The sequence below is a fragment of the Phyllopteryx taeniolatus genome, chromosome 5, assembly GCF_024500385.1.
Source record: "Phyllopteryx taeniolatus isolate TA_2022b chromosome 5, UOR_Ptae_1.2, whole genome shotgun sequence".
Classification (NCBI taxonomy): domain Eukaryota; kingdom Metazoa; phylum Chordata; class Actinopteri; order Syngnathiformes; family Syngnathidae; genus Phyllopteryx; species Phyllopteryx taeniolatus.
In genome coordinates, this window is record NC_084506.1 from 267,194 (window position 1) to 403,402 (window position 136,209).

The window sequence follows — 136,209 nt, forward strand, 5'->3', positions numbered from 1 at the left end:
GAAAAGTGTTCTGTGTCCACATTTCAAATTGTTTTTGGAAATTGTGGACGTCGTGTCCTCCGGGCCAAAAAGGAAAAGAACCATCCGGACTGTTATGAACGCAAAGTTCAAAAGGCAGCATCTGTGATGGTATGGGGCTGTGTTAGTGCCAAAGGCATGGGTAACTTACACATCTGTGAAGGAACCTTTAATGCTGAAAGGTACTTACAGGTTTTGGAGAAACATATGCTGCCATCCAAGCAACGTCTTTTTCATGGATGCCCCTGCTTATTTCAGCAAGACAATGCCAAATCACATTCTGCAGGTATTACAACAGCGTGGCTTCGTAATAAAAGAGTGCGGGTAATAGACTGGCATGCCTGCAGTCCAGACCTGTCACCCTTTGAAAATGTGTGGCGCATTATGAAGCATAAAATACGACAACGGAGAACCCGGACTGTTGAACAGCTGAAGCTGTACATCAAGCAAGAATGGGAAAGAATTCCACCTATAAAGCTTCAACAATTAGTGTCCTCAGTTCCCAAACGTTTATTGAATGTTGTTAAAAGAAAAGGTGATGTAACCCTGTCCCAGCTTTTTTGGAACGTGTTGCAGCCATAAAATTTTAAGTTAATGATTATTTGCTAAAAACAATAAAGTTTATCAGTTTGAACATTAAATATCTTGTCTTTGTAGTGTATTCAATTAAATATAGGTCGAACATGATTTGCAAATAATTGTATTCTGTTTTTATTTATGTTTAACACAATGTCCCAACTCCATTGGAATTGGGGTTGTACAAAAAAAAAACTTTTCACTGTGCAAGCCAATATTTTAAAAGCATTCATAAAACACGTCAATGTTGTCCAAGTTATTTTCTTCGCAAGAAATTGACTAAAAGTTTGATTCAATAGATATACTACCGTACTTTTAATTTTCATGGACTAAGAAAATATACACAAATCAATTAAATTCGGTTATAATTCAAATGTGAATTGAAAAAAAAAAATAAAGAATTTTGGCTTTGAAATATACCTCTGATACGTGGGTAAGCAGATTTGCTAAGTTATTCTGTAAAATTTTAAACAGATATTTAATAGATGGTCCATCATTTTTTAACCAGTATGTTTTCCTTCCAGACACATCCTGTAAAGGGGACATATAGAAATCATACTTTTTATTGTTTGTGTACAAATAGTTGCCTTTGAGTGTCTGTCAAGTGTGAAATTAAACAACAAGGTCTTTTGTTTACTGCCCATTTCTGACTTGACTGGTGATTCCACTATTTTCCACAATTTCAGTAACCCATCAGGAAATCAGTTTTGTTTTTCATCATATGCCATTATACCACACTCCTGTCTTCCAAAAGAAACCTATGGTATCATGGGATCTCAGCACCTCTTACCTTGCTGCTGATCATGTCACTAATACGGGCCTGAGGACTCTGGCCAGCTTTTGACCTGACCATCACATAGACAGCATTAACTCCTGGGCATGACCTTAGCAGCTTCTCCAACATTACCTGTAGTAGTCATAGAGGAAAGGGGTATAAATATTTCTCTTATTGCTACATAAATCAAAATACAGACAATAAAATGGAGCATTATGTTCTTGCAACCCCAACATCGTTCGGTTTTAATCCCAGCCATACACTGATTGTGATGCAGAATGTTCCTATATTACTTTGAAATTACAAACCTGAACAGAAAGCTATGATTTGCAAATCCTGTTCAACCTATATTCAATAGAATACACTACAAAGACAAGATATTTAATTTTCAAACTAATACACTTAGATTATTTTTTTTTGCAAATATTCACTCATTTTGAAATTTGATGTTTGCAAAACAAAAAAAACAAACAAAAAAGGAACTAGGGTATGTTTACCACTGTGCTATATCCCCTTTCCTTTAGCAACACTCAATAAGCATTTGGGAACCGAGGACACTAATTGTTGAAGCTTTGTAGGTGGAATTCTTTCCCACTCTTGCTTGATGTACAACTACAGTTGCTCAACAGTCCGGGGTCTCCATTGTATTTTGTGCTTCATAATGCGCCACACATTTTCAATGTGAGACAGGGCTGAAATGCTGGCAGGTCAGTCTAGTGCTCCCTTGTCTTATACTACGAAGCCATGCTGATGTAACACGTGCATAATGTCGCTTGCCATTTTTTTTGCTGAAATAAGCAGGGACGTCCCTGAAAAAGACATTGCTTAGATGGCACATGCTCCAAAGGTTATATGTACCTTTCAGCATTAATGGTGCCTTCACAGATGTGCAAGTTATCCATGCCATAGGTACTAACATACTCCCATACCATCACAGATGCTGGCTTTTGAACTTTGCGCTGGTAACAATCTGGATGTTCCTTTTCTCTTTGGTCCAGAAGACACAACGTCTATGACTTCCAAAAACAATTTGAAATGTGGGCTCATCAGACCACAACACACTTTTCCAGTTAGCGTAATTCCATCTCAGATGAGTTCAGGCCCAGAGAAGCCAGCTGCGTTTCTGAGTGTTGTTAATATAGGACTTGCGCTTTACATGGTAGTGTTTTAACTTGCATTTGTAGATGCAGCGATGAAACGGGGTGAACAATGGTTTTATGAAGTGCTCCTGAGCCCACGTGGCAATATCCTTTAAACAATAGTGCAACTTTAGGGATCGAAGGTCACGGGCATTCAATGTTGGTTTTCAGCCTTGCCGCTTATGTGCAGAGATTTATCTGGATTCTCAGAATCTTCTGATGATATTATGGACCGTAGAGGATGAAATCCCTAAATTCCTTGAAATTGTACGTTGAGAAACGTTCAACTATTTGCTCACAGTCGTTCACAAAGTTGTGAACCTCGCCCCATGCTTCCTTGTGACAAATTGAGCCTTTTGGGGATGCGCTTCCCAAAAATGACACTGTTTTCCAATTAACATGTTCACCTGTGGACTGTTCCAAACAGGTGTTTGAGCATTCCTCAACTTTCCCAGTCTTCTGTAACGTGTTGCAGGCATCAAATTCAAAATGAGAGAATATGCAAAAAAAAATAATAATCAGTTTAAACAAATGTCTTTGTCAATTGAATATAGAACGTAGTGATTTAAAACCTATTTTATTTGTTGTTTATTTATTTGTTGTCGATTATAGCATGAGCAATGTTGGCCCATTTCAACGGCTGTGTCAAGTTGCTGGATATTGGCAGGAACTTATAAATGCTGTCATACAGTATATCCCAAACATGCTCAATGGGGGACATGTCGGGTGGATTATTTCGGCAAAAACGAGGCGCTCACTAATACAGATTTGTCTTTTTTTTGAGAAAAATAGGCATTGTGTGTAAAAAGTCTTAAATCTTTGAGTTCTTCACATGGAAAATGGGAGCAAAAAGAAAAGTGCTATTTTTGTTCAGTGTATATGCCATATCCTTGTCAGTTTAACATTGGATTTATATTTATCACAACAGCATGAGGCGAAAGTGAGGTATAAGTGCATAAAATTAAGTCGCCTATTGAAGAAGAAAAAGCTATTCCTTGTTGCTACTTTAACATTATATTGGACAATAAACTGTATATGGTAACTTAAGTGTTGTTTATACAAGCCCTACTCACTGAGAGGTAGTAGAACCAAGAATGATTGTCATGATTTTTTTCCTTTTATAAAAAAAAAAGCCACCTACATTATACAGTATATGCACACATATTGCCACATGGTAGAACAAATATTTTCATCTAAAGTTTTTAATCAAATAACCTATATGCAATTTAGTTCTAAATTATGCTATGTGATTATTCATTAATAAATAAAAAAAATAAAAAAGGTATTTGAAAAGGAAGAAATGCATTTCACTAAGTATACAATACCACGCTGACACCAAAATCTGCTTATGCTTGTTCCACACATTGGTTCAGTCAGACCTATTGACTCCCTGCCAAGTCAATTACTATTGTACCTTTCCCATGAAGCCAGTTGCTCCAGTGATCAGCACATTTTTCCCTGCATAGTATTCTGGTATGTTCGTCATGTCTGCAAACGTATTTGCTGAACTCCTCATCACTACTCCTTCTGTTGAAAAAGGAAAAACAAAATCACAAAAAATTATTTGAGTTAATAGAACATCTCTAGACTTTTACTTGCCTCGAGAGTTTTTTTGCCCCAAAGTTACTGTACAGATGGCCTTTTCATTTCGGACTACTAGACTCATCAGCAGTTTGAAATATACATTTGTCTTGTTCCTAGTGAAAACTTGGCTCATGCAGTATACCCAGAGGGTAGCCTGAATGCCAGCAGTTGGGCTTTTTCAAGTTCATGTACACAAGACAAGGCCTAATTAGCATAAGTCTGGTTATGAAGGATTGCTTTCAAAGTGATGTGTTTATTCTTTGTAGGATAGGGTCTTATCAGTAAAATGATGCTGGATTTTCAAGAAGACTGATACTGTGCAGCTGATAACAGGCCATTTACAGATACCATAAATCAATATTGACACAGTGTAATCTCTTTTCTTGACATATCTCTTCATATTTACGATTGAAAGGCTGAAGTGGACCATAAGTATTATCAAATACTAATCATTTAAAAATATATACATACCGGTAGTCTTTCTTGCTTATGATAAACAATATTATTGTAGACCTTTATAGGGCAGGGAACCATATATCTTTATATATTTATATCTTTATCCGAGATATTTATGTTGAGTCAAAATGGACGACATGCAGTGAAAAAAGATAATGATCCAGAAGTATACATAATTTCTTATAATTAAATAATGAATTACACAATATACAATAATTCTGAGGTCACAATATAAATTCAGTATGCACTGTATAAGTACAGTGGAACCTCAGGTTACGAAATTAATTAGTTCCGTAACCCTGCTTGTAACCTGAAAAATTCAGTTTCCCATTGAAATGAATGGAAATGCAATTAATCCGTTCCAACCCCAAAGTGATACTTGCTGTTTTTTTTTTCGTTTTTGTTTTTTTAAATCAGTGTGTGGTTAAAAATAAACACTGCAATATAGAATAGAATATATAATACAGAAATAAAACACAAAATAAACAAAGGTTGATTGCTCCTTGGCTTTAACTAAGGAGGGTAAGGGGAGGGGAAGACGAGTCTTCTTCCATAATAATGTGGGGAAATTCTGATTCAGGTGTTTATTTTCTATTGTCAGTTTCTTTTCTGAATTATTTGTTGGTTTTGGCACAACAAACCGATCCAGAGAAACCCATCCTTTCCTGTTTAATGAAAAAATAAATAAATATATAAAGTGAACGTGGGACGTCATATTGTCATTTGAAAGATTTATTGCTCTGTTTACCAATTTTCTGCAAATTTCTTTTAATCATTTTGATAATTTTTTTGATTGTCATTATTCATGTGAATTGATAGCATACGCTTTGGAGTTGACAAAACAGTAACCCTCATGATAATATGTTGAGAAATGAGCAAGTTACAACTTAATTTTAATTTCCATATATTGTTGACCTCCTTGACCACTTCTGTCATACTATTGGTATATACAGTAGCTGCTTGTTAATGGCAGGAAATACTTGTCAAGCTGAGACATCTCAGAGTGCTTAACAAGCACCCTGAATACGTTACATCACGTTATCGTCGCGCACACTGTATTGTATATTATGGCCAGTGTACTACCATCATGTCTGCAAGTGGCTACTTTTTGAGTCAAGTACTGTAGGTGAGAAGAAGAAGAAGAAAAAAAGATTGTGAAAAAAATTAAGGTAATATTTGTGTTTCCTAACAAGGTCTCTTCATTTTCATCTTCAGTTTAGTTAGTCTGGTCGAAGCTAATAAACGCACAGCCACAAACCTACTGTATTGTTATGTCACATCCTAAAATGCTAGCTGCTCAAGTGAAGTTGCACAACAGGCTCCTTATGCAAGAAATCCTATAAATGTTAAGACGAAAAATTTTCTTTAAACTGAAATTTGTTTTCTTGCCTCACTGAAAATATTAATAGATAAGAAAATTGCTTGATGCTCACTGTGAATTTAAGAAATAATAGTTACATAAGAAAGAAAAACAATTGGCTGTTCATTTTTAAGTGAAAGGGCTTTTTTTGTGTGTGTGTATTAATAATTGGTCTTCACCCAAGCAAAAATATAATGCATTCGAATACTCGATTATTTGATAAAAAGATTTTGCAGGATACTCGAATACTAAAATATTCGATAGCTGCACCCCTAAATTCTATAACATACATACTGTAAATAGTATTTTGGACAAAATAAAATGATTTCTGGATTTATTTTACCATAGTCACAAATGATATTAGATTTGTGATTGGATGATCAAGGACATGGAAGCGGAACTTCTGCCTAGAACAGATTACGTCGCAGAGGGGACAACTACTTTTCATCTTACATCAAAGGGTTATGCACAGAGTCAATGATTGTCATGTAGTACGAGTAGTAGCACAACATAGATCCTTCTGTTCATCCATGCCAGGACCATTCGCAAACCAAAAATAATACGCAACTAGAAGTAAGTATTCTATGAAAATTTTGTACATAACCCAAATTGCTGGTAAACTGGGTCGTGAGTAACCAGAGGTTCCACTGTATTTGAAGTGGGTACACGGTGGTTTAAAATATAAGGGTGTGCCAAACTAACATTTTAAAATAAATAGGGAATATAAATTCTTTATTTTTTTTATTAAATAATAATATGCCTTGCAGGACCTCCCACATCCCAAAAACATGCAGGGTAGGTTAATTGAATACTCTAAATTGCCCGTGGGTGTGAATCTGAGTGTGAATGGTTGTTTGTTTGTATGTGCCCTCCGATTAGCTGGCGACCAGTTCAGGGTGTACCCCGCCTCTTGCCCGAAGACAGCTGGGATGGGTTCCAGCACGCCCGGTACCATCGTGAGGATAAGCGGAACGGAAGATGAATGAATGCCTTGCAGGATCTCCCAGTAATATATATATTATGCTGTGTGCAATTCTGCAATTTTTAAAATTCTGAAACCATACTGTTAAGCCATTTTAAAGGATGATCCAGCATGACAGTTCATGATATAATCATACAAGTTACTTCATATATAGTACCAAATAGACAACTATTCAAAATGGATTTGTAGAAATACAGTAGGTTGTTATTGCAAAAGTCAATCTATGCGGCAATGAAAAAGGGGAAGACACATTTTAAGTTCCGTTTACACACAAACCTGTTAGTAAGAGTTTAGCCAAGACAGTGGTGCATGTAATGTCTGGATCAGACTGCCAATGTATCGGGTGTGTGTGTGTGTGTGTGTGTGGGGGGGGGGACAAAATGTGGAAAAAACATGGTGGTCGTCACTGGTGCTCGGGAGAGGACGTTCATTCAAGGATTGCTTGATGTATGTTTATTTACTTTTTTTTTATGTCTCGCAGGCAACAAAATGTTATGTAGCCTAGCAAGCTAGTGCTAGCACTAACATCCATCCATTTTCTGTACCACTTATCCCCACAAGGGTCACTGGGATGCTGGAGCCTACCCTAGCTATCTTCGGGAGAGAAGCAGGGTACACCCTGAACTGGTCGCCAGCCAATCGCAGGGCACATAGTTGTCCGTAATCATGCCGGTGTTCTGTTGACTCATGCTCTAAAGCTTCGGTAAACACTGGTTTGTGTGTGTGAATAAATGTTGACAACCTAGTGTAAGTATGTTGACAACGGTAAACACGGAAGGCAATGCGCTGGTCACAATACGCAATCCTATTGGTCGACACCGACCTGCGCTGTCGGAGATTTGTCGTTGATATGTCACACTACACGGAAGATATGCAAAAAAAAATATATATAACATGCGAGACATTTCATTTTGGCGTCGTAGGGCTATCGTAGGACCAAATCGTTGGTTGTGAATTATGTCACACTACAAGAAGTTCTGTCGTTCCCGACAACATATGTCGGGCCCGATCTGGGAAATTGTCTGCCATAGCTAATCGGGCCATTATCGGGGCTAAAATCCTGTAGTCTGATCTAGGCATTAATAATGAACACAATCAACAAAACACAATGTTACAATCACTGACATCATTGCTTTAATTGCAGCATAAATAAAACATGACTTTCCATTCATTTGAGTAACTATAGCAGCTCATCTTTGACTGTGCAAGGCAGGCTCTCTGTCCCCTGTGGGTGTCATTAACATTTTTGTGACAACTAACAACGGGATGACATGAGGCAGATGGTGAATGTGGCCTTTGCGGATACAAGCAAGGCTGGAGTCGAGGCAATATTTAAATAGGATCTCCAAGTAAAGAGAATGGCATTGTCACCATCTTACTTACAAATGCCTACACATTACACAATGGGTTAGGGAAAATAGGTCATCAGAATTATACCACAATAATCTGGGTGAATTAAAAAAAAAAAAAAAAAAAGATATGAATAATTCTTTACATGCTGCATGATTTGTGCAATCTGGAAAGAAAAGGCTATTGGGTCATTAGCAGCTAATATGTGCCTCATATGCTTCTGTATAGCCTGTTTCATATGATCTCCGTGCTGCTGTAAATATGAGTTTAACATAGAGTAAACAGGTGGTTGTGCACTTCTTTATTGTGCACATAAAAAGACCCCTTCACAGAGAAACGGTCATTTGTGATCAAAAAGTTTGCCATCAAAGACTAAGTAATGTCTAGCTAGTATACGTGCTAAAAACAAACCAGATGTGTCATAGAAAGCAGGCTAATCTTAGGTCTAAACTACTGTGACCTTTCGAGTGTCTATTCGAGAGCTACTGTAGTTTACTGTTTGACAGACAGGCAGGAAGCTGATCCTTGATGTCGCGTTCTCAATAATTAATCAATTAGATTAACCCAGGCGCAACGGCATAGATCACACAAAGAGGAAAGTTTTGGCCTCAGAGGAACATTGTTGGCGCTTGGGTGAGAACAAATAGGCTCAGGTTTCTCATGAGGTTTCTATGCATTTACAAATCAGCTCACTCGATGTCAGGCAAGACAAAAACTCAGGAGAGAACAGTCAAGAGTTGGCTCAAGAGTCAACAAAAGCACATTCTCTTGAAGTTAAAAGTTAATATCACACATACACGGCACAAGTCCACAACAACTTGCCTATTATTGCGATATTATCACAAGGTTTTATATTTGCATGTGACTTACAGACTAGTATTATATGTCAAATCAGCTTCTTGAGATGAACAAAACCAACAACTAGAAACAAAAGGTGACTTTTCAATCCTAAGAGAGACCACTTTTTGTAAATACCCTGTGCTTTGTTATATTTATGTACAAACATGTTTCATGGAACATTTTGAGGTTATGAGAACGATCATATAAAATACACAAGAAATCCTCAACATATTAACACAGGCAGCATTGCATTTAATAGACCTCATGCATGCATTAGCTGTGGCAACCAAAGTGAAATCCAGACCGCAGCAGGCAAAAATGAAGCCACTGGCTCCGTTGATTCCAATTACTCACTGATGCCTCGCAACATTACCACGCCATTAAGCTTGTGGAGTTCCAGTTCCAAAGCAGGCGTATCACACGGGCGACCATTTGACAGTATTGACACCGAGACCCGAAGATTAAAAGTGGCTCTCACTCACGCTTCGTGTGTTTTCTGCCTTTGCTTCAGTTGCTGCTCACAGACAAAGTTCAACAGCTGGCTGACCACCAAGAAAGAAAAAAAAAAGAAAAAAAATTACATTACTGTTTAGCACAGGAGCCCCGCGGCGGCTGGTAAAGTGGGTTTGTGATTGCTAGGGATTGCTGTGGTAGCCAAGGGACACGAACACGTGAGGGGGGTGTGGGGGGTTGGGAATGGTTTGTCAAACAACACCATTGTAGTGTTCAGCCATCCTGTTGCGTTTTGAGCATCTCGAGCCGCCTTGCGCACAAGTTGTGGCTACTAAAAACAACCATTGTAATCGCACATTTCAGTTACTACAGCAAATAGCGAGTCGCGGGTGTTATATAGCTGTTTTACGTACCCATGTTTCGATGCTTCTTAATTTGTAAGCCTGTTTCACGGTGTTCTAATAAGAGGGAAGCAAATCGGAGGAAGCAAATTCAACAAGAGTGGCCACTCACGTCACGAGGAAGCTGGTCGTTGGTCGGATATTTGTGACGTAATGACGTCAAAAGAACGGCGGGCTCCACAGCACAGATAGGACGAAAACGAGAAGTCTTCCTCTTCTTGCCCATGATGAACAACTCTTCCGAGTGACACGTTGGGTCATTTTAATGACTACAACTATGCGAGTGCTCGCATGTACAAAAACAGAATTTGAGATTTATCCATAGTTGGTTCTTTTTAACATCCTATATCAGGTCATTGCACTGTACTATAGCTGGCAAAAAATGGCATCATATGGACAAATGACATATTGTTTACATGAATTGCATTTGTACACTACATTTTGTCATATTTTCTTGGTTTTTTTTACGATGCAGGTAGAGGTAGCCTTTTTTCAGTCCTCACCAAGAGCACACCAATCAATGTAAAAAAAAAAAGAGTCGGATCACCAAAACATTACTAATCAGACTAACATCATTCCAGGATAAAAGTATGAAAAATGAACAAATCACACAATAAATCTAGCAGAAGTATAGTATGTATCGCGTACCACACTGCCTTGCATACAAATAAGAGTGGGCCCCCTAGTGTTCAGTTGTTTCCTGTCAATTTCAGGGGGAAAAATGAGAAAGTTTATCTTGGGTCTTGGTATCTTTTATTACAAATAATACATATATAAAGAAACAGTGCAACTCCTTGCAATACTAGGATTTTTGAAAAACAGAAAGCCGCAGCAGATGGGCTGTTCTTTGGTCAATCATCAATCACGACTTCACCACAGCTTCAGGCGAGGTTATTTATTTTAGTTACTGGATTCCTACTTCTGGTGCTACTGTCCACAAACAGATCCACGTCTGTAATAGAAAGGGAAAAAAGGTGTTAAGTAGAAAAAAGGGAGTTAAGAAATAACTACGTCATTTACTTGCTCTGGTTCCAGTGTGTCCCAACCTTTATTGAGCCAAGGCACACATTTTACATGAGAAAAATAGTACGCCACACCACCCAAAAGAAAATATATCAAAAGGTATGAATGCTGAAATAATTGTGCTAATAATGTCTCAATTTGTTCACAAATTGACTTAGTTTGAAATATGGGCCTATTTTACTTGATATAAGTGCAGGAAGCCACAAATTCTTCTGTTGTATAAATGGCAAGATGTTTATTGTACTTTACCTTCTGCCATCTAACGGAAGAGCATTTAATTAATCTGCCTGTCACTATATATCACTGGCATAGATAGATGAACAAAGATATATTTGTAATTAATAAATAATATATTTCAGAAAAGGCAGCTATCTTTGGGCGAGAGGCGGGGTACACCCTGAACTGGTCGCCAGTCAATCGTAGGGCACATATAAACAAACAACCATTCACACTCACATTCACACCTACGGGCAATTTAGAGTCTTCACTCAACCTACCATGCATGTTTTTGGGATGTGGGAGTAAACAGGAGTACCCAGAGAAAACCCACGCAGGCATGGGGAGAACATGCAAACTCCACACAGGCAAGGCCTGGATTTGAACCCCAGTCGTCAGAACTGTGAGGCAGATGTGCTAACCAGTCATCAACGTGCCGGCGGGGTTGGGAATCCATCCATCCATCCATCCATTTCCTGAGCCGCTTCTCCTCACTAGGGTCGCGGGCGTGCTGGAGCCTATCCCAGCTATCATCGGGCAGGAGGCGGGGTACACCCTGAACTGGTTGCCAGCCAATCGCAGGGCACATATAAACAAACAACCATTCACACTCACATTCACACCTACGGGTAATTTAGAGTTGTCAATTAACCTACCATGCATGTTTTTGGGATGTGGGAGGAAACCGCAGTGCCCGGAGAAAATCCACGCAGGCACGGGGAGAACATGCAAACTCCACACAGGCAAGGCCTGGATTTGAACCCCAGTCGTCAGAACTATGAGGCAGATGTGCTAACCAGTCGTCCAACGTGCCGGCGGGGTTGGGAATCCCTTTCCTAAATTGTGTTACAGTACTAATGTTTGCTCTTACCCATGAGATTGGCACTGCAGGTCATTGGTACAGGGGCAGTAGTCGCGAGGACCCTCCTGGTCCCAGGCAAGCATGTCCATTAATAGGTTAGGTTGGTTCAGGCAGGCCTCCCCCTTTCCCGGTTTGGGGTTGCACACAGGAAATAAAAGCTCTGGAAAGAATAGGGAAGGGGGCAGTCTAAAGAGGGGCAGGCTACACAAGCACATGGATTTAAAAACATTTAACTAGTGCTGCCACTGTTGAATATTTTTGGAATGGAAACATTTATTTTGCATTTATTTTTTTGCTTAATCATTGTGTTGCTTATTTGTTGTTGTTTAATGATTAAACAACACCAAAATAAACAACAATTAAGCAATATCACACCAGAGGGATTGATGTACTTACCAACCTTTTGAAACTGAGAGCTACTTCTTGGGTATTATTGTGGAGGGCTGCTAGTTTGATATACACTTCTGAGACTGCTTCAGGTTCAACTCCATGTCAGTTACAGATTCATACTACGGCTGCAAATAACGATTATTTACGTTAAACTATTTTTTTCCCCCATAAATTAATGATGATTCAGTTACGGGTTTGATCTGTAACATGTCAGAAAATAGGGGAAAATGTTGATCATTGTTTTCCAAAGTAAAGGCAGATGTTTAAAAATTTCTTATTTTACAACCCCGATTCCAATGAAGTTGGGACGTTGTGTTAAACATAAATAAAAACAGAATACAATGATTTGCAAATCATGTTCAACCTATATTTAATTGAATACACTAAAAAGACAAGATATTTCATGTTCAAACTGATCAACTTTATTGTTTTTAGGAAATAATCATGAACTTAGAATTTTATGGCTGCAACACATTCCAAAAAAGCTGCGACAGGTGGCAAAAAAGACTGAGAAAGTTGAGGAATGCTCATCAAACACCTGTTTGGAACATCCCACAGATGAACAGGCTAATTGGGAACAGGTGGGTGCCATGATTGGGTATAAAAGGAGCTTCCCTGAATTGCTCAGTCATTCACAAGCAAAAATGGGGCGAAGTTCACCTCTTTGTGAACAAGTGCGTGAGAAAATAGTCGAACAGTTTAAGGACAATGTTCCTCAACGTACAATTGCAAGGAATTTAGGGATTTCATCATCTACGGTCCATAATATCATCAACAGGTTCAGAGAATCTGGAGAAATCACTGCATGTAAGCGGCAAGGCCGAAAACCAACATTGAGTGCCCGTGACCTTCGATCCCTCAGGCAGCACTGCATCAAAAACCAACATCAATGTGTAAAGGATATCACTACATGGGCTCAGGAAATTGCAGTAAATACAGTTTGGCGCTACATCCGTAAGTGCAACTTGAAACTCTACTATGCAAAGCAAAAGCCATTTATCAACAACACCCAGAAATGCCGCCGGCTTCTCTGGGCCCGAGCACATCTAAGATGGACTGACGCAAAGTGGAAAAGTGTTCCGTGGTCCCACGAGTCCACATTTCAAATTGTTTTTGGAAATTGTAGACGTCGTGTCCTCCGGGCCAAAGACGAAAAGAAACATCCGGACTGTTATGGACACAAAGTTCAAAAGCCAGCATCTGTGATGGTATGGGGCTGTGTTAGTGCCAAAGGCATGGGTAACTTATACATCTGTGAAGGCAACATTAATGCTGAAAAGTACATACAGGTTTTGGAGAAACATATGCTGCCATCCAACCAACGTCTTTTTCATGGACACCCCTGCTTATTTCAGCAAGACAATGCCAAATCACATTCTGCAGGTATTACAACAGTGTGGCTTCGTGGTAAAAGAGTGCGGGTACTAGACTGTCTCCCATTGAAAATGTGTGGCGCATTATGAAGCGTAAAATACGACAACGGAGACTGTTGAACAGCTGAAGCTGTACATCAAGCAAGAATGGGAAAGAATTCCACCTACAAAGCTTGAACAATTAGTGTCCTCAGTTCCCAAACGTTTATTGAATGTTAAAAGAAAAGGTGATGTAACACAGTGGTAAAAATGACCCTGTCCCAGCTTTCATAAAATTCTAAGTTAATGATTATTTGGACGGCACGGTGGACGACTGGTTAGAGCGTCAGCCTCACAGTTCTGAGGTGCGGGGTTCAATCCCCGTCCCCGCCTGTGTGGAGTTTGCATGTTCTCCCCGTGCCTGCGTTGGTTTTCTCCGGGCACTCCGGTTTCCTCCCACATCCCAAAAACATGCATTAATTGGAGACTCTAAATTGCCCGTAGGCATGACTGTGAGTGCGAATGGTTGTTTGTTTCTATGTGCCCTGCGATTGGCTGGCAACCAGTTCAGGGTGTACCCCGCCTCCTGCCCGATGACAACTGGGATAGGCTCCAGCACGCCCGCGCCCTAGTGAGGAGAAGCGGCTCAGAAAATGGATGGATGGATGATTATTTGCTAAAAAGAATAAAGTTTATCTGTTTGAACATTAAAAATATTGTCTTTGTAGTGCATTCAATTAAATATAGGTTGAACATGATTTGCAAATCATTGTATTCTGTTTTTATTTATGTTTAACACAATGTCCCAACTTCATTGGGGTTGTAATTAAACACAAAAGATAATCGTCCCATGGGTTCACCACCTGTGGGAGGGGCCATAGGGGTCGGGTGCAGTGTGAGCTGGGCGGTAGCCGAAGGCAGGGACCTTGACGATCCGATCCCCGGCTACACAAGCTGGCTCTAGGGACGTGGAATGTCACTTCTCTGGTAGAGAAGGAGCCCGAGCTGGTGTGTGAAGTTGAGAAGTTCCGACTAGATAAAGTCGGGCTCAAATCCACACACAGCTTGGAATCTGGTACCAGTCCTCTTGAGAGGGGTTGAACTTTCTTCCACTCTGGAGTTGCCCACAGTGAAAGGCGCCAAGCAGGTGTGGGTATACTTATTGCCCCCCGGCTCGGCGCCTGTACGTTGGGGTTCCCCCCGGTGGACGAGAGGCTAGCCTCCTTCCATCTTCGGGTGGGGGGATGGGTCCTGACTGTTGTTTGTGCCTATGCACCAAACAGCAGTTCAGAGTACACACCCTTTTTGGAGTGCTTGGAGGGGGTGCTGTGGTCGTGTCATCGGACTTGCGGGTGCATGTCTTGGACTCTCGGGTGAAGAGAGGGGCGGAGCTATTCAAATGATCGCCACCTGGTTGTGAGTTGGTTCTGATGGTGGGGGAAGATGCCGGTCAGACGTAGCAGGCCCAAACATATTGTGAGGGTCTGCTGGGAACGTCTGGCAGAATCCCCTTTCAGAAGGCATTTCAACTCACACCTCCGATAGAACTTTGCTCATGTTCCGGGGGAGGCGGGGGACACTGAGTCCGAGTGGAGCATGTTCCGTGCCTCCATTGTTGGGGCGGCCGACCGAAGCTGTGGCCGTAAGTTGCTTGTTGCCTGTCGTGGCGGCAATCCTCAAACCCTTTGGTGGACACCAACGGTGAGGGATGCCGTCATGCTGAAGAAGGAGTCCTATCAGGCCTTTTTGGCCTGTGGGACTCCTTTTCTTTTTTTTGTCCTGTTCAGCTGTACCAGCTGGAAAATCTGTATCCCTTTTATGCCAGAACAGTTTTACTGTGTCACAGTGGAAATTTTAAGCTTCCGCTGTGGTTTCTTATTAATACAATTGAGGTTTATTGAGAATCAGACTTGATCAGTCAAACAGAACAAAGTTTCTAGAAGGTCAAAAGACCTTGTTTCACTAATTGTAAACAGGATGAGAGAAGTAAATGATTACTATCTATCTACAACAATTAAACATTAAATATGAGTGTTGCATGGAGCTGTAGTGCTACACCCCGTGAGGGAAGGACAGAACAAGATAGAACAGGACAAGGACAGGAGAAGAAGCATGCAGGACAAGGGTCGTGAACCTGTACAACAGAAGTGTGGTGGGATTAATCATGTAAATTATAAAAGTCTACAGGACGAGAGTATAAATGAGGGGATACACAACTGATTTGCATATTCATGAGTTATTTGTCACAGTAAGTGCGTGACCCCACACCCAGTGAAAGGGTGTGTGCCCGCAGACACATGCAAGTGAATTGACACCGTTTTACATGCACAAAGACTGACAGAAGTGTTCTGTAATTGCTGTGGCCGCACCGCGGAGGGTGAGGACCCCACCCAATCAATCGAGGGGCGGGATCAGGCCTGTGGGACTCCTGAGGCAGCTGATGGGTACCGGCTGGCCAAGCAGAATGCAGCTTTGGTGGTCACTGAAGCAAAAACTCAAGCATGGGAGGAGTTTGCTGAGGCCATGGAGAAAGACTTCTGGACGGCTTCGAGGAAATTCTGCTCCACCATCCGGAGTCTCAGGAGGGGGAAGCGGAACAGCATCAACACTTTGTATTGGAGGGATGGGGCGCTGCTGACCTCCACTCAGGACGTTGTGAATCGGTGGGGAGAATACTCCGAAGACCTCCTCAATTCAACCGACACGCCTTCCCATGAGGAAGCAGAGTCTGGGGTCTCTGAGGTGGCCTCTGATATCTCTGGGGTTGAGGTCACCGAGGTGGTTAAAAAGCTCCTCGGTGGCAAGGCCCCGTGGGTGATGAGATTCGCCCAGAGTTTCTAAAGGCTCTGGATGTTGTGGGGCTGTCCTGGTTGACACACCTCTGCAACATAACGTGGACATCGGGGACAGTGCCTCTGGATTGGCAAACTAGGGTGGTGGTCCCCTTTTTAAGAAGGGGGACTGGAGGGTGTGTTCCAACTACAGGGGGATACACACTCCTCAGGTCTTTTCAGTGGTGCTGGAGAGGAGGGTCTGTCGGGAAGTCGAATCTCAGATTCAGGAGGAGCAGTGTAGTTTTCGTCCTGGCTGTGGAACAGTGGACCAGCTCTACACCCTCGGCAGGGTCCTCGAGGGTGCATGGGAGTTTGCCCAACCAGTCTACATGTGTTTTGTGGAGTTGGAGAAGGCGTTCGACCGTGTCCCTCGGGGAGTCTTGTGGGGGGTACTTCGGAGTATGGGGTACCGAACCCCCTGATACGGGCTGTTCGGTCCCCATACCACCAGTGTCGGAGTTTGGTCCGCATTGCTGGCAGTAAGTCAGTCTCGTTTCCGGCGAGAGTTGGACTCCGCGAAGGCTGCCCTTTGTCACCGATTCTGTTCATTGCTTTTCTGGACAGAATTTCTAGGTGCAGCCGAGGCATAGAGGGGGTCCGGTTTGGTGGCCTCAGTATTGCATCTCTGCTTTTTGCAGATGATGTGGTTCTGTTGGCTTCATCAAGCCGTGATTGCCAACTCTCTCTGGAGTGGTTCGCAGCCGAGTGTGAAGCGGCTGGGATGAAAATCAGTACCTCCTAATCTGAGACCATGAAAAGGGTGGCGTGCCCTCTCTAGGTCAGGAATGAGATCATGCCCCGAGTGGAGGAGTTCAAGTATTTTGGGGACTTGTTTACGAGTGAGGGAAGAATGGAATGGGAGATCGACAGGTGGATCGGTGCAGCGTCTGCAGTGATGCAAACTTTGTATCGGTCCATTGTGGTAAAGAAGGAGCTAAGCCGAAAGGCGAAGCTCTCAATTTACCGGTCGATCTACGTTCCTACCCTTACCTATGGTCACGAGCTGTGGGTCGTGACCGAAAGAACAAGATCCCGGATACAAGCGGCCAAAATGAGTTTCCGCCGCAGGGTGTCCGGGCTCTCCCTTGGAGATGGGGTGAGAAGCGCGGTCATCCGGGAGGGGCTTAGAGTTGAGCCGCTGCTCCGCCACATTGAGAGGAGCCAGATGAGGTGGCTGGGGCATCTGATTCGCCTCCCGGGTGAGGTGTTCCAGTCACATCCCACCAGGAGGAGACCCCGGGGACGACCCAGGAGACGCTGGAGAGACTATGCCTCCCAGCTGGCCTCGGAACGCCTCAGGATCCCCCCGGAGGAGCTGGATGACGTGGCTGGGGTTAGGGAAGTCTGGGCGTCCCTGCTAAAGCTACTGCCGCCGTGACCCGACCTCGGATAAGCGGAAGAAAATGGATGGATGGACAAAAGATAATCAGTCTGCTTTCATAAAGGACTACAGAAGTCAGAGAATATTTACTTTTGAGAGGCTTAAATCAGAGGATTTGGACAACTTTAAGTTGAACAATGGCTCTTACCAAAATAGTTAAATTTATATGATGATCGATTAGTTGTTGATTAATCGATTAAGTGTGACACCTCTACGTTTAACGTAATAAGTGCTGTGAAAAAGTATTGGCCACCTTCACAAATTCTCAGATTTTTGCATAGTTTCTCCACTTTAATATTTAGGATTGTCAAACAAATTTAAATATCAGACAAATATTCTCCAAGTGAACTTAAAATGCTGTTTTTAAATGGTGATTTCATTTATTGAGGAAAAAATACTATTCAAAGTCGGAAATGCAGGGTGTTCCAAACCGTTAATAACTCTAAATTAATATGGGACTCAACACGAAAACCAAAAGGCATTCTTTGTGCACACTTAAATATACGAAGCATTTTAACGAAAAGTGATCAGGTCAATCACCTTCTCACTGACTCAAATATTGACTTCCTCTGCCTATCTGAAACATGGCTCCATGAATCTTCGCCCTCAGCAATACTATCTGTACCTGGTTATAAAATGTTTAGAAACGACAGACAGGGTTCTAAGGGAGGAGGTGTTATGATTTATGCCAAGGACACTTTTAATTGTAATGAAATACATGTTACAGATGAGAATGGATTAGAATTTCTTGGACTAACTGTTTCTTTGTCACAGCAAATGTATTTTATTCTTGTAGTTATTTATAGACTTCCCTCATCAAATGCAGCTTTTTATGAAAAGTTGGAAATTTTACTGAAACAACTCAATCTTGCAAAAGAGGTGATAATAATGGGTGACCTAAATGTTAATAGGGAAGTTAACAAAGTTAGGAAAACATTTAAAAGGGTTATGGATGATATGGATATGACTCAGGTAATTAATGGCCCTACGAGAATTACAAACTACACCCGAACTCAGATTGATCTAGCTTTTACTAATAGGCCAGAAAGGATCTTGAAGCCATACAATATGCTCACAGGATTGTCTGATCACAATCTTATAATGGTCACAAGAAAATTAAATAAAAAGCGCTTCAAACCCTTGGCCACCACTGAATCCAATAGGATACCAAAACATGAACAACAAAATTTCCAAGATTCTATCCAAGAAGTAAACTGGGATGTATTATTCGCTGGTAAAAAATTTAGATGAGGATTGTTCTAAATTTGCCAACAAAATACAATAAATTATTATACAATTTACACGGATAATTAAACTAAAAGCTAGAAAGAATGGCCTTCCTTGGTTAAACACATTTATTCTGAAACTGATGAAAGAACGCGATCATTCCTTGAAGTTGTCGGTCAAATCAGGATACAATAGACACCACTTTATTTCACTGAGAAATAGGGTAGTGAAAGAAATAAGAAAATCTAAAGCTGACTTTTTCATTACTGCTTTGAATAGTGCGAAGGGAAATTCAAAAATAACCTGGAATTATATTAAAAAACTATTGGGTGATACACAAAATAACAAAACAAAAGTAATGCAAATTAAATTAAATGGAAACATCCTGACGGAACCTCAAGTGATGGCTGATGCTTTTAACAACTACTTCATTGAATCTGTGTCAGAAATCTCTTCTAAGTTTGCAGTAAAACAAAGGAAGGAATACCCTGCATTGTCTGCAACGCAGTCCTTTACTATTACAAATATTACTGAGACCAAAGTTATCGATTTAATTCATTCACTCAAACCATCTAAGGCAAAGGATGTTTTTGGAATGGACACGAACATGCTCAAAGATCAAGGTTCAACTCTTGCTACTCCTATTGCCTCAATCATTAATCTTTCAATTTCATCTGGTCACTTTCCAAAGGCCTGGAAATCTGCTATTGTTACCCCTGTCTTTAAATCCGGTAACTCAACTTCTCTGAATAACTACCGACCTGTAAGCATTCTTCCAGCCATTTCCAAAGTTGCAGAAAAATGGGTGTCAGAGCAGATTGTCCATTATTTAAACAGCAGCTCCCCCTCTCACCACGCCATGCAGTTTGGTTTCAGATCCAAGCATTCCACTGAAATGGCTACATGCCTCTTTATTGAGAAAATAAAATCTTCTCTCGACATGGGTGGAGTTGTAGGGGCGGTGTTCTTGGACCTCAGGAAAGCTTTCGATACAGTAAATCACTCTGTTCTTCTTACCAAGCTCTCAAAATGTAACTTCTCTCACAAAGCTGTGAGCTGGATTGAATCATATCTGCATGACCGAACACAATCTGTATCAGTTAACAACTGCAGATCAGAGTCTCTTAGGCTAACCTCTGGAGTCCCTCAGGGATCAATATTAGGCCCCCTTTTATTTAGTCTTTATATCAACGATTTGCCCACTGTTTGTTCTGAAGCAGAGTGCGTAATGTATGCAGACAACACGGTTTTCTTTGCTCATGGTCGCTCCAAAGATGCTGTTGCTGCTAAACTCACTAATACAATGTCCTGTGTCACAACTTGGTTGCAGGAGTGCTGTCTCCAGCTAAACGTTTCTAAAACTGTAGGCATGTATTTCACTAAAACAAATAAGAGTATCACCTGACCCCGACATACTTGTTAATGGAGAAAAAAATCCAAATTGTCAGCCAATACAAATATATTGGGTTAATAATAGATTCACAACTTTCCTTTAAAGCCCATATTGACAAATTGTGTAAAAATATCAAATTAAACCTCGCAAATTTTCGTGCAATTCGAAATGAAATGTCAACTGAAGCCGCAAAAATTTACTTACATTCAATGATTCTTAATCACTTTAACTATTGCATAACCAGTTGGTCCCAGGCTGGTCAGAATGCAAAAAAAAACATTGGAAGTTTTGTACAAACAAGTAATTAAAGTGATAGATAAAAAACCAAGGCACTATCATCACTGTGCAATTTTAAAAAAATACAGTCTTTTAAACTGGGACAGTCTTCACATATTTGCAGATTTAAATTTGATTTATAAAGTACTGCATGATTTGGCTCCAGCTCCTCTGGTTGAGTTAATCAGCCAAAGAAACAGCTCTGAGCGTGTCACTCGAGGCTCTGTCAGAGGTGACTGTCTCATTCCTCTGCGCAGGAGCACTTTCAGTAAGTCAGCCTGGTCAGTGAGGAGCGCTGGTGAGTGGAACTCAGTACCTGAGGAGATTAAACTGCTTACAACATACAAGGCCTTCACAAAAAAACTGAAAATGTGGCTAGTTAACACCTATAGCTGCCAACACTAAAAGAAAAAAAAATTGTTATGATGTTTTTTTTTTGTTATGATCAAATGATTTGTGGTTTTATTCTCTCTTAATAGTATAGTAAGTCTTTGATTATGTATCCTGTATTATATTGTCTTGTAGATGTATTTTACTGCTTTTTTACATCATGGCCAGCGGACTACAGATGAAAACTAGCCTTTTGGCTAATTCTGGCTTTTTAACCATGTGTATTTCATGTGTTTTATGAAATTGCATTGTCCCCTTTCAAATAAACTGATTAATAATAATAATAAAATCCCCCTGGCCCTGTGTGAAAAAGTAATTACCTCCCTTATTAAATCATGAATTAAATGTGGCTAATCACAATTTTTGGTTAATTTTCACTGATCACACCCAAGTAGGATTACCTCCAGACTCGTTCAATCAAGAAATCACTTGAACAGAATCTGTCCCAACAAAATCAAGTCGGGCAAAAGATGTAAAAAAGCTGCAACAAAATGACACGGTCCAAAGAAACTGCTTGCTGCCCTCAACCTTCATCTAAATGAAATGTCAGAGCATCCAGGACACTATGATGAGACAGGTGGCCTTACAGTTTGAAGTTCTAATGAATATGGTTCAAAAGAAGGAACCAGCTGGCACAGCACCCGATGCCGCCACTGTACCACCATTTCCGTGTGAATCAGTCACCATGCCGCCACCTGCCCCTGCTGTCTGCCCACAGCTCTCTCGACCGGAGAGGTTCTCTGGAGATTCCAGCAATAACCCGTTCATCACTCAGTGCGAACTCCACTTTGAGCTGCAGGCAGCTGCCTTCCCCACCAAGCGGGCAAAGATCGCGTTTGTCATTTCCCACCTGACTGGTCGTGCGGAGTCGTGGGCGACTGCTGAATGGAGCCGCAATTCTGCCGCGTGGCATTCTTGGCCATCTTTTGTAAAGACTATGCAGAAAGTTTTTCAGTATTCCACACCAGATCGTGAGGCAGCTCGCTCCCTTGTCACTTTACACCAAGGCAAGCGCAGGGTGTCAGATTACGCGATTGAGTTTCGCATTCTCGCAGCTGAGAGTCAGTGGAATAACAGGTCACTACTTGGCAGAAGGATGCGTCACCGCGCACTTGGAGGACGAGCATCGGTGACCAGCCAAACCAAGGCAGATCCCCTGTTGCCAGTCTCAATCCACTGTCTCGCGTAACCACGGATGAACCCATGCAACTGGGCAGGTTCTGTCACTCCCCAGAGGAACGTCTACTGCGGGCAGTTGGGTCATTCCGTGAGCAACTGTCATGTCAAAGTTGCCGGTGCCGGTAACAAGGGCACGGGAGCAGTGAGTCTAAATCTCATTAAGGAAGACTCTACCCATGTTCTTCCTAAACTGACACTATGCTCTCCAGATCAAGAGATTCATACATCTGTATTTATTGACTCTGGTTCTGACGCAAATTTACTCAACTCCCTCCTTGTTAGACGAATGCATCTTAGAACCTCTCAAGTAAGACGCCACTGCAACGCTTTTATGCTGCAGACGGCAGTTTTATGGGCAAGATCATTCACCGCACCCAAACATTCATGTTAATATTTCCTGATTCACACTCGGAACGCATTAATTTTCATGTTTTTGATGCTATGAATTATGACCTTATTTTAGGGAACCCTTGGTTGAATGTTATGTCATGGAGCAGCAATTGCGCCCAGAACTGTTTCAAGCCTCCATGTAATGTTCAGGGATATGTTTCAAATGAAATTCCACAGACCCCATCTGGGGATCCTGACTTGTCGACTCATATTAAGCCTTGACCCTGTTCTGATTATTCACCTTACCTTTTTGTCTCACGTTTTTTGGATACTGTTGCCTTTACGCATTGCCTGCCTGTCTACCGACCTCTGCCCATTTATTAAACCTCTTTTTGAAACTGTCCATTGAATTGGAGTCGTGCATTTTGGGTCCTGTCCTTTCTTCCGTTCCTGACATTTCTAAAGCTTTAGGATTCCGACGAACCATAGGAAGAGCCACTATCCTCACATGGAGAAAACATGGAACAGTGGTGAACCTTCCCAGGAGTGGCCGCCCTACAAAGAATACCTTGAGAGACTTACGACTTATGACTTATCCAGGAGGCCACAAAGGAACTCAGGACAACTTTTAAAGAACTGCAGGCCTCCCTTTCCTCAGTTAAGGGCAGTGTTCATGACACAACAATAAGGAAGAGACTGGGAAAAAATGGCCAAGTTCCAAGGTGAAAACCACTGCTGATCAAAAAGAACATTAAAGGCTCGTCTTACTTTTGCACAAAAAAAAAACGTCTGAATGATTTCCAAGTCTTTTGGGAGAATATTATATGGAGTGACGAGATGAAATGTATCTTTTTGGAAGGTGTGTGTCTCATTACATCTGGTGTAAATGTAGCACAGAATTCCAGGAAAAGAACATCAAACCAACAGTCAAACATGGTGGTGGTAGTGTGATGGTCTTGGGCTGCTTGCTCCTTCAGGATGTGGACAACTTGCTGTGATTGATGGAACCATGAATTCTACTCTTGAACAGAAAATCGTGAAGGAGAATGTTTAGCCATCAGTTTGTGACCTCAAGCTGAAGCACCCTTGGGTTCAGCAGCAGGATAACGATCCAAAACACACCAGTAAGTCAACTTCTTAATGGCTTAAAAAACAAAATAAAGGTTTTGGAGTCGCCAACTCAATGTCCAGACTTGAATCTGACTGAAATGCAGTGGCATCACCTTAAAAAAGGCCGTTAATGCTTGAAAACACTCAATTTCTGCTGAATTCAAACAACTCTGCAAGGAAGAGTGGGTCAAGATATGTCCACAGAGATGTGCAAGACTCATTGCATGTTATAGAAAATGCTTGATTTCAATTGTTGCTGCTGAGGATGGCCCAAACAGTTATTAGGTTTAGGGGGCCATTACTTTTTCACACAGGGCCAGGTAACGTTGCACAGTTGTTTTTCCTTAATAAATGAAATCACCATTTAAAACAGCATTTTAAGTTCACTTGGTTTATATTTGTCAGATATTTACATTTGTTTGAGGATCTTAAACATTTGAGTGGGAAAAATATGTGAAATTATAAGAATTTGAGAAGGGGGTCAATACCTTTTCACGGCACTGGAAATTAAAACATCTAGAAAGCACGTCTGCCTTACAGTCAAGGGTTCTGGTTTAAAAAATTTGAATCTCCAGTATGTGGAGTTTGCATGTTGTCCTTATCCGTGTGTAGGTTTTCGCCGATCATTACGAAAACATGCGTGCGAGACTTGTTAAGGACTCTAAATTGCCCATAGGTGTAAATGTGAGTGTGAATAGTTAAATCTGTCTAAACCTGTGGTTAAATCTGTCAATGTTAGTTAGTCTTGTGGGACGTCTTAAAGCAAAGAGGTTACCTCGTTGGAAGGCACAGCAGAGGTCCAGTTTGCAGTCATTCTGACCCTGACAGATCGTTCCCTCTGTTCCCTCAGTGGCATTGACTGTACACTGGCCCCAAACACACATCTGGCTTGGGCAACACTCCTCATTCTTTGTGCAGGGCTAAGAAGGGAAAGACATTCAAATATGCAAACTGTAATGAAAATATTTCACAAAACCAAACTCAATTCACATAATGGCCACAGTGAGATTTCACTGACAATGCAAATAATTGAGGAGCAGGGAATTAAGTTTCGCAAATAGTATAGATTAACAAAATTACATTTATACAGGGCCATTGGGAGGAACTACACTTCCATGATGGCTGGGATATAAGAGAATTCATTTCAAGAATTTTCATTACTGTACAAGTCAATCCATCTGAAACTAGGCTTTTGATTATTGATTTGATCATGTGTAAATGTGTGCACTGTGAAAGGTGCTTCATATGATCAGTTTTTATCATATAACCAGCATTCATTTGTTTCATTGCTCACATATAAATAAACTTTCTTAGCAAAGACTGACTTCCCACCATGTCAGTTGGTATGCAGGGCAGGCATTTGGAGCTGTCAATCCCATAAAAACAATACTTCAGTTCACCGCAGTCCTCATCCACCATGCATTCCTGTGGTGTTAGATACAGGGATTATCATTGATTGGGCAACGAAATTAAGCATGAACCTTGCACTACCAGAATGACTACATACATACATACATACATACAGTTTTTTAGGCACATAAATCTCAAATCTGCTGCTCTGCCTCCTCTCATTCTGCTGTTACATCAATTTCATTGTTCTGTGCGTTATACCTCAGTCTCCATATACTAACTTACTGATTAACAGTGTTGGGAAGATTACTTTGGAAATGTAGTTGGATAAAATTTACCCTGTTGAAAATGTATTTGTTGTGTAACTATTTCAATTAATTTCTCAAAGTAATATAACTAATTACATTTGATTACATTTGGATTACTTTTCTTAATTTTTAATGAATGCATCAACCATAGATAATTATTTGGGAATTAACTACATAGTATTTGTTCTTTACACAAATAATTAACTGATAACAAACCATGATGAAATGTAAATACATGATTTTTAAAAACATTTGTTTGTTGCATTATAAGTGTACAGCATGTGGAAAACCACCATACTTTACCATGTGGACCTAATGACAAATGTGCACAATTAAGACATTATCGCTTCATATGACAACCCAGAAGTGAATGTTCCATAAAGAAAGTCAAAATTATTAAGATGAAACTGTTCAAAAATCAATGTTCTTGTACAGTATATGTTCTAAAGTGTAACTATGAGTCTGACCTTTAAAGGAATCTCAGAAAAACTAATAGATTACACCACAAGGTGGCGCTTCAAGATCACATTTGGAAAAATGTCATGTTTGGGACTGGATCAGAATGGCACATGATCAAAGAGAGCCAATCACGGGCGAATCTAGGTTGACTTCTTTGGATGGGCTGAGCCCATAACCCAATTTTGGAAAGTACCCTTCTGAAATTTGATCGAACTTTTTGTACCTTGAAAAAGACCATTTGGTGGATGACCCAAAATAGGGCTAGCCTTGGCACAAATAGATAATAATAATAATAATTATTATTATTATTATTAAATCTACTTATCTATTTATTCAATACATTATAAAAGTCTGGTTTATTGTCAGAAAAGCACAGATCTTTTGTAACAGTATGAATACAATATGGGTATTTCATCTCAGAGGAAAGAAATATTACAAACATTTTGACTAGCCTGTAGCTCAATTAAAGAAGAATACATTGTTTATAAGTTCACCTTTTGATTTGAGTAATAGACAACACTGTTGAAAGTGTAGTACATACCCATGATTTTTATTTTGGCCGGTCCAGGAGTCTGTGACCTTTTGTTACTATGCTGTTGCATGTCTGAGTGAGCTAAATAATGTAGTTCGGAACCACTAAAGTGATGAAAGGCAACAAGACTGTTTGGAAGAAGGAATGATTAAATGGGAGTGAACTGTGATGACTATTTTGTATTTTATCCGATTTTGTATTTACACGCTTACTTTAACACATTGATTTTCAATGTAAACTATACATTGAGATGCGATAGTTTTGACTAGAAATAAAAGATTCTTGGTAATATTTTGAGTTTTTGTAGGGCATGTCAAATTTTTTCTGCCCCATACTCTAAAAGAAAAGAAAAGGAAAAACAGCATATATGAACACGCCCTATCTTGGTATACGATACTTCACGGAGACATTTGATATCGTATCATATACTGGTCCAAAAGTCTTCGCTATTAAATTAGCTAGTGATAGCTCCAAGTGCAGCGGCATGGAAGACGACTGGTTGGCACATCTGCCTCACAGTTCTGAGGATCGGGGTTCAAATCCCAGCCTCGCCCGTGTGGAGTTTGCATGTTCTCCCCGTTCCTGCGTGGGTTTTCTCCTGGTAATCCGGTTTCCTCCCACAGCCCAAAAGCATGCATGGTAGGGTGATTGAAAACCCTAAATTGCCCATAGGTGTGAATGTGAGTGCGAATGGTTGTTTCTATGTGCCCTGTGATTGGCTGGCGACCAGTTCAGGGTGCCCGAAGATAGCTGGGATAGGATCCAGCACACCCGCGACCCTAGTGAGGATAAACGGTACAGAAAATGGATGGATGAATATTGTTAGTTACTCCCCAACATTACTAATTAATATATCCTCATCATTATGAAGATGTTAAATACTTTTCTTCATAATTTCATTACCCTAAACTAAGCCATTTCTTGACCAGAGAACATACTACTGGTACCGTATTGATGTAGGGTATTTCCTGGCTGCTCAAAACCAAATGAGAGATCAGATGTGGGGCATCTTTCTTTATTAGTGATACCTTCTGTCAACATAGCAGCGTACTGTAATTCACAATATCATCACGGGCATCTGATTTTGTAGTAACCACAAAAAACACTTGTAGCACTTGTAGCAGATAGCACACCTCAATATATATCCATCCATCCATCCATCCATTTTCTGAGCTGCTTCTCCTCACTAGGGTCGCGGGCGTACTGGAGCCTATCCCAGCTATCATCGGGCAGGAGGCGGGGTACAACCAGAAATGGTGGCCAGCCAATCGCAGGGCACATATAAACAAACAACAATTTACACTCACATTCAGACTTACGGGCAATTTAGAGTCGTCAATTAACCTACCATGCATGTTTTTGGGATGTGGGAGGAAACCGGAGTGCCCGGAGAAAACCCACACAGGAAAGGGGAGAACATGCAAACTCCACATATATATATATATATATATATATATATATATATATATATATATATATATATATACACCGATTGATTCATGTAGATATATCATGCTTAAAGTAAACAATTCTGCAAATTAAAAAGTAGCACGGAATCCTTCTCAGGCTTTTGGAGAAAACGTTATTAACATCTTGATAAAGCAAATCATAATGATTAACTTATAATCATATACTGTGTAGTACACAACTGCCGATTTACAGTCAATAAAGGGCACTTGAATTTACAACCATATTTCCCCCCAAACAGAACCAGTTCATGAAACTGGGTTTTATATTAGTATCATTTGATTAGGTAGTGTTTAGCCAGAACTGTTAGACAACAGTATATACCAGATAATTTTAAAATAATCACCATCTTGTGTGCTGTTATAGGTTTCATGTTATAACGTGGTAAGTTTCACATCATAATATAAAAAGTTTCACGTTAAAATGTAATAAATTTGACTTCCGCATTTGGCAAACCAAAACAAAAAAATTTCTTCCAGTTCAGGTCACTGGCGGAGTCCTTTCTGTGTCTTATGTATCAAAGTTACTAGCTATTCATAACTAACTCCACCTTGGAAGAATGTGAGTGACCAAAGGGTCGCAACAAGAGTTGACAAGTCCTCCGCAAGACGAACCTTTTCACATTGTAACGTGAAACTTATCATGTTATAACGTGATACTGAACTTTTTTTTCATTTTTTTTTCTGGTGTGGTAGCAATACATCAGTAACATGCCTACTGATTTTTTTCCCTGTTTTTTTTCTACAGCATTTGCCATGAGGTCTTCTTGAAGTAATACAAACAAACTGGAAACTATAAGTAGGGGCTAGACAACCCTGTAATTACCTTAATATGGTCCAGACAAATACAGCTGCCGTTAGTCACACGCATAGTAGCACTTTACCAATCTAGTCAAGTAAATACGTATATCCTAAAAAGGACTTACTGATAACTCATTAGAGAGTAGGACAAACTATTAAAGCATAATCATCACCTGTGGCTTTGATTCAATGTGTAAAGTAAACATTGTTATACAATTAGTCATTGTAGAAGACTAAACATTACGCTGTTTCACCAGTTGGCTATGTACCTTGCTTGACTTTTTTTTCCCTTGCATCAATCTCTAATAATGAAACCTCTTCTATTACCGCTACCAGGAAAGCAAAACACAAATGTTTTTAGTTAAAATGGTTAACCTCCCCCAGCGCAAGAGGTGCAGCACTGCGCTCCACTTTCACTCTGACATCTCTACTTGCATTCCTGCATGTGTGTGATCTGGTTCTCTGTGGGGAGTGCTACATCAAATATTCGATAGAGTGTGAGTTCAATGACCCCTTGAGAGATGTGTGGTGCCTGTTGATAAATGATGAAACACAGTAAACGTAGACATAGATATAGAGGACAATTGGATGCTAAAGACTTACATGATACATACTGTTCCACTCGCCTGAGCTCGCCACACGTATATGTGATGTCTCTCCTGCTGTGTTATTCGTTTTCTTTAAAAGACAATATATATATATATATATTAGAAGACATAAAATCATATTAAAATTAGCTCTTTAATATTATTTCTGATAGCTACACATCGAAGAAGTACCTTGTCGGTGTGAATGGTGATCGCTCTATCTTTCACAATCTTGTCACTGTGGTGATGATGATTTTCCAGCAACTTGGCACTCTCCGCTGTGATCTGTGGGTTAGAATACACTTGAAAATTAAACAAGCAGACAGAATAGGTATCTGCACATTATTTGCATATAATAAATAAGCCAGACGAAGTGGAAAGGGCTGCCACAAATATAATTTTGTTGCAAAAGAAGGGGCCCAGTGAAGGGGACACCACTTAATTTATTGTCTCATTATTATTGGGGTTTATTTGCAATGGTGAAGAAATTGCATGACATCAGACTCTTTTTTGCCCCTCTCATGTGGCTTAATAGTATAATTTATCTTTGGAAAGAACTTTCAGGTTGATATTTCACACCATGCACTAAAATAACAACAACAAAAACTTGTTAACTGTTTCCTGAAAGTGCCAGCTGTCCTGAACTGCAAGATTATCAACGATGGCTTTTTGTCGCTTCACAAAATCACATCAGTCCTGGGCTAAAGTGAAGAATAACGGCCATCCTAATGATCTTGGACCTGGTCGACTGCATCCTCCAATATGTGCTGGGTATCTTCCATCAACTCCTCCACTTCACGAAACATGTCGTTCAAGTTGACAAAGCCCCGTTCCTGGCCGTCCGCAATGACCATTGCCCGGCTGGGCACGACTCCGACAGCCGCCCACAACAAACACAGATTGAAAGAAACAGATAATAACAAAACACAGTTGGCCATTTCTGCGTCTCTTCCTTCTTGTTTGAGACGGATGACGCGGAGAGCACCACTGCACACAGCTGGATGGCTTTTATTTGGAAAGTCTGAGGAGGAGCACAAACTCGGTTTCATGACGTGGAAACGGCTGGATGCAAAGGTTGTTTTCCATGAGCAAGCTGCACACGGATCGACGAACACAAGCCTACTTGGACAGTACTTGTACTGTACGATCATTTAAACGGTAAAGCTTACAAAGCAGGACAATGAATGTTGTTGCCCTGTTGACCCGTCAATAAGTATTAAAAACATTATTTTCATTTGATGGCTATATCCCGTACAGCTTTTTGTTTTCCCATACAGTACTGTTCTGAATGTAACACGTTCAGGGACTGCATTATAGAGACCCAGCCCTCCGATATCCAGCAGGGGGCGCTGCCTTCCCCTTTCTTCTGTCGTACACCTTGGAATGATCAGTATACACAGTAGACCCCGCATATTCGCGGTTCGGGGATTCACCTATTCGCGGTTTTATTTTCACCCGAAAATCTTCCTTCTTTTCCTTTTTCTTTCTTTGTCTTTTTAAAAAAATATATTTTTGTGGGGTGGGTGTGGGGGCAGCAACCCAGGAAATGCATATTGGCTGTATATCCCAAACAGGTCCCTCACCTCGGACCTGTTTGCCATGGGTGACCCTGCCACAGACATAAAACCCCAGACAACTTAGCTCCCAGGATCATTGGGACACACAAACTTTTCCACCACGATAAGGTGAAGGCTGAAGGAAGGGGCTGACTATTGATTTATTTTATTTTTTTTTATTATTTTTTTTTATTTTTTTTTTTACTGATTTAAAGAAGGCGGCACGGTGGACGACTGGTTAGAGCGTCAGCCTCACAGTTCTGAGGACCCGGGGTTCAGTCCCCGGCCCCGCCTGTGTGGAGTTTGCATGTTCTCCCCGTGTCTGTGTGGGTTTTCTCCGGGCACTCCGGTTTCCTCCCACATCCCAAAAACATGCATGAATTGGAGACTCTAAATTGCCCGTAGGCATGACTGTGAGTGCGAATGGTTGTTTGTTCCTATGTGCCCTGCGATTGGCTGGCAACCAGTTCAGGGTGTACCCCGCCTCCTGCCCGATGACAGCTGGGATAGGCTCCAGCACGCCCGCGACCCTAGTGAGGAGAAGCGGCTCAGAAAATGCATGGATGGATGATTTAAAGAAAAAACACAATTATTAGCATCCACATTCTTCTTCTCCTTTTGGCTTGTCCCTTTAGGGGTCGCCACAACGTGTCATCCTTTTCCATGTAAGGCTATCACCTGCATCCTCCTCTCGAACACCAACTTCCCTCATGTCTTCCCTCACGACATACATCAACCTTCTCTTTGGTCTTCCTCTAGCTCTCTTGCCTGGCAGCTCCATCCTCATCACCCTTCTACCAATATACTCACTCTCTCTCCTCTGGACTTGTCTGAACCATCAAAGTCTGCTCTCTCTAACTTTGTCTCCAAAACATCGAACCTTGGCTGTCCCTCTGATGAGCTCATTTCTAATTTTATCCAACCTGGTCACTCCAAGGGCAAACCTCAACATCTTCATTTCCGCCACCTCCAGCTCTGCTTCCTGTTATCTCTTCAGTGCCACTGTCTCTAATCCGTACATCATGGCTGGCCTCACCACTGTTTTATAAACTTTGCCCTTCATCCTAGCAGAGACTCTTCTGTCACATAACACACCTGACACCTTCCTCCACCCGTTCCAAACTGCTATCATTGTGTGGCTCATCAACTTTATTCCTCTATAGTTCCCACAGCTTTGCACATCACCCTTGTTCTTTAAAATGGGCACCAGCACACTTTTCCTCCATCCCTCAGGCGGCATCTTCTCACGTGCTAGAATTCTATTGAACAAGCTGGTCAAAAACTCCACAGCCACCTCTCCTCTCCTCTTCCATACCTCCACAGGAATGTCATCAGGACCAACTGCCTTTCCATTTTTCATCCTCTTTAATGCCTTTCTAACTTCCCCCTTACTAATCATTGCCACTTCCTGGTGCACCACACTTGCCTCTTCTACTCTGCTTTCCTCATTCATCAACTCTTTCCATCTGTCCAGCACACTACTGGCACCAGTCAACATATTTCCATCTCTATCCTTAATCCCCCTAACCTGCTGCACATCCTTCCCATCTCTATCCCTGTCTGGCCAACCTGTGTAGATCCTTTTCTCCTTCTTTAGTGTCCAACCTGGCATACATGTCATCATATACCTCTTGTTTGGCCTTTGCCACCTCTACCTTTGCCCTATGTCGCATCTCAATGTATTCCGTTCGCCTCTTCTCTGTCCTCTCAGTGTCGCACTTCTTCTTAGCTAATCTTTTTCGTTGTATGATTTCCTGTACTGTGAGGTTCCACCACCAAGTCTCCTTCTCTCCTTTCCTGCCAGAAGATACACCAAGTACTCTCCTGCCTGTTTCTCTGATCACCTTGGCTGTAGTGGTCCAGCCTTCTGGAAGTTCCTCCTGTCCACCGGGAGCCTGTCTGACCTCTTCCCGAACACTCCCGAGCACAACACTCTTCGTGTCTCAGCTTCCACCTCATGGTTCTCTGCTCTGCTTTGTCTTCCTAATCTTCCTCCCCACCACCAGTCATCTTACACACCACCATCCTATGCTGTCTAGCCACACTCTCCCCTACCACTACCTTACAGTCAGTAACCTCCTTCATTTTACATCGTCTGCACAAGATGTAATCCACCTGCGTGCTTCTACCTCCGCTCTTGTAGATCACCCTATGTTCGTGCCTCTTCTGGAAAAAAAAAGTGTTCACCAAACCCATTTCCATCCTATTTGCAAAGTCTACCACCATCTGTCCCTCCAAGTTCCGTTCCTGCATGCCGTACTTACCCATCACTTCTTCATCACCCCTATTTCCTTCACCAACATGTCCATTACAATCTGCACCAATCAATGACTCTCGCGCTGTCTGGGATGCTCAGAACTACTTCGTCTAGCTCCTTCCAGAATTTCTCTTTCATCCCTAGGTCTCACATCGTGCCTGTGGGGCAAGTTTCAGCCTCGTCACTCTATCTGATACTCTTTTCACCTCCAAGACATTCTTAGCCAACTCTTCTTTTAAAATAACCCCAACTACATTTCTCTCATTCTGAATGAATGCTCATATTTGTTTGGCAAAGTTTTAAGCTGGATGCCCTTCCTGACGGGCTTGGGACCGGCCTACAGTTTGCACTGGCTTGTGCCCCCCCCATAGGGCTGCATTATTAGCATACACATTGATTTCTTTTAATTGACATTATGACAGTAAGTTAAACATGACTTGGAAAATTCTGCTATTAGGCTGACGATATGTTGCTCATCAGTAGCATAATTACAGGGAGCAACCTATCAAAGAGATTTGTTTTAACTTTTTTTTGGGACGTGCCCCCTGAGCACTTAAATTTGATTTTAACCCATGTCTCAGTAGAGATGACTTGAATTGGACCACCCTGACACCATTTTATGGACAGTTTTCAACGACGGTATGATATTCATTTAGCTGGGTAGCAGCCTCACCAACTCAATGCTTATATGAAATGTTGGCATCTCAGTTCGGCGCACAGGCATGAAGACAAAGCCCAATATGTCTCCTTGGTTCCAATAACTGATGGGTAGAAAGATAAGGATCGGAATTAATATTCTCCTTCAAAATGCCAAAGACCTACAGTATTGCGCTGGATGTAATGGCAGCAATGATCTGGCTTGACATCCAACATGCAAAGGTGCGTCAGCAGCATTCTTCACACCTATGGTATTTCTTTTACCTTCTTAATCCACAAACCATTATGTTCAAGGTCCTCCTTTAAGGTAAATCTTTGCATCCATATATTTTTAGGCAGTTTTAGCTACAGTATGAGCCTTCCCAACATATAGAAGTGATAGATTCCAAGATGTTGCGATCCAACCAAGTCTGCATATTTCAGAGAGTAAAATGGTCTTAAATTTCCTTGATGTTGAATTCATCTCCAATTTAATTCCTTGATGCTCCAACTGTTTTCCAGTTTCTCAACCACGCTATTCTGATATTCAGCCACACCCACTTGTCTAAAGCTTTGTTGATAACTCACTCATTGTCAGATTGTTTGACACTCATCCATGGAACACGCTACAACACCAACCCGTGAATCCCCTCTCCTTCCAACTATAACGACTTTTGTCATATCATGTTTGCCTGTCTTCACCATATTCACTGTGAAGTTAACTGCTAGTTGATATTAAAGTCATTTCCAACTATTCCAGCTGTTTGATGTGGTGCACTTGCATCCTCCAAGTGTCACATTAGTCTTCAATGCTAAAAAATGCTGATATGTTGCTGTGTTTTCATTCACTGGCCATCTTGAGAAACACCAGACTAGATTAGAGATTAACAAATGCTCCAAGGCTTCAGTGTTGCTGTCCTTCTCTTGTAGTTTAATGTATGAATTATGTGGGACTTGTATTGGCCAAAATGCAGGTGTGGCTTCCTCAACACGATGTGTCATTTAATAGCAGCTTAACAGACTTTGGCGGTTACAGTAAGTGGGTGACTCCAATTTTTGGAAAATCACAAGACGCATGGAAAACTCCCAAATTGTCACATCCTTCTTGGTCTGGTTTCCATAGAGATTGCAACCTGAATGCAGCACCCTGGACCACATAACCATCCTGACACATATTACTGACACTTTCAGCCGTGACATAAGGTTCTGGTGTTCATTGTCTGTGACACATTTTTAATAATGCTTCTTGACAAGCCATTCTCGTCTCCTCTGTGTCAAGGTGCAATATAACCCTGTTAATTCTAGTTGGATATCTGACCATGCACTCTTCTGGACAGAATAATGTACATGAATAGAACATATAAAGAACAGCAGCAATATAATGTTACGTGTGTGTCCTGTCCAGTGGAGAGCGGTCTTTCACTGAAATGTGATCATGAGAAAATTCATTTTTGTAAGCAATAGAAAACACCTACAACTGAAACATATTCACAGACAGTTTATTTTTGTTTAAAATTATTTCACATCATGTTGAAGATCTTTTGTGTTTTATTACAGCCACAGAAGAGTAGCAGCAATAATAATAATGGTAATAATAATATTAATAATAACAATAACCCAGCAGTAGAAGCAGATCAATGCTGAGAAAGACTAAAAATTAAAAACAAGACGGGCACCCTTTCCAGCTGGCCCCAAAAATTCAAGGGAGGAATAATGCAAAATCAAATTCTCAAGTTTTCAATCTGACATTACTCCTTACATTGTATGACCCAAACAAAACTGCAGAGAATTTTAAAATAGTAGAAACTTGCTGATTGTTAGGAGTTTAAAGGAAAAAAAAGTGATCTCTCAGGAACAAACTTGCAGGTGAACATTTAGCAAGACGAAGGTACTGTAGCCCCACATTTAGAAACGCAACAAAATGTAGTAGCCTCTATTCAGCCGCGACATGAAAACAATACAGTGTAAGCCAAAAAAATAAAAAAATAAAAAACAATAATTTGTCTTTTTGGAAGACTGCCGTTTGCTGTCATGCTGAAAATAGAAGAGGTTGGTGCCAATGTTTAATGCAAGGCTGCAGTCACCTGGATTTGCTTTGCATCAATAGAGAGGAGAAGAATATAAATAGCTTGGCTTAATCCAAAGAACCATCCATCCATCCATTTTCTGAGCCGCTTCTCCTCACTAAGGTTGCGGGCGTGCTGGAGCCTATCCCAGCTGTCATCGGGCAGGAGGCGGGGTATACCCTGAACTGGTTGCCAGCCAATCGCAGGGCACATAGAAACAAACAACCATTCGCACTCACAGTCATGCCTACGGGTAATTTAGAGTCTCCAATTAATGCATGTTTTTGGGATGTGGGAGGAAACTGGAGTGCCCGGAGAAAACCCACACAGGCACGGGGAGAACATGCAAACTCCAAACAGGCGGGGCAGGGGATTGAACCCGGGTCCTCAGAACTGTGAGGCTGACGCTCTAACCAGTCGGCCACCGTGCCGCCCAAAGAACCAGCAACTGTAAAATCAATGATTATCTTTTTTTTTTTTTTTTAAATGCACCCCTCCAAAAATGAATAAAACTGACACACAGTAGCAGGGACTACTGTGATTTTGGCTGTAGTTTATTCATTCATCACAACCAGTAGATTCCGCCACAGCAGTATGTTTTCAAATATGAGAGTGGTTAACAATCAGGTATACTTCTTAGCAATTAAACAAGCAAACTGGAGTTGAGAAAATAACCAGATTATAAACAAAATACAGCAAAGTTCAATTGAATTAGTTTGTGGGTCTCAGAACCCAACGACCTTAGTTGAACTACAATATTGGCCATTGAATGTGCTACTCCTGAAATTGTCAGGCAACAAGGTTACAGTACTTTTCTTGGAGGACTTTTTTATTTATTTGTACTTTAGTGGTCTTTGTGTTTTGCAAATTCATAGCTTAGGACATGTCTACACCAATAATGGTACATTATCCATCCATCCATCCATCCATTTTCTGAGCCGCTTCTCCTCACTAGGGTCGCGGGCATGCTGGAGCCTATCCCAGCTGTCATCGGGCAGGAGGCGGGGTACACCCTGAACTGGTTGCCAGCCAATTGCAGGGCACATAGGAACAAACAACCATTCGCACTCACAGTCATACCTACGGGCAATTTAGAGTCTCCAATTCATGCATGTTTTTGGGATGTGGGAGGAAACCGGAGTGCCCGGAGAAAACCCACGCAGACACGGGGAGAACATGCAAACTCCACACAGGCGGGGCCGGGGATTGAACCCGGGTCCTCAGAACCGTGAGGCTGACGCTCTAACCAGTCGGCCACCGTGCCGCCATGGTACATTATTATTATTATTATTTTTAATAATAACAATACACTAATAATTACAGAACATGACAAGATCTGTCACGGCCTATAAAAGGATGACGGAAAAAAAACAAACCCGAGTTTCAGTTTCAGTACTTATCCTCAGATAGTGATCAGACCCTTTATCACGATTTCAAACATAAAAAAAACAAACAATAGTGAAAATATCAAGATGATGTAGAGACACGTACATGCAAAACAACCCTGAAAACAACACCAACAAAACATCTGATTTATGTCATTAAATGTGTAAAGCTGGAAACTTAAACATATTATGAAATGAAAAAAATGATTTCGATTACAGTGCACTTTGTGTGAAACAACAAAACAACCACACAGATTGCTAAATGAAGGCAACACCAGCCCACCGATAAAGGAAGGCAAAGATTAATACAGAAAAGAAGAAAAGGGTTTAAAAATGATTTCAATACATGAAAAGAAAGACTATATACAATGGTATGTACATTATACAGGATATGAAAGGTAGCGAGGATGAGGATGACCATAAAATCTACTGACCAAGCAGAAAACTGCATTTCACCCAATAAATAGTAAATAACTTGGAGTGGACGGCATCCTGTTCTCTGTTGTAACTTTTGCTTTGTATTAACAACTTGGGTGTATTCAGAGGGTGGCACATACAACGGAAATAGATGCATATGGAACAGAACTGACTGAAAAAGGTGGACTTGTCTTGTTTTGTCTCAATGTGGAGCCACATACACAAGACAAAAGTGGCTGACTTACAGTGAGGCAGGGCAATAACCACATACTGTAAAATGCAACGTTGCCAAAGTACACGGACAACGCTTTGAGGGAATGTAGAGGGACAATTATGGCTAAAAGTTGTCTTTTCCCCCCCAAATCAGTGTCTTTTATAGCCCAACTCGATATATGTACATGAATTGTCCCAATATTCCATTTATAAACAACCTTAAAAATACCACCAATTTAAATGCAGCAGGAAAAAAAACGTCTGCAGTGTGACGTTGGCAAGGGAGGTCAGACTGCGTCTTAGCACAGCTCATCACAAGATCTGCTTCACCAGCCTGGTGTAAGTAAGAAGCGCATGTTTGCTTGATGCAACGACAAAAAACAAATTTGATGTTTTGGCAAAGTGTCCTTGCTCCATGTCCAACTGTTTCCAATCGGGAACAAAATACAGAGCATATGAAAATATACAAACTCTTAGCTGGTGATGGGTCTCGTATACAGGTGTACATTAACAGATCTATGTGACCACCATGGCATAGTACAGAGAAATCCATGTATGGGTACGCTCTAGGTTGGCTTCATGTATTTTGTGTCAAAAAAGAAGCAATTAAACAACTAAAAAGAACAGAGTCTGTGTACATCGATACTGCCAGGATTAAAATCCCAGATCTTAAAAGAGCCTTATAAATAACAGGCAGTCCCAGACCACCCAGCTACTGCTACACCAAAGTCCTATTTAATAGTAATGGGAGCTGATCAGTATGTACACTGACGAATTAAAAAGGGACATATTTTGCTATCGCTGTTAAATTCTCCTACAGAGATCCCAAACTGTTTGTTAAAATGCCATTCCTGACATTCATCTTCATATAAACACACAATATAAGAAAGCCAGATGCGTGGAAAAATATGTTCATTTAACCTGGTAGAAACTTTTTTGTGTTGCCTTTGAATGTGTTTGTAAATGAGGAGCAGGCACAGTCTGAACAACTCACAAAGGCAGCACCGTTCCCAACTGAAGTCTTGGAAAAGCTGGAAGAGGGACCCGGAAAATACAACTGGAGAATGACACTGGGACTGAGGTGATTAAGAGTAAAACAAGTCTGTTTGAATATAGCTACATCTTGGATTAGTGCAGAGAAGAGCTGGAATGTAAGCGCTTCATCACATGAGCTAAATGAGAGATTTAAAAGAAAAAAGAGAGCGTGGAAGTCTCAGAGCAGGCATTACTCTTTTCCACAAAACATCAGAGCTGGATTTGGACCGGTTAAGAAACAGACAAAATATCTGACAACATATTACAGGAAGGCTATTGGGAGAAAAAAATATCAGTTTTGTTACAGTATAGCAGGTCCTTGAATGTCCTCTGATCACATTAGCAAAAAAAGGGTCCACTATACACTGACAGCAGTAGCAAGGTGAGCAACAAGGTCCATAAAGCTTTCTTTGTTGGAGAAAATTGGAACCTTCCTTCCTAGCGATGCCATCTACTGTATGTATCCTCTCCTCACACACACGCACGCACACGTCAAAGTAAGGTCATTCTGATGAGTGACGTCTGAGATATCAGACGACACAACAAAACCCTTTTTTGTTAACTGTTTTCAGAGTGGCTATGCTTCTTGTGTGAGTCTGGCGACCCATACAGGGCGCGCGAGCGGTCGATCACCACGCCTCAGTGTACCGAACATCCACGTCTTTCAGGTTGGGCAATTTGGCCTGTAGGGAAAATAACAAACGAGTGATAGTGAATAAACACATTACATACAAGCTGTACAGTGCACCATCAACTTCAAATGCTCATGGAGTTTCAATTAACAAGTCCAAAAATATTTTAACGAACAATATAAAAGTTGCAAAACCGCTGTGTGACAACTCAGACAAACACCTGAACAAGCATGCATAATTGACATGAAAAACTCAAAAACTACATTAAGAGCTTTTATTTACAGATATACAACAAAAAAACGCACCGTGACCGACTCACTGCACGACTCGAGTTGAACCTCAGTGCCTTTTTTACGTGGCGCTCCTCATTCCCTCCATAAACTGCATCATCTTTTCTCATGATTCCGACATCAACTACCTACCGCCACACATACTCAATTTATACCAGAGGTGTCCACACTTTTTCTTCGAGGGCCACATACAGAAAAATAGGAAAGAAGTGCCACTTTGAAGTCCTACAACTGTAAATTATTAAACATGCTAAAACCACACGTTATTCACCTTACCACTATACACCCCTACCGATGACGTAGAACACTTGTCCGAGTTTTCATCACGACTTTGAAATTTCTCTACAGAGCAAGTACACACGTTTCCAATTCTCAGTGAACATTTCCCAAATGTATATAGTTGACAACCCCCCCTTAAAAACGTAGAGGTACGTAAGATAATTTTTAAAAGCCATATGGAAATCTGTATTTATATTTTCTATGCTCCTGCTAAATGTGATGTAAATTGATCGATCCGCAGACAAATTTTTTGGACCTGCCGCTGGCCAGGTCCCTTGTGATGGCCATACTTTCTGTCGCTTCCACCGCTAATTTCATGAATTTTATCACTTTTTTTCTCTTGACCACTATTTTGTAAACTTGGGCAATTGGCTTTCTATAATAACTTAAAGTTCAACAGTTAATTACTATAATATGTTGTCGGTTTCTGTTAAGCAAGCTTTCCAATTATATCAGCCTTTTAAAAATAGGATAAAGATTAGGGAAGCCGTGAAAGTGTTCCGGGTTTTGTCTTCCCCCCTGTTTCACACACACACCTGCTCCTGTGAGCATCTTCACCACCTGTGCCTCGTTCACCCTAATTACCTATTGTCTTTAACCTCGTGTCTCATTCCCTCTCGTTGCCAGTTCGTTGTACCTTGTCGTCGCGTTCCAGCATTCCTTGTTTCCACGTCACAGACTCACAGTAAGACTTGACCCTGTTCCGATTATCGACCTTGCCTCTTTGCCTCATGTTTTTGGATACTGTTGCCTTTCTTGGATTGCCTGCCTGTGTACCGACCTATGCCCGTCCATTAAACCTCTCTTTTTGGAAACTGTCCATTTGTTTTGGAGTCGTGCATTTTTGGGTCCTATCCTCTGTTCCGTTCATGACAGAACGAACTGGCCATAACATGGACCCAGCAGACTCAGACCCGGTGCGCAAAGCCCTTCAAGCCCAGGGTCAACGCCTCTCGAAGCAGGATGAGCAGATTGCTGCCCTCCACCTTCATCTAGAGGGACTGTCAAGGCATCAGGACAATATGATGAGACAGGTGGCCTCGCAGTTTGAACTTCTTATGAAAATTATTCAAGAGAAGAAACCAGTTGGCACCACACCCAATACCGCCACGGTATTTCCATGTGAAGCCGTCACCATGCAGCCACCTCCGCTGCTGTCTGCCCACAGCTCTCTCGACCGGAGAGGTTCTCTGGAAATTCTGGGAACATTAAGCCGTTCATCACGCAGTGCGAACTCTACTTTGAGCTGCAGGCAGCTGCCTTCCCCACCGAGCGGGCAAAAATCGCTTTCGTCATTTCCCACCTGACTGGTCGTGCGGAGGCGTGGGCTACTGCTGAATGGAGCCGCAATTCCGCCACGTGTCATTCATGGGCTTTTTTCGTAAAAACTATGGAGCAAATTTTTCAATTTTCCACTCCAGATCGTGAGGCAGCTCGCTCCCTTACATAACCCCCACATTGACTGGTCCTCTGGGCAGGTTATATCATGGGGCAGCAATTGCGCCCGGAACTGTTTCAAGCCGCCATGTGATGTTCAGGGCTATGTTTCTAAGGACAATCCACAGACCCCATCTGGGGATCCTGATTTATCTCAAGTGCCCACCTGTTACCAGGATATTAAAGATGTTTTTTCCAAGTCCAAGGCCAAATCCCTTCCACCCCACAGACCTTATGACTGTGCTGTTGACTTGCTGCCTGGAACCACACCCCCACGAGGGAGGTTGTTCTCTCTTTCAGGGCCGGAACACAAGGCCATGAAGGAGTACGTGGAAGAATAACTGGCAGCCGGGATCATTCGCCCATCTTCATCCCCTGCGGGAGCAGGATTTTTCTTTGTGGACAAGAAAGACAAGACCCTGCGACCCTGTATCGATTACCGGGGTCTCAACGAGATCACGGTAAAAAAACGGTACCCTCTTCCTCTCATCTCCACTGCCTTTGAGTTCCTGGAGGGAGCCAAGATTTTCACCAAACTGGACTTAAGAAATGCATATCATCTAGTCAGGATAAGGGAGGGGGATGAATGGAAAACAGCATTCAACACACCAACGGGACATTATGAATATTTGTTAATGCCTTTTGGGCTTACTAACGCTCCAGCTGTTTTCCAAAACCTCGTCAATGATGTCCTGCGTGACATGTTGAATGTTTATGTTTTTGTTTATTTGGATGACATTTTGATATTCTCCCCAGATGAGGAGACTCACATTATTCATGTCCGCTCTGTTTTGCAGCAGTTACTGCAGAATCAACTATATATCAAGGCTGAGAAATGTGAGTTCCACAAGGCGTCCGTTTCTTTTCTGGGTTTCGTCCTGGCTCAAGGTGAAGTCAAAATGGACCCTTGCAAAGTCGATGCAGTTATTAATTGGCCTACTCCCAGGTCACGCAAAGATGTACAAAGGTTCTTAGGGTTCGCAAACTTCTACAGAAAATTCATCAGAAATTTCAGTTCTATAGCCTCTCCTTTGCATGATCTTACCTCGCCACACAAACCTTTCGTATGGAACCCGCTTTGTCAGGCAGCTTTTCAAAAACTTAAGTCGAGCTTTACCTCCGCTCCCCTCCTTACTTTGCCAGATCTCAAACAGCAGTTTGTGGTAGAAGTCGATGCGTCTGATGCCGGAATAGGAGCAGTGCTCTCCCAGAAATCTCTCAAGGATGATAAATTACATCCTTGTGCTTTTCTGTCCAAAAAACTGACCCCAGCTGAGAAAAATTATGACATTGGTGACCGTGAACTGCTGGCAGTCAAGGTGGCTTTGATGGAGTGGAGGCACAGACTCCGTTTTCAGTATGGACAGATCACAAGAACCTTGAGTATATTAAAACTGCTAAAAGATTAAATGCGAGGCAGGCTAGATGGGCTGTGTTCTTCACTAGATTTAATTTCACGTTATCCTACCGACCTGGTTCTAAAAATGGTAAGCCAGATGCTTTTTCACGGATTTTCTCAGAGAATTCTTTGTCCGACCCTAAGACTATTTTGCCCAAGTCATGTTTCATTTCCGCTTTTGTTTGGGACATTGAAACTGCGGTTAAAGGGGCTCTGAAAAACACTCCTAGCCCTGAAGATTGCCCTGAAAACAGGCTTTATGTGGTTCCTACCTTAAGGGGAAGAGTCATCCACTGGGCTCACACGAACCGAACTGTATGTCACCCAGGCATTGCCAAGACGCAATAAGTGGTCGAACAGCGCTTTTGGTGGCCTAATGTTAGGAGGGATGTTATCGATTATGTCAATACTTGCCAGGTATGTGCTGCTTACAAGCCCTCTCATTAACGTCCTTCTGGGGAGTTGCGACCCCTGCCAATACCACAACGTCCTTGGTCAGACATTTCCGTAGACTTTGTGACAGGATTACCGGCCTCTAAAGGCAATACCACCATTCTTACAGTTGTTGGCAGGTTCTCTAAGATGGCACACTTCATTGCACTTCCAAAACTCCCCTCAGCTAAAGACACTGCCGAGCTGATGATTAATCAGGTTTTCAAGTTCCATTGTTTCCCCAAGAATGTGGTGTCTGATAGTGGTTCCCAATTCATTTCGCAATTTTGGAAGGAGTTTTGCAGTCTCATAGGTGCTACCGTCAGTCTGTCATCTGGGTTTCATCCTAAAACCAACGGCCAAACCGAGAGGCTGAACCAGGACCTGGAGACTGGGCTCCGATGTCTCTCTTCACAGGAGCCGCGATCCTGGTCTCAGAAACTGGTTTGGGTCGATTTCTCCCACAATTCCCTCCCCTCTGCATCCACTGGTCTATCGCCTTTTCACGTTGTGCATGGTTACCAACCATCTCTGTTTCCTGCCATAGCCCCAGAGTCCAAAGTTCCAGCGGCATTAACCTTGGTGAGACGCTGCAGGAGGACCTGGGAGCGAGCCCGCCAGATGCTGCTGCGCCAGGGACGGTCCTACAAAGCCGCTGCTGACCGTCGGAGGACACCGGCCCCGAACTACAAAGTGGGTCAGGGAGTTTGGCTCTCGACTAAACATATTCCACTCCGGGTGGAGTCCAAGAAGCTCGCTCCCAGGTTTGTTGGGCCCTTCCCCATCACAAAGATCATCAACCCTGTCACCGTGAAGCTGAGGCTCCCAAGGTCGATGCGGGTCCACCCTGCTTTTCACGTCAGCCTACTCAAGCCAGCCCGGGAGTCCCCTCTGGTCCCGCCTTCCAGGCCCCCTCCTCCCCCCCGGTTTGTGGATGGGGGCCCTGTCTTCTCTGTGAAGTGGCTGTTGCCGTCTCGTCGGAGGGGGAGGGGGTTTCAATATCTGGTGGACTGGGAGGTCTATGGGCCTGAGGAACGTTCATGGGTACCGTCTGCGTTTATCATGGATGATTCGCTCATTCGGGACTTCCACGTTGCGCATCCAGAGGCCCCACGGCCGTCTGGGGCCGGCCGTTAAGGGGGGGGTACTGTCATGTGTGTGTGTTCCGGGTTTTGTCTTCCCCCCTGTTTCACACACACACACCTGCTTCTGTGAGCATCTTCACCACCTGTGCCTCGTTCACCCTAATTACCTATTGTATTTAACCTCGTCTCATTCCCTCTCGTTGCCAGTTCGTTGTACCTTGTCGTCGCATTCCTTGTTTCCACGTCACAGACTCACAGTAAGACTTGACCCTGTTCCGATTATCGACCTTGCCTCTTTGCCTCATGTTTTTGGATACTGTTGCCTTTCTTGGATTGCCTGCCTGTGTACCGACCTATGCCCGTCCATTAAACCTCTCTTTTTGGAAACTGTCCATTCGTTTTGGAGTCGTGCATTTTTGGGTCCTATCCTCTGTTCCGTTCATGACAGAAAGTTTGGAACTCGGATTCAACAAAAGGTCATACTTAACCTCTCAACCCATATTGTCTTTGTATGAAGACATTGGCCAGAAATGGGTGCATTTTCACTAGTTTTAAAGATTCATAACAATTTATAACATATCGACTATATATCTCTATATAGTATATCGACTTATCGTTTGATAAATGAAATGGACACGATCGTTTTTTACGGACTTGATACATTGTCATTTACATGCGCGTTTGCTCACCCAGCAAGCCGATGGCGAGTTGGACGGCTCCACTCGAAAGTGTCCTGCTACTAGGCTAGTATGTATTAGCCGCTAGGTGGCTCCGTCCAATATTCCACAGCCTTGCTCCATGCCCTGCCGAATAAATTGTCTGGCCAGGTAATCAGTCTGACCCTAAGTTTAATATAACGAGTCCTGATTTAGCCTGTTATTTACATTGTCTAAGCACAAGTGCAGGCTCACTGGAATGTTATTAGTAGTATCAAAATATTTATTACATCCATCCATCCATCCATTTTCTGAACCACTTATCCTCTCGAGGGTCGCCAGTGTGCTGGAGCCTATCCCAGCTGACTCTGGGTGAGAGGCGCGTTACACCCTATCGCAGGGCACATATAAACAAACAACCATTCAAACTCACATTCACACCTACGGGCAATTTAGAGTTTTCAATTAACCTTCCATGCATGTTTTTGGAATATGGGAGGAAACCAGAGTACCCGGAGAAAAACCCACACGGGCACGGGGAGAACATGCGAACTCCACACAGGCGAGGCCGGATTTGAACCCGGAACCTCAGAATTTTGAGGAAGATGTGCTATGCAGTCGTCCACCGTGCCGCCCATATTTATTGCAATTCTTTATTTTTAAAATGACTTGGTAAAAGGATTTTTGTTATTAAATATATCTGTCAATATAAACTGACAAGACCACGGCTAGTGCCACAAAGGTCTGTGATACAACATAACAAACCCAATATGCCTCTGTGTAATGAATTATTTTTTTTTTTAATGCCAAGTGACCAAAAATAAATGTTATTAAAGCATTTAAATCAAAATGACACACAAAGTCAAACATCTTGTCATAATTATCAGTATTGTGTCTTGTATTTACCTTGAGGTCCTCATATGTGTCAGCTGTAAGCTTGGTGCTGTTCATGTTCAGACTACACAAACTCTTCATGGCTGAAACAAGCATACAAACAGAATTTGTTGAATGGTTAATAAATGTATTTACAAATACTCTCATTATTTCTTGGAACAATGCATTGTTATAATGTATGAGTTATTTTATGTGTGAGCGAGTGTGTGTGTTTTCTTACAGCTCAGAGCCAGTAAACCAGCATCAGTGACAGGGGTCTCACACAGGTTCAACACCTGAAGGCAGGCCAGGTGCTCTGACAACAACCGCAGTCCTGCATCCCCAAACTGTGGAAAGACATTGGGTGGATTTAATTCTGAAATGTCTTAATTTGGTTTATTACACAATGAAAGTCCGTAATATTTAGGGTGCCAACTTGTCAAATGCCACTTCAAGAAAATAAAAGAACTATTGATTTTTATACCAGAGAATATTAAGCGGCTGGGGTGAGACCAGAAGTCCTTTTAGGGTTGCACATAACTCTTAATGTGCACAAACTATACATTTAGAAATTAAGGGCACCTACCCACTATAACTCTAAACTGTTGACAATTCCAGCAGTAGTGGAACTAACAAATACAAATTTAACGTACCATCTTTTGCAATTAAGGTAACACGTTTACAAAGTACATGATTGCTACACATCTGTGTTACTACTATTCTGATTGCAGAAATATAGCTCAGCAACACTAGCAGCCTGATTTAATAAAGGTTTGAGCGTGCAAAAACAGGTTCAAATTGTGCTCGCAAAAAGCTTTGGAAGCTGATCTACTAACAAACACACTAAATTGTCGTACAGTTTATTTTTTTGTAGTGTGAGAAGTATAAGCAAATAGATGATAAGCATGCTCAATGTGATTTATCAAACCTGAGAAGAATTGTGCAACTTTAAATAGTGTGTTTGAAAGACCAACACACAAAGCGGTGCCAACGTAGCGCAGGCAAACTATGAGGCAGCGAGAGAACTTTTCTACTGTGTCAACGTTTACGAAATTCCAACAGAAATTACAGCGCCATAACGTCTATTCAGCAATGCAATTATAAGGGCTGACTTAGAACGAGGCGGCACGGTGGCCGACTGGTTAGAGCGTCAGCCTCACAGTTCTGAGGACCCGGGTTCAATCCCCGCCTGTGTGGAGTTTGCATGTTCTCCCCGTGCCTGCGTGGGTTTTCTCTGGGCACTCTGGTTTCCTCCCACATCCCAAAAACATGCATTAATTGGAGACTCTAAATTGCCCGTAGGCATGACTGTGACTGTGTGTGCGAATGGTTGTTTGTTTCTATGTGCCCTGCGATTGGCTGGCAACCAGTTCAGGGTGTACCCCGCCTCCTGCCCGATGACAGCTGGGATATGCTCCAGCACGCCCGCGATCCTAGTGAGGAGAAGCGGCTCAGAAAATGGATGGATGGATGAATGGACTTAGAACTAGACTTTACACCGATTTTATCGGGCTGATCGGTATCGGCCGATATTTAGCATTTTATGCTGATCGGCTTTAATGTCATAATTCGCTGATCCGATCAATGACGTCATTTACTCCGCGTCGCCATCATGCACATATATTTGAATACAAAAGTTAGTTATTTTTAGCCTTGTTGCGTGTCTTTTGACGTAGTATTGGAAATATCTGACGCCCAATAAAGTTATTAAAAAAATAAAAACGGCAGTGTGGAATAGACAACACGTCTGAGACAGACAACACGTAATGCCCGGATCAGACTACAAGACAAATTTGCTCTTTCACGATTGCACTATGTCAGACTACTGCAATAAAATCTTGTATTCCGATACCACCGCATCCCGTTTTTTATGATCATTGGGCTTTATCTTGTCAACTCAAATGTGACCGGATAAACTCATTACCGTGGCGACGACAACTAGAGTGGCGCACGCTGACTGTATTCTAAGGACAAAATGGGGAAAAACGTATGTTGGTGGTCACTGGTGCTCAGGACAGGAGAGGACGTTCGTTTAAGGCTTGCTTGAGGTATGTTCACATACTTTGAATATGATACGGCTCACAAGCAGGCAACAAAATGTTATGTAGCCTAGCAAGCTAGTGGTACCACGAACGGCTGGACGTAAACATGCCGCCGTTCTGTCGAATCACGCTCTAACGTTTCAGTGTGGGTGAAGTAATTTAATTAAAAATAAAGTAATTTAATTACAGTAAGTTAGCACCCATTATTTCTATTAGAATACACGATCTGACTCGAGCAGTGATTTCCAACCTTTATGGAGCCAAGGAACATATTTTACAATTGAAAAATCAGACGGCACACCAACAAACAAAAATGTCACAAAAAGTGGATACATTAATTACTGTATTTACTTCCTGCCATCTAATAGAAGACCATTCATTTGTTCTGTCTGTCACTATGCCTCACTGGCATGAATAGATGAACAAAGATACATGATTTATTGTAAATATTTTTTTGGAGCAATTAAGTACACAAGTATATCCAGTAAATGAACAGGTCATTTAAATAGACACATTCCTCCATCTTGTAATCGGATCGGTTATCGTTTTTTTTCAACTCGCTGATCGGCCCCAAAAATCCTGATCGTGTCAAGCCTACTTAGAACACAACAACTTAGAACACAACAAGGAACCATACCATATCATTGGGCTGGGTATTGTTAAGAAACTCTCTATTTGATTGTTTAGTTTGTGATTCAATTCGATTTTTATTCTTTTGGTTGTGATTGGAGTCAATATTTATTAAAATTCTTTATCGATTCAGTAACAAGTACAAATACACAAATAATTACCTGACAGTTTTCAAATATTTATTTTCAGGCCCATGTGAACATATGTGGTATGTCACCTCATATTTTTGAGCAAAACAACTGAAAATAAAAATGTTGATAACTTTTTATGCATATGAGTACAAAAGTAAATAACACACAGACAGTTATGTACGAACACTGAAAAAGTAAAGTGCATGTAAAAGAAATTCTGCCTGGCACAGTTTATTAAAAAAAAAAACCTTGCTATACACAATTATTTCCTTTGTTCCAGATTTAAAAGGGAATCCAAAATGACCCAAAATGTCTGATTTTAAAGTTGAACGCTGACATGGAGGTGATTCAGACGATTTCTGAATTGATACTGAATTGGTATGACAAAATTCCTTTCAGCTCCACATTTCCATGCATCTGGGGGTCACATCGGCGCGCTGTGAGCATTGGTGCTACAGTGGCCAACAAAACGTTGCTGTACACTTCAAACCTTGTAACAACATGAGACAAGGGCTGGTACACACCAAAGACCGTACACCCAATACCCAGAAGAGCAATCTGGTGTATGCGGTCAAGTGCAGTGAGGAATGCACAGATACATACAGTACATTGGGGAAACCAAGCAACCACTTAGCAGACACATGGCACAACACAGATGCGCAAACTCGTCATGTCAAGACTCAGCTGTCTACCTGCAACTCCAAGATAAACAGTACTCTTTTAAGGACAAAAATGTGGATATTCTGGAAAGGGAAGACAGATGCTTTGAAAGAGAAGCGAGAGAGCCCATCCATGTGAAGGTGGAAAGACCATTCCATAACAGTCCTTTTGTCCATTCCAAAGAAACTCAATAATTCTGCCTCCAACAAATAACACAAAAACATCAAGACTGAATGGAATATTAATGAGGGAGTTTCCACCTAATGAGTTCTTGACATATAGTGGCCTCTCTGCCAGGCATCCTAACGACTGTCGTTTTGCATTCCAAAAGGATGATACCATTTGTGATTTGGGGTGTGCCTCCACTTGGAGGATAAATAGTTCTGTTTCTCCACACCAACTCAGCCTCCTGTGTCTGAACTAAGCCTTGTTGCATGAACTGATGAAGCCTGCTTGGATGAGATGGGAAACATCTTCCAAGACGAACAGAACGGTCCAGTTGCAATCGATTCAATGCCCTGAAAAGTTTTGTTAATATAGGCTAAAAGATAAACGTTATCGGAATCCACCCAATGAGAGGTAGTGTGAGCTAGGAAGAAACAAAGGTCAGACTTCTGGTCAAGAAATGTTGGTGGCAAACTTTATGAAATATAGTAGCAGCCTGCTTTGTCCAAGCATTAATATCAGCTAGAGTTGACTACATCTCGCTCATCTTAGTTAACCTTACCACAACACAATACCAAGCAAACCCGCAAAAACTAGCCTATTATAATAATGTCGTTTTTTTAATCAGGTAAGGCAAGTGTCAGTTTCTCATTTACAATGTCGACCTGGGAGATGAGATGCGAAGCGCCGACCCTTTGGTCAGTGGATGATGATTTTAAAGGCAATGGTGCACAGTATGTATCACCCCTGTTAAATAAACATTAATGTAATGTTAATTTTAGTGTCATTATTTATATATAAAGTAACACACACAAACACACACAGAGCAGGTAAATGTTTGTTTTCCAACATCAAAAACCTGATGGTCCAAAAACCTGATGTAGATACACATCCAGTACCTGTATATTCTCTGCCTGTGTTTCACACTCTTCTTGGATCTCTCTCAGGATCTTCAACTGTCTATGTGTCCTCTCTCTGCAAAAAAACAGTCTCTCAAGTCCTCTGGCTGTCTCCCTGTGGCGCTGTCAACTTGCTTCGCTTCAGCTCTCTCAACACCATCATCTGGCTCTGTGTCACTCTCTGGCTCATTGTTATTCAATTTTAAGGTAGAGAAATAGGACATAATCTCCTTTCTCGCTTCATTTTCAACTATATACAAAAAGCAATGGAGAGGAATATACAACATTTCAACAATCCAGTCTATAAATAACATGTATTATAATAGGCTACTTCTGCAGGCTTGCTTTGTTTTGTGTTGTGATAACGTCACACATTCATCTGTGTCCCTCTGACAAAACCCCTGGCCCCAGCCATGCCCCCTTAGTAAAATTGATCTAGGACTGCCACTGGGGTGTTGGCCTCTCCCAGAGCACTTTAGCAAGTGTATTTCCCCAGTTTTAAACGGAATGTTACGCAGGATGGACACATACTGCACCTGTATTGTATATCCAATTACCACGCACTCTAGGCGAGTTAAATCAAGCAAAGCATGGCTTACTTCAGGTTGCTGACTTCCCCCAAATTATCGATTTATTGTGTGTAACTTATTAACATTTGTCTTCTCCTTACTACTTCCGTTTTATTAATTTTTATTGTTTACAGTTAAGGCAGCTCTGTTAACTTTCTCCTTTATTTGTACTCCCGCAATGATAACAAAATGATGTGTTGTCACTGTAATACACCCAAGCAAAGTTAATAAAATACATGCGAACTACTCAACAAGTAGGTTGCCGCTTAATGAAGTTCAGTCCATTTACTTGCATTCAGACAGATCGGTCACATCAAGTAGGGCAAACGCACTGACGTATCACTAGTTGATCCATTCCGTCATACAGGTGGAAACATCGAAAATGAAAAGTCACACCTTGCGTGTGTGTGAGTGTGCATGGGAAATGCAGTTCTTGAGAAACATTGCTCTTATCAAAGAAACATCATTCTAAACAAGAAAAAAGTGACAAAAACACACACATGACATGGGTGGCCAATGGGTTGGCCAGGTTTCAGTCTAGGGTGGGGGCTGAGAAAGCCCACTAATGATCGGCTCTGCAAATGCAGATGTGAAGACTAACAATGTTAAACATACTGTATTTGTAAAGACCCCTTATGAAGAAGACAAATTATGAGTTTGATTTAATGTAATAATTGTGTACCTGAGTGGACCACAGGTTAAGTTGTTTGAGCGAAGGCAGCTTGATGAGCTGCTCGGCACAGGCACTGGTGACATTGGTAAAGGCCAGGCTGAGATTCTCCAAGTTCCCAAAAGAACCCGAACTCAACAGGCGAGCCAAGTCTGCATCCTAAAACGTAACAAAGGGTATATTAATTGAGCTTAATGGATATGTGAGGACAGAGAGGGGCGAAGAAGAAAGAATCTGTAGCTCATCACTGTTATCTCACCGTGGATTTGGAGGGAAGAGTCAGGCGGGTGGGGCCTCCTTTTCTTTGCTGAGGAGAAGACAGGAAAATAAGATGGCGTCAATGCACATCGCCGTGCAGGAACATTTTTGGACAGCAGATGGTGTGTGTGAGTAGTTTTATGCATTCAATGTTCATGTACGGAAGTTGACACTTGAGTAAGGGGTGTATTATATGAAAAAGTGTCATGTTTGACATAAAAAGGGTTTATTTACAAATCAGTCACAAACTTGTAAAATATATTCAATGTTGGACTTTTTGAGACTTGCTTCAAAATCTACAATTGCACAGAAGCATGCACCTGTTTAGAAGAGTAAACAATATAAAGGCATATTCCAGCTCAGTTGTTTTACTACACTAAGTAGTAGTATCAAAATCACCAGTGAAGGATTTTAGACTATTCAATAGTACATTATATCCCATTGAACCTTTAGGGTGGGTGATATGGTGAGTCACTAGAACAAATAATCTATTAAAATCTCCACTCAATGAAAGCACCTGATAGTCAGTAAAATAAATAAGGTCAGTCAGTGAAACTTTGACCTTTTCGGATGTGGTCAACTTTTAGCAGAAGACAAAACTTGAATTAGTGAGTGTACCACTACACCATTAGTGACCGCATTTAACAATTGTACTACTTATTTCTTATTGTTTATTGTTTACTTTTTTTTGCTGTTGCTGCATGTCATCACTTCATCTCTAGTCTAGTTTACTTGCGTTTGTCACTGGGAATCTAGCATCCAAGATTTCAGCTCAGAAGTTTATAAGTACAGCGTGGCACCAAAAGGCCCTGCAGTGTGTTAATTTAAAGTAGAACAAAACAGACCAAGACATGTCTTGTAAAATTGACAGACCACAGAAAGGAGTCCTTAAAATGAATGCCTGTAAATTAATAATGAAAAAAAATCATAAAGTATCTGAAATCATGTTTCAAAATAGTCAGGAATTGAGCTTCCAGATACTGTGAGTGTGTCAAAGACATGTCTTCTTTCATGGCTCCTATGGGAAAGGAGAATTCCAACCGACCCAAGTAGCACTGGCTCTCACGGGCAGCAGAGAAGAAGCCTCTGAGCCAGCATAATGAACATACGCCGTGCCGCTAGGACAATTATTCCTCCTTTGAAATTCAGCGGGACAATGCGCTTCTGTGGCTGCCAAAGTCTGCGCCATAAGCGGCCACAGCCGCACGATGCGCCCTGGATGAGATTTTTCCCTCCTCCTCGCCCCGCGATGTGCAGTCAGCAACTGTGAACCTGACGGCCACTGGCAGCTTCTCTAACCGTTGTCGGTCTGGCTAAGGGCTAGCAATGAGCAGCAAATCCCATCCGGTTCACTGCTGCCCCGCAAAGCAACGTAGCTCAGTGACGTCAACTCTCAGTCAATTGGGTGAGTGAAACAATAAAATACATCTATGCGAACATTGAGACAGCTAACATGATAAACAGTTGTTTGCACTGATGGTTTTTAGCGTTTATTTTAGTCTTCAAACCAATGTAAAAAAAAAAAAAAAAAGCTTAACATTGAGCTAAAACTTCACCGAAGCAACTTTACATCACAACAACTTGGGACAAAATTCACATAAACATTGTCTCACAGTATCACAAACACTAACCTTGTGCCTCATCGGTGGGTAGGGAAAGGAATCAACATTTTATAGCATTCGGTTCCATCCATTTAAAAAAAATAAAATAAAAAAATCAACGGTGCCGTGTTAATGCTGAGTTCCGCCGCCTACCCTTCAAAATAAAAGGCTACAAGCTTAAAACAGAAAGTACAGTTATAAACCATTTGACGTGATGAAACAGTCCCAAATAACTATTTAACTTTACCTATTTAAGTTGTAGTTGAAATATTAATTAATGAATAATAAGTCAATTGGGTTAGTTCCACACACATTGCCTTTTAGTTCATAGGTTTGATATTGATACTGGTCATAAAGAACCTCGAGTCAAAGCTTCATTTTAGTCTATGCTGCGGGCTGCTAAGAAAATTGATGTTCATAATTTGGACACCCTTTATTTAAACCATTCAAACTTTTTTGACCCAGCCCCCCTAAAAGAATCGGAATCGACAATCGTTTGGAACCAGAATCGAAAAAAGGAACCGGAATCGGAACCAGAATTGCTCAAATTCAAACAATGCCCAAGCCTACCAGTACCTTCAAACATATTTAATGTATTTAGAAACAAAACACAACAATGAGTTTTGTTCAACTATAAGATAAAGCACTGGGATATACAGTATACTGTAGGTATGTGCACATGTGTGTCTTTATATGCATAAGCAATAGTAACTCACCAGTTCTTTAAGTTCTCGCTGTCGGTCGCAGAGCTGTTCGTACATGCGCCGGCCCACCTGGGTGCTCTCCAGGGTGGAGATGATCTGCAGCTGGGTGTCCTTGTTCTCTATGATGTTGTACTCCAACATTAGACACAGAATCTGGGCACACACAATCAAATGATTTACTAGAATTTGGTCACTAGTGCAGACCTCCACCATGGTCAAACTGTTAATGGAGTTGAAAGAAATTGTTGGAGCAATGTGGTTGTGTTAATTTGTTCATCTATATCAGGGGTCGACAACCCAAAATGTTGAAAGAGCCATCCATCCATCCATTTTCCGTACCGCGTATCCTCACTAGGGTCATAGGAGACTATCCCAGCTATCTTCGGGCGAGAGGCGGGGTACACCCTGAACTGGTCGCCAGCCTATCGCAGGGCACATCTAAGCAAAAAAACATTCACACACACATTCACACCTATGGGCAATTTAGAGTCATCAATCAACCTCCCGTGCATGTTTTTGGGATGTGGGAGGAAACCGGAGTGCCCGGAGAAAACCCACGCAGGCACGGGGAGAAGATGCAAACTCCACACAGGTGGGGTCGGGATTTGAACCCCGGTCCTCAGAACTGTGAGGCAGATGTGCTAAACAGTCATACACCGTGCTGCCTGAAAGAGCCAGCCATCCATCCATTTCCTGAGCCGCTTATCCTCACAAGGGTCACGGGAGTGCTGGAGCCTATCCCAGCTATCATCGGGCAGGAGGCGGGGTACACCCTGAACTGGTCGCCAGCCAATCGCAGGGCACATATAAACAAACAACCATTCGCACTCACATTCACACCTACGGGCAGTTTAGAGTCTTCAATCAACCTACCATGCATGTTTTTGGAATGTGGTAGGAAACCGGAGTGCCCGGAAAACCAGATTTTTTTATGTCACTTTTATTTTGAGGATTCAAAAAAAAAAAAAAAGGAAATAAAATGCAATCCTCTTCAATCCTCAATAATACAAACAATCCTCCTTTCTTTCCCCCTTATCTGGGCAACAGACAGAATTTAATAAAACGCAACCTGCAATTCTAAAAATAAAACAGCAGCCTTTTGAAATGGTAAAGTATATAAAATTAAAATAATACAGTTTAAGTTTGATTTCTGTGCATTATCCTCTTCTCTTCAGTGTTCTACAAATGCTAAGTAAGTCAGCGCAAAGTAAAAACAGCATCCTCTTCTCTTTTGACACGCACAATACAACGCAGCCATCCTCGGACCTGAGCAACAAAACACTATAATATCCCTATGTGTCATTCTAAATATATACTGTCAAAAATCAGAAACCACTTGATAAAAACAGACACTGTTGCTAAATATGTGCCTATGACAGAATTGTGTTCTTGCACGTTTCATGTGACATCTGTTTTCGGACATCACTGGACAGTTTCTCAACATCGGGCATGTAAAATGTAACTTTAATCTTGACACGTGACTGCAAGCTCTCATCTTTTGAGGCAGTTGCGGTATTTGGATGTTCATGTTTGAGAATATCTGCTTGCATAGGAATGTTGATCCAAAGATGGATAATACTCCAAATGCATATTTCTTCATGTTCCTATAACTGTCAGGAAGAGCATTCCATGTTTCAAACACAAGTTTCTCGGGTGTTGCGAGGCTTTCAATTTCGCTCCATTCGTGGCTTTGGGCAAGCTGGGCTTTCTGGCGAGTGACATTTTCAAGCTCGGCTGTCAGACTTTTGAATTTGGACACCCATAAATCTTTGTCAGCTATATCAGCCATTTCCATTTGGAGGTTAGCTTGATTTACTCCTGGGAATGTGTTCAACAAGGACAGCTAGCATGCCTTCCCTGGAAATGTCTTTCCACATGACTCTTTTTGTTATTTGACAACTTCTCATTGGAAAGCAGACATGTAGGCAAACCTTCAGCGTCGGCAATGAAAGCAAATGATTCGGTCGAAGAACTGTTGAATCCTCTGTTCTCCTATTTATCCCACACATTTTTACAGCATTGGAAAACGTTAAGAATGTTTGTGTCATGTTTGTCGTCCTACAGAAACCAAATTAAAACAAAAAATATATTTTTCTCCCCCATCTTTTTTCCGTTTTCATAACTACCCATTCCAACTAGTCACCAGCAATATTTCTAGCTCATTATTATTCATTATCATTAAATGTGAGGTGATCACGGAGACAAAAACCAATGCTGGACAACTAAGAATACACTCAAAAGTTGGTGATGTCATATTTATCGTGTCATATATTGTGCTTTTTTAAAATTCATTGCATATCTTCATGTCTTACAGGAAAACTTGAACCCTTACATTTACCTTAACCAGGGAAAAAAGGGCCATTCCCACTCTGTAGTTGGATAATGTTGGCTTGCACTAGCAAATCCACAAAAAAATTGTGAGTTCAAGCCATCCTCCTGACTTCTTACTAACTCTACTGTCAGGGTACTAGTTTACAAGCAGAGGGAGAAGTTAATTGTAGTAAATAGATCCTGTTTTTATTTGTAATTGGGTCAACCGGCAAGCATTTAATTGTGTAAATAGATTTTAGAATCTAAATTGTTGCAAAATTGAGGAACAAATTCACTACAATGGCAATCAACAGAGTGCAGACCTCCGAGGCAAAGCAAAACAATCCTCAAGATGTCATTCTGACTTGTTTTGAAACAACTCTTCCAAACCAGTAGTTTTTTGTTTTGTTTTGTTTTATTGCAACATGCCCAGTTGTTGAGTCCGTTGTCTCATTTTCTCTCAAGTGGATCACAGCAGTGGAAAGGAAGGGGGGAAGGGGAATAAAATCCTTTATATGAACTTTTATCCTGATCACCAAAATATATAATGGGATCTTGGTTGGCCCTTGCGTCACCACTGTAAAAGGTGATCAAAAGATAACCATGTACCTTGTGAATACTGTATTTAGAATCGTACAGGATATAAACAATGACATACCTCCACCATTGTCTGGTTCCCACGCAAGGCCAATAGCATGCAGGGGCCAAGCTTGTTCTCAGCCAAAGAGAGGAGGAACTTCTTGGTCTTATAACAGGATCCCATCAGGATATGAACCTGGCATAGAAGAAGAGGAGGAGGAATGGGGACGTTATTACCAATCACAGTCAGTCAACTAAGGCTAAGAGTGTTATTAAGAGGATGCAGACCCACCATACTGGCAAACAGTTCTCCATCATCATCACAGGCCACCCCTCCTGGACTATAGAGTTGAAACCAGCCATCTTTTCCTGAACGGACACTGAGTAGGCAGGAATGGACCTAGGGTACAAAGGAGTAGTTCAGAAGTGTTCTCTGGAGCATTGAGAGGGTTAACACCGGTTTGAACAAACTCACCTCCTGCCTTGGATCCTCTGCAAACCTCTGAATGACATATTTCAGTTCCCTATTCAGTCAGGGAGACGCAACAAAATTGGTAAACTGAAATCAATATTTTAATATCCAGTCATGTTGTATGTGGTACTTACTTTGTGAATTTGGCATGTGCAAGGGCCCTGCAGAAGAGGACAAATGAATTGTCAGTATCTTAATGGAAACGTTAAATATTTAGAATTATTTTCATTGCTTTCTCTTGATCTTACTGCATTATATTTGGTTCGAGCTGCACAGTTCCTTCCCACAGGTAGGCGCTACCGAACAATGCAAACTCAAACTAGCAGACATTCCAACAGCTTCTTCCCTCTTTCCATCAACTTCTTAAACAGCTACCCTACAATTAATTCCATTACAACATGTCACCAGTTCTTTGTCTTGAGTTTGTTGTCACATTTCTGTCGGGCCAATTATACATTACTTGTGCACTCACTGTGGTAGTTTGCATATCTGTTGTTGTTGACCAATACTAGCCATTCATGCCAGAGTAGCATCTGCCCCATTTGCACACTGACTGAGGAGTATCTGCAACATTTTCACAATCGACATTGTCCCAGATTATCGCACTACTAGTCACTTTAAACTGCATACATTCCTTTTAAGTCTTTTGCACAGTGGTCATTGCACCGGACTATTGCAATATTAGTCATCCAAACTCGTCTAAGAGCTAGAGGTCTAGAGGGAAAAAAAAAAAGTACCAGGATTACCAGATTACTAGGAACCTTTTATTGCTCAGTGTTTTTCTCAATGTCTTTATGTCTCAAAAGTATTCTTTGTCAATTGACTATCTATTGTTGTACTAGAGTGGGTCCAACTACCGGAGACAAATTCCTTGTGTGTTTTTTGGACATACTTGGCAAAATAAAGATGATTACGATTCTGATATAGCTGCTGATGACACAGCTCTTCATTTTTATTTTATCTCGGAGGAACCAGTCAACACAATGTTAGGGGGAGTGTTCAACTGGTTATTGGAATATTTGTTCTTGTATAAACAAGACAATTTTATTTATTCAAGATAAGAAAGCAATTTTCTCTGGGATTACATCTTAGCATAACTCAGGAAAATAAAATAAAATGGATAAAGTTTGGAATATGGAGATACAAGATATATGTTAAAGAATAGGTATATTTAAATTTATACTATAAATTGTATTTGTTTATTTTAATCAATTGGTTTCATGATCCTGTAATACAGTATATTAAGTGATCCACTGTAGAACAGTCCCCATGTGATGTAAAGGTTCATCCAATGTTACTCTGCTGCAAAGTGCACAAGCCTATTATTTTTTAGCCTGAAGAGCTCTATAGCTATTCTTTGCACAGTATTAGGCTATGCAACATGGTGGGTTGGTTTTATGTTCATGCTGCTTTATTTACTTACTAGTCCGCATTCTAGTATGCCACCGCCACCTAGAGGTTATGAAAAAGGTGTAGCCTACACTTCCATTCCAATATGATAGGGGTACATATCACTGCATATATATACTCATAAGTGCCCTGCGATTGGCTGGCGACCGGTTCATGATGTACCCCGCCTCCCGCCCGAGGATAGCTGGGATAGGCTCCAGCAGCCCACGGTAAAGCGGTAAAGAAAATGGATGGATGGATATACTCATAAGTTTACATGCCCAGGCAACATTTGTGAAATATTGTTTTTTTTCATTAAATACGACTGATGACAAATGATGACTGAACAACAACCATCATTAATTTCTTTATGGTTATGTTTTTGTTTTGTTTTTTCATGATAATGCTTTTCTGAAATGCTTGACAGTTTAATTTGAATCCTATTAAAATAAAATTAAATGTGTTTCGCCTGGCCCTTGATGTTTTCTTTAAAGAATTGTACACATCTTAAAAATTCTGATTGGGTAATCAAACATATGGGCACAACTGTGTGTTTTCTCATTTACTAAATAAATGTAGGGCTGTGAATTTCAAAACAAGAGCAAGTAAATAAAAACAAAGTATTACGTGTTCAAATAAATTGCTTAATTTCAGAATAATTCTTGTTAGCATGTGCATTGATGTGACTAATTGTATCCTGAGCTACAGGTTACTAGGGAGTATTGTTGCATTTCCTTATGACGCGTGAAGTTACTGCAGAGCAACAGTGGTGCAGGTGAGTTACAGGTGAGTCCCAGTGTTGGTGACAACAAGTTGCCTCTCCTCCACTGCTTAATGACCCTCGCAATCAGACACCTCATGAGCTGCTTCCAGAAATGGCTTGGTTTCAAGCACATGATAACAGGCTCTCCGGGGAACAAGGTGTAAACTCTCTAGTTAACGCCCACCTGGCACAGGGTGCATGTTGAGGGACTTCACTGCACGTCAGCATCCATGTCCCCGAAGGAACCAATGGTGTCAACTTCCCAAGGTACAATGAGACCGAAAGGTAAAGACTCATTAGAAAGTGTTATAAAGATGGGCTGTGTTGTTGGTAACAGTCTATAATTGTGTTTGGGCTGGAGACTGGAACCAAAGGAGCTTTTTTTATGACGTTAATTTGTTGAACATTTAAAGTGTAATATTATGAAGGATCGTGTTTACATATAACGGGACTTACTTCATTTACTTTATTTTTCACTTTTATTTCTGGTGAGTTGATACAAGTTAATCGAAAAAAACCTACCTGGAAAAAACTGTTTCAAAGCTTGTTTGGTGTCAGAAGAAATAAAGTACATGCCATAAGGGTAAACAACAATATGTCTTTGTCATTTGCCTTTTTTTATATAAGAGAAGGGGGGAATTGATTAAAATCATAAATTGTATTTTGAAAAAAACAGATTTTCTTTTACGGCCATATCACCCAGCCCTAGTAAAAGTGCTAAACTGCACTTCATTTCTGACAGCACAACCTACTAGGCATTTGAATACATGTCTTTGATCAACTGTGGGGAATTTTAAACCCATTAATCAATGGACATATTTTTAAAATTAATTTAAGATGGCTAAACGTTAAGGCATAGATGGAGTTTGCATGTTCTACTCGTGCTTGCATGGCTTTTCTCCGGAGACTTCGGTTTCCACCCACATTTCAAAAACAAGCATGTTAGGTTGATTAAATACTCTAAATGACCAATAGTTGCTAATGCAAGTACGAATGGTTGTCTGTCTAGATAAGCTCTGTGATTGCCATTCACTCCAGGGTGTACCCTGCAAGTCAGCTTGGATAGGCTCCAGCTCACCATGTGACCATGAATACTGATTGCCACCAAGTAGTGCACTCCTTTTTGCCTCAGTTTCTTCAAGATGCAATTAACAACCAAATCCACAACAACATCAGAATTCTCAACGATCAGTTAATAAATTAACGATTACAACATAACAATAACCGTAAAAATTAACTACAGTACTTGGTTAAATACAATATGGCAACAATGTGCTGACGTTTCAGTTTACTGTATGTGAAGACTCACTCTTTCGGAAAAGGGATGGGCTGCAACAGGCTGGCCAATGCAGGTCTCCAGTCGTCATAATCCGACCTGACACACACAGAAACAGTCATTACAAATAAGTTCTTCGGGTTGGACGCCGAATAAGTAAGACTCCAGGACAAAAGGTGTGGTTGAACATGAGCCGCTGAGATGACGCAGGCCCACAGTGCTGACTTAGCAGAAGGTGTATCACATTACTAGGAGTGAAGTAACACCCAGGTTCTTTTTTGTTAACAAATGAGGCAGCCTAGTTTAAGGCCAGTCTCTTCAATGTGGTTACAAGACCTTCACCTTGAAAGTAAGTCCCACACGTAACTAGAGCTTCATTTTCACATACCGAACCCTAACCCTGTGTGATCCCATTCCGTCCAACCCATGTCCAACCCATTTTAACTCAATTACTTCAGGCATACCGATATAATGTCACCTTAACTGAGTAGAACCAACTCTGAATTGATAGTATTTATTATATACGTACACTATTAACCTAATTAACAGCTGTACCCCCAAAATCTACCGTTACAAAACAATGCTAAATTTTGATTAACAACGTCAGGACGTATTCATTTAAAAATATAATTTCCCTGTCAAATGAAATGTATGTCCAAATCTGGTGATTTTCCCATAATGACAAAATAGATTTGGAAATAGTGCTTGTTTTTTATTGGACAGTGGATGTGTAGTACAACGAAGCTGTTTCGAATATGTTGGATACCTAATTTAGCATCATGTAAGTCAAAATGTCATCAGTAGGTTTCAGGAAAGTTCTACACCACTGTAAACTACATTCAGAATGATAACTACACAGTGGACCCGCGCGAAAATCAGTGAATAATTGACGACCATTATAATTGCCATGAAATGTCCCTGCCCCCCCCCAAAAAAGATGAATAAGTGAATAATTGGGGAAATACTGCCAATAAGTGGGGTAGGTCCCTGCCACCCCCCAAAAAAGATTTAAACAATAATAATAATACTGCGAATAGGTGAATCCACTGGTGCCAGACAAATATTGTATTGTTAAATTAACACATGACGGTGTCAATCAAAACTGAGCATTTGCAAATGCAGAAACTTTGAAACAGCATTTGTATCAGCTAACACATAATAATGCATGTGACTCATTTTTTCCAGATCTTTACAAATACAAAGAGGCTGATCGTGTTTATGTCTCTTATTGCTGAATTTGACATTTATCTGTGAAATCACAGGAAAGATGAAAAACAACCATATAAAGATTTAAATATTTTATATTCTCTCGGCTTTGTGTTGTGCACTTTACCCATAAAAATTTAAGCACATTGATTTAGACATCAGTCAAAAAAAGTTGGCATACTAAAGTGAACATGAAAAACTTGAACTATTCCAAGATATTTTTCAGCTATTAATTTGTTTAGAGACCAAGTGTTTTTGTTTTATATAAAAGGTATATAGAGTTTATAGATCTACTGTGATCTGTAAGTTGCAACTGTAAATGAAAACACTGATTCACAATATTGTAGAAATTGCATTTTTTGTTATGACAAGACAATAATAAATAAAAGATAAAATTCAATAAATGTGAATATTTTCCCTAATGTAGTTGTAATTATGTACACCCCAAAAATTGTAAACAATTGAATTGTCATTATTTATAGCTCATAAGGCCATGGACATACTGGTCTGGCCCACTTGAGATCAAATTGGGGTGTATGTGGCCTGCAAGCTGACAGCCCTGAGTTAGATCATGCATGTGTTTGCAACTTTCATTTTCACCAAGATCAATGCAAGATTTGGCAATGCATGTAAACTCACAGCATCTTAAGGATGAGAGCAAAACACCCAAGCACACGGTCCGCCTGCGCAGGCAGCTGGATGGATAGAGTGTTGACGGCTGGGCTGACCAGTAGACAGTCGATGAGGTTGGGTTCACTGTCGTGTTCTGACTTCCGCTTTGTGTTGGCAGAGTTATTGTTGCGCTCTAACTCCACCAGGATCTCGCTGGAGTTGACAACACACGGAGGAGGAGAGAGGGGCAGGCTGGGTGTTGGGGAGCATATGGGGATTGATGGTGGAGGGTTTGGGGGAATAGGAGGAGGTGGCTGAGGAGGACTGGGGTTGCAGGAGAGGGGGAGCAGGGTGGTAGAAGGTGGCGTTGGGGGCTCTGGGCGCAGCAGGCGGAGAGGCATCGGAGGCTTGCGGTCATTCTGCTGCTGGCAGCCATTTCTGATCTCCTTCAGGCTCGGAGAGTTGTCTCGACTGAAGCAAAGTATGGTGGTAGGAAAAAAGGAAAAAGTGATATGGCTTAACCTCCAACTTAGTAGTATTAATGACAATGAACGTGTGCACACATATACATATTAACAATGAATTTCAAGACATGAGATTTGGTACCATAAGATCCTTGGAGGTTAGGGTGTTTAGAAGAAAAATAAATAAAAAAATAAATCAAGAAAGGTGTGTATTCTCCATGGAGAATGATGTTGACAACGATGACGGTGATGTGTGTGGTTACAGCATATGTGTATTTTGTCAATACAAAGCCTCATGGAAAATACTCGAGAGACACCATTCAGGGCCTGGTTTACTAAAGTTTTGCACGTGCAAAAACGGGCACAAACTTAAAACAAACAAGTGGACTAACCGGATTTGGCTAAATTGCTATTCAGTCCATTTTGCGCATTGTGGGAGGAATTGTATATTCAAATACTTGAATTTAACACACGTAATGTCATTTATCAAACGTGTGATGAAGTGTGCTGGCTGATTTAGCGTCTTTAAATAGATCTGAAAGGCAGGTGCAAACCGGCACATACAGCGGTGCCAGTGTAGCGCAGGCAAAATGAGAGACGACGGGGAGAACTTTTCCACTCCTATGAACTTTTTGGAAAACCAACAAAAATGATCGTGACACATTGTCAATTCGGCAATACAGTAATCTCTCGCTATATCGCAGTTCACTTATTGCGGATTCTGTGCATTGTGGATTTTTTTGTTATTGCTCACTGAAGTGCACATCTCTGGTGCAGTTAGCATTATTGGCTATTTAACTATAATGTGGCAGCAATGACTCAAAAAAGGACAAACTTTGAGACTTTCACTTTGAGACAAAGTCATAAAATTGCTTAGTGATTCAGTGAACATGATCTCAATGCCACTACACAAAAATTCACAAATACCAACCTAATACATATAGCTAATGCACACACTCATAACAGATTATGGATAAGAACCAATTTAAGTAAAGCGCAATGTTTTGCTTTATTTTCTGCGACTACAGTACTGTAGTTAAAAAGAGCACTGAAAAAATTCTGGGAAGCAACAGGAGCTGCTGGTCCTACTTCCCAAGAAGCTTTGCGCTGTCTACACGCCTGGACCGTCACTGTGGAGCAGAGGGCCTATTACTTTAGGCAGGATCTCCAGTTTAGACCATATCCGCACAGACTGTTGTTCATGTCACTCAAGCAGAGTACACCTGCCTTTTGTAGGCATGTGCTCATGTAGAGTGTGTGGCTGGTGACCTCAAATATGAAACTTTTACATTTATATAAATAGTATAATAAATTTTACCCAGATGCGCACTTACCAGTACATTCAATTGCCATGAACTTGGGGCAAGTTAAATAAAACAAAGTTTGGCTTTTATGAGGTTGCTGGCTTCCCCAAAATTATCAGATCTGATCAATTTATTTTCTGTAACTTGGTTATGTTTGTTTGCGCTTACATTAACACTTGCAATTCCATCCTGTCAAACTTCATTATGCACTTGTGGTGCTCTCCCAAATTTTGATTGGTCAAATCAGAGCTACCTAAATCACAAAATCTTCTTTTAAATACGGAATATGAGCTATCGGGATTTATCATATGCAAAATCATCACCACGGAGACGACAAGCCGGGCTGTGGTCCTCCTCGCATACAATTCCCTAATAAAGTGGCCTTACGGCTAAAAACGGCTCAATCCTCCCTGGAGAACTCACTGTTTGTCTGAAGCACTTCTTGAACTCACTCAAAAGGAGGGAAAAAACACATAACGTTGTGTTAACGTATTTTATATGGGCAACAGCGCAGCTCACTCAATCTGTTAGAATGACTTAACATGCAATTTAGCAACCGCTATTTGTGATCTTGGAAAGTCAGTCTATTCTTATTTAAAGGTCCCATATTTTGGCGATTTAGACTTCCATAAAGTGAGTTTCTAATGCCTAGATAAGACTACAGCATTTTATCCCCAATATTGGCACGATTAGCTATCGCGGACGATTTCCTAGATCGGACCTGACATATTTTGTCGGGAACGACAAAACTTCATGTCGTGTGACATAATCCACGACCAACAATTTGGCCCTATGATAGCCCTACGATGCCAAAATGAAAAGTCTAGCATGTTTGATTTTTTGGCTAGCAACGACAACTCTCCGACAGCACACCTTGACGTTGACCAATAGGATTGTGAATTGTGACCGGCGAATTGCCGACCGTGCTTGCCGTTGTCAACATACTTGGTCACCATTGTCAACATTTATTCACTCACACAAACCAATGTTGACTGAAGCTGGCATGTTGACATACAAACGTTAGTGCTAGCACTAGCTTGCTAGGCTATATATAATGTTTTGTGTGCTTGCGAGTCGTATCGCATTACAATACCTCGAGACTTCAATCAATCCTTGAATTGACAGCACAAAACATGCTCTCCCAAGTTTTTTTCGCCTCTTTTTGTTCTTTTTTCCCCCGCCCCAACATTCCCGCGGCGATCCATTGTTTGACAACAACTTGTCGCCAAGCAAACAGTTGTATCCAGTTGGAGTGAAAGGTGACACATTTTCTGGTCATGCCTCTCCGACAGTGTTTGATCTGACAAGATAAATCCCAGTGATAGTAAAAGACGGGATACGGTGGTATCGGAATATACGCCGTGTAGCGTTGCCACTGTATGACCGAGATACAGCAAGATTTGATGGCAGTAGTCTGACATAGTGCAATCGTGAAAGACCAAATTTATCTTGTAGTCTGATCCAGGCATAACGTAGACTGAGTATAAAGGTGTCAATTAAATTTTTAAAAAACCCATTGGTTTTGTCACACGAGTATCCAGAAAAGGCCCCTCTGACAGCTACTTCTGTTCGACCCAGTTTTGTATCCGGTTTTTCCATATTTGGCTAAGACCCCCACCCCTTTCCTCTGATTGGTTGCCTCCGTGTAGAAGACCCACTTGTGAGAGCACACGTGTTTGTTATGTTGACTGCGCTAGGTCGGGAGGGGAGAGGTAGTCAGAGATCTTCACGAGTGATGTAAATAAACTCAAGAAATTCGAATGACCTGATTTTGGGCCTCTGGGCAGAAAAACAACTTGAACTCAGGAATGTGTGGACAATTTTAATTCATATTTCACATGTTTACTGAGACACCATAGAGCCAATATATTATTATCCCAAATACAAGAAAAAATTGGTTTGGTAAAATATGAAACCTTTAAAAATAAACATAGATGTAATAATTCAAGTCGAAATTATTACAAGTTAGATATATTATAGAATTGTAGACAGCTCAACTATTTATAAAAGTACTGAAAGAAAAAAAAGTCAGTGTAAGGGAAGGAGGTTATAAATTTAGGGGAAATTATAATTTTAGGATTATGAGTGTATCTACGATGAGAAAAGGTTTATATATTCCTGCGAGTTGTTGTTTTGTCTTGGAGTGGTATAAAAATGGTGCTCGACAAAGTATGACTTGTAGTCCATCTTTTATGATGCTGATCTTCAGGATCAACGGATCTGAGCAGCTCAAAAAGCCGGACCCATAAAAAGAGTGAAGGATGCGAGGCAACTCTAACCATGCAGAGCAGAAAAGATGAAAAGTGACTGTGTGTGTGTGTGTGTGTGCGCACGTCTGACTAACCTGTTAATGAACTCCTCGTAACAGGAGTAAATGGCGGCAAGACATACTGCAACCAGGTTAGGCAGGACACGTGGATGAGGGCACTGCCCTGTTGGCCCGTGCATGCTGCAACACAGTGTAGGTTAAACACCATGGTCAGCAGCTACTCAAAGTTCAGAATTAAATAAATACAGTGGAACCTTTAAAACACAATCCACAGTGGATGACTGCCAAGTTGTTCAAATTTCAAGGCTCAAACTGTCACCATCATAAAACCTATTTTATTAACTGCAAAGGCAATGTTAGGCTCCAGCATGGCCGCAACCCTAGTGAGGAGAAGCGGCTCAGAAAATGGTTGGATGAAAGGCAATGTTTGTAAGTAGCGTTTTATCATTCGTAACTGTCATACAAATACAGAGATAACCACTGTATTATAAAATCAAATCAAAGTAGTAACAATTATTTTAAAATTCACCAGATCAGCTCAACAGTAAATTCTTGAAGCCTCATGTGCATACTCAGATGCGTTCATTCATATGCACATTTATATGAACATTCCATTATTTCCATGATGTCAACTTGACCGAGCTCTCATAATTTACTGAATCCACTGAAGTGTAAGATTGCACATTGAAAATTCTCACCTGTGAACAAACTTCTTGACAACTTCCATTCCTGCATTCAGTTCATTGAGGGCCAGGATGTACTCCTGAGTAAAGAGGCGCAGTCGAGGGCACTTTCCAAAATCCTGTAAAACACACATAATACAAAACCTGAGTAACCTGATCGCATAAAGCTCATGAGGATCTGGACAGTGAGGGAACAGAAATTCCTCACAGTCATTCCTGCAGCTTTTGAAAGGATCATTTCTCACCATGTTGTGTTTGAGGATTCTCTGGACCACAGGAGTGAACACTTCTATAACAACCATGGAGCGTGGCCGTTCTCGGCAGTGCTGCAAAAAGTCAAGTCAAATAAGGTCAATTTATTATCTTCAAAGCATTCACAAAAGAGGTTATCCCTACAGGAGTTACCATCAATGACACATTGGATTGTACATTCTTCTTCTTCTTTTCCTTTCAGCTTGTCCCTTTAGGGCTCGCCACAGCGCGTCATCCTTTTCCATGTAAGCCTATCTCCTGCATCCTCCTCTCGAACACCAACTGCCCTCATGTCTTCCCTCACGGCATCCATCAACCTTCTCTTTGGTCTTCCTCTAGCTCTCTTGCCTGGCAGCTCCATCCACATCACCCTTCTACCAATACACTCACTCTCTCTCCTCTGGATGTGTCCGAACCATCGAAGTCAGCTCTCTCTAACTTTGTCTCCAAAACATCTTACGTTGGCTGTCCCTCTGATGAGCTAATTTCAAATTTTATCCAACCTGGTCACTCCTAGAGCGAACCTCAACGTCTTAATTTCCGCCACCTCCAGTTCTGCTTCCCGTTGTCTCTTCAGTGCCACTGTCTCTAATCCGTACATCATGGCTGGCCTCACCACTGTTTTATAAACTTTGCCCTTCATCCTAGCAGAGACTCTTGTCACATAACACACCTGACACCTTCCTCCACCCGTTCCAAACTGCTTGGACCGGTTTCTTCACTTCCTGACCACAATCAACATTGCTATGGACGGTTGACCCAAATATTTAAAGTCCTCCATCCTTGCTATCTCTTCTCCCTGTAGCCTCACTCTTCCCCTACCACCCCTCTCATTCATGCACATATATTATATCTTACTTTGGCTAATCTTCATTCCTCTGCTTTCCAGTGCATGCCTCCATATTTCCAACTGTTCCTCCACCTGCTCCCTGCTTTCACTGCAGATCACAATGTCATCTGCAAATATCATCGTCCACGGGGATTCCAGTCTAACCTCATCTGTCAGCCTATCCATCACCACTGCAAACAGGAAGGGGCTCAGGGCTGATCCCTGATGAAGTCCCACCTCCACCTTAAATTCGTCTATCACACCTCCAGCACACCTCACCGCTGTTCTGCTGCCCTCGTACATGTGCTGTATTATTCTAACATACTTCTCTGCCTCTCCAGACTTCCGCATGCAGTACCACAGTTCCTCTCTGGGTACTCTGTCATAGGCTTTCTCTAGATCTACAAAGACACAATGTAGCTCCTTCTGACCTTCTCTGTACTTTTCCATCAACATCCTCAAGGCAAATAATGCATCTGTGGTACTCTTTCTAGGCATGAAACCATACTGTTGCTCGCAAATACTCACTTCTGTCCTGAGTCTAGCCTCCACTACTCTTTCCCATAACTTCATCGTGTGGCTCATCAACTTTATTCCTCTGTAGTTCCCACAGCTCTGCACATCACCCTTGTTCTTAAAGATGGGCACACTTTTCCTCCATTCCTCAGGCATCTTCTCATGCGCTAGAATTCTATTGAACAAGCTGGTCAAAAACTCCACAGCCACCTCTCCTAGATGCTTCCATACCTCCACAGGAATGTCATCAGGACCAACTGCCTTTCCATTTTTCATCCTCTTTAATGCATTTCTAACTTCCCCTTACTAATCATTGCCACTTCCTGGTCCACCACACTTGCCTCTTCTACTCTCTCTTTTATTTTCCTCATTCATCAACTCCTTGAAGTATTCTTTCCATCTATCTAGCACACTACTGGCACCAGTCAACATATTTCTATCTCTATCCTGAATCACCCTAACCTGCTGCACATCCTTCCCATCGCAATCCCGCTGTCTGGCCAACCTGTATAGATCATTTTCTCCTTCTTTAGTGTCCAACCTGGCATACATGTCATCATATGCCTCTTGTTTGGCCTTTGCCATCTCTACCTTTGCCCTATGTCGCATCTCAATGTGTTTCGTTCGCCTCTCCTCGGTCCTTTCAGTGTCCCACTTCTTCTTAGCTAACCTTTTTCCTTGTATGATTTCCTGTACTGTGAGGTTCCACCACTAAGTCTCCTCCTCTCATTTCCTGCCAGAAGATACACCAAGTACTCACTCTCCTGCCTGCCTCTCTGATCACCTTGGCTGCAGTGGTCCAGTCTTCTGGAAGCTCCTCATGTCCACCGAGAGCCTGTCTCACCTCTTCCCGAAAAGCTTCACAACACTTGTCCTGTCTCAGCTTCCACCACATGGTTCTCTGCTCTGCCTTTGTCTTCCTAATCTTGCTCCCCACCACCAGAGTCATCTTACAAACCACCATCCTATGCTGTGTAGCCACACTCTCCCCTAACACTACCTTACAGTCGGTAAACTCCTTCAGATTACATTGTCTGCACAAGATGTAATTCACCTGAGCGCTTCTACCGCCGCTCTTGTAGGTCACCCTATGTTCCTGCCTCTTCTGGAAAAAAGTGTTCACTACAGCCATTTGCATCCTTTTTGCAAAGTCTACCACCATCTGTCCCTCCATGTTCCTTTCCTGGATGCCGTAGTTACCAATCACTTCTTCATCACCCCTATTTCCTTCACCAACATGCCCATTACAATCTGTACCAATCACGACTCTCTCTCTGTCTGGGATGCTCAGAATTACTTCGTCTACCTCCTTCCAGAATTTCTCTTTCACCTCTAGGTCACATCCTACCTGTGGGGCATACCCACTAATCACATTATACATAACACCCTCAATTTCAAGTTTCAGCCTCATCACTCGATCTGATACTCTTTTCACCTCCAAGACATTCTTAGCAAACTCTTCTTTTAAAATAACCCCGACTCCATTTCTCCTCCCATCTACACCATGGTAAAATAATTTAAACCCTGCCCCTAAATTTCTAGCCTTACTGCTTTTCCACCTGGTCTCCTGGACACACAGTATATCAACCTTTCTCCTAATCATCATGTCAACCAACTCCCGAGATTTTCCTGTCATAGTCCCAACATTCAAAGTCCCCACTTTCAGATATACCAAGATGGCGCCGATCAGTGTGGTCGCCTCGGTAGCGCTCTCTCTAGTATTGTTTTTGTTTTTGGGTTTTTCGTCTGTCTTTGGAGACCTTACACGACTCACTTACACAAGGGGAGACCTGCTAACTATAAAGGAGGCTACTCCGGACTTTCTGTCACCAACTTTCGCAAATCCGCTCAGTTTTTTCCCCCGAGTTACTCACCGGAGCGGCGTCCGCGGTTTTCGGCGCATGGAGACGGAAGCGGCGCCACAGAGGGAAGCGAGCCAGCATCCAGGTGAAACTCCGCAAGAGAGGATAAAGATTGCCATTCCCGTCGATCCACCTCGCTAATGTACGCTCCCTACCCAACAAAATTGACGAGCTTCATGTTCTGTTAAAGACCAGTAAAGACTTCGGCCGTACCGCCGCCATGTGCTTCACAGAGACCTGGCTTTGCGACGCTGTACCCGATGGCGCCGTCATGCTTCCCGGCTTCCATACTCATCGAGCGGACCGCAACATGGAATCATCGGGGAAAACAAAGGGCGGAAAATGGTGTATGGACGTCACGGAGCTCAGCACACACTGCAGCCCGCATTTGGAGTCGCTGTTTTTGAACTGTAAGCCATTCTACTCGCCGTGTGAGTTCGCATCATTCATCCTGGCTGGAGTCTACATTCCGCCTCAAGCTAACATGAACACCGCACTGCTAACGCTCGCCGAACAAGTCAACGAAATTGAAAAAAAAACACCCGGACTCACCCCTCATTATTCTCGGGGACTTTAACAAAGCTAAACTCAACCACAAACTCCCTAAATACAACCAGCACATCGACTGTCCTACCAGGGAAAATAACATTTTAGACCACTGCTACACTACGGTAAAAAACGCATACCGTGCTATACCTCGTGCAGCCCTGGGCTCGTCTGATCACTGCTTAATTCACTTAATACCGACGTACAGGCAAGAACTTAAATGCGCAAAGCCTACAGTGAAAACAGTGAAAAAGTGGACCAATGAAGCAAAGATGGAACTTCAGAGCTGCTTAGACTGCACAGACTGGAGTGTCTTTGAAAATTCAGCTGGGAGCCTGGATGAATATACGGACACTGTTACATCCTATATCAGTTTCTGTGAAGATGTGTGTGTACCAACAAAATTTTTCGCACAATTAACAACAACAAGCCGTGGTTCACTGCTAAACTTAAGCAGCTTTGCCAAGCTAAGGAGGATGCATATCAGAGCGGGGACAGGGCCCTGTATAATCGAGCTAGAAACCAGCTGACTAAAGAAATTAACATTGCATAAGAGGAACTATGCAGCAAAGTTGGAAACAGTTTAACACTAACGACTCTAAATCAGTCTGGCATGCATTCCAATCGCTGACTAAATACAAGCGACGAGAACAATAGCACACGAGCCAACGACTTGAATACCTTCTACTGCAGATTTGAAAAGGACAGTTTCACACCCCACACCCACCCGGCCGCACCCCGACCACAATCACACCTCTGACCTCTGTGTTAACCATCCATGAACAGGATGTGAGACGCATCTTCAAACAACAAAAGATTAACAAAGCGGCAGGCCCGGACCACGTGTCTCCATCCTGCCTCAAATTCTGCGCGGACCAGCTCGTGCCGGTCTTCACTCAGATCTTCAATAGATCTCTGGAACTGTGTGAAGTATCATCCTGTTTCAAACGCTCCACCATCATTCCAGTCCCCAAGACTGCAATCTCGGGTCTAAATCAGAATCAGAATCAGAATCATCTTTACAATGACTACAGGCCTGTCGCTTTGACATCTGTGGTCATGAAGTCCTTTGAACGTCTCGTGCTGGACCACCTCAAGAGTGTCACAGGTCCCCTGCTGGACCCCCTGCAATTTGCCTACCAAGCGAACAGGTCTGCGGATGATGCAGTCAACATGGGACTGCACTTCATCCTAGAACACCTCGACAGTGCAGGGACCTACGCGAGGATCCTGTTTGTGGACTTCAGTTCAGCGTTCAACACCATCAACCCTGAACTCCTTTCATCCAAGGTTCTCCAGCTCAGCGTCTCACCTGCCATCTGCCAGTGGATTTACAGCTTTCTGACGGGCAGGACACAGCAGGAGAATCTGGGGGAGGCCACCTCATCCACACGCAGCATCAGCACTGGGGCGCCCCAAGGTTGTGTCCTCTCTCCACTGCTCTTCTCTCTCTACACAAACGACTGCACCTCAGCGCACCCGACTGTCAAACTCCTGAAGTTTGCAGATGACACCGTCATCGGCCTCATCAAGGACGGTGACGAGTCTGCATATCAACAGGAAGCGGAGCGGCTGGAGCTGTGGTGCGGCCGACACAACCTGGAGCTGAACACGCTCAAGACTGTAGAGATGATCGTGGACTTCAGGAGGCATCCTTCGCCACAGCTGCCCCTCACGTTGTCCAGCTGCCTTGTGTCAACCGTCGAAACCTTCAAGTTCCTGGGAATATCAGTCTCTCAGGACCTGAAGTGGGCGACCAACATCAACTCTGTCCTCAAAAAGGCCCAGCAGAGGATGTACTTCCTGCGGCTTCTGAGAAAGCATGGCCTGCCACCGGAGCCGCTGACACAGTTCTACACAGCGGTCATCGAATCAGTCCTGTGTTCTTCCATCACAGTCTGGTTTGGTGCTGCTACAAAAAAGGACAAACTCCGACTGCAACGGAAAATCAAAACTGCTGCAAGGATTGTCGGTACCCCCCTACCCACCATTGAGGACTTGCACGCTGCCAGAACCAAGACAAGAGCGTGCAAAATCCTCTCGGACCCTCCGCACCCCGGTCACCGGCTCTTCCAGCTCCTTCCCTTAGGTCGGCGCTACCGATCAATGCAAACTAGAACTAGCAGACATTCCAACAGCTTCTTCCCTCTTGCGATCAACTTCTTAAACACCTAACCTACAATTTCATTACAACATGCTAGCAATTTTCTGACTTGAGTTTGTTGTCACATTTCTGTGGGGCCAATTATGTATTACTCGTGCACTCACTGTAGTTGTCTCGCCATACTGCACTATTTGCATATACTGGCCACTCATGCCAGAGTAGCATCTGCTCCATTTGCACACTGATTGAGGAGTATCTGCAACATTTGCACAACCAACATTGTCCCAGACTATCGCACTACTCGTCACTTTAAACCGCATACACTCCTTGAAGTCTCGGCGCCCTATTGCAATATTAGTCATTCGAACTGATCTAAGTGCTAGAGGACTCTGCATCTTTTTGCACAATTGTAAAAAAAAATAATAATAATAATATGTACCGGCATTACCAGATAACTTGCAAGCCTTTACTGCTCAGTGACTGTTTTTTTTTGTCAATGTCTTTCTGTCTCCAAAGTGTTCTGTAAATTGACTGTCTGTTGTCGTACTAGAGCGGCTCCAACTACCGGAGACAAATTCCTTGCGTGTTTTTGGACATACTTGGCAAATAAAGATGATTCTGATTCTGATTCTAGGCTCTGTGCTTTCCTCTTCTCTTTCTGCCGAAGAACCCGCTTTCCACCTCTTCTTCTTCTTCGACTTCGACATTAACGTCTCTATTACGTAAAATACTATGTTCAGTCGAGTTACAGCTTAATCAAGACACCTATCACCTCACCTTACAGAAGAACTCACAAAGATCTGGCGGTGGGTGGTTGTTTTCCAGAAGAGGTGCAATGGCCTGTAAATACAGACGAACACACATACACAGGGATAGATGAAAACTGTATTCCAATGAGGGCCGGGGGAATTGATGTGCCAAGTCAGAATGTCAAAACGCTACACAGGTGAATTATAAAACCATCACAAACAAAGCCCTCTGTTTGTGCTAGCTCAGATACCACTTCATCGACAGTGGCAACAGAAAATGTGTCATTATTCATTACTTTGTTTCAACGTCAACACTTTAATATACTATATACTAAATCTGACAAATACCCAATATCAAAACCCACAAAAATAAAATGTGAATTTGTTACCGTCACTCTTACCACAATGATGTTCTCGTGATCCTGTGTACTCAGATTAGAGTTCTGAGGAACAAAGAAAGAAAGAAAACACATTGTGATTGTGTCACGCTAAAATACACCACCTTCAATAAAATAGACTGCCTCGGAAATACTGACAAATACAAGCACACAAACAAGAATAAGATGAAAACAATGGGGGAAATTCCAATAATAAGAGCCATTAGAGACCAAAGGAAAAACATGGTAACATCATAAACAGTTTTCATATAGTTTAAGTCACTTTGGGAAATGATGACTTCATTTTAATGAGTAATATGCAGTATACTTTTGAACATCTCTTACCGGCTTGTGTGTATTAACAATTTAATACAGTGCATTACTTTAGTAAAAAGGGTTCATTTGTGACTCTGCTGTATATCTTCACATTAAATATGATGGGTGAAATGGACAAAAAGAAACAGTCATTGGTGTGCAGTAGAACCTGATTAACTTTTAAACACTTGCAGGTCAGATTGTTAAATTTTTATTTAAAACATAACAATTTTAACCTGGAAGAGACTGTGTTCCACCTCAGAGTTTCCCCTCAAAAATTATTTGACCTAAAGAGGAAAGAGTAAAAGATGGAAGAGGAAACCCTTGGTAATTTACGCATGATTTTGTATGTGTGTTGCTACCTCAGCCAGCAAAGTAGAGATGATATGAAGAGGGGCCTGATGGATGGACTCGTCCTGCAGAGGTGAGGTCAGAGCCATGTCTACGAGCGCTCTGATCTCCTTCAGCACAACTTCCCAGCGGCTTGGATTGTTCAACACCTTACGGTATTTGTAGATCTTTTTCTACAGAAAATAAGTCATACAAGAAAGCATTTGTGTATGCAGAGAAATGACCACCACTTGATGTAAGGTTCACGTTTCAGCTGCCTGAAATTAGCAAAATTGGTAAAGACCAAAATCCCTATACTTGGTTTGTTAATACACAAATATGTTGAAGCTTTATAACTGAAATGATATTTTGCTAATTTTATTGGAATTACTGTTTTTATTACTCCAACAAATGAATTGCCTTTCCGTGGACTTCAATATGTGAAAAAAAAAAAAAAAACAACAAAAAAAACTCACAGATTATTAAATACGCGTGGTAAAAATATATAAGTTAAAATCGCCATCAAGTGCCTTTGAGACTTCTCCATTTCACTCCAAAAACTTGGATTTTCCACTGAATTTCATATTCATTGTAATAAGTAGATGTTATGGTGTTAGAAATTTAATGTATATTGATCAAGCTCCCACAGTTGTTTTTATAAATTACTGTAATTGCAACCAGACAATATACATAAAAACAGCAAATACTGTATATGCCATCTTTCTGTCACTGTAGACAATGACCGGGTTTTTGTCTAATGGTAACGTTTTATGACCACATGGTGGCCCTTCACTTAGCAATATGATTCCATTAGCAAGCTGACTGTGTACCTTTTAACAAATATATTTAACATTTCTAAAAGGTTATTATATTAACTGATATTTCACCATGACATGGTGGACATGTTAAGCTTGACAAAATCCAACTACTGTATACACATAAATTATAAAAATGACAAAATATAAGTGTAAATATTGATTCTGCAACTATCCACTGTTTCAGCCGCAAATGAAAAAAGACTAAATGCTGGTCATAATGTCACAGAAAAAAATCTGAGGGTTTCTTAAATAGTCAATTAGTTACCCAATAACGACAGTAATTGCAAAATGTTCAATATGATCATGAAAATAGAATATACCGTAAATGATCAATGTGACTTTTAATCACATAACTTGTTGTGGACAGTAAAACAATGTCATATTATTTTGGTATCATTTAGACACTTACTACACACAGTGTAGTACACAAACATCCAATGGAAAAATAATGGTATAAAATGAAGGAAACCCATTTTAAGAGATTTAGCATTGTACCACCGATATACAGTATGTGCAAATGTTTGACCACTCATGATAAGACCTCAGACTCAGAGTTTCATTATCATGCTACATTTTCATGATGACTGAGTGATTCTGATGAGGACCAAAATGCACTGTTTGGTGATATTGATCTGTATGTATTTTAACTCGTTCAATGCCAAGAACGACAAAAGTCGTTGTTTAGAAGCCAAACATTCAGTGCCAAGAATGATATTTGTCATTTAAAAAATATATATATATATATTTATTTTAGTGCATTGGACACAGGAGAACCTCATGCAATTCCCCAGCAGGTATTGGGCTTGGGAAGCATTGTACTGAAATGCTATGGCCAGCCTATGGGGGCGATTTTAGATTCAATAGCAACCCAGTTTTCTCTACTCTGCCCATTCACACAAACAGGAAATGACTGCCATGTTGCTGCACAGTCGGCACGAGTTGACGCAATGATTTTACAATCGAACAGATAATGTATATGTATAGATTTCGCAACGTATTTGTTTCACTAGTAGTGTAAGTACTGATGTCCGTGTGTGTGTTATGAAGTATGACAGAGATCTAGGACGTTTACGCAGATTACGATTGCCATATACAGTATGGAGGGTCACGAGCGTGCTGTAGCCTATCCCAGCTATCTTCGGGCGAGATGCGGGGTACACCCTGAACTGGTCGCCAGCCAATCCCAGGGCAAATATAAACAAACAACCAGTCGCACTCACATTCACACCTACAGGCAATTTAGAGTCTTCAATTAACCTACTATGCATGTTTTTAGGATGTGGGAGGACATATTGATAAATACAATATTATTGTTAAATCAAAAGCCATTCCTAAATGTTATTTTAGCTTGTTCATGAAATAAAACACACAAGTGTGCATAAAAGTTACTGTATGCTTCTTTTTTTTTTTTTTTTAAAAAGCCCCCATTTCCTCAGCTTTCTGGCAGAAAATTGGTGAACTTAGTAAAACCTACTTATATTCAACTGCTGATTTCAGAGGAACGGAAAAAGGTAGAAACAAACTTTTTTTCTGCTGAAAGAGGAGAGTATTCTTTCATTTGGTACATTCAGTGTATATACAGTACAATTGTAGAACACAATATTCTGTGGGTCTTGAAAAATCTGTCAAAATGCTCTAAAATGGCTGGCACTCTAGTTGTATTATGAAATGGATGGCACTGAATGCGTTAACCACACAACACCCCAAAAAGTCAGACAGCAGCACCCCTAAATTGTGAATGTTTTTTTGCCTACGGCATCTAATATCGGCGGAGCATGGAGTCAATGTTTGATGCTCATTTCGAGGATTTGCCATGAAAAAGTGCGTCAAAGGGCCAATTCATCGCTGCTGCTTGCCAACTTGACTGTTATCCATGAATTTTGTAATTTATTAACCGAAAAAATATATATTTAGCTTAAAAAGGTGACTCTGAATTGCCTGTAGGTATGAATGTGAGTGCGAATGGTTGTTTGTTTATATGTGCCCTGCGATTGGCTGGCGACCAGTTCAGGGTGTACCCCGCATCTCGCCCGAAGATAGCTGGGATAGGCTCCAGCATGCCCGCGACCCTAGTGAGGATAAGTGGTACAGAAGATAAATGAAGAAAAAGGTGAATTGAGTTTAAATTTCTCATTCCTATTCAAACTGGTAAAAAGTGTAGTTCACTGAAAATGAAAGAGTCCCCATGATGATGCTGGATGTTTTCTGAGTTCCACAGGTGGCGCTGGTCTAATAAGTTTGTTCAGGGTTGTATATTCATGAAACACCGCAAATCACTAATTGAAAGCGGTCTTCATTCCCAAGGAGTTATATATTTAATTTGGGCTTTTTTTTCTCATACAAGCAAACCTACAGTGTATTGCAGTAGTATGACAAATGGTGGTGAAGGATTAGAGCTGACTTATTACGAGAGTTTATGTTCTATCAATTTGATTTTGAAGAAACAAGGAAGAATACAGAGTCACAGTGAGCTACTCTGAACTCTCTCATGCACACTTCGTGGTGAAGCTACTGTAAGCACAGCATCATACTGTCATGCTGTCATGTCTGTGGAGCATGTTGTTTTTTTATATTTAACCTTTATTTATCCGGGTAAGGCAATTGAGAACAAATTCTAATTTGCAATGCCGACCTGGCTGCAGACGGAAGAGTAAAACAAAGCAAAATAAAAGCAAATCCAAATCCTATACAGTACACACACATACAAGTTGTAGTGGGAATATCACACAGTGCAATAAGGTTTGAGTTGGCTTCTGGCATTGATACTGCTAAAACATCCTGTATGTTTTAGCAGTATCAATGAAACTAAAAACAAAGCTTACCTTCCACTGTAAGGAGTGAAACCACTGGTCCCTTAAGTAGCTGTTAGCAGCCTGTTGGCAAAGACACATGTAATTCATCACATTCGGTCAGAGGTAAGAAAAAGCAAATCAACAGACTACAAAGGTTCTTCGAGTAATGGGGGAATGTATGTTAAGAGTCATTAAACACCCTAGATGGCTTGTATTATTCCTTAACTTAACTCATACTTCATTCTTTCTTATTTAAATATAAAATCGCACAAGGACTGCAAACTTAAATTTCCAGAAAAAAAATTATGTGCAGTTGTACACAATAATCAAATTGGAATCAAATTAATTTCTAACTTGAATGTTCAGTGTTCAGTGTTTAGATACGTATACTGTATCCCAAGTTTTGCAGTTGCCAACATACTCTTGAAATAACCTTGCGTGATGTTGGATTTCTGATAGCAACCACTGGAAGTTTGCCTAAAATCACAAAAGGGATCCACCTGGCAGGGGTCCGAACAGCTGGCAGGGAGCATTGGTAAACTGGAAATGTTCTTATGTAATGGTAGTAACAGGTTACACAGTTACACAATTGGAGAAATGTTGGAACAACAGCAACCTCTATAATGGACAATGACACATATTTGTGTGAAAACAACTGAAATAAAGCGGAACGCCTCCACATCAGTTGCGAAACTGATTGTTTTATTCCATATTCCCCCATATATTCCATATGCATTGTAGTTGTAAACATGTCAGAGAATAGGCAAACATGTTGATTAGTTTTCTTGAGTCAGCTGTCTATGAGTGTCTTGTTTTACTTGAAACACAAACATACTTTGTTTGCAGTTTGACTCTGAAACAAATGATTAAAAGTCAACTAGCATCACTGAACATGTAGTTAACTTTAAAAGTTCCACTGTTTGTAGAGGTGTTATCCAATTTGGTCTTAAACTTGTCATGTAATAAATAATTTAGGTATGAATAACCAACCATGCGAAATGCTGCCACATGCCACACAAAGCCTAAAAACAAGTTTTACCTGCAACAGGACTGTGCCACCAGGGAAGCTGAGCTGGACACAGTACTTTGGTGCATTGTCCCATGAAAGCAGCTGCAAGTCCTCTATTGAGCTGTAGGACAACGACGTCTCCATGTAACCAGTGGGCTGTGGACGAGAATAATGGACACTTTACAACACTTTCAGAGCTGGAGTGACGATGTGGCATTTATTTTTACTGATACATCTGATAAGGAAAACTAAATGTACCCTGGGCTGACTGAGTTGACACAAACAAAACACAATGCAATTTTGTCTTTGTCAGCTGTGATCAAAAATTTTGCTGAAATTTCGGAATCTGAAAGAAACGTAGCAAGACAATTAATCCCATGAACATGGTAACAATGTTTATGAGGCCAGTGTTTATGAAGCCCAGTAGTGGTCGTCTAAACCAGCTGCAAGTGGTTGCTGTCAAAAAGGCCACAACCTGTTTACCATTGTAGTTTCCAAATTATTACTGAAACAATGACAAAGTCCCGCAAGTTTCCGAACCCTGGATAAGAGAAAGCTTTGGGGAAGCAGTCGTGGGTGAGAAAAATATGAAGACAGTCAGAAGCAACAATAGAAAATGAGCTTGTTTACCCTGTGAGTCTCAAGAGAGGTTTGGAGAAAAATGCCTGATGCCACAAAGGATCTATTATTGGGCATGCGTCTTTCAGAGATGTAGAAATTGCAACACATGAATCATTTCATTTCCCAAACATTAGCGTCACAGTGTGAAGGGAGACTTACTGTACGACCACAAAAATTGGCCCAACAAACGTCATTTGAACCCTAATTAGATACCAATGAAGAACATTGCGGCATTTATAAGAATGTGGGTTTTTTTAAAAAAAGAAAAACTGACACAATAAAGAGTGAGGAGCAGGCCTTTGTCTTTTAAAGTCAGAAAATTCTATCAGTAACTGAACAACTGCTCACTCAGATCAATCATGTTACAAAATAAGTGCGGATACCAAAATAAATAATACTAAAATTTATAAGAAAGAGTTGGACTGAATAAAACACTATGCCAAAGTGAAGACCACAGAAGTGTTCATAAGTCAATATCCCAACAGTGGATCATCATGGCATGGTATTCGCAGCTATATACTGTATAAAGGCCATTCCTTTCCGTCTCCTGCACCTTTATTATCACAGCACACGTTGTTGACTGCAGTAAATGCTGTTCGCCACAATGTAACCCGAAAAACATACGAAAAGGACGCTCTGTGCTATTCTTTACAATTTTACCATGTCAGAGTTCAGCACTCCACTAAATGCTATTCTCGTTAAACACTGAATTAAAAAAAATCTTTGTCTTCTGTCTGTATTGAAGGTGACAAAGATTTAGCAATCAGTCTGAAATGAGGGAATGACAAGTCATTTCTGTAGGTTTTTAGGGGCTTTAACTCAGATTGTAGTTGCAAATTCTACATAGTTTGTATTATGAATCCTTGTAATGAGAATGAGTAAGTATAACTTGTCACCATGACCAACCACACCCGCGTCGTAAGTTTGGATAAAATGTTAACGTTTCAAGCATTTTAAAGCTTTTTTTAATATTCATTTTTGAATAACTTTGTACTGTACTGGGCGTTTTAGACCACCCAAAAAAAATTAAAAAAATCTACACAACAATAATTTTGCACTGTAGCGTAATATGGGTGCATATGGCCTAAAAAAAAAGTGCTCCAATGTACCAGACCATCGACTATATCGGATGACCCCCCCCCCCCCATTAGTCCGTTCTATCTAGATTCCACTGTATTTCAAATTTGTCATCTGCAGTGGACATTTGTAAACTTGAATATCTCCTTTTGCCGTCTATAGAGGACATTTAGAACAAAGGTGGCCCTTTGGTGCCTACCTCTTTCTGATTTGTTTAAAAAAATGGTGGATTGATAATATTTTTTCTCTGGTAGTCAGGAGGATACAGTAATTAACGACAGTTTCCACTGCACCATGGGATTTGGGTTGCCGTTACTCTATTTTCCATGGAGCAGAATTGTGAAGTCGTGTGGCTCCCAGCATGCATTGCGCCATAAAATGTTGAACTGTTGCCATTATAAAGATGTTGATTCTTAATGTTCATGAACTGTAAGGATTAACGTAACATTGATCATGTGTTTTGATGTTACCCATAGTTTGTTAAATGCGTGTCCTATGTAACTCTGGCGTTACATTTATGATGCTTTGTTTTTTTTTGTTTTTTAATGAAACCCTGACTTGTGGGTTGAGTGCAATAGAGTGACATTGCAGTTATCAGCACCACAATGAATAAAAACATTGTTTTTGCTCAAACACTGTTGACGGTGAGTTACTGTAATTCAAGTTTACAGTAATTCAGCTCAATGGGTGGGCAATGATTGTGATTACTTGGAAATTTTAAAGCAACGGGTTACTCAAGTTTTTAAACTCTACCTATCCGGGTTGAGAGTGTAGTTTATAATCAACCAGCCTTGCCCTCTCATTGTATCAGGTATTAGAGCAAATACTAAAAACATTGTGTTGAAATGTTACTTCTTGCCAAGAAAGTAGTAAAGGTAAATCAACAAGCACAATCAGATGAGGAGGAGAATAGCTTCATGTATGGTCATGTTGACATGTCAAATGAACAAATGTAACACAGAGCTATCATCACTACATGGGGTGCAGGACACAAGGTAAATATTTTTCAGTTAACATCCTGTTTCGGCTGCTTTATTTTGGCGAAGAAAGTCTTTTGGTCCGAAAGCAAAAATGCGCTTTCGGGCCATTCTCGGCCGAAACATTTTGGTGGCCCGAATTTCATTGCATCACTAAATATAATGTAAATGAAGGTCACTGTAGTCTTATTTGTTTTGTTTTGTTCTAACAGGCCTCTATGGGTTGTTCTGGCATTACTCCACTGCCTCCATGTTTCTTCTCGAAACAATCATGTCTCTGCCCTCCTCTGGCACACACACACACAAACGCACACGCACACACACACACACAGAGAGACAGAACCACAGCTCCAATCAAGCCAAGCCCATCTGACATACTAGAGTGTCAGGCAGACAGGTGGTTTTCTTTATTTACACCAGTCACACCAGTTTCTATGGTGAAAATACACACAGGCAAAGAACAGACACGCTTTTCTTTTAATGTAATTGTAAATTGGTTAATTGGTGTAAAGGTGTAAATATTAAACTGTTTTGGGATCATAGTTTGTGGTATATTTTCGGATTAAACGATTAGGCAATTCTAAAGATTTTTAGGGGGACGGCAATTACTGCGGTTTTTCGCTATTTGCGGAAGGGCTTGGTCTTCTTTATTGTACACTATAGTGTTTTGTCTGTATTTTACAGCAACACTACGTAACCCAAATATCAAGGGTAGAATATTAAATTGTAAGATAAAATGAGAACTGTTCGTCAACAAGGTGTGGTAGCATGGAATAAGAAAACAGATGGGGCTTCAATTTTCTGATAGCCAGTCAAGGTTACCATAGATACCCCATCCTGCTCAAGAGCATGTGGCGATTTTCTACCTACTTTTCCTCTCCGTCTCTAAAAGCTCATTCTTTACGAACATGTCATTCCTTCCATCTTTTTTTTCTCTAGGAGACAGTTTTTGTTTTCCTTCAATTTCTATAAATCTCTTTGTCTTTCCATCAAAGAAGAAGAGGCAACATAATCTCGCTGCCATCTCCTCTTACTGCTGTTACCATAGAAACAAGATGGAGAAGTATGTTTTTTGTGTGTTTCCAGGGAGAGAATCCGTGAGGAGGTAAAAAAAACAAGAAAAAAACCAACAAACAAAAATACTCAAGCTAAGAAACAGTGACGCGAGAAAGTTAGAAATCATTATTTCCTGTATAATTTATGATTAACAATTTGTGTTACAATTACTTTAGAAGGAACTTGGATTGTGCACCACTCCTGAAACAAATTGTAAAGTAGGAAGCTAAAATATTGGTTATTACCTACAGTACATACAGTATAGAGTATATACAAATATTTGACATAATGTTTTTCAGTCTAGATGATTGACGAAGACTTAAAAAAATCGATAAAAAATCCATCAGGCTACCACATACATGGCCGTGCCTGCGTGGGTTTTCTTCGGGTACTCCGGTTTCCTCCTACATCCCGAAAACATGCATGGTAGGTTAATTGAAGACTCTAAATAGTCTGTAGGTGTGAATGTGAGTGAGTGTGAATGGTTGTTTGTCTATTTGTGCCCTGCGATTGGCCGGCGACCAGTTCAAGTTGTACTGCGCCTCTCGCCCGAAGTCAGCTGATATAGGCGCCAGCACACCCGCGACCCTAGTGACGATAAGCGGTCTGGAATATGGAGGGATGGATGGATGGATTTCAAGCACCATTTTGAAATCTAACAAATTCTAGTTGGTTATTTTTAAGCTTTAAAGCATGTATTTTCTTCTTCCAACTTTAAATACCTTTAAAACCCCCTCTCTTTTTTTTTACTTTTAAGTACATTGTCAAACGGTTTAACATTAAGCACCATTTATAATTATCTACAATGGTAAAAATTAATAAAAACTCAAATAGTCCCTTGACATACATAAATCCCTTCTGACAGTACATTGTGCAAAAATTGCTGCTGCAATATTAGCCAGACCAGTTTGATAAACATTTGAGTGTTATTAATAACGACAAATCCCACTGGCCTCACAATAAGTAAACTGCTATATACAAAAGTAGTTTGCTGTGGTTTATACCAAGCTCCCACTGGGCAGTTTTAAGAAGAAGAAAAAAAACACCTCATCTGGGCCAAAGCAATGCAGTCTTGCATGTACCCTGAAGTTCTGGTGCGCTGGCGTCACTCAATGCATCTTGTGTATCAGTGCTATCGTTGTGCCAAGAATTAGGGCACTGTGAAAAGATCCATGTCGCCTGGAGTGCATAAGAAAAAAAAGTGCCATTTAAAATATAGTATTTTAAATGCCTTATTTGTCTAGAATCAAATCAAAACCTGCACACACAGTGACCGGGACCCCAAGAAGCAGCACCAAGGCCACGGCCACAGCTCCCATCGCAGAGGGCTCCCTCTGAGAAGAACACTGGACGTACTAAACTATTACTAAACAATATGAATCATCCATCCATCCATCCATTTTCTGAGCCACTTCTCACACGAGGGTCGCGGGCGTGCTGGAGCATCAGGCAGGAGGCGGGGTACACCCTGAACCGGTTGCCAGCCAATCGCAGGGCACATACAAACAAACAACCATTCGCACACACTGTCACACCCATGGGCAATTTAGAGTCTCCAATTAATGCATGTTTTTGGGGATGTGGGAGGAAACCGGAGTGCCCGGAGAAAACCCACGCAGGGACGGGGAGAACATGCAAACTCAACACAGGCGGGGCCGGGGATTGAACCCAGGTCCTCAGAACTGTGAGGCTGACGCTCTAACCAGCCTTCACCGTGCCGCCCAATATGAATCAGTCAAATCAATGTGGAAGAATGATATAAAAAGCTACTATGATCAAAACATAAATAACAGACCTAAAATATAAAAGCAGGAATTACAAATAGAAGTCACAATACATAAAAGTAAATAAGTAAAACAAATATTTATTGAAAAGATCATTTGAAAAGGTGAGTCTTGAGCCTGTTCTTAAAAACAAGAACATTCTCTGCAGTCCTGAAGTTCTCTGGCAGGCTGTTCCACAAACAGGGGCTGTAAAACTAAAACAAAGCCTCACAGTGGCCTGACTTTGAGAATGACAAAGGCCAGATCCGGAGGATCTCAGCGCTTGCGAGGGTTCATACGGTAAAAGGAATTCACCATATCATTCTTTTTTATTACGTGTGGTTTGCCTTGGTTGTAGTTTACAATTGGGATGGATGCATGATAACGTTGTTTTCCACCGATAGCGATGACCAATGTAATTTTTTAATGGTTTCAATCAGGGGATTTCAACAATTTCTCAACCCAAACTAATGGAAAGCTGGAGCGGGGTCCCCTACCTATGTATATTGTATATAATTGTGTTTTATATCAAACTGGCCCTGTAATAGAATGCTTTTTGATTATCACTATACACAAGTACAATGAGATTGAGATGAGATGCCATGTAAAAATGTATCTTGTTATTTTGCAATGAATACTAAGATATTAAAATAATACAAAGATTCAAATATTCATGTTTTTTATTTTAAACAATATATGTCCAGGCGGTTAATTCATTCTTTCATTCATTTTCCTCCGCTTATCCGAGGTTGGGTCGCGGGGGCAGCAGCCTCAGCAAAGAAGCCCAGACTTCCCTCTCCCCAGCCAATTCCTCCAGCTCTTTTGAGGGGATTCCGAGGCGTTACCAGGCCAGCCGAGAGACATAGTCTCTCCAGCGTGTCCTGGGTCGTCCCCGGGGTCTCCTCCCGGTTGGACGTGCCCGGAACACCTCACCAGGGAGGTGTCCAGGAGGCATCTTAAACAGATGCCCGAGCCACCTCATCTGGCTCCTCTCAATGTGGAGCCGCAGCGGCTCTACTCTGAGTCCCCGGATGACCAAGCTTCTCACCCTACCTCTAAGGGAGAGCCCGGACACCCTGCGGAGGAAACTCATTTCGGCCACTTGTATCCGGGATCTTGTTCTTTCGGTCACGACCCACAGCTTGTGACCATAGGTGAGGGTAGGAATGTAGATCAATCGGAAAATCAAGAGCTTCGCCTTTCGGCTTAGCTCCTTCTTCACCACGGACCGATACAAAGTCCGCATCACTGCAGACGTGCACCGATCCGCCCGTCGATCTCCCGTTCCATTCTTCCCTCACCCGTGAACAAGACCCCAAGATATTTGAACTCCTCCACTTGGGGCAGGATCTCATCCCCAACCCGGAGAGGGCAGTCCACCCTTTTCCGACTGAGGAGCCATGGTCTCAGATTGGGAGGTGCTGATTCTCATCCCAGCCGCTTCACACTCGGCTGCGAACCACTAAAGTGAGAGTTGCAGATCACCGCTTGATGAAGCCAACAGAACCACATCATATGCAAAAAACAAAAATGCAATACTGAGGCCACCATACCGGACCCCCTCTACGCCTCGGCTGTGCCTAGAAATTCTGTCCATAAAAGTTATGAACAGAATCGGTGTCAAAGGGGAGCCTTGGCGGAGTCCAACCCTCACCGGAAACGAGTCCGACTTACTGCCGGCAATGCGGACCAAACTCTGACATCGGTTGTGCCCCAAATTGTTTTGGGAAATTGTGGGCATCGTGTCCTCCGGGCCAAAGAGGAAAAGAACCATCCGGACTGTTATGGACGCAAAGTTCAAAAGCCAGCATCTGTGATGGTATGGGGCTGTGTTAGTGCCAACTGCATGGGTAACTTACACATCTGTGAAGGCACCATTAACGCTGAAAGGTACATACAGGTTTTGGAGAAACATATGCTGCCATCCAAGCAACGTCTTTTTCATGGACGCCCCTGCTTATTTCAGCAAGACAATGCCACATTCTACTCGTGTTACAACAGCGTGGCTTCGTAGTAAAAGAGTTCAAGTACTAGACTGGCCTGCCTGCAGTCCAGACCTGTCTCCCATTGAAAATGTGTGGCGCATTATGAAGCGTAAAATACGACAACGGAGACCCCGTCCTGTTGAACAGCTGAAGCTGTACATCAAGCAAGAATGGGAAATAATTGCACCTTCAAAGCTTCAACAATTGGTGTCCTCAGTTCCCAAACGTTTATTGAATGTTGTTAAAAGAAAAGGTGATGTAAAACAGTGGTAAACATGACCCTGTCCCAGCTTTTTTAGAACGTGTTGCAGTCATAAAATTCAAAGTTAATGATTATTTGCTAAAAACAATAACGTTTTTCAGTTTGAACATTAAATATCTTGTCTTTGTAGTGTATTCAATTAAATATAGGTCGAACATGATTTGCAAATCATTGTATTCTGTTTTTATTTATATTTAACACAACGTCCCAACTTCATTGGAATTGGGGTTGTATACCCACACCTGCTCGGTACCCCTCACCGTGGGCAACTCCAGAGTGAAAGAGAGTCCAACCCCTCTCGAGAGGACTGGTACCAGAGCCCAAGCTGTGTGTGGAGGTGAGTCCGACTATATCTAGTCGGAACTTCTCGACCTCGCGCACCAGCTCCCGGGTTCCTTCCCTACCAGAGAGGTGACGTTCCACGTCCCTAGATCACGTCCCGGATCGCCAAGGTCCCTCCCTTCGGTCACCGCCCAAGTCACAATGCACCCGACCCCTATGGCCCTTCCCACAGGTGGTGAACCCATGGGAAGGGGGACCCACGTTACCCTTTCGTGCTGTTCCCATGGATGCAGGGCGCCTTCGAGCCCCAGCTCCAGGCCTGACTCCATAGGGGGTCCTCGGTGACCCGCGTCTGGGCAAGGGAAAATCTTTTCCTCTGGTTTGAATCATCAAAGGGGTATTTAGAACCGTGCTTTGTCTGGTCCCTCACCTAGGACCTGTTTGTCATGGGTGACCCTGCCAGGGGAATAAAGCCCCAGACAACTTAGCTCCTGGGATCATTGGGACACACAAACCCCTCCACCATTATAAGTTGACGGCTCAAGGAGGGGGAACAGGCGATCATTCATGTTAATGTTTATTTAAAGACATTGGAATTTTTGGCTGGGCGAAGAATGCCGAGGGTGGGGAGGTGTGTTGGTGCTGTGGGAAGCCACCAAATGCGAGCCATTGGTGGATGCGCTTCCGCACTGGCCCTGTCGAATGTTGAGGAGAGCTGTTGTGTGTTCATGTTAATTTCATTTGTAGATTGTTATTGTCCACTAGGCTCGCGGGCGTGCTGGAGCCTATCCCAGGTACCATCACAGGCAGGGCCGGGGATTGAACCCGGGTCCTCAGAACTGTGAGGCTGACGCTCAAACCAGTCGCCCACCGCGCCGCCGTAAATACTTGTATTTTATATATTTTTTGTAGCACTATTTAAGAGCCGGGATCAACATGGTGCCCGCAGGCACCAGGTAGCCCCCAAGGAACACGAGTAGCCAGCGTCTGTACTAAAAATGGCTCATCACTGATGGAAGCTTGTGATTAACTATTAATTAATTAATGAATTAAAGTTAACATGGAACGTTTATTAATGTATCAAATATTCTATATTGTGTTTCAAAATAAAATAGATTGTGTTCAATGGGGAAAAAAGTTGTTTTTATTCACCCAAATGTTTAAAATAATAGATTTTAGAGTTGGAAAATAAATACAGTGATGCCGCGGTATTTTTGCTCACGGTTATTGTCCTATCAGAATCCGTCCCATGCCAAAACACAGATAATATTTGCTATTTGCTTCTGACAAACTCAAAGCAGGAGACACATCAGGAGGCAAAGCAAGTGGAAATACAACTACAAAGGAAAGAGGAACTGGGGTCATAGAGGAAGTCTGATAAGAGACACAGCTGAACGAAGGTTAAAGAGACTCTTGAGAGCTGTGTGCAGCTGTGACCATGCTGCTTCTGTTCTGTGCCATGAAAAGGTCACTCATATTAGTATGTTTACATGGACAGCTATTGTATAAACAAACACTCAATTTCTAATTATATTACTGACAACATCTTTTCGATTGAAAACTTTTTACAGTAATGAAAATCAGGTAAAGTACTACCGAGAACTACAATATACTATTTCTAGTATGGTTGCTGCAGTATTATACTCTACTCTAGTTTGTTGCAGCACGTCCATTTGCATGCTGGCCTCATTCTCCTGTTGAATAAAATTAGTCTCCTTACCGTAGCAGCCAGGTACTGAGAAGTAAAAACATGACCCTCAATGTTCTCCATTGTTGCTGTTTGTGTGTGCCACTCTGACTGATGCTTTTAATGCGATTTGATTTTCACAGTTTCGCCTGGTACAATTTCAGCAAAACTGACGGCTCCAAACTGAGCCAAGAGGAGCAGAGCTGACTAAGGTTTTTATAGTAAACCAAAATGAACAAGATCACTACAACTAAAATTTACAAAACATTTTCATAAACCAAATAAAATAAAAACAAGAATGTTCATAAAAAAACGTTACCTAACTAAAATGACATTTTACATTTGCAAAACTAACTAAAAGTAAGTTTAATTATAGCGAAAATGTCCATCGTTTTCATCTATGTCAATTAATTCATCAATCAATCAGCGTTGATTTTAAATGTATTTATTTCGGAAAAATACACGGATATGGAAGGAACGTCGAATAATCCTTTGGGAATTGTAGTTCACTTACTGTGTGTGCCCGAGAAGTGACGTAATCAGGCAGCGCCGTCGTACTGACTGCTCGCCAGACCAAGCACGTTTTACTACGAAGCTAACTTCTACGTCCAAGCTGTTTTTGTTGCTACGTGTTACTAACAGAATGGTTAAGAATGGCTACAGACCTTCACGGAATCTGCAAATCGTTTCTTCGTCTTTTGGGGGAAACTCAGAGTAACGGACAACTGCCAAGGGTCTCATAGTGCCGCTGTTTCCCGCCACGAAAGGCAGATGTGAAAGCAGACATACCTCATGCAATCCATGAATGAACGTCCTCTCCCAAGCATCGGTGATGACCACCACACGTTTTTCCTTATTTTATTATTTTCACCCCCACACAATAAATTTGAGCCATCTATTGTTGTTGTCATTGCCATGGTACCGAGTGTACCCAGTGGCGTTTGATTTGAAGATAAAGCCTAGTGTTGGTAAAAGATGGGATTCGGTGGTATTGGAATACAAGATTTTACTGCAGTAGTCTGACATAGTGCAATTGTGATAGACCAAATTTGTCTTGTAGTCTTATCTCTGTAGTCTTACGTGTTGTCTGTCGGAGGCACCGCAAAAATGTCCCACACCGCCGAATGTTTTTTCACGGACAAGGTTGAAATAAAACTTTATTGGCTGTCAGATAGTTACAGTACCACATCACAAGACACGTGACAAGGCTAAAAATAAACTAGCTTTTGGATCAGTACACGACGGGGATGTGGAGTAAATGTCTTTTACGGAGCCCATCAATGATGTCATTGTTCAGAGCCGCGAATTATGACATTAAAGCCGATCAGCATAAAATGCTAATTATCGGCCGATAGCGATCAAGCTGATCAGATCGGTGTAAAGTCTAGTAAAAAAGCAGCATCAGTAGCTTTTACGGCAGTTTTACGGGTTATAGCTTATTATGTCACACACCATTAATAAAAGAAAACAAGCTAGCTTGCAGCTATGGCTGGGCGATATGGCTAAAATTCATATGTACAGTAAATAAATCCCTTCGCTGTAACGTACATATCACGATATAAACTTAAGTATAAAAATTGTCATGGAGGTATTTCTGAATGGGTGATACAGTGGCTTAGCAAAGCTAAATTTTAAATAAATAACAACAAAGATCTCAAAAATTAAAATTAAAACTCAGCAAAATAGTGTAAACAAAAACATACAACATTGCTGATATCCTAAATATTTCATATGCTACTATACTTTTGATCTTAAAGGTTCCTTGTCTTGGGGTAATGAACTGATTCATTTCCAGTTTTTGTACACGTGTGCTTACTTTGTAGCTGTTGTATTATTGTCTCTCCAGACACTTCTAATTTGCTGTTCATATTGGGTTACTCTCCAATGTAACTCCGTTCCAACCAGACCTTTGCTAAAAATATACTATACCACCAAGCACTTATTCTCAGGGGTACACATAACTAGCGTGCAGGTGCACATGGACACTAAAAATATTAACGGTGGCACTTGAATCGACTGTATCAGTGCGCATTTCCATTGAACGTGATTGATTACTCCTGAACACAGCCGCATCCCATTTATAAGAGTGAGTGTATCCTTGTCCAAACACATTATTTTTTTTTTTATCCATCCATCACGACCATAGGGCGCACCATATTAAAAGGTTACGGGGTCTATTACTCTATTTAAAACATACATAAGGTGCACCGCATTATTGGGCGCTATCTTAAAGCATACGGTAGCATGCATGCACAGTAAAACAATGTTTTTAAAAAGGCAGCGGGAGCAAAACTGAGTTCGGTTGTACTTTATTGAAGTATTTAACAATGTACTCATGTTATTTTTTGATCAATCCTCATCCACAAATCCATCAAAGTCCTCATCTTCAAGTTCTCCAACAAACACGCCGGGTTCCCTCTCGTCATTGTCGGAGTCAGTCTGGTTGGCTGTTCAGCAATGATGACGGCTTTCGCGAAAGCTCAGACAACAGTCAAAGCAGATTCCTTAGCCCAAGCATCCACAATCCACTCACATATGGTGGCGTAACTCGCCCGGCACTGCCTCCCAGTCTTAGTAAAGCTGTGTTCACCATCTGTCCTTTTAAAAATCACCATAGGTGGCAGTTTCTGTCCATTACCATGGAAACCAAGCACAACAGTAAAAGCCGACTTCTCGTGCCCCGTTGTGCGTATCGCTACCGTGGTGGTCCCCTTGTTATCTACAGTGTGGTTCACCAGGATGTCGAAAGTGAGCAAAAGTGAGCGGCACCTCGTCCATGTTGGTGATGTGGTTGGGCTGGATGTGTTTGTCAGCAATCTTTTTACTGCAGAAGGAGCGGAAGATGGCCAGCTTTTCCTTATAATCCGACGAAAGTTTCTGCCGTCGTCCTTGCCCGGATGGATAAATGGCGCCGTTTCATAAAACGTAAGCACCAAGACGGACCGCCTTGAAAATTTTCGATTTTCATTTCTTCTGCAAGAGTTATTGCCCTCAGTCGAATGGTGACTGTAGAGACGCTTGTTTCCGCGGAAACTCAGCTTTGTCTTCTTGAATTGGCAAAGCTCATTTTCCTGCTTCCTCCACTTGCGAACCATGGATTCGTTTATCTTGAATTCTCTCGCAGCTGCTCGATTCCCATGTTCCTCCGCATAATTGACAGCTTGCAGTTTAAACTGTGCTTCGTAAGCGTGTCTCTTCATAGGTACCATTTTCGGGGGTCCTTAGCCAAACTGAAGTTGTTTTGCACAATGCACACCCCGGGGCTATATACCTACTGGGGGCATTCCTTTAGCGTCCTCCTTCACGCACCCTTCCCCCTTTACGTCCGCATGCTGTCCTCAGCCACGTCCGCTTTTCCTCTGTATAAGCAGCGTGTCTGCAGGAAATGCTCCCAGTCAATCAAGCGGCCAAAAATAAATAAATAAATAAAATATTCAAGCAGAGCGCTCATCACACAACAACATTTATAGATGTTGGAACTCAGTGCACACATAAGGCGTGGCGCATTATAAGGCGCCCCGTCCATTTTGGAGAAAAATTTAAGACTTTTAAGTGCAACTTATGGTCGTGAAAATACGGTATTTATGGGTTGCTAGTCCCGAGTATCTTTTCCTAATGCAGCCCTATGGGGGGCACAAGTCAGTGCAAACTGTAGGCCGGTCCCAAGCCCGGATAAATGCAGAGGGTTGCGTCAGGAAGGGCATCCGGCTTAAAACCTTGCCAAACAAATATGAGCGTTCATCCAAAGAGTTCCATACCGGATCGGTCGTGGCCCGGGTTAACAACGTCCGCCACCGGCGCCGTCAACCTGCAGGGCGCTGTTGGAAATTCAGCTACTGTGGGTCGAAGTCAAAGAAGAACAAGAAGAAGAAGAGGTGGAAAGCGGGTTCTTCGGCAGAAAGAGAAGAGGAAAACACAGAGCCTAGAACTGAATGTGGGGACTTTGAATGTTGGGACTATGACAGGAAAATCTCGGGAGTTGGTTGACATGATGATTAGGAGAAAGGTTGATATATTGTGTGTCCAGGAGACCAGGTGGAAAGGCAGTAAGGCTAGAAGTTTAGGGGCAGGGTTTAAATTATTTTACCATGGTGTAGATGGGAAGAGAAATGGAGTCGGGGTTATTTTAAAAGAAGAGTTGGCTAAGAATGTCTTGGAGGTGAAAAGAGTATCAGATCGAGTGATGAGGCTGAAATTTGAAATTGAGGGTGTTATGTGTAATGTGATTAGTGGCTATGCCCCACAGGTAGGATGTGACCTAGAGATGAAAGAGAAATTCTGGAAGGAGCTAGATGATGTAGTTCTGAGCATCCCAGACAGAGAGAGAGTCGTAATTGGTGCAGATTGTAATGGACATGTTGGTGAAGGTAATAAGGGTGATGAAGAAGTGATGGGTAAGTACGGTATCCTGGAAAGGAACTTGGAGGGACAGATGGTGGTAGACTTTGCAACAATGATGCAAATGGCTGTAGTGAACACTTTTTTCCAGAAGAGGCACGAACATAGGGTGACCTACAAGGGCGGAGGTAGAAGCACACAGGTGGATTACATCTTGTGCAGACGATGTAATCTGAAGGAGGTTACCAACTGTAAAGTAGTGGTAGGGGAGAGTGTGGCTAGACAGCATAGGATGGTGGTGTGTAAGATGACTCTGGTGGTGGGGAGGAAAATTAGGAAGACAAAGGCAGAGAAGAGAACCATGTGGTGGAAGCTGAGACAGGACGAGTGTTGTGCAGCTTTTCGGGAAGAGGTGATACAGGCTCTCGGTGGACGGAAAGAGCTTCCAGAAGACTGGACCACTGCAGCCAAGGTGATCAGAGAAGCAGGCAGGAGAGTACTTGGTGTATCTTCTGGCAGGAAAGGAGAGAAGGAGACTTGGTGGTGGAACCTCACAGTACAGGAAATCATACAAGGAAAACGGTTAGCTAAGAAGAAGTGGGACACTGAGAGGACCGAGGAGAGGCGAAAGGAATACATTGAGATGCGACACAGGGCAAAGGTAGAGGTGGCAAAGGCAAAACAAGAGGCATATGATGACATGTATGGCAGGTTGGACACTAAAGAAGGAGAAAAGGATCTATACAGGCTGGCCAGACAGAGGGATAGAGATGGGAAGGATGTGCAGCAGGTTAGGGTGATTAAGGATAGAGATGGAAATATGTTGACTGGTGCCAGCAGTGTGCTAGGTAGATGGAAAGAATACTTCGAGGAGTTGATGAATGAGGAAAATGATAGAGAAGGGAGAGTAGAAGAGGCAAGTGTGGTGGACCAGGAAGTGGCAATGATTAGTAAGGGGGAAGTTAAAAAGGCATTAAAGAGAATGAAAAATGGAAAGGCAGTTGGTCCTGATGACATTCCTGTGGAGGTATGGAAGCATCTAGGAGAGGTGGGTGTGGAGTTTTTGACCAGCTTGTTCAATAGCATTCTAGTGCGTGAGAAGATGCCTGAGGAATGGAGGAAAAGTGTACTGGTGCCCATTTTTAAGAACAAAGGTGATGTGCAGAGCTGTGGCAACTATAGAGGAATAAAGTTGATGAACCACACAATGAAGTTATGGGAAAGAGTAGTGGAGGCTAGACTCAGGACAGAAGTGAGTATTTGCGAGCAACAGTATGGTTTCATGCCTAGAAAGAGTACCACAGATGCATTATTTGCCTTGAGGATGTTGATGGAAAAGTACAGAGAAGGTCAGAAGGAGCTACATTGTGTCTTTGTAGATCTAGAGAAAGCCTATGACAGAGTACCCAGAGAGGAACTGTGGTACTGCATGCGGAAGTCTGGAGTGGCAGAGAAGTATGTTAGAATAATACAGGACATGTACGAGGGCAGCAGAACAGCGGTGAGGTGTGCTGTAGGTGTGACAGAAGAATTTAAGGTGGACGTGGGACTGCATCAGGGATCAGCCCTGAGCCCCTTCCTTTTTGCAGTGGTGATGGATAGGCTGACAGATGAGGTTAGACTGGAATCCCCGTGGACCATGATGTTTGCAGATGACATTGTGATCTGCAGTGAAAGCAGGGAGCAGCTGGAGGAACAGTTAGAAAGATGGAGGCATGCACTGGAAAGAAGAGGAATGAAGATTAGCCGAAGTAAAACAGAATATATGTGCATGAATGAGAGGGGTGGTGGGGGAAGAATGAGGCTACAGGGAGAAGAGATGGCAAAGGTAGAGGACTTTAAATACTTGGGGTCAACCGTCCAGAGCAATGGTGAGTGTGGTCAGGAAGTGAAGAAACGGGTCCAAGCAGGTTGGAACGGGTGGAGGAAGGTGTCAGGTGTGTTATGTGACAGAAGAGTCTCTGCTAGGATGAAGGGCAAAGTTTATAAAACAGTGGTGAGGCCAGCCATGATGTATGGATTAGAGACAGTGGCACTGAAGAGAAAACAGGAAGCAGAGCTGGAGGTGGCGGAAATGAAGATGTTGAGGTTCGCTCTCGGAGTGACCAGGTTGGATAAAATTAGAAATGAGCTCATCAGAGGGACAGCCAAGGTTCGATGTTTTGGAGACAAAGTTAGAGAGAGCAGACTTCAATGGTTTGGACACGTCCAGAGGAGAGAGAGTGAGTATATTGGTAGAAGGATGATGATGATGGAGCTGCCAGGCAAGAGAGCTAGAGGAAGACCAAAGAGAAGGTTGATGGATGTCGTGAGGGAAGACATGATGGCAGTTGGTGTTCGTGAATATTATTTAACTGTGCCAGCTAACAAGCCGCAGTTTATAGCTGGTGCGCATCGACATATGGCTTGATGGCTTGTGCGGAGCAAGTTAGCTTAGCACCAAGCATTCCTTCGGTAGTTCCCTGAGTAGCCAGGAAAGGAGGGAGGATGGTGACTGTTTTATGTGAACGCACCATTTCTCACTCACATTCACGCCTACGGACAATTTAGAGTCTTCAATTAACCTACCATGGATGTTTTTGGAATGTGGCAGGATTTGCAGCCGGGTCCTCAGAACTGTGAGGCAGATGTGCTAACCAGTCGGGCACCGTGCCAGCCATTATAAAACAGACAGACGGATATACTGTTCAATGAGACGTTTCAAGGCCTCTCACATCATCAATTCAGCAAAAATATTAGTTATTTCCAGAGAATAATTATATGCTTTTGAGTACTTATTATCTGCATGTGTAATGCGCTGCACCGTTTATGTTCAGATATCTTTTGCGTAATGGTTAATAACACCGCCACATACTGTAGATGTGAATTGTTAGTCCATGTTGCTATGGTGTTTCCCATTGTATCCTAGATGGAGGATATGAGGTTGTTTCAAATACACGACATGTAATTCTCTTTGTTTTCTGCTTAGTTGGACAGTAACCATGAGCTGAGAGTGGCAATAAACAGCTTTAAGCCTCTTTCTTTAAGAATAACAGCAAAAGTGCTGCTTGTTGTTAAGTGAGTTGAGTCACCAGCTACCATTCAGTGCTCGAATCTCAAGTTTGGGCTCAGAAGTCAAAAAAAAAAAAAAAAACAAACAAAAAAATCGGCCGATCAACGTCTCGTATTTCAAAAAGCTTGGAAGTCGGGTCACTCATATCTCATGGCTTGGCTGTATTATTAGCATTTAAATTTTCCCTTTTGCTATTTCTATGTTGTCTTCCACCTCTCCTAAAAACACATCCTTCTGTTGTTCATTTATGAACTTTTACTCTATCTTTCTCCTTTTCTCTCAACTCCTTATAACGCTGGTCTCGCTTGAATATTGTTTTACCGCTGTTATATTCTATTTATATACTTCTCTGTTTTGTTTTGGTCAAAGGTGATATATGTCACATGTATTGAGACAAAACCCATGACCGGTTCTGTAGCCACTGTGTTTGCAACACACACACAAAGAAAGCCACAATCCTCCTAATGGGTAAAGTTCTTCCTCTTCCTGTTCTCAGGCAAGTATTATGATTTCACACCCTGTCTGCCTTGTCTTAATATTTACAAATAATCACAAGCAGGACTATCAAGTTGACATTGAAGAGTAACTGGTGTCATAGTACGACCTGAAATGGTTTACAGACCCTCACTATGACAAACACATCGATCACACATGATCATAAACATGTCATTTATGTTTAGGGACTTGATTATACCATGGAACACGTGTGGCTGCTGGACTCCCTAGTATGACGTCCATGTGGCATTTAAGCGTCACTTCCGTGAATGATATGATGATGCATTAGACAAGGAAGTAAATTGCTGCTCATAAAGGCGGAAGACAATTCGCTGGTGACCTACAAGCTGAGCTGCGACTTTGTTGACTGTGGTCTGGGGTTTGCTATGGTTGTTTCTGTCAAGAGAGCTACAAGAAATGTAAGCCAACACTGTTCAGTTCTTGACTCACTCACTTCAGGAAATTCTCAGCATTCACATCCAACATCCATATTCAAAGCCATAATGTAATTTTAAAATTTTGACTAGATGAAAAAGGTAATGCAACCAGAACAATATGAGTATTTCTGAAAACTTCACTCACAAGTTCTAATTGTTCTGTTTTAGATTTAGATAATTACATGGGTAAGCAACATAACTCAATAACCCAATCGGTTCAGTTTTTAAAAACTACAACTGAAAAAAGTGGAAACATAACAAGGACAACAAAATAAAACTGGTACAGCGGTAATACTCTGCTCCTTGAAACTCAGTTTACTCGTTGAATTAGTACGAGAAAATGTGCTTACTTAGTTAGTTTACTGACCTCAACATGAGTGTCTCACCTGCTTATGATGACAAAACATACAGTACAGTATGTCCATCAAACTTTGTTTTCTTTCATTAGCAATTAGTGTTAACCAAAATAATTTATCTGCTTTTATCTATCCAGGCTTTGTATTGAGTTGTGTGTGGATGCTGAAAGAATTGGGATTTGGCTACATTTTGTTGATCAGCGGTTAAATTAACATATTTAATCGATTGTTTTTTAAATATTATTTTTAATAGGATGAGAGAATAATTCTCTGAATGTCCTGAACTCATTTTGATGTGAATGGTGTAAGTTGTATTAAGCAGACTATTGCAAGGCAGATGAAGTTTGCATGGATATAGCTCCATCCATGGTGGAAGTCATGCTTTTCTTCTTTAGATGAAAAACTGCTTGAGATTGAATAAACAGTGCAAGTACGGTGGACCAAGGCAAATAGTGAAAATTCACGGATAATTGACCATTATAATTGCATTGAAGAAAAAAAAAGAAAAAACAATGTAACCCAAAAAATTATTGAATAAGCAGGGATAAACTGCCAATGAGCGTTTTAGGTGTAGGTTCCCCCCAAATCCACTATAAAAAGGCTAAAGAAAATTGTTAGGTGCAATTAGCCTATTGTGAAATATCAGCACACAAAAAAAGCAGACTTTAAAAAAGCTGAAATCTCAAAGAAAACAACTCAACTGATTGTGGATACATATTTGCAAGTACTGTCGAAAAAAAGCCAGAATTTATCCTTTTTTTTAAATTTACTGAAAATGTGTTCTACGTAATGATAGCACAGAAACCCCCAAAAATCTCCCTGATGGCTTTGTGAAAGGCCAGTGTAGTGTTCCTACAATGAGCCCCTCAAGCTTGAGCCGCACCCAGTTTCCTTTCATCTCAGGCCTTCTGTGAGCCACTCGCAACACAGGAAGTATGTGCTCCCTCTCACTCTTACGTAAATGTGATGCACGTTTGGTTTTTGGTGGCAGACTTGACAAGCTTTTCACATGCACAGTTTTCACAAACAAACTATCTGCTTTGTTTGGCAGCTAGCTGGATTTGAAAGGATGAACATGAGATGTTCTGTGTGCTTCCTTGCTTTTTGATAACAATGCTGCTATGACTTAAGCTGGGGAATTCACATGATTTCTGGGTCGGGGGGACATTGGCAGCTGTTCTGAAATTCTAAAAGCTATTCGTAGAACCACCTTTGTTACAGTGTGTGTTTTGCCTGGAGTATTGCGTACAGCCTCCTTATTGAATGCAACTGCGTAACATACAGATTGCATTGTTTTTCTGCCCACATACCACAACAATGCCTCACAACAAACGCGCATTCATGCTTCACCCTAAATCAATCATCTCCAACAGAATTCAGCCTTTGCTAAACCAAGGATATGTGACGTCGCCGACAAGTCAACTTGGAGGCACATGATCATTGAATGCAGGCTGGTTGACACAATATGAACACAAGGAAAAGTGCGCGTAAAGAGCACGCGCACACACACACACACACACACACACACAAGGGAATTTCAGGATAACTCGTACATGTGTCACAATCAAAATAACCCAATAAAATACATAACCTCGGAATGGACAGATATCTTTACATGTGAACTGTAGTAACAACTCAAGTTTTAGTTAGTTGAATCTAAGACAAAGGTGTCAAACTCATTTTAGTTCAGAGGCCACATTCACCCCAATTTAACCAGCATATTCATGACCTAATGGGCTATACATTTTACTTTTTTTTTTTTTTTAAATATTCACATTTATTGATTATTATCCTGTTGCAAATCATATGATCAATCTGAAATTTCTTAAAGGTCTTATGCCATCAGCTTTTTCATTATTATTATTTTTGATCATCTTTGATGTCCTTTTATTGGGTTTGCAAGATCATTTATATAATGATAATTCAAAATGCCCAATAAGTCCTTTTTCAAGCTACACTAGCTTGTCTTTTTACGCCTAGCAGTATGCGACATGTAAATGAGCTTTACTCTAATTGGATTGCTCATATTTCCTAATTTAAATATAGAAAACAGCTTCACTCTGACTGGCGATTGGCATATGGCGTGATCTCGGCGGCCGGGCCAACCATTCACAGTGACCTCATGTTCATTTCATTTGATATGTGTGTGTGTGGGGGGGGGGGGGGGGGGGGGGGGGGTCTTACTGTCATCGTGAAGCGGAATTCGACAAGCATTGGCTTGTTCGCCCACCACTCACAACAAGTCACAACTCCACAGAGGAGGGGACGTTTCACTTGGGTAAAGTAAAAGAGAGCAGCATATTTTGAAAGGGGGTCCCACTGACTCATTTTAACGTCACCGGCTCGCGGCACGGCATTCATCTGTCGCACACAATATGGCGAAAGTGACCGCAATCACATTTAACATTACAGTATACAGTATTCTGTAGAAGGACTGTTGGAAAATACCAAACATGTATGCCTTTATATATTGTACGTACATGGCTTGTGGCTCGCTCGCTTCAAACAAGCAGTATGTGAAAGCTTACGTATTTTATGAAGCCATCCTCCACAAAATGGGCCCAAACCCAGCACAATTACCGTAATTTCTCATGTATAAAGCGCACCCATGTATAATACACATCCCCAAAGTTGATCTCAAAATTCTGGAAAACCCTTCAACCGATCTATAATGTATGTATAATGCATTTTTACAATCCATGATTTTGCTGCTACCCATATGATCAAAACATGAAGTATTATCTGTATTTTCAAATAATTATTCAGGTTAAGCACTTTATTTGTACACATGATACTTTCTTTCTATTTACTTCCTCTTATTTTGAAATTCACACCCCTTCTTTTATTTAGTAAATGAGAAAACACACAGTTGTGCTCATATGTTTGATTACCCAAGCAGAATTTGTAAGATTTGTACAATTCTTTAAAGAAAACATGAAGGTTCAGGCGGAACACATTTAATTTTATTTTGATGGGATTCTAATTAAACGGTCAAGCATTTCAGAAAAGTATTATCATTAAACAAAACATAAACATAAAGAAATTAATGATGGTTGTTCAGTCATCAGTTGTATTTATAAAAATAAAAATAAAAAAATAAATAAATAAATAAATAAAAATCACAATTTCTGCCTGGGTATGTAAACTTACGAGCACAATTGTACATATATGCAGTCATATTGGAACGAAAGTGTAGGCTGCACCTTTTTCTTAAATGATGAACACCTACAACAGAGCCAAACCCTAATACATTCAAATAAACATGAAGCCATGATTTATTAACGATTACAATTATAGAGTAAGGATTATGTTGCACAATTGAACAGTATGCTAAATTATTTTATCCTAATATATAATATACTGTAATAACTGTCCCGTGGTAATGTTCTTGACATAATTTAAAAAATATGTAACTTCAGACAAATTGTTCTGAAAGTGAATTTCTAATAATTGGCATAATAATTTCTTCTGGTGTTTCGGCTTTCGCTTTTCGGCCTTGGGGTTCTCATTTTTTTTTTTTCTATTATGAATCAGTGTTTTCATTTACACGTGCAATTGACAGATCGTAGTGGATCTATATACTCTAGGTACCTTTTATATAACAACTTGTCGTGATGTAAAAATAATTTTAAATGTACATACATTTTTCATTCTGTGATTTGAAGTGGGTTGTTGTTATCCCAAAAAACTTTAAAAAAGCACCTTGAGGAAGAAAATCTAAAAGAGCATACTACAGTTGATCAGCTTGGTTTACAGTGGGTACGGAAAGTATTCAAACCCCATTAAAATTATTAATCTTTGTTATACAGCAGCCAATTGCTAAAATCATTTAAGTTATTTTTTTTCCTCATTAATGTACACACAGCACCCCATATTGACAGAAAAAAACAGAATTGTTGAATTTTTTGCAGATTTGTTAAAAATGAAAAACAGAAATATCTCAGCCATAAGTATTCAGACCCTTTGCTCAGTATTTCGTAGAAGCACCCTTTTGAGTTAATAAAGCCATGAGTATTTTTGGGAATGATGCAACACGTTTTTTACACCTGGATTTGGGGGTCATCTGCCATTCCTCCTTGCAGATCCTCTCCAGTTCTGTCAGGTTGGATGGTGAACGGTGGACAGCCATTTTCAGGTCTCTCCAGAGATGGGTCAATTGGGTTTAAGTCAGGGCTCTGGCTAGGCCATTCAAGAACTGTCACGGAGTTGTTCTGAAGCCACTCCTTCGTTATTTTAGCTGTCATTGTCTTGCTGGAAGGTGAACCTTCGGCCCAGTATGAGGCCCTGAGCACTCTGGAGAAGGTTTTCATCCAGGATATCCCTGTACTTGGCCACATTCATATTTTCTTCGATTGCAACCAGTCATCCTGTCCTTGCAGCTGAAAAACACCCCCACAGCATGATGCTGCCACCACCATGCTTCCCTGTTGGGACTGTATTGGACAGGTGATGAGCAGTGCCTGGTTTTCTCCACACATACCGCTTAGAATTAAGGCCAAAAAGTTCTATCTTGGTCTCATGAGACCAGAGAATTTTATTTCTCACCATCTTGGAGTCCTTCAGGTGTTTTTTTAGCAAACTCCGTGCGGGCTTTCGTGTGTCTTGCACTGAGGAGAGGCTTCTGTCGGGCCACTCTGCCATAAAGCCCCAACTGGTGGAGGGTTGCACTGACGGTTGACTTTCTATAACTTTCTCCCATCTCTGGAGCTCAGCCACAGTGATCTTTGGGTTCTTCTTTACCTCACTCACCAAGGCTCTTCTCCCCCGATTGCTCAGTTTGGCCAGCTCTCGGAAGGGTTCTGGTCGTCCCAAATGTCTTCCATTTAAGGATTATGGAGGCCACTGTGCTTAGCAAAAAAAAATATTTTTGCCTTTGCCAGATCTGTGCCTTGCCACAATTCTGTCTCTGAGCTCTTCAGGCAGTTCCTTTGACCTCATGATTCTCTTGCTCTGACACGCACTGTGAGCTGTAAGGTCTTATATAGACAGGTGTGTGTCCTAATCAAGTCCAACAGTATAATCAAACACAGCTGGACTCCAATGAAGGTGTAGAACCATCTCAAGGATGATCAGAAGAAATTAACAGCACCCGAGTTAAATATATGTGTGTCACAGCAAAGGGTCTGAATACTTATGGCTGTGTGATATTTCAGTTTTTCTTTTTTAATAAATCTGCAAACATTTCAATAATTCTGATTTTTTTTTTCTGTCAATATGGGCTGCTGTGTGTAGATTAATGAGGAAAAAAAATAACTTAAATTATTTTAGCCAATGGCTGCAATATAACAAAGAGTGAAAAATTTAAGGGGGTCTGAATAATTTCTGTACCCGCTGTATATGTTCATGCAAGTGAACAACGTATGCCAATTAAAACACTGAGATCTGTATGGAATAATTAATGAACAGCCAGTTGCAGTAACAATACTTTTTGTTCGCAATTGGTTAACAAATTGTTCAATTTAACATTAACCACACATAGGCATGAGCTACACATGCATGAACGCGCACATTGATAAAGTACACACGCACGCACACAGAGGCCAACAGGACAACACAAAGCTAGCAGATGTCCACACATTATATATCATTCATCTGGCTATTATCATATCAAAACCTAGATATAATGATGGCATAAATATTTTAAGCAAGTCAAAAATCTAAAGAAACTGTTGTTTCATGTGTTCAAAAGTATAACTACACATTGAGTCTAACCTTTTCAAAATCTCAGCTGAACTAATAGATTGCACCACAAGATGGCCCGTCAAGGTCATATTTAAAGGAAAATTATCTCACGCTTGAAAGCATCATAAATTATATGAAACTAAAACTGACTTTGTCATCATCATTTAACCTGTTTAATATGAGTGTTTGCAGTTATCGCAAGGCTAGTAGACTACATACTGTAGCTGTAAATGTGACCTCAGATTTCACATCGACTCTTTTGCCGTCGGCAGCACCTTCACTGCCAGCAAACACTCTTTGCACTGCACTAATATGCTTGGGCCCTTATCTTTTGTCTGTGTTACCGTAATTTCTCGTATATAAAGCGCACCCATGTATAATACGCACCCCCAAAATTGACCTCAAAATTATGGAAAACACTTCTACCTATGTATAATGCATTTTTACAATGCATGACTTTGCTTCTACCCATATGATCAAAACTAAGTATTATCTGTATTTTGTTAATTTTTTCAAGGAATTATTCTGAAGTTAATCACTTTATTTGAACACGTAATACTTTTTATTTACATGTTCTTATTTTGCAATTCACAGGTCTTCTTTTATTTAGTAAATGAGAAAACACACAGTTGTGTTCATTTGTTTGATTACCCAGTCAGAATTTGTAAACTGGGTACAATTCCTTAAAGAAAACATTAAGGGGCAGGCGAAACTCATTTAATTATATTTTAATGGGATTCAAATTAAACTGTCAAGTATTTCAGAAAAGCATTTACATTAAACAAAACATAACCCTAAATAAATTAATGATGGTTGTTGTTCAGTCATCAGTAGTAATTAAAAAAAAACATATTTCACAAATTCTGCCAGGGTATGTAAACTTATGAGCCTATGAGTACTGTACGTCAACAATGTCACCATGACCAAGCACACCCCGTGGTAAGTTTCAATAAAATGTGAAACCTTCGAACATTTTCAAGGTTTTTTTCATATTTATTTGCAATAACTTTGTACTGTACTGTAAACCTACAAAAATAATTTTGTACTGTACAGTAATATAGGTATATATGGCCTCAAAAATAAATAAATAAATAAATAAAAAGTGTTTCAATGTAACGGGCAATCGGGTCTAGCGGACGACCCTCAACCCCTATTAGTCCTTTCTATCGAGGTTCCACTCCACTGTATATCCAAATATGTAATTAGCATCTTCAGAAAACATGTGAATCATGAAACACAGAATTTTTAGGTCATGAGATCAAAATGTATGAAGGTGTATGTTATTTTTTTTAGTTCTCAAACACTCCTATGAATGTTTGAATGTCAAAGTGCCGCCAAGCAACAACAGCCGTACCCACATCTGTAAGGTCCTCAGACTCCTCACTGAGTGGAGTCTTGGTGGTTGTTTCGCTGACCCCATATGAAAGTGTGTAACATCACATGGATATCACCCGTCTACACACTTGCCCTGGAGTATTACATTCTTTCACCGCAAAGGTCTAATTTTCTCTGAAATGTTACTAGGTCATGACGTAGGAAATTTGATGCACCAATTTTCCTGTAAAGCAGCTTCCTGCCCCCATTCACACATTGCCCCCAAGTAAACATCATTGAAATGTTTAAAAATAGATTTTAGCAATGGGTGGGCACATTTTTGATTTGTTTTTATATTGTTTATTAATATTTAGTAAAATTGTGCTGACTGTGCCGTTCATCCACTACCCATGCTTAAGTGAATTCATTTGTGTTGGGCTCTGTTATTACAACAACAACAAGAAAAATGTTAAGCGTACCAAGCTAAAATAATCACTGGTAAACTAAAACTAGTGAGTCAATGACTGCAATCTATTGCAAATTCTTCAAGCTTTAGCTAAAGTTCTGTTCAAAAAGTCTGAGGGGACCATTAAGTTTGCTATAATGACCATGTATACTATAACTAGAATGTCGCTTAGTAAAGTGTAGACTGCCGCAGGTGCCGGCACATGATTTTGTCGCACCTTTTTTGGGGAGGTACAGCATGAACATGCAACATGCATGTATAATATATATATATATATATATATATATATATATATAAAAAAGCAGTGAAAAATACTTTCAACCACCATGTCTTATATAGTTAAGACTGTGTTAAGGGAGCATTAGAACATGCAATCGCAAATGTGTGACCAAATGAAATTTTTACTCACACACTGAAAAAAGGGTCTCATATGCGTCCATTTGGGTCACAGTCTCGAGGCCTGCTAACAAATAGGCTCTCCCTTAGTAGGAACAGGGCTATTTTAATACAAACCCGAGTACACTAGAACTATTTATATTTGGAGTATATGCTCACATTGACAGAAATACAGTAGTCAGTGAATGTGAAATTGATATGATCCAGTTCATACAGTAGTTGCTGACGTTCAGTTATTGACTCTCGAGCCACACATCCATTTTGATAATGGACAATGATTTGATAATGATCAGAATCATCTTTATTTGCCAAGTATGTCCAAAAAACACACAAGGAATTTGACTCCGGTAATTGGAGCCGCTCTACTACGACAACAGACAGTCAATTGATAGAGAACACTTTTGAGACATAAAGGCATTGAGAAAAACAGTCACTGAGTAATAAAGGGTTGCTGGTTATCTGGTAATGCCGGTACATTTTTTAAATGATTACGATGGATGATTTTAATGATAAATGTAAATGTGCTAGTTATGTGAGTTAACAAGCGAGTGAATACAGTAGTAATGCTTTTAAGACGGGGTACATTTTAGTTCAAAACATTACACGGAATAAATATGATTTTAAAATTAAGCAAATTGAAGTTAAAATCAGCACAGGATGGTTTTAATGCAGTAATTTAAGTTAAAAAACAGAACATGGAACGCATTTGCTTTTAAAATGAAGGAAACTTAAGTTAAAGGTTTTAAAATGAATTAAGTTAATAATGAAAAGTACATTTCAAAACTCATCCTTGTATGCATACTGTACAGGTTAGCTAAATTAGCCAATAACGTCATTATTTGGCCTTATAGATTGTTTTCCCGTGACATCACGCAACCGTAGACACACCTGCGGCCGCGATTTTGTAGTTCAATGCAAAAGGAAATTACTGTGCTGTGCAATTACTGTGCTGTACTTATTTAACCGTTTATCAGCACCGTATTTTTAGTCAGGGCGAGAATGCAGCCGTATGGGGGGCACAAGTCAGTGCAAACTGTAGGCCGGTCCCAAGCCCGGATAAATGCAGAGGGTTGCGTCAGGAAGGGCATCCGGCTTAAAACCTTGCCAAACAAATATGAGCGTTCATCCAAAGAATTCCATACCGGATCGGTCGTGGCCCGGGTTAACAACGTCCGCCACCGGCGCCGTCAACCTGTAGGGCGCTGTTGGAAATTCAGCTACTGTGGGTCGAAGTCGAAGTCAAAGAAGAAGAAGAAGAAGAAGAGGTGGAAAGCGGGTTCTTCGGCAGAAAGAGAAGAGGAAAACACAGAGCCTAGAACTGAATGTGGGGACTTTGAATGTTGGGACTATGACAGGAAAATCTCGGGAGTTGGTTGACATGATGATTAGGAGAAAGGTTGATATATTGTGTGTCCAGGAGACCAGGTGGAAAGGCAGTAAGGCTAGAAGTTTAGGGGCAGGGTTTAAATTATTTTACCATGGTGTAGATGGGAAGAGAAATGGAGTCGGGGTTATTTTAAAAGAAGAGTTGGCTAAGAATGTCTTGGAGGTGAAAAGAGTATCAGATCGAGTGATGAGGCTGAAATTTGAAATTGAGGGTGTTATGTGTAATGTGATTAGTGGCTATGCCCCACAGGTAGGATGTGACCTAGAGGTGAAAGAGAAATTCTGGAAGGAGCTAGATGATGTAGTTCTGAGCATCCCAGACAGAGAGAGAGTCGTAATTGGTGCAGATTGTAATGGACATGTTGGTGAAGGTAATAAGGGTGATGAAGAAGTGATGGGTAAGTACGGTATCCAGGAAAGGAACTTGGAGGGACAGATGGTGGTAGACTTTGCAACAAGGATGCAAATGGCTGTAGTGAACACTTTTTTCCAGAAGAGGCACGAACATAGGGTGACCTACAAGAGCGGAGGTAGAAGCACACAGGTGGATTACATCTTGTGCAGACGATGTAATCTGAAGGAGGTTACCAACTGTAAGGTAGTGGTAGGGGAGAGTGTGGCTAGACAGCATAGGATGGTGGTGTGTAAGATGACTCTGGTGGTGGGGAGGAAAATTAGGAAGACAAAGGCAGAGAAGAGAACCATGTGGTGGAAGCTGAGACAGGACGAGTGTTGTGCAGCTTTTCGGGAAGAGGTGATACAGGCTCTCGGTGGACGGGAAGAGCTTCCAGAAGACTGGACCACTGCAGCCAAGGTGATCAGAGAAGCAGGCAGGAGAGTACTTGGTGTATCTTCTGGCAGGAAAGGAGAGAAGGAGACTTGGTGGTGGAACCTCACAGTACAGGAAATCATACAAGGAAAACAGTTAGCTAAGAAGAAGTGGGACACTGAGAGGACCGAGGAGAGGCGAAAGGAATACATTGAGATGCGACACAGGGCAAAGGTAGAGGTGGCAAAGGCAAAACAAGAGGCATATGATGACATGTATGGCAGGTTGGACACTAAAGAAGGAGAAAATGATCTATACAGGCTGGCCAGACAGAGGGATAGAGATGGGAAGGATGTGCAGCAGGTTAGGGTGATTAAGGATAGAGATGGAAATATGTTGACTGGTGCCAGCAGTGTGCTAGGTAGATGGAAAGAATACTTCGAGGAGTTGATGAATGAGGAAAATGATAGAGAAGGGAGAGTAGAAGAGGCAAGTGTGGTGGACCAGGAAGTAGCAATGATTAGTAAGGGGGAAGTTAGAAAGGCATTAAAGAGAATGAAAAATGGAAAGGCAGTTGGTCCTGATGACATTCCTGTGGAGGTATGGAAGCATCTAGTAGAGGTGGCTGTGGAGTTTTTGACCAGCTTGTTCAATAGAATTCTAGTGCGTGAGAAGATGCCTGAGGAATGGAGGAAAAGTGTACTGGTGCCCATTTTTAAGAACAAAGGTGATGTGCAGAGCTGTGGCAACTATAGAGGAATAAAGTTGATGAGCCACACAATGAAGTTATGGGAAAGAGTAGTGGAGGCTAGACTCAGGACAGAAGTGAGTATTTGCGAGCAACAGTATGGTTTCATGCCTAGAAAGAGTACCACAGATGCATTATTTGCCTTGAGGATGTTGATGGAAAAGTACAGAGAAGGTCAGAAGGAGCTACATTGTGTCTTTGTAGATCTAGAGAAAGCCTATGACAGAGTACCCAGAGAGGAACTGTGGTACTGCATGCGGAAGTCTGGAGTGGCAGAGAAGTATGTTAGAATAATACAGGACATGTACGAGGGCAGCAGAACAGCGGTGAGGTGTGCTGTCGGTGTGACAGAAGAATTTAAGGTGGACGTGGGACTGCATCAGGGATCAGCCCTGAGCCCCTTCCTTTTTGCAGTGGTGATGGATAGGCTGACAGATGAGGTTAGACTGGAATCCCCGTGGACCATGATGTTTGCAGATGACATTGTGATCTGCAGTGAAAGCAGGGAGCAGCTGGAGGAACAGTTAGAAAGATGGAGGCATGCACTGGAAAGAAGAGGAATGAAGATTAGCCGAAGTAAAACAGAATATATGTGCATGAATGAGAGGGGTGGTGGGGGAAGAATGAGGCTACAGGGAGAAGAGATGGCAAGGGTAGAGGACTTTAAATACTTGGGGTCAACCGTCCAGAGCAATGGTGAGTGTGGTCAGGAAGTGAAGAAACGGGTCCAAGCAGGTTGGAACGGGTGGAGGAAGGTGTCAGGTGTGTTATGTGACAGAAGAGTCTCTGCTAGGATGAAGGGCAAAGTTTATAAAACAGTGGTGAGGCCAGCCATGATGTATGGATTAGAGACAGTGGCACTGAAGAGAAAACAGGAAGCAGAGCTGGAGGTGGCGGAAATGAAGATGTTGAGGTTCGCTCTCGGAGTGACCAGGTTGGATAAAATTAGAAATGAGCTCATCAGAGGGACAGCCAAGGTTCGATGTTTTGGAGACAAAGTTAGAGAGAGCAGACTTCAATGGTTTGGACACGTCCAGAGGAGAGAGAGTGAGTATATTGGTAGAAGGATGATGAGGATGGAGCTGCCAGGCAAGAGAGCTAGAGGAAGACCAAAGAGAAGGTTGATGGATGTCGTGAGGGAAGACATGATGGCAGTTGGTGTTCGAGAGGAGGATGCAGGAGATAGGCTCTCATGGAAAAGGATGACGCGCTGTGGCGACCCCTAACAGGACAAGCCGAAAGGAAAAGAAGAAGATTTTAGTCAGGGCGAGAAAACAGAACATTTGTCAAGGAAAAGAGAGATTCGGGCTTTCGCAAACCAGCAGAGCTGATCTAACTCTGGCCAGATACCCATACTGTACATCCGTGTTTGTTCTACACACTTTGTTGAAGGAAAGTTTTAATGTTTAGCAATGTTAGAAAACACGTAACACGGACAACCAGACATAAGACGGACAACCAGACAATAACAGTGACGTGCGGTGACGTTCATGGCTGGTGTGGTGAGGCACTAGCATCAGATTAACCAATTTATAAGACAAACAGAGTCCCGTTGGTCCCTGACATTAAAAACGGGTACAAAAATAAATTGTCACGTTAACCCATTTTGAAGTGTTTTTAGCGTTTCTGGCCATGACATTTTTTCACGGAAAGTGCCGCCGTGGAGAGTGTCGGCACTTGTTTTGTGCCATCACCATCAGCTGTTTGCAACAGCTCCGTTATTTTCCCTTTCCACCCTTTTTGCTTCATGCTGGCCTGTCTGCACTACTGTTGGTAAATATTCCCACTGTTGGACTTTCGCCGTTTGTCTACAATGCCACAACGTGGAGCCTGCTGACGGCCATTTGGCAAAGAATGCACCCTGAAACAAATATGGAGTGGAACAAGAGAAGGCCTTGAAATTAATTTTTAAAGTGACGCGACAAAATGGGAATTGAACCAATCCTTCTGTATGTGTGCGACTCACCAACAAATGAAATATCGGCTGTAAGAAAACAGTTGTTTGTTTACATTCAACCTCATCTTGCAGCAAATGTGAGTCATGTCATGCAGAGATTACAATTTCAGTATCCCAGGCACACAGGCAAATGTCTACTAAATAGTTATATACAACTGAAGTGTACACATACCACACTTTGAGAATCCCTTCTTACAGATTATGAATGTGGCCTCAGTGACAAAACAGTCTTTCGAACACTCTTTGTCGACATATATGAAATATTTGAATTGAGTATGTTTGATAAGGGCGGCACGGTGGACAACTGGTTAGAGCATCTGCCTAGAGCATCTGCCTCACAGTTCTGAGGTCCAGGGTTCAATCCCCGGCCCCGCCTGTGTGGAGTTTGCATGTTCTCCCCATGCCTGCGTGGGTTTTCTCCGGGAATTCCAATTTCTTCCCACATCCCAAAAACATGCATGTTAGGTTAATTGACAACTCTAAATTGCCCGTAGGTGTGAATGTGAGTGCGAATGGTTGTTTGTTTGTATGTGCCCTGCGATTGGCTGGCAACCAGTTCAGGGTGTACCCCCCCTCCTGCCCGATGATAGCTGGGATAGGCTCCAGCACGCCCGCGACCCTAGTGAGAAGCGGCTCAGAAAATGGATGGATGGATGTTTGATAAGACATCGTTGAAAAACCCACACCAGCTATAAACTAAATATGTGCTAGACTGTACTGAAACCAAGTAGAAATATTCATTACTAGCATCTTATTTACCAATACTGTTGCGATGTTTTGGGCCAAATTTTGAATACACAATTTAAACATCACTATTGACTTTTTGCAACACTGGGAAATATTTGTTGGCAAATTTTACATTATAATTCATACATCTCTTGCATTTTGATAAAAGACATAATGTTTATATTAAGTGTGAAAATGTGCCATCACAAACACTGCTTTAAAAGTAGAATGTAGTCAACATCTGTCAAACCAAAGGCCTGGGGGCCAGATCCGGCCCGCCACATTATTTTATGTGGCCAACGAAAGGAAATCATGTACATTAACTTCCATGAGACTTGCTAAAATCTGCACCAAAATTTTAACTTGTCAAATGTAATAAATGTGTTAAAATAATGCAAGCATTTTTTGTTACCAATCCCTTTTTTTTACAGTCTAGTAACTGAACAACCTTCTTGACTTCTGATTTCAAATTGGCTATCCATCAATTTGTTCTGTAAATGCAATAATATGAGGCTATTAACCATTTATATGGTTTCACAGTCATAATGGCCCTCTGAGGGAAACCCATCCATTTATCCATTTTCTGTACCGCTTTACCCTCACTAGGGTCGCGGGTGTGCTGGAGCCTATCACAGCTATCTTCGGGAAAGAGGCGGGGTACACCCTGAATTGGTCGCCAGCCAATTGCAGGGCATCTGAGGGAAAACGTTTACTACAATGTGGGCCGTGGCAAAAATTTGTTTGACACCCCTCATGTAGTCACACAGTAAGAAAAATATAGATTAAAAGAGCTATTGATTGAAGATTGATAATTGGCAATCAAATTGCAGACCTCTAAATCATAAACAAATTGAACCATGAAGTCCTGAGTGATTCCTACCCCTAATTAGCAGTACAGAAAAACGATGGCTATACAGTATGTCTCAACTTCAGACACTGATTTATTTTTTTATTTTTATTTTTTTCTGTCAAATGGCTGATATGCATCATGGCAGCAGGAAGAAAAATAATAATAATTAAGGTATCTTGAGATGGGAATCAGACCTTTTCCTAACGTGAATACAATTCTGATATATATGGGATATCTGCCTTCGCAAGTTCAGTGTAAATGCACAAAACGGTCAATGTGAGAGCCTCATTTTGCAGTTGCAATACAACGGAGGGATCTGTGAGCTGAAGCGCCAGTATGAGGCAGCCATTTTGCATTCACACAACAGCAGACAGCAAAACAGATGTTGTTTCTGAGATATGAATATGTATGACTTTGTGAAAGTGTTGGAACTATAACACGTCTTTACCGTTATTGCGATTGTTTAAAGACAAGAGTGTAATGGGTTTAATGAGTAGTTAGGATCATTTATGCACTTGTATTTGCAGAGTTTGAAGTTAAATTGTGCAACATTTTTTTATGAAGCTGTTTATGTCTTTACCATTATGCACTATATTCTTTACCGTTATGAAAGAAATGTATTTCAGTTCGCCACCATATGTTCTGTCAATAAGGATTGCCTTTACTATGAATGCTTAAAATTTTAAATCATCAATAACTTTTTGGGCGGCACGGTGTACGACTGGTTACCACATCTGCCTCACAGTTCTGAGGACCTGGGTTCAAATCCCGTTATTATTTAATTATTAATGTTTACTTACCGTGGTGTCATTATCCAGCGTTAACACGTGGAGTTATTTATGTAAAATGTGGGTGTTGGTTGTTTCATGTATTCCAGGAATGTAAACATGTCAGATATGTGTCACTTGATATGTAAAAACATAAAAATTACATATAGAATTGGATAGTTGTGAAAAAAATAATTCAGAGCTTACAAAGGCCAGCCTGAATATTTGCCCTAGGATTGATTGGCAACCAGTCCAGGGTGTACCTCACCCCATAGTCAAGTTACCTTACTCGCAACACTAATGAGGACAAAAGGCATCGATAATTGACAGACGCATGGGCTCGTATCAGTGGACACGAGTCAGCGGGCATCGGCTCTGGTTTCCCTGAACAGGATGTGTGGTATGAAAATGGATTACATAGTTGAATTATTACATTTACATATCATTGATCTCTTCATAATACTCAACAATCTCTCCCAATGTCCAGCAGGCATTAATAAAACTCCGCTTTGTCAGAAGTAAATAAACTGCTTTAGTTTGTATGAAAGAACTATTCATCCATTTTCTATACCGCTTCTAACTGTTAGGGTTACACGGGGGACAGGTGGAGCCTGTCCCAGTTGACTTTGGACCTATGCTGGTCACCGGCCATTCACACGTTCACACCTTCAATGAACTGAACAAGCATGTCATTGGATTGTGGAAGGAAGCCAGAGTATATCCAAAGAAAACTCGCAAACAAAACAAAATCCACACAAGAAAGGCCGCAGCCTGGATTCAAATCCCAATTTGAACACCCAACTTCAGAACTGTAAGGCATATGCGCTCACCACTTGTCTACCACGCAGGGTGAGAACTGATACCAGTTATCGGTGTCAGGCCGATACCTGCCTTATTTCGAGGTATCTGGCACTCGTCAAGGCTGCCGATGCCAGCCCCTGATACTTGGGCAAGGGGAAAAAAATTATAATCTGACATTGAGGAAGTCCTCTTTGCCAGTAGTTGGTGCTACGCTGCGGCGGTTTGACACATCGGCAAATCATCATGTGCGTCAGAAAGAAATCAATGTCTTGGTTCACAATTATGTGTCATTGTGTTAAATGGACATTTATGTATCAAAAGTACTAGTGGCATCGGTACTCGTATCTGTGAGTACTTTGTACTTGTATCATTGGTATGGAGCATCTCTAAATATAAGAGGAAGTGATGTTGCAACTTGCCAAGACCACTAAAGCCCCCTTTGTCCTGTGCAGCCCGCTAAATGGCCGCACAGGTACGGTGAAGGTATGTTGCACGCAGGAAGGCCTCTGTCACCAATCCGATGAATGGCACCGTTATCGACATGCTGACACAATGCTTTCTCGCCAACTGCGTCAAACAGATCGTGCATAATCGTCTGCTGCGCCCAGACAAGAAAAGACAAACAGCAACGCAGCATATTAGAGTGACAGGGAATAAAATGAAGCTTCTCACGGTGGCAGAGGTCAGGCTGCAGTCGCTGAGCGTGAGGTGATGCGGCTCCCATCTGCGCAGGAACTTGGAGGTGAGGATCTTGCTGAGGAAGGTGCGCGGGTGTTTGAGCACGCACACCTGGATGTCGCCCTCGTGCAGCAGCTTGTAGCGCATCCCGCTGCCGCTGCAGTATTGCAGGCTCCTCTTGCACGGCCCCGCGGCCACTTTGGCGTTATTATTGCCCTCCGACATGTCCCCCAGCAGAGGCTTGCTCTCCTCGCACTGATAAAACTGGTTGTTGTGCAGCTCGTTGCCTCCGCCGGCGCTGTTGAAATCCATCACTGAGTAATCCAACCGTTTTCCCGAAACGAGGCGATGGGTTTATACGAGACAGCCACACAAGACACAAGCTACATGTACAGTATAGCAAAAGAGGAGCACCGTGTGATCGAGCTGGGGGAGGGGGGGTGGAACCTACCTACCTTCCTACCTACCTACCTACCTTCCTACCTAGTGCTGCTCCAACACGACCAATTACCCGAGACGGGCGCTAAAGGAGCCTTCCGACACTTTTATGGCAGGATATCCACGCGGCGGAAGCATTTGATTATACACTGTAAACAATCCACCATTTTCCTGCCCGCACAATGCTCCACGAAATGCGTCCGCGGTGCGCGTGTCGACTGCCCTCCGCTGCCAACGAGCAACTCAATATGTTCGGGCCACGGCCTTATCCATTTCCGAGGCAAAACGAATAGATCCAGCTGCGGAAAGACGCGGGCACACGGACGAAAAGGGAAGAAACCTCCGATTGCGGCGGCTCTCGCTTCCTGTGTGGGGTTCTGTGCTCATTACAGGCTCGCTGGCTCGGTTTCCTTTGATTCCGTATTTTCCCCCTATCTTGCTGTAAACGAGCCAGCTCTCTCCAGCAGCGCCGCGCCGATTGGTCCGCGCCGGTTCATGTGATACTGGACTGACGTCAATGGGGAGGCGAGCGGATGAGCCTTCTTCTTGGCTCTTTTGCGCTTGACTGTCTGCCGAAGGCTGCATACTCCTCCTCCTCCTCCTCCTCCTCCTCCTCCTCCTCCTCCTCCTGCTCCTCCTCCTCCTCCTCCTTCTCCTTCTCCTCCTCCTCCTCATCCAGCCACCACATCTCTCCGAATTGCGCCTTTGAATAGCCTTCAAAAATCTTACGTACCCGCACGAATAGTAGGCTATTCGTTCATGACAACAACAACAAAATCACAACCGAAAAAATGTTGAGAACGGACGCAGCAATTAATACCAAGGTAATTATTATCACAGAGGTACAGCGTCACTTGTTGCTAGGCAAAATCTGTGGCACCTGCCCTTTTGCCCTGGACGAAAAAAAGGGCCCATTTTGCACTTTTTCCTAATTCATCAAGATGTAAAAGTAAAAATACCCTCCCTGTCATGAATGTTAAGTCCTTGGAAGAATTGTACATACGCTCTCGTCTTGCCCCAGCCCCCCTTCCAAAAAACATTTGAACAGGGGTGTGTGAACTTTTTTATTCACTGTAGCCTCCCTTCACCTCATTTGTTAATAGTGGTATGTTTGAGTGTGTTTATTGTGTTAAGAGAAATAAATACACAAGTTAACTACTCCTTCTTCTTCTTTTCCTTTCGGCTTGTCCCGTTAGGGGTCGCCACAGCGCGTCATCCTTTTCCATGAGAGCCTATCTCCTGCATCCTCCTCTCGAACACCAACTGCCATCATGTCTTCCCTCACGACATCCATCAACCTTCTCTTTGGTCTTCCTCTAGCTCTCTTGCCTGGCAGCTCCATCCTCATCATCCTTCTACCAATATACTCACTCTCTCTCCTCTGGACGTGTCCAAACCATTGAAGTCTGCTCTCTCTAACTTTGTCTCCAAAACATCGAACCTTGGCTGTCCCTCTGATGAGCTCATTTCTAATTTTATCCAACCTGGTCACTCCGAGAGCGAACCTCAACATCTTCATTTCCGCCACCTCCAGCTCTGCTTCCTGTTTTCTCTTCAGTGCCACTGTCTCTAATCCATACATCATGGGTGAGGCATTCGACAGTTTTTTTTTTGTTTTTTTTTACTTAATTGTATGAATAATTTTGGGAGTTCCCGCGACCCTTGTGAGGATAAGCGGCTCGGAAAATGGATGGATGGATGGAATTTTGGGAGTGGGTGCCCTTTTTTGGCTTGAGCACCTGCCCCCAGAAATGTCTGCACGTTCCTGATAAGCGTACTCGTTTATGCCGTATACATAATATAAGTACCAAAGAAATGCATTTTCAAGCCACGCTCGCACGACTCTTTCAATGACAAACTCGGGGTTCATGTCAGAGTTGCCAGCTGACAGGAAGAGGAAATCACGCGTGAAGAAAACACGACAGTGGTGCCTTGACTATTCAGCAGTACCTATATTGACAAACAGTCAAACACACGGAAACAAAATGAAAACACTCGCTACATTCCTTTCCCAAAACTCATTTGAAGAAGCCCACACAAAGACGAACCGTCCATTTTCCTGACATCACTCACTAGGCCACGCCCAGGACGCCAATTATCCAGGACCTCTGCATGATGGTGAACAGACGTGCTCAAGTAAATGTCTCATCATAATGTCATTCAGCACAAGCCTCTTCATTTCCTCACTCCACGCCCATTTTGTCACATTGTTCTGCACCAGTTTCATCATCAAGTCATTCCACACCTGCGTCCCAGCCACGTCACTCCGAACCTGTATCAAAGCCATCCTGTTCCATGTCTGTTTCGTCACCTCATGCCATGCCATGTCATTCCAAGCATGTTTCTGGTGTCCCTCACGCTCTATGGCAGCAGGCCGATCAGGCTGAGGCTGCCCTAGTTCTTTCCCCACGGCAAGTCAAGGCTTTTGTACCACGGCGGCTCATAACCCCTTTGCCTGCCCCACAGCTTTTCAGGCACCTCCGTACTGGCTCAGTGGCTCAGCGACTCAGCATTCAGACTGGGCGGCCCGGAGCGCTGCACCAAATGCACGGCCACGTCCAGACTGGGAAGCCAAGGACCGTCGAGCCAGTCACTTGACCATGTCGAGACTGTTTATTTACCTTTTTTAAGTTTTACACAGATCATGTATTTTTTGTGTGTGTTCTGGAGTTTTTTATTTGTTATTTGTTTATTTTGTATTTTTCCGGCCGCTCATGTCTTGTTCAGGTGTGCCTCGTTGTCTCGTCAGGTTCTTGGTATTTCATTCCTCTGTTCATTGGTGCCTGTCGAGGTGAGTCAGGTTTTGGGGCTTTGGACTTTTTATTTAGCCTTGATCCTGATGCTTCAGTACTTTTTATTAATAATAACAACAATAACAAATGCCTTTTTGAGTATACAATACACTCCTACCTTGCCTTCGCTGCACGCACTTGGGTCCACTTTAGCCTCTACATCACCGAAGCAATGGGCCTCCACCACTGATGGCTGGGCTTTCACCTCTGACGGCTGGGCCTCCACCTCTGCCAGCTGGGCCTCCACCACTGCTAGCTGGGCCTCCACCTCTGCTAGCTGGGCCTCCACCACTGCTAGCTGGGCTTCCACCTCTGCTAGCGGGGCTAACACCACTGCTGGCTGATGCGTAAAGCTATATGCAAACATTGCCAATAAAAGAAACAGGGGGCTGCCAAACCCCGCAATACTAAAGCACCAGAAATGCAGGGTGTTCCAAACCGTTAATAACTCAAAATTAATATGGGACTCAACACATAAACCAAAAAGCATTCTTTGTGCACACTTAAATATACGAAGCATTTTAACGAAAAGTGATCAGGTCCATCACCTTCTCTCTGATTCAAATATTGACTTCCTCTGCCTATCTGAGACATGGCTCCATGAATCTTCGCCCTCAGAAATACTATCTGTACCTGGTTATAAAATGTTTAGAAAAGACAGACAGGGTTCTAAGGGAGGAGGTGTTATGATTTATGCCAAGGACACTTTTAATTGTAATGAAATACATGTTACAGATGAGAATGGATTAGAATTTCTTGGACTAACTGTTTCTTTGTCACAGCAATTGTCTTTTATTCTTTTAGTTATTTATAGGCCTCCCTCATCAAATGCAGATTTTTATGAAAAGCTGGACATTTTACTGAAACAACTCAATCTTGCAAAAGAGGTGATAATAATGGGTGACCTAAATGTTAATTGGGAAGTTAACAAAGTTAGGAAAAAATTTAAAAGGGTTATGGATGATATGGATATGACTCAGGTAATTAATGGCCCTATGAGAATTACAAACTCCACCCGCACTCAGATTGATCTAGCTTTTACTAATAGGCCAGAAAGGATCTTGAAGCCAAACAATATGCTCACAGGATTGTCTAATCACAATCTTATAATGGTCACAAGAAAATTAAATAAAAAGCGCTTCAAACCCTTGGCCACCACTGAATACAATAGGATACCAAAACATGAACAACAAAATTTCCAAGATTCTATCCAAGAAGTAAACTGGGATGTATTACTCGCTGGCAAAAATTTAGATGAGGATTGTTCTAAATTTGCCAACAAAATACATGAAATTATTACACAATTTACACGCATAATTAAACTAAAAGCTAGAAAGAATGGCCTTCCTTGGTTAAACAAATTTATTCTGAAACTGATGAAAGAACAAGATCATTCCTTGAAGTTGTCGGTCAAATCAGGATACAATAGACACCAATTTATTTCACTGAGAAATAGGATAGTGAAAGAAATAAGAAAATCTAAAATTGACTTTTTCATTACTGCTTTGAATAGTGCAAAGGGAAATTCTAAAATAATCTGGAATTATATTCAAAAAACTATTGGGTGATACACAAAATAACAAAACAAAACTAATGCAAATTAAATTAAATGGAAACATCCTGACGGAACCTCAAGTGATGGCTGATGCTTTTAACAACTACTTAAATAATTCTGTTTCAGAAATCTCTGCTAGGTTTGCAGTAAAACAAAGGAAGGAATACCCTGTATTGTCTGCAACGCAGTTCTTTACTATTACAAATATTACTGAGACCAAAGTTATCGATTTAATTCATTCACTCAAACCATCTAAGACAAATGATGTTTTTGGAATGGACACGAACATGCTCAAAGATCAAGGTTCAACTCTTGCTACTGCTATTGCCTCAATCATTAATCTTTCAATTTCATCTGGTCACTTTCCAAAGGCCGGGAAATCTGCTATTGTTACCCCTGTCTTTAAATCCGGTGACTCAACTTCTCTGAATAACTACCGACCTATAAGCATTCTTCCAGCCACTTCCAAAATTGCACAAAAATGGGTGTCAGAGCAGATTGTCCATTATTTAAACAGCAGCTCCCCCTCTTTCCACGCCATGCAGTTTGGTTTCAGATCCAAGCATTCCACTGAAATGGCTACATGACTCTTCATTGAGAAAATAAAATCTTCTCTCGACAAGGGTGGAGTTGTAGGGGCGTTGTCCTTAGACCTCAGGAAGGCTTTCGATACAGTAAATCACTCTGTTCTTCTTACCAAGCTCTCAAAATTTAACTTCTCTTGCAAAGCTGTGAACTGGATTGAATCATATCTGCATGATCGAACACAATCTGTATCAGTTAACAACTGCAGATCCGAGTCTCTTAGGCTAACATCTGGAGTCCCTCAGGGATCAATAATAGGCCCCCTTTTATTTAGTCTTTATATCAACGATTTGCCCACTTTTTGTTCTGAACACGGTTTTCTTTGTTCATGGTTGCTCCAAAGATACTGTTGCTGCTAAACTCACTAATACAATGTTCTGTGTTACAACTTGGTTGCAGGAGTGCTGTCTACAGCTAAATGTTTCTAAAACTGTAGGCATGTATTTCACTAAAACAAATAGAGTATCACCTGACCCCGACATACTTGTTAAAGGAGAAAAAATGCAAATTGTCAGCCAATACAAATATCTTGGGTTAATAATAGATTCACAGCTTTCCTTTAAAGCCCATATTGACAAATTGTGTAAAAACATCAAAATAAACTTTGCAAATTTTCGTGCAATTCGAAATGAAATGTCAACTGAAGCCGCAGAAATGTACTGGCATTCAATAATTCTTAGTCACTTTAACTATTGCATAATCAGTTGGTCCCAGGCTGGTCAGAATGCAAAAAAAACATTGGAAGTTTTGTACAAACAAGTAATTAAAGTGATGGATAAAAAAACCAAGGCACTATCATCACTGTGCAATTTAAAAAATATACAGTCTTTTAAACTGGGACAGTCTTCACATATTTGCAGATTTAAATTAGATTTATAAAGTACTGCATGATTTGGCTCCAGCTCCTCTGGCTGAGTTCATCAGCCAAAGAAACAGTTCTAAGCGTGTCACTCGAGGCTCTGTCAGAGGTGACTGTCTCATTCCTCTGCGCAGGAGCACTTTCAGTAAGTCAGCCTGGTCAGTGAGGAGAGCTGGTGAGTGGAACTCAGTACCTGAGGAGGTTAAACTGCTTAAAACAAGGCCTTCGCACAAAAAACTGAAAATGTGGCTAGTTAACACCTACAGTTGCCAACACTAAAAGACAAGTATGTTAAGATGTTTTCATGTTATGATCAAATGATTTGTGGTTTTATTCTCTCTTAATAGTATAGTAAGTCTTTGATTATGTATCCAGTATTATATTGTCTTGTAGATGTATTTACTGCTTTTTTACATCATGGCCAGGGGACAACAGATGAAAACTAGCCTTCTGGCTAATTCTGGCTTTTTTAACCATGTGTACTTCATATGTTTTATGAAACTGCATTGTCCCCTTTTAAATAAACTAAACCTCTGTCTTTAAATTGTGTCATCATGTACGGAAGTTGGAAAAAGTAAAGAGGCTATTTCGTCAGAGGAGTAGAAGATACGTTAAAGTACAGATATCTGAAAAATGTACAGTCATTAAGTATTTGTACTATGTTACTTTCCACCACTGCAAATATTCACTGCAATTATGGCATTATTACTGCATTATCATAGTAGGTCATTGGAACTATAGGGTATTCCAACTTACAGTATATCACCTCCATACTTCGCCAAGTTTGTTGTGAACCCAGAAGCCCCTGCAACCATCCATCCATCCATCCATTTTCTACCGCTTATCCGAGGTTGGATCGCGGGGGCAGTAGCTTTACCAGGGACGCCCAGACTTCCCTCTCCCCAGCCACTTCATCCAGCTCTTCCGGAGGGATCCCGAGGCGTTCCCAGCCCAGCCGAAAAACATAGTCTCCCAGTGTGTCCTGGCTCATCCCCGGGGTCTCGGAACACCTCACCAGGGAGGCGTCCAGGAGGCATCCGAATCAGATGCCCCAGCCACCTCATCTGGCTCCTCTCGATGTGGAGGAGCAGCGGTTCTACTCTGAGATCCTCCCGGATGACCGAGCTTCTCACCCTATCTCTAAGGGAGAGCCCGGACACCCTGCGGAGGAAACTGGTTTCGGCCGCTTCTATCTGGGATCTTGTTCTTTCGACCCACAGCTTGTTTTGAGAGCTTCGCCTTTCGGCTTAGCTCCTTCTTTACCACAACGGACCGATACAAAGTCTGCATCACTGCAGACGCTGCACCGAGCCGCCTGTCGGTCTCCTGTTCCATTTTTCCCTCACTCGTGAACAAGACCCCAAGATACTTGAACTCCTCCACTTGGGGCAGGATCTCATCCCCAACCTGGAGAGGGCACCCACCTTTTTCCGACTGAGGACCATGGTCTTAGATTTGGAGGTGCTGATTCTCATCCCAGCCGCTTCACACTTGGCTGCGAACTGCTCCAGTGAGAGTTGGAGATCACGGCTTGATGAAGCCAACAGAACCACATCAGCTGCAAAAAGCAGAGATGCAATTCTGAGGCCACCAAACCGACCCCCTCTATGCCTCGGCTGCGCCTTGAAATTCTGTCCATAAAAATTATGAACAGAATCGGTAACAAAGGGCAGCCTTGGCGGAGTCCAACCCTCACCGGAAACGAGTCCGACTTACTGCCGGATATACGGACCAAACTCTGACTCCGGTCGTACAGGGACCGAACAGCCTGTATCAGGGGGTTCGGTAACCCATACTCCTGAAGCACCCCCCACAGGAATCCCCGAGGGACACGCTCGAACGCCTTCTCCAAGTCCACAAAACACATATAGACTGGTTGGGCGAACTCCCATGCAACCTCGAGGACCCTGCCGAGGGTGTATAGCTGGTCCACTGTTCCACGGCCAGGATAAAAACAACACTGCTCCTCCTGGATCTGAGATTCGACTTCCCGACGGACCCTCCTCTCCAGCACCCCTGAATAGACCTTAACAGGGAGGCTGAGGAGTGTGATCCCCCTGAAGTTGGAACATACGCTCCGGTCCCCCTTCTTAAAAAGGGGGATCACCACCCCAGTCTGCCAATCCAGAGGCACCGTCCCCGATGTCCACACGATGTTGCAGAGGCGTGTCAACCAGGACAGCCCTACAACATCCAGAGCGAATCTCATCCACCCCAGGGGCTTTGCCACCGAGGAGCTTTTTAACCACCTCGGTGACCTCAACCCCAGAGATAGGAGAGCCCGCCTCAGAGAACCCAGACTCTGCTTCCTCAAGGGAAGGCGTGTCGGTGGAATGGAGCAGGTCTTCGAAGTATTCTCCCCACCGACTCACAACGTCCCGAGTCGAGATCAGCAGCGCCCCGTCCCCACTATGTTGCTCCTCTTCCCTCTCCTGAGACGCCGGATGGTGGACCAGAATTTGCTCGAAGCTGTCCGGAAGTCCTTCTCCATGGCCTCACCGAATTCTTCCCATACCCGAGTTTTCAGCGACCACCAAAGCTGCATTCCGCTTGGCCAGCCAGTACCCATCAGCTGCCAGTCCCACAGGCAAAAAGGGCCCGATAGGACTCCTTCTTCAGCTTGACGGCATCCCTGCAACCAACATTTCCAAATTGAGAGTTCACAAGCAGCCGTAGACAAAGAGTAAAGAAAAACTCGCCCTTCCGTCAGAAATTGCTAAGGCTTGTTGATATCACCAAGCTGAATTGGGGCAAAAAAGTGCATTGAGAACTTTACCTAATGTCATGGGTGTGTGTTCCGGTTTTTGTCTTCCCCCTGTTTCACACACACCTGCTCCTGAGAGCATCTTCACCACCTGTGCCTCGTTCACCCTAAATACCCCTTGTATTTAACCTCGTGTCTCATTCTCTCTCGTCGCCAGTTCGTTGTACCATGTCGTCGCGTTCCAGCATTCCTTGTTTCCACGTCACAGACACACAGTAAGACTTGACCCTGTTCCGATTATCGACCTCGCCTTTTTGCCTCATGTTTTTGGATACTGTTGCCTTTCTTGGATGGCCTGCCTGTGTACCGACCTATGCCCGTATATTAAACCTCTCTTTTTGGAAACTGTCCATTTGTTTTGGAGTCATGCATTTTTAGGTCCTATTCTCTGTTCCGTTCATGACAGAATGAACTGGCCATAACATGGACACAGGAGACTCAGACCCGGTGCGCAAAGCCCTACAAGCGCAGGGTCAACGCCTCTCGAAGCAGGATGAGCAGCTTGCTGCCCTCCACCTTCATCAAGAGGGACTGTCAAGGCATCAGGACAATATGATGAGAGAGGTGGCCTCGCAGTTTGAACTTCTTATGAAAATGATTCAAGAGAAGGAACCAGTTGGCACAACACCCGATACCGCCACGGTACCAACATTTCCATGTGAAGCAGTCACCATGCAGCCACCTGCCACCTCCGCTGCTGTCTGCCCACAGCTCTCTCGACCGGAGAGGTTCTCTGGAGATTCTGGGAACATTAAGCCGTTCATCACTCAGTGCGAACTCCACTTTGAGCTGCAGGCAGCTGCCTTCCCCACCGAGCGGGCAACGATCGCTTTCGTCATTTCCCCCCTGACTGGTCGTGTGGAGGCGTGGGCTAATGCTGAATGGAGCCGCAATTCCGCCGCGTGTCATTCGTGGGCTTTTTTCGTAAAGACTATGGAGCAAATTTTTTAATTTTCCACACCAGATTGTGAGGCAGCTCGCTCCCTTGTCACCTTACAACAAGGCAAGCGCAGGGTGTCAGATTACGCGATTGAGTTTCGCATTCTAGCAGCTGAGAGTCAGTGGAATAATCGGGCGCTACTCAATGCCTTTTTTCAAGGACTAGACCTGCCGACCGACTTGGACACTCTCATCGCTCTCGCTGTAAAAATCGACAAGAGGCTTTTGGATCGCGAGCTGGATGGAGATCGGCGGAGGGCTGCGTCACCGCGCACTTGGAGGACGAACCTCGGTGACCAGTCAACCCACTGGCTAGCGTCCCCATGGATGAACCCATGCAACTGGGCAGGTTCCGTCTCTCCCCTGAGGAACCTCAACGCCGGCTGAGGGAAGGGCGGTGCTTCTACTGCGGTCAGTTGGGTCATTCCGTGAGCAACTGTCACGTCAAAGTTGCCGTGCCGGTAGCAAGGGCACGGGAGAGGTGAGTCTAAATTTCATTAAGGAAGACCCTACCCGGGCTCTTCCTAAAGTGACACTATGCTCTCCAGATCAAGAGATTCATACACCTGTATTTATTGACTCTGAACCTGACTTGTCTCAAGTGCCCACCTGTTACCATGACATTAAAGAAGTTTTTTCCAAGTCAAAGGCCAAATCCCTTCCACCCCACAGACCTTATGACTGTGCTGTTGACTTGCTGCCTGGAACCACACCCCCACAAGGGAGGTTGTTCTCTCTTTCAGGGCCGGAACACAAGGCCATGAAGGAGTACGTGGAAGAATAACTGGCAGCCGGGATCATTCGCCCATCTTCATCCCCTGCGGGAGCAGGATTTTTCTTTGTGGACAAAAAGGACAAGACCCTGTGACCCTGTATCGATTACCGGGGTCTCAACGAGATAACTGTAAAAAACAGGTACCCTCTTCCTCTCATCTCCACCACCTTTGAGTTCCTGGAGGGAGCCAAGATTTTCACCAAACTGGACTTAAGAAATGCGTATCATCTAGTCAGGATAAGGGAGGGGGATGAATGGAAAACAGCATTCAACACACCAACGGGACATTATGAGTATTTGGTAGTGCCTTTTGGACTTACTAACGCTCCAGCTGTTTTCCAAAACCTTGTCAATGATGTCCTGCATGACATGTTGAATGTGTATGTTTTTGTTTATTTGGACAATATCTTATTATCTTATTTTGATATTCTCCCCGGATGAGGAGACTCACATTATTCATGTCCGCTCTGTATTGCAGCGGTTACTGCAGAATCAACTATATGTCAAGGCTGAGAAATGTGAGTTCCACAAGGCGTCCGTTTCTTTTCTGGGTTTCGTCCTGGCTCAAGGTGAAGTCAAAATGGACCCTTGCAAAGTCGATGCCGTTATTAATTGGCCTGTTCCGTTCATGACACCTAATTAATAATGCATCATAGAAATGACTTTAGGAGCGTTTCCTATTTCCATATTCTAATGAGATTGAGTCACTCACTACCTGTATCAGTCTGTACCAAGTTAATGCTCTGTTTTGAGTGACATTATAAAAAAAATACTATTTTAAATTAAGAATGTTTATTATATTGTGTTGTAGTTTGGTGTGGTGTAGAACTGCAATGCGTCACTCTAAGAGCTGTTTCTAAGATTTTGAATGAGATAACGTAAATGTTACAAACGGCTCTCATTTGCTGTCGTCCTCATTTGGCAGTACAGTTCTAGACATAATGCATAACAAATTGTTAATTACATCTCACTGTCAAAAGAGGTAGTTTTAACTACACATACCACAAACAGTATACACACAAAAATTAGGACACCCAATGAAAACATGCTTTTTAAAAAAATATATATACAAATTTAAACATGACAACATATTTAATTAGAAAATGTTAAAAAATACTGAGATATTAATTTCAACTAAACAAGTAAAACCGAAATTTTTTTTTTAAAATGTTCTGTAAAATGCAATAAAATAAAAATGCAATTTATAGTGTGGAATAAATTAGGACACCCCTACATTTTCCCACTTAAATTGGCTGATATCACACACAGGTGGCTCACATCAAGTGCACATGATGACAAGATTACGACTCAGCATTTTAAAAGAGACATGCCCTATTTAAACCTCAAACATTCAGTTTGGTGTGCTCTTAACTCTTGATGTAAGAATCAACACCATGGTGAGATCAAAAGACCTGTCTGAGGCCTTCAGAAAGAAAATTGTTGCAGCATAGGATGAAATCAACGATTCCACTGCCGGAAAATTCAAAACATTTGCCAACTTGCCCAAAGTCTGACCATGCAATCAAGTTCACCCCATGACCAAACCGCAATATGTTACAAAGTTTCCAAAACACCTAAAATGTCATCATGGCACATGGAGTACAGCAGGCTCTGCCAACTGTTGATGTGAAAGTGCGTGCCTCTACAATCAGAAAAGGACTGCACAAGCTTAACTTGCACAGGTGTGCAACGAGGAAAACTTTACTCACTAGGAGAAATTTAAAGGCCAGACTGAAGTTAGCCAGAGAGAATATAGACAAAGAACAAGACTTCTGGAATAATGTTCTTTGGACAGATGAGTCTAAAATTTCAATTATAAGGAAACCAGAACAGAGGACATGTTTAGTGCACACCAAATACAGCATTCCAGGAAAGGAACCACATTGCAAGTGTGAAATATGTAGGTGGAAGTATCATAGTTTGGGGATGATTTCTTACAGCAGGACTTGGTCAGTACACTATCATAGAATCAATAATAAATTGTAGTGTATCGGAGATTGCTTGAGGAACAATGTGAGTGTCATGAACGGAACAGAGGACAGGACCCAAAATGCACGACTCCAATACAAATGGACAGTTGCACAAAAGAGTGATCTTCAACAGATCACTGGAAATGTGTGAAGTTCCATCCTGCTTCAAACGCTCCACCATCATCCCAGTCCCCAAGAAACCTGCAATCTCGGGTCTGAATGACTACAGGCCTGTCGCTTTGACATCTGTGGTCATGAAGTCCTTTGAACGTCTTGTGCTGGACCACCTCAAGAGTGTCACAGGTCCCCTGCTGGACCCCCTGCAGTTTGCCTACCAAGCGAACAGATCTGCGGATGATGCAGTCAACATGGGACTGCACTTCATCCTAGAACACCTCGACAGTGCAGGGACCTACGCGAGGATCCTGTTCGTGGACTTCAGCTCAGCGTTCAACACCATCATCCCTGAACTCCTTTCATCCAAGCTTCTCCAGCTCAGCGTCTCACCTGCCATCTGCCAGTGGATTTACAGCTTTCTGACGGGCAGGACACAGCAGGTCAGGCTGGGGGAGGCCACCTCATCCACACGCAGCATCAGCACTGGGGCGCCCCAAGGTTGTGTCCTCTCTCCGCTGCTCTTCTCTCTCTACACGAACGACTGCACCTCAGCGAACCCGACTGTCAAACTCCTGAAGTTTGCAGATGACACCACTGTCATCGGCCTCATCAAGGACGGTGACGAGTCTGCATATCGACAGGAAGCGGAGCGGCTGGAGCTGTGGTGCGGCCGACACAACCTGGAGCTGAACACGCTCAAGACTGTAGAGATGATCGTGGACTTCAGGAGGCATCCTTCGCCACAGCTGCCCCTCACACTGTCCAGCTGCCTTGTGTCAACCGTCGAGACCTTCAAGTTCCTGGGAATTACAATCTCCCAGGACCTGAAGTGGGCGACCAACATCAACTCCGTCCTCAAAAAGGCCCAGCAGAGGATGTACTTCCTGCGGCTTCTGAGAAAGCATGGCCTGCCACCGGAGCTGCTGAGACAGTTCTACACAGCGGTCATCGAATCAGTCCTGTGTTCTTCCATCACAGTCTGGTTTGGTGCTGCTACAAAAAAGGACAAACTCCGACTGCAACGGACAATCAAAACTGCTGAAAGGATTGTCGGTACCCCCCTACCCACCCTTGAGGACTTACACGCTGCCAGAACTAAGACAAGGGCGTGCAAAATCCTCTCGGACCCTCCCCACCCTGGTCACCAGCTCTTCCAGCTCCTTCCCTCAGGTAGGCGCTACCGATCAATGCAAACTAGAACTAGTAGACATTCCAACAGCTTCTTCCCTCTTGCAATCAACTTCTTGAACAGCTAACTTACAATTCCATTACAACAAGCTGGCAATTTTTTGACTTGAGTTCGTTGTCACATTTCTGTATTATGTATTACTCGTGCACTCACTGTAGTTGTCTCGCCGTGCTGCACTATTTGCATATAGTGGCCACTCATGCCAGAGTAGCATCTGCTCCATTTGCACACTGATTGAGGAATATCTGTAACATTTGCACAACCATTGTCCCAGATTATCGCAGTACTCGTCACTTTAAACCGCATACACTCCTTGAAGTCTCAGTGCCCTTTGCACAATGGTCATTGCACCGGACTATTGCGATATTAGCCATTCGAACTGAGGACTCTGCATCTTTTTGCACAATTGTTGTTTGTTGTTGTTTTTTGTCAATGTCTTTATGTCTCCAAAGTGTTCTGTAAATTGACTGTCTGTTGTACTAGAGCGGCTCCAACTACCGGAGACAAATTCCTTGTGTGTTTTGGACATACTTGGCAAATAAAGATGATTCTGATTCTGATTCTGATTCTGAAGAGAGGTTTAATAAACGAGCAGAGGTCGGTACACAGGCAGGCAATCCAAAAAGGCAACAGTATCCAAAAAATGTGAGGCAAAGAGGCAAGGTCAATAATCGGAACAGGGTCTAGTCTTACTATGAGTCGGTGTCGTGGAAACAAGGAATGCTGGAACGTGACAACAAGGTACAACGAACTGGTGACCAGAAAGAATGAGACACGAGATTAAATGCAAGGGGTAATTAGGGTAAACAAGGCACAGGTGGGGAAGATGGTCTCAGGAGCAGGTGTGTACGAGACAGGGGGAAGAAAACAACCAGAACACACACCCATGACAGTACCCCACCACCCACCCCCCACCCCTTAACGGCCCCAGACAGCCCCGGAGCCCCAGGATGCGCAACGTGGAAGTCCAGAATGAGTGAGTCATCCACGATAAACACAGACGGCACCCAGGAACGTTCCTCAGGCCCGTAGCCCTCCCAGTCCACCAGATATTGAAACCCCCTCTGACGAAACGCCTCACCGTGAAGACAGGGCCCCATCCACGAAACGGGGGGGAGGAGGGAGCCTGGAAGGCAGGACCAGAGGGGACTCCCGGGCGGGCTTGAGCAGGCTGACGTGAAATGCAGGGTGGACCCGCATCGACCTTGGGAGCCTAACCTTCATGGTGACAGGGTTGATGACCTTTGTGATGTGGAAGGGCCCGACGAACCTGGGAGTGAGCTTCCTGGACTCCACCTGGAGTGGAATATGTTTGGTGGAGAGCCAAACTCGCTGACCCACTTTGTACTTTGGGGCCGGTGTCCTCCTACGGTCACCTGCGGTTTTGTAGGACCGTCTTGGGCGTAGCAGCATCTGGCGGGCTCGCTCCCAGGTCCTCCTGCAGTGTCTCACCAAGGTCAACGCAGCTGAAACCGTGGACTCTGGGGCTATGGCAGGAAACAGAGATGGTCGGTAACCATGCACAATGTGAAAAGGCGATAGACCAGTGGATGCAGAGAGGAGAGAATTGTGAGAGAACTCGACCCAAACCAGTTTCTGAGACCAGGATTCTGCCTCCTGTGAAGCGAGACATTGGAGCCCAGTCTCCCGGTCCTAGTTCAGCCTCTCGGTTTGTCCGTTGGTTTCAGGATGAAACCCAGATGACAGACTGACGGTAGCACCTATTAGACTGCAAAACCCCTTCCAAAATCGTGAAATGAATTGGGGGCCCCGATCAGATACCACATTTTTGGGGAATCATGAAACTTGAATACCTGGTTTATCATCAACTCGGCAGTGTCTTTAGCTGAGGGGAGTTTCGGAAGTGCAATGAAGTGTGCCATCTTAGAGAACCTGTCAACAACTGTGAGAATGGTGGTATTTCCTTTAGAGGCCAGTAATCCCGTCACAAAGTCTACGGAGATGGACGTTGTGGTATTGGCAGGGGTTGCAACTCCCCAGAAGGATGTTTATGAGAGGGCTTGTTAGCAGCACATACCTGGCAGGCATTGACATAATTGATAACATCCCTTCTAACATTCGGCCACCAAAAGCGCTCTTCGACCACAGATTGCGTCTTGGCAATGCCTGGGTGACATACAGTCCGGTTAGTGTGAGCCCAGTGGATGACTCTTCCCCTTAAGGTCGGAACCACATAAAGCCTGTTTTCAGGGCAATCATCAGAGCTAAGAGTGTTATTCAGAGCCTCTTTCACCACAGTTTCAATGTCCCAAACAAAAGCAGAAATAAAACATGACTTGGGCAAAATAGTTTTAGGGTCGGACAAAGAATTCTCTTCGCAAAAAATACGTGACAAAGCATCTGGCTTACCATTTTCAGAACCAGGTCGGTAGGATAACATGACATTAAATCTCGTGAAGAATACAGCCCATCTAGCCTGCCTAGCATTTAATCTTTTATCAGATTTAAGATACTTAAGGTTCTTATGATCTGTCCATAATAAAAACGGAGTCTGTGTCCCCTCCAGCCAATGCCTCCACTCCACCAAAGCCACCTTGATCGCCAGCAGTTCACGATCACCTATGGCATAATTTCTTTCGGCTGGAGTCAGTTTTTGAGAGAGATAAGCACAAGGATGTAAGTTGCCATCCTTGAGACATTTCTGGGAGAGCACTGCTCCTATACCTGCATCAGACGCATCAACTTCTATAATGAACTGCTGTTTGGGACCTGGCAAAGTGAGGATGGGAGCGGAGGTAAAGCTCGATTTTAGTTTCTGTAAAGCTGACTGACAAACCGGGTTCCACACAAAGGGTCTGTGTGGTGAGGTAAGATCATGCAAAGGCAAGGCTATTGAACTGAAATTTCTAATGAACTTCTGTAGAAGTTTGCAAACCCTAAGAACCTTTGTACATCCTTGCGTGACGTGGAAGTAGGCCAATTAATCACGTCATCGACTTTGCAAGGGTCCATTTTGACTTCACCTTGAGCCAGCACGAAACCCAGAAAACAAACGGACGCCTTGTGGAACTCACATTTCTCAGCCTTGACATAAAGTTCATTCTGCAGTAACCACTGCAATACAGAGCGGACATGAATAATGTGAGTCTCCCCATCCGGCGAGAATAAGATATTGTCCAAATAGACAAAAACATACACATTCAACATGTCATGCAGGACATCATTGACAGGGTTTTGGAAAACACCAGGAGCTTTAGTGAGTCCAAAAGGCATTACCAAATACTCATAATGTCCCGTTGGTGTGTTGAATACTGTTTTCCATTCATCACCCTCCCTTATCCTGACTAGATGATACGCATTTCTTAAGTCTTGCGCTTGCCTTGTTGTAAGGTGACAAGGGAGCGAGCTACCTCACGATCTGGTGTGGAATACTGAAAAACTTGCTCCAGAATCTTTACAAAAGAAGCCCAAGAATGACACTTGGAGGAATTGCGGCGCAATTGAGCAGTGGCCCACGCCTCCGCATGACCAGTCAGGTGGGAAATGACAAAAGCAATCTTTGCCCGCTCGGTGGGGAAGGCAGCTGCCTGCAGCTCAAAGTGGTGTTCGCACTGAGTGATGAACGGCTTAATATTCCCAGAATCTCAGAGACAGGGGGAAGACAACAACCAGAACACACACCCATAACAGTGAGACCATCTGAAAGAAAATTCAAGCTGAAGGGCAACTGGACCCTGCAATGTAAAAATAACCCTCTAAACACACCAATAAATCCACCAAGAACTGGCTCTTAACTGAGAAGTGGAGAATCCTGGAACTGCCCAGTCAAAGCCCAGATCTTAGTCCCAATGAGATGCTGTGAGGTGACTTGAAACAGACCATGCATGCAAGAAACCCTTCAAATATCACACACGTTAAAGCATTGTGAATTGAGTAGTGGAGAAAACCTTCCTCAGACCAATGTCAGAGACTTGTAGAGGGTTACAAGAAGCATCTCACTGCAGAAATTTTGTCAAAGGGGGTAGGTAACACTAGGTTTTAGGGGGCAAGGTGTCCTCACTTTTCACCTCGGTAGAATATGCATTTATGTTGATATCTTTTGTTTAGTGAGTGAAACAATGCTATTTATTTGTTTGCCGGTAATTATATCACTTCCTTTTTCAGAGATGAATAACAACAAGATTAGACATCAGTATGTTAACATTTCTTAATGAATAACTGAATATTTAATGGGGTGTCCTATAAACTCCAATTCCAATGAAGTTGTGACGTTGTGTATAACATCAATAAAAACAGAAAACAATGATTTGCAAATCCCTTTCAACCTATATTCAATTGAATACTCTACAAAAACAACATATTTAATGTTCAAACTGATGAACGTTACTGTTTTTTTTTTGTTGTAGCAAATTTTCTGTCATTTTTAATTTGATTCCTGCAACACATTCCAAAAAAGCTTTGACAGGTGAAACAAAAGACTGGGAAAGTTGAACAATGCTAAAAAAAAACTCCTGTTCGGAACATTCCACAGGTGAACAGTTCAATTGGAAACTGGTGAGTGTCATGATCGGGTATAAAAGGAGCCGACCCGAAAGGCTCGGTGGTTCACAAGCAAGGATAAGGGGAGATTCACCACTAGGTTCACCACTACATGAACAGCTGTGTGAGCAAATAGTCCAACAGTTTAAGAACAATGCTTATCAATGTAAAATTGGGAGGTATTTAGGGATTTCATCATCTACGGTCCATAATATCATCAAAAGATTCAGAGAATCTGGATAAATCTCTGCCCTTAAGGGGCAAGGCAGAATACCAACATTGAGTGCCTGGTATCTTTGATCCCTCAGGTAACACTCCATTAAAAGCACACATCATTGTGTAAAAGATATTGCCATGTGGGTTCAGAAACACTTCAGAATGTCATTGTCAGTTAACACAGCCTGTTGCTAAATCTACAAATGCAAGTTAACTCTCTACCATGCAAAGCGAAAGTCAAATATTAACAACACCCAGAAATGCAGTGGAAAAGTGTGTTGTGGTCTGATGCAGTCCACATTTCAAATAGCTTTTGGAAATCGTGGACATGGTGTCCTTCAGGCCAAAGAGGAAAAGGACCATCTGGATTGTTGTTAGCACAAAGTTCAAAAGTCAGCATCTGTGATGGTAAGGTGGTTTGTTCGTACCCATGGCATGGATAAATTTCACATCTGTGAAGGCACCATTAATGCTGAAAAATACGACGGCTGAAATAAGTATTGAACACGTCACCATTTTTCTCACTAAATACACTTCCAGAGGTGCTATTGACCTGAAAATTTCACCAAATGTTGGGAACAACCCAACCATTTGCACTCACATTCACACCTACGGGCAATTTAGAGTTGTCAAGTAACCTACCATACATGTTTTTGGGATGTTGGAGTAAACCGGAGTGCCCGGAGAAACCCCACGCAGGCACGGAGAGAACATGCAAACTCCACACAGGTGGGTCCGGGGATTGAACCCCGGTCCTCAGAACTGTGAGGCAGACGCTCAAACCAGTCGCCCACCGTGCCGCGTTAGCTGGATAAGGTTAAACAAATAAATAAAAAATACATGACTTTATGGACATCTGTCAGTCAGTTTTTAAATGCAGCAGCGTGAAGTATTTGGTATCTGTAAGTGTGTTTCCTTAAAAAAATAAAAATCAATAAAAAAAAAACGGACTGTACATCACAAATATTTATTTGTGAACGTACAAATGTAGACTATACAGAGTGTTGCACTGCTTCCCTCTACTGAGATGCTGGATGGTGGACCAGAAATTCCTCGAAGCTGTTTGGAAGTCGTTCTCCATGGCCTCGCCGAACTCGAGTTTTTGCCTCAGCTACCACCAAAGCTGCATTCTGCTTGGCCAGTCGGTACCCATCAGCTACCAGGCGCTTGCCTTTGAGCCCCACCTCCACAGCCTTTCGTGTTCCTTTTTCCAGATATTGCGATCACTCGAGATTGCTAAATCTATCACGACCGCTGTCTTCTGATGCTTATCTACCTCCCATATGTCAGGCTGGTTGGTCATCACCAGTTTGTCAGTCTGGATCTGGAAGTCCCATAGGATCTTCGCCTGGTTGTTCTCAGCCACCTTTGTTGCTGTCTGCCATCTTGATTCTGGGATCTCCAGTCCATATTGGGTACAGATGTTCCGGTACACTATTCCTGCTACCTGCCCCTCCATGTATGCCTTACCTGCTGGAATATTTCACCCTGCTGTAATGCGCTGCACTGTCTCTGGGGCTTCTTTGCACAGCCTACACCAGGGGTCCTATCTGATGAGGTTGACCCCAGCCTCTATTGATCTTGTGTTTAGGCCCTGTTTTTGTACTGCCAGGATTAATGTCTCCATGCTGTCTTTCAGTGCAGCGTTTTCCAGTCACTGATATGTTTGTCGATGTAGGCCACTTCTTCAATTTGTTGGTGGTACATGCCATGCAGGGGGTTGTCTTTCCATGACAACCCATCTGACCCCACCTTACTGGGCTTCTGTTGTCTGAGGCATTCACTGAGTAGGTTGTCCCTGGGTGCCATCTTGATGTATTAATGGAGGTCTGTTGTTTCCTCCTGGATCGTTTTTGCCCCGTGTTTGCCGCCGTTCTGACCGCTGTCCAAATTTAGGTTCTATACGATTATACCACATGGACAGTTTGTCGTGTCTCCCTGTGTTATCTGTTTTTTGATTCTCTCTGGTTGTGAGTCCCTTTAGCTTCGTATGTCTCGCCATCACATGCTCTGTCATTGAATTAAAAAATTTCGGACATCTAACCTAGAGTCTATTTTTTGGGATCTGCCCTTACGGCATTGGTACCCGTGACACAGGGTAATATGCCCGTGGGGAATCTGATTACTGGCAGGACATAGGTGTTAATGGTCTGGATCTTATTCTATCCTTTCAGCTGACAATTCAGGATCTGCCTCACCCTCTTTAGGCATTTGGCTGTGGCTGCCCTTCAAGCTGTCTCCTCGTTGTTGCCATTTGCCTGTGGAATTAGTTATTTGTAGCTGTCCTGCAGATCTGTTTTCCTGCCCTTAAGTAGTTTGATACCTTCAGTTGCTATCATCTTCCTTCGTCAAGATATCATTCACCCGCATTTATCTCGT

General features: G+C 42.2%; 2 protein-coding genes and 1 long non-coding RNA gene across 3 annotated transcripts in view; all 3 read right to left on the minus strand.

Annotated features, from left to right (window-relative positions):
* LOC133478079 (uncharacterized) overlaps positions 1-9,506 on the minus strand; it is a 53,222-nt gene extending 43,716 nt beyond the window's left edge. The window contains exons 1-3 of the long non-coding RNA XR_009788559.1: positions 9,435-9,506; positions 3,923-4,035; positions 1,385-1,501 (exon numbers count right to left, since the gene is read on the minus strand). This is a non-coding gene — a long non-coding RNA (uncharacterized LOC133478079). The remainder of the gene's footprint in view (positions 1-1,384; positions 1,502-3,922; positions 4,036-9,434) is intronic.
* Positions 9,507-10,681: 1,175 nt separating this feature from the next.
* On the minus strand, positions 10,682-31,159 carry dkk3b (dickkopf WNT signaling pathway inhibitor 3b). The gene is made up of 7 exons (XM_061773657.1): positions 30,141-31,159; positions 29,593-29,685; positions 29,417-29,491; positions 25,230-25,322; positions 24,673-24,817; positions 12,045-12,195; positions 10,682-10,886 (listed from the first exon to the last, which is right to left on the minus strand). Exons 1-7 carry the CDS (start codon positions 30,549-30,551, stop codon positions 10,862-10,864), a joined length of 993 nt encoding a protein of 330 aa, XP_061629641.1. The 5' UTR covers positions 30,552-31,159; the 3' UTR covers positions 10,682-10,861.
* A 4,173-nt stretch (positions 31,160-35,332) lies between these two features.
* Positions 35,333-116,130, minus strand: cmip (c-Maf inducing protein). The gene is made up of 21 exons (XM_061773656.1): positions 115,126-116,130; positions 80,234-80,359; positions 79,225-79,275; positions 75,617-75,778; positions 74,964-75,005; positions 74,591-74,653; positions 67,950-68,030; positions 67,720-67,823; positions 67,097-67,201; positions 63,012-63,455; positions 61,200-61,265; positions 57,873-57,899; positions 57,742-57,790; positions 57,559-57,666; positions 57,346-57,462; positions 54,390-54,530; positions 52,074-52,121; positions 51,827-51,973; positions 46,290-46,395; positions 46,082-46,152; positions 35,333-39,648 (listed from the first exon to the last, which is right to left on the minus strand). Exons 1-21 carry the CDS (start codon positions 115,441-115,443, stop codon positions 39,595-39,597), a joined length of 2,430 nt encoding a protein of 809 aa, XP_061629640.1. The 5' UTR covers positions 115,444-116,130; the 3' UTR covers positions 35,333-39,594.
* Between the last annotated feature and the right edge of the window lie 20,079 nt (positions 116,131-136,209).

Coding starts and splice junctions, on each gene's coding strand:
- dkk3b (XM_061773657.1), bottom strand. CDS start 30,551: ATGATCGTACAGTACAAGTACTGTCCAAGTAGGCTTGTGTTCGTCGAT. Junction 24,818..25,229: donor CCTGCATACCAACTGACATG/GTGGGAAGTCAG, acceptor TTCCCTTCTTAG/CCCTGCACAAAGAATGAGGA. Junction 12,196..24,672: donor CTGCTGTGCCTTCCAACGAG/GTAACCTCTTTG, acceptor TATTCTTTCCAG/AGCTTTTATTTCCTGTGTGC.
- cmip (XM_061773656.1), bottom strand. CDS start 115,443: ATGGATTTCAACAGCGCCGGCGGAGGCAACGAGCTGCACAACAACCAG. Junction 57,900..61,199: donor CCCATCCCTTTTCCGAAAGA/GTGAGTCTTCAC, acceptor CCTCTTCTGCAG/GGCCCTTGCACATGCCAAAT. Junction 57,791..57,872: donor GCACATGCCAAATTCACAAA/GTAAGTACCACA, acceptor CTGACTGAATAG/GGAACTGAAATATGTCATTC.